At 40.2% G+C, this 144,179-nt stretch overlaps 7 protein-coding genes across 21 annotated transcripts; 2 read left to right on the plus strand and 5 right to left on the minus strand.

Moving 5' to 3' along the window:
* Positions 1-20,419: 20,419 nt before the first annotated feature.
* Positions 20,420-20,821, minus strand: LOC129645551 (histone H4). The gene has a single exon (XM_055570848.1). It carries the CDS (start codon positions 20,779-20,781, stop codon positions 20,470-20,472), a length of 312 nt encoding a protein of 103 aa, XP_055426823.1. The 5' UTR covers positions 20,782-20,821; the 3' UTR covers positions 20,420-20,469.
* A 1,844-nt stretch (positions 20,822-22,665) lies between these two features.
* LOC129641423 (histone H2A.J) lies at positions 22,666-23,364 on the plus strand. Its single transcript, XM_055566150.1, has one exon. It carries the CDS (start codon positions 22,798-22,800, stop codon positions 23,185-23,187), a length of 390 nt encoding a protein of 129 aa, XP_055422125.1. The 5' UTR covers positions 22,666-22,797; the 3' UTR covers positions 23,188-23,364.
* A 16,958-nt stretch (positions 23,365-40,322) lies between these two features.
* Positions 40,323-55,583, minus strand: WBP11 (WW domain binding protein 11). Of its 4 annotated transcripts, none has more exons than XM_055570883.1 (13): positions 55,404-55,583; positions 54,640-54,786; positions 53,348-53,462; positions 52,801-52,832; positions 52,037-52,130; positions 48,679-48,875; positions 47,651-47,784; positions 47,237-47,436; positions 46,446-46,637; positions 44,285-44,389; positions 43,589-43,876; positions 42,483-42,665; positions 40,323-41,341 (listed from the first exon to the last, which is right to left on the minus strand). In XM_055570883.1, the coding sequence occupies exons 3-13, from the start codon at positions 53,409-53,411 to the stop codon at positions 40,908-40,910; spliced, it is 1,923 nt and encodes a 640-aa protein (XP_055426858.1). In that variant the 5' UTR covers positions 53,412-53,462; positions 54,640-54,786; positions 55,404-55,583; the 3' UTR covers positions 40,323-40,907. The 4 variants fall into 4 exon arrangements, with proteins under 4 accessions (XP_055426858.1, XP_055426865.1, XP_055426842.1 ...); XM_055570890.1 differs by having other exon boundaries at positions 55,398-55,583; XM_055570867.1 differs by lacking the exon at positions 54,640-54,786.
* A 41-nt stretch (positions 55,584-55,624) lies between these two features.
* On the plus strand, positions 55,625-73,480 carry C1H12orf60 (chromosome 1 C12orf60 homolog). 11 transcript variants are annotated; one of them, XM_055570923.1, is made up of 4 exons: positions 55,625-56,462; positions 58,291-58,371; positions 58,462-58,606; positions 72,641-73,480. In XM_055570923.1, exon 4 carries the CDS (start codon positions 72,665-72,667, stop codon positions 73,379-73,381), a length of 717 nt encoding a protein of 238 aa, XP_055426898.1. In that variant the 5' UTR covers positions 55,625-56,462; positions 58,291-58,371; positions 58,462-58,606; positions 72,641-72,664; the 3' UTR covers positions 73,382-73,480. The 11 variants fall into 11 exon arrangements, with proteins under 11 accessions (XP_055426898.1, XP_055426917.1, XP_055426892.1 ...); XM_055570942.1 differs by having other exon boundaries at positions 55,625-56,066; XM_055570959.1 differs by lacking the exon at positions 58,291-58,371 and having other exon boundaries at positions 55,885-55,902; positions 56,340-56,462.
* SMCO3 (single-pass membrane protein with coiled-coil domains 3) lies at positions 57,834-67,983 on the minus strand. Its single transcript, XM_055570998.1, has 2 exons — positions 67,918-67,983; positions 57,834-59,070 (listed from the first exon to the last, which is right to left on the minus strand). Exon 2 carries the CDS (start codon positions 59,053-59,055, stop codon positions 58,378-58,380), a length of 678 nt encoding a protein of 225 aa, XP_055426973.1. The 5' UTR covers positions 59,056-59,070; positions 67,918-67,983; the 3' UTR covers positions 57,834-58,377.
* Positions 73,481-77,388: 3,908 nt separating the features above from the next.
* On the minus strand, positions 77,389-92,005 carry ART4 (ADP-ribosyltransferase 4 (inactive) (Dombrock blood group)). 2 transcript variants are annotated; one of them, XM_055570902.1, is made up of 3 exons: positions 91,237-92,005; positions 86,597-87,305; positions 77,389-77,968 (listed from the first exon to the last, which is right to left on the minus strand). In XM_055570902.1, exons 1-3 carry the CDS (start codon positions 91,405-91,407, stop codon positions 77,877-77,879), a joined length of 972 nt encoding a protein of 323 aa, XP_055426877.1. In that variant the 5' UTR covers positions 91,408-92,005; the 3' UTR covers positions 77,389-77,876. The 2 variants fall into 2 exon arrangements, with proteins under 2 accessions (XP_055426877.1, XP_055426885.1); XM_055570910.1 differs by lacking the exon at positions 77,389-77,968 and adding an exon at positions 79,665-80,085.
* A 39,598-nt stretch (positions 92,006-131,603) lies between these two features.
* MGP (matrix Gla protein) lies at positions 131,604-135,170 on the minus strand. Its single transcript, XM_055571008.1, has 4 exons — positions 135,020-135,170; positions 133,509-133,541; positions 132,575-132,650; positions 131,604-131,978 (listed from the first exon to the last, which is right to left on the minus strand). Exons 1-4 carry the CDS (start codon positions 135,078-135,080, stop codon positions 131,837-131,839), a joined length of 312 nt encoding a protein of 103 aa, XP_055426983.1. The 5' UTR covers positions 135,081-135,170; the 3' UTR covers positions 131,604-131,836.
* Between the last annotated feature and the right edge of the window lie 9,009 nt (positions 135,171-144,179).

Raw genomic sequence — 144,179 nt, forward strand, 5'->3', positions numbered from 1 at the left:
GAAGAAAGGAAGGTAGATTTCAAGCTTGAAGCCTGGGGAAAGGAGACCTCAAACACAATAAGTTAAAAAAAATTTTTTTTAAGGCAGAGAAATACTGTACAAATGAAAGAACAAACTAGAAACAAAGAAGTCAAAATAAACGAACAGGAAATACTCAAACTACATGAAAAAAATTTCAGAATAATGATAGTAAAGATTAAAAATATTGAAAACAAAATGGAAAAAAATGCAAGAATAAATTAAAGACTGAGAAGAATTAAAGAATAAACATAAAAACAACACAGTTACTGAAATTAAAAATACTCTAGAAGGAATCAATAGCAGAATATCTGAAACAGAGGAACGAATCGGTGAGCTGGAAGATACAATGGTGGAAATAACTTCTGAAGAGCAGAAAAAAGTTAAAAGAATGAAAAGAACTGAGGATAGTCTCAGAGACCTCTGGGACAATATCAAATGCACCAACATTCGAATTATAGGGATCCCAGAAGAGGAATAGGAAAAGAAAGGGTATGAGAAAATTTTTGAAGAGCTTATAGCTGAAAATTTCCCCAACATGGAAAAGGAAATAGTCAATCAAGTCCAAGAGGTGCAAAGAGTCCCATACAGGATAAACCCAAGGAGAAACACGCCAAGAAACATAATATTCAAACTAAAAAAGACTAAACATAAAGAGAGAATATTAAAAGCAGCAAGAGAAAAGCAACAAGTAACATACAAGTGAAACCCCATATGCTTAACAGCTGATCTTTCAGCAGAAACTCTGCAGGCCAGAGGGGAATGGAAGGATATATTTAAAGTACTGAAAGGGAAAAATCTATAACCAAGATCACTGTACCTGGTAAGGATCTCATTCAAAATTGATGGAGAAATAAAAAGCATTTCAGACAAGCAAAAGTTAAGAGAATTCAATACCACCAAACCAGCTTTATAATAAATGGTAAAGGGACTTATATAGTCAAGAAATACAAGAGAAGAAAAAAGATCTACAAAATCAACCCCAAACAATTAAGAAAATGGCAATAAGAACATGTGTATCAATAATTACTTTAAATGTACATGGATTAAATGTTCCACCCAAAAGACACAGACTGACTGAATGGATAAAAAAACAAAAAGTACCATATATATGCTGTCTACAAGAAATCCACTTCAGACCTAAAGACACATATGGACTGAAAGTGAGAGGATGGAAAAGTATATTCTATGCAAATGAGAAGCAAAAGAAAGCTGGAGTAGCAATCCTCATATCAGACAAAACAGACCTTAAAATAAAGAATATTACAAGAGATAAGGAAGGACACTACATAATGATCAAGGTATCAGTCCAAGAGGAAGACATAACAATTGTAAATATCTATGCACCCAACACAGGAACACTTCAGTTCATAAGACAAATGCTAACAGACATAAAAGGAGAAATTGACAGTAACACAATAATAGTAGGGGACTTTAACAACCCACTCACACCAATGGAAAGATCATCAAAACAGAAAATTAATAAGGAAACACAAGTCTAAATTATACACCAGATGAGACAGATCTCATTGATATCTTCAGGACATTCCATCCAAATGCAGAAGAATATACCTTCTTCTCAAGTGCACATGGAACATTCTCCAGGATAGACCACATCTTGGGTCACAAATCAAACCTCAGTAAATTTAACAAAATTGAAATCGTATCAAGCATCTTCTCTGACCACAATGCTATAAGACTAGATATCTATTACAAGAAAAAAACTGCAAAAAACACAAACACATGGAGATTAAACAATACATTTCTAAATAACCAACAGGTTATTGAAAAAATCAAAAGGGAAAAAAAAATTTCTAGAAACAAATGGCAATGAAAACATGACAACTCAAAACCTATGCAATGCAGCAAAAGCAGTTTTAAGAGGTAAGTTTATAGCAATACAATCCTGCCTCAAGAAACAAGAAAAGCATTGAATAGGCAACCTAACTTTACACCTGAAACAGCTGGAAAAAGAGAACAAAAAAAACCCCAAAATTAGTAGAAGGAAAGAAATCATAAAGATCACAGCAGAGATAAGTGAAAAAGAAATGAAAGAAATAATAGTAAAGATTAATAAAACTAAAAGCTGGTTCTTTGAGAATATAAACAAAATCAACAAGCCTTTAGCCAGACTCACCAAGGAAAATAAGAGAAAAGAATCAAATCAACAAAATTAGAAATGAAAAAGAAGAGGTTACAACAGACAATGCAGAAATACAAAGGATTATAAGATACTATTATGAACAACTATATGGCAATAAAATAGATTACCTGGAAGAAATGAACAGATTCTTAGAAAAGTTCAATCTTTCAAGACTGAATCAGGAAAAAATAGAAATTATGAACAACCCCATTACAAGCGCTGAAATTGAAGCTGCAATCAAAAAATTCCCAAAAAACAAAAGCCCAGGACCAGATGGCTTCACAGGAGAATTCTATCAAACATTTAGAGAGGAGCTAATGTCTATCCTTCAGCAAAATGTGAACTGTGAAATTCCAGATGTTCTAGCTGGTTTTAGAAAAGTCAGAGGAACCAGAGAACAAATTGCCAGCATCTGCTGGATCATCGAAAAAGCAAGAGAATTCCAGAAAAACATCTATTTCTGCCTTACTGACTATGCCAAAGCCTTTGACTGTGTGGATCACAATAAACTGTGGAAAATTCTGAAAGAGAAGGGAATACCAGACCACTGGACCTGCCTCTTGAGAAATCTGTATGAAGTCAGGAAGCAACAGTTAGAACTGGACATGGAACAACAGACTTGTTCCAAATTGGGAAAGGAGTTCGTCAAGGCTGTATATTGTCACTCTGCTTAGTTAACTTATATGGAGAGTACATCATGAGAAACGCTGGGCTGCATGAAGCACAAGCTGGAATCAAGATTACTGGGAGAACTAACAATAACTTCAGACATGCAGACGACACCACCCTTATGGCAGAAAGTGAAGAAGAACTAAAGAGCCTCTTGATGCAAGTGAAAGAGGAGATGAGAAAGTTGGCTTAAAGCTCAACATTCAGAAAACTAAGATCATGGCATCCGCTCCCATCACTTCAAGGCAAATAGATGGGGAAACAGTGGCAGACTTTATTTTTTTGGGCTCCAAAATCACTGCAGATGGTGACTGCAGCCATGAAATTAAAAGATGCTTACTCCTTGGAAAGAAAGTTATGACCAACCTAGATAGCATATTCAAAAGCAGAGACATTCTTTTGCCAACAAAGGTCCGTCTAGTCAAGGCTATAGTTTTTCCAGTAGTCGTGTATGGATGTGAGAGTTGGACTACAAAGAAACCTGAGCACTGAAGACTTGATGCTTTTGAACTGTGGTGTTGGAGAAGACTTTTGAGAGTCCCTTGGACTGCAAGGAGATCCAACCAGTCTATCCTAAAGGAGATCACTTCTGAGTGTTCATTGGAATGACTGATGTTGAAGCTGAAACTCCAATACTTTGGCCACCTGATGCAAAGAGCTGACTCATTTGAAAAGACCCTGATGCTGGGAAAGATTGAAGGCAGGAGGAGAAGGGGACAACAGAGGATGAGATGGCTGGATGGCATCACTGAGTCAATGGACATGAGTTTGGATAAACTCTGGGAGCTGGCGATGGACAGGGAGGCCTGGCATGCTGCAATCCATGGGGTTGCAAAGAGTCGGACACGACTGAGAGACTGAACTGAACTGGATATCTATCCTTCTAAAACTCTTTCAAAAAACTGCCCAGGAAGGAACACTTCCAAACTGATTCCATGAGGCCACCATCACCCAGATACCAAAACCAGACAAAGAAAACACAAAAAAAAGAAAACTACACGACAATATCACTGATGAATATAGATGCAAGACTCCTCAACATTCTTCGGCATTGCCCTTCTTTGGGAATGGAATGAAAACTGACCTTTTCCAGTCTTGGGGCCACTGCTGAATTTTCCAAATTTGCTGACATATTGAGTGCAGCACTTTCACAGCATCATCTTTTAGGATTTGAAAAAGTTCAGCTGGAACTCCATCACCTCCACTAGCTTTGTAGTGATGCTTCCTAAGGCCCACTTGACTTCACACTCCAAAATTTCTAGCTTTAGGTGAGTGACCAAGCACATCATCATGGTTTTCTGGGTCATTAAGACCTTTTTTTGTATAGCTCTTCTTTGTTTTCTTGCCACCTCTTTCTTAATCTCTTCTGCTTCTGTTATACACACTTAGTCGCTCAGTCATGTCTGACTCTTTGCAACCTCATGGACTGTAGCCTGCCACGCTCTTCTATCCATGGAATATTCCAGGCAAAAATATTGGAGTGGGTAGCCATTCCCTTTTCCAGGTGATCTTAGCGACCCAGCGATCAAACCAACGTCTCCTGCATTGCAGGCAGATTCTTTACCATCTGGAGCTTCCCTTGTGGCTCAGCTGGTAAGGAATCTGCCTGCATTGAGGTTGACTTAGGTTCAATCCCTGGGTTGGGAAGATCCCCTGGAGAAGGGAAAGGCTACCCACTCCAGTATTCTGGCCTGGAGAATTCCATGGACTGTATAGTCCAGGGGGTTGCAAAGAGTTGGACACGACTGAGTGACTTTCAGTTTTCCACTTTCTTTACCATCTGAGCCACAGGGGATGCCCCTGCTTCTGTTAGGTCCTTACCATTTTTGTCCTTTATCATGTCCATCTTTGCATGAAATGTTCCCTTAGTATCTCCAATTTTCTTGAAGACATCTGTGGTCTTTCCCATTCCTCTATTCTTTGCATTGTTCAAGTAAGAAGGCTTTCTTATCTCTCCTTGCTATTCTCTGGAACTTTGCATTTAGTCAGGTATATTTTTCCCTTTCTCCCTAACCTTTTGCTTCTCTTTTCTCATCTATTTGTAAAGGCAAATATCCTGTTTTCTTCTGAAAATAGTGTATTTTTCTTCGGAAAATAGTATTCTTCTGAGAATAATGTAACTCTGCTGACCCTTTAAAGTGTCTTGAGGACCTTCACCCAAGGAGTCCACAGACCATGCTTTGAGAACTACTACTTTACATGGTACTTATCACGTTGTAGGTCTCCTCACCTATCCTTCTCTGCCTTGCTAAACTGCACTCACTTAAGGACGTTTGCATCAACTGCTCCCACGGCTGGGAACGCTCTGCCACTGGTATCTTTATTGTTATCAGATTTCAACTCAGTGGCACCTCCTAGAGACACCAGTTGTGCTTAACCAGTTTAAAGAACACCCCTCTCCCCTAGTCACTCTCTATTATGTTACTTCACATTACTTTATGAAAGTTATCATTATATGATACTATCTCATTTGTTAATTAATATGCCTCCCTTATTAGAATTTAAGTGTAGTAATTCAAGGAATTGAGTTGTCTTACTTATTTCTGTACCTCCAGCTCCTAGAAGACTGCAGTCAAAATTCAATAAATATTTTAAAAGACCTTGAGGAATTAAAATAAAAAGTAGATACTGCAGCAATTTGAAAAGCACAAAGCCTTATAAGGCAGTTTATTACAGTTTTCAGTATTAATCTTCCAAGGACTACTATCTCATGACATTTTTTCATTGTTTATAATCAACTTTAATATTCTCTCCACACCAGTATAGAACTTGCATTTTTCTATTTTCCATTTCCCATTATTACACTTGGAAGGAATGTAAAATACTTTAGGGCATAGACAAAGAAGCTAGAAAGGCACGTAAAATATCCTTCTACTTAAAAAAAAAGTAATTTTTTTCCATAGTATTTTTAGAGTATAGTGTATGTAAAGGTTAACATTTATGAGCATGATCAATCTGGGATATTTGACATCTTTAGTATTTTGAGTTTTCTTATTCAGGAACATGGTCTGTCCCTTTACTCACGTCTTTATTGATGCATCTAAATGAAGTTTTACTATTTTCTATATAAGTATACCGTATATTACTTATTAGAATTACTCATAACTACTATGTATTATATACTTTTGTTGTTCTTGTAAGTCAATTTTTGTAAGTTGTATTTTAAAAATCTTACTGTTTATGTATAGAAATTTAAAACTTTTTGTATTGATCTTGTATCTGGCAAACTTGCTTTTATTGCACACTAATAATTTGTAAATGAAAGTTTTTTTTGTATATAAAAGCACATCATTTACTAAGTGATTTTTTTTTCTCTTTTTATTATATTGCTCCAAATAGAAATCAGGAGACTATGCATCTTAATTTGCCTAGGTGGGTTGGTAAGATTGTTTTTATATCCTTATTTTCCCTCTTTTCTAACGTACTGCTTTCACCTAACAATATATATCTTGCTGTATTTCCTATTTTAAAGATAATGATATCTAACATTTCACCACGAAATTCACTGTAGGAATTCAGTTTCTATTTTTTCAGATTATTTTACCATGTTAATGACATTTCCTTCAATTTGTAGGTTCCAAGTTTCTAAACATAAACAATGGTTTAGTTATACTGTTTTCTCTACCTATTGATATGATCAAATGTTTTTTCTACTTTTATTTTTTCATGAGGAAATGATATCAGTATATTTATCATACTGAACTATTGCTGGAATAGTTGCATCCTGAAATAAACTCCACTTAGTAATGATATATACTTATTTTCTCATTTATACATTGCTAGATTTGGTTTGCTATTATTTTATTTGGACTTTTACATCTATGTCTTGAGTGATATTTATCCATAATGTACATTTATAACATGAGAAAGTACTGCCTATGTCAGGTTTCGGGGTCAAGGTTGTGCCAGTCTCATAATATATGTTGGGGAGCATTGTTTCTTTTTTTTATCCTTTGGAAGAGTCTGTATAAGATTAGAATAATCTGCTGAATATTCAGGGAGGGTGAGATGTTTTAGGACAACAAGAAAAAGTGAAAATCACACAGGAAAAGCTAGGTTTTCTCCTACATTAGAATTATGAACTTCTATTCATCAATGCACTATAAAGAGTGAAAATACAACGAAGAGAAAATTGTAGTATGAACAACACCAAAGGGTTAATATGCACATATTACCGTAAGACATCTACAAGTCAGTAAGAAACAATCAAATGTAAAAATGATGTACGTAATTTCATTCTAATCACTGTCCCCTGTATCCTGTTCTACCAACCTTACGTAGGTAACAGTTTTTATTAATTTCACTTGAAATCATTTCAGCTTTTTAAAAGCATAGAGGAATATATATTCTTTAACCTTCTTTCTTGCCTACTGACATCTTTAAAGGCAAAACTCCCTAGAACTATGCTCACATCTGTACAGAGATTTTCATTCTTACTTTTCAAATAACTGCACAATATTTCATCATGCAGCTGTTTTTTATTGTTTATTTAGGCAGTCTTATTTTATTGAACATGAATTTTCCCCAATCCTTGGGTACAAATATTGCTCCAATGGGTAATCTGTGAATGATTTATACTTGGGATTTAATGTGGCATGATTTTGAAATTAACCTCCAACTAGAACCATAGCTCTCCATTGGTTTTTCCTGGCAACAATCTCTTTGGTTGGTGACTACAACAAATTTTACTGAAAATCCCAAACCCACCATACACCAGGAATTAGTGTGGGTCTGAATATATATGGCTTAACCAGAGACAAGGGCTTTTTGAAAAGACATAAAGAGACTGAAGTTTCTGTACTGGGTTGCGTCTCTCCCACTCAAGATAATAAGTGAAAGTTGCTCAGTTGTGTCCAACTCTTTGTGATTCCACGGAGTACACAGTCCATGGAATTCTCCAGGCCAGAATACTGGAGTGGATAGCTGCTCCCTTCTCCAAGGGATCTTTCCAACCCAGGGATTGAACCCAGGTCTCCCATATTGCAGGCGAATTCTTTACTAGCTGGGCCACAAGGATACTGAAATATTAATATGCCCTGGTAGACATAATTAAATGACCAAGAAGAAATTACAATTCCTTGTAAACAGTTTACAGACAACAATAAAAGGGAGATGTTAATGCTTCAGGCTAATTACAATATTAATCTCACTCAAATTATAAATTGCTGTTTCTCAAAATGGATCTTAAAAAAAAGTTAAAAAAGTAATATAAGTGAATGATATCAAATCAAATAGAAAAAAATCTTATGATGTCCCTACAGATATGTCAGCCCCACTTCACATAGGAAATTTTAAGTCTGACTCCTGGTTTTTTAAGTTTGAATATTATTGCTTCTATCATTGCCTCTATGGCTCCTGCATATCTTTCACTCCAACAGTGTAAAAGTTTTATTGCCAGATTGCTAACATTTACTTTCTACTCTGCAAAGATAAAGCAAAAATAGCCTGCCTTGTTACTGGCATAAGAATCTAGGTTTTCTCATTTCTCATGAAATCATCTACCTTATGAATATAATTTTAATTAGCTACATTCTTATAAAGGCTTTCCTGGTGACTCAGAGGTAAAGAATCTGCTGGATCCTCTGAGTCAGAAAGATCCCTTGGAGAAGGAATGGCAACCCAGTCCAGTATTCTCACCTGGGAAATCCCATGGACAGTGGAGCCTAGCAAGGCTACAGTCCATGAGGTCCCAAAAGAGCTGGACACAACATAGCGACTATACAACACCACCACATTCCTATCAGACTGGACACTGTTACAGAGTCCAAGATACATGAAAAGGTAAATTCTATGGTTGATAAAACTAAATGGGGTTGTCAATATCTAGCTTACACCTACAGCTGTTATTACATATTTATTTCATAATTCCAGAAAAAGATAAATTATTTAATAGCAGGGTATCAACTGCATGATGATTTTGACTGAATTGATTATTTAAATCAAATTACCAGTACATTTTTTTAAATGCCCATGCTAATTTGACTGTTTCACTGCAAAGAGTAGGTTCCATTTTAGCAAATTAAGACCAACTTGATAAATATATTAAATGTTCATCTGAGAATAACAGAAGTATTTCTATATGTCTCAGTTCAGTTCAGTCACTCAGTTGTATCTGACTCTTTGTGACCCCATGGACTGCAGCACACCAGGCCTCCGTGTCCATTACCAACTCCCAGAGTTTACTCAAAACTCATGTCCATCTACATGTCTAGATGATACAAATATCAAGAAACTGTCTACAGTTAATTATACAACTAAAAGTGGAGATAGGAATGATCACACTGGGGCATAAAGAAATATAAAAGCTTAATGAGTTATTTAGCCGTTGTTTTTGAAGCTAAAAGTTTCAGTCCTCACCTGGTATTTGTCTTGCCACCCCGAGCAGGTAAGTACCCAGTCAGAACCACAGCTCCATCTATCTGTGCATGACAACAGTCTTCTTGGTTGGTTGTAACATAACAAAATCCACAGTCCATGGGTAACCCAGATCCATGATTCACAAGGGGTCATTACCTTTGTGGGGTTGAATACAAAAGTCTTTATCAAAGCCCTTCACTAAAGATCCACTGGTACCTCAGTAAGGACATATCAGAAGATCATGGATATTGGATCATGTGGATTTTTTCTCCTGTACAGTACCTGACTTGAAACACCAAGTTAAACGATAGTCAAAGTGAGCTAGGCAAAAGCAAAGTGCAGAATGGGAAGCTGATTTTTGTATGGGCAGTAGTAGAGAAAGTTTTCTCATTTCTTGAAGCATTTATATATAAACTACATCTCACATCTACTGGTCTAGCTAAAATGTACCATTTTACTATTAAGAATTCAAACCACCAATTGTCTGCTGATTCTCTACAAATTGCTTCATGCAAAAGAGTCAATCTGTAATGATTCACATTTATGTTCCAAGTTTTAAATTAATTCTGTTGTCAGGATATAGCCTGGAATAAATGACAATTTTAATGGTTATTCTCACTGCTTCTGACTCTGTCCTATTTATAGCTATAGCATAAGCAAAGGAGAAAAAGATGATATTTTGTGTAATCTTTATTTTTGTCATCTTCCTCATATATATTTTTCTGATCATTACCACAAAATCAAAGATTATTTAAATTTAGTGAAAGGAACAAAATTATTATGTTAAAAAGGAAGTTACTTCACTGAGTATTTTTTTTTAATCCTAAAACAATTTTGGACCTCTAGGAATAAGAAATGGAAGTGACAAAAAAAGTCAATTACCAGATGAGAGGTTTGGATCTTGCTAGGAAAAGAAGTGAGACCTTTCATGCAAGTAAGACAAAAATGAGTTAATTAATTTTTAAAACTTTCCATAATTTTAAATTAAAATTATTATATAAACACAGCATTTATGGATTAAAAAGTAAAAGTGACTTTTGTGAATGTTTTACTCCTTTCCTAATAACACTGCTCTCCCAAAATAATGACTGGCAGTTTAATTCTTTCAGACATTTTCATATTTATATGTATTTTCCTATTGTCCTTATTTCTCTTTTCTACCTTTAATTTCTTTTCATCTAATTATGCCAAGAAACTTCTCTTCCCAGAAGGAACAATATCATATCTAAAGCCCTGATAGCATATTTACATGGCAAGCAGATGTATTAGATGGATGCTACCTTTGCATAAAACAAAAAATATTCAAGTTACCTAGCCATAGTAGTGTCATATATACATAACTGACATATATATATATAGGTTTCTCTGGGGGCTCAGATGGTAAAAAATCTGCCTGCAATGCAGGAGACATGGGTTCTATCCCTGGATCAGGAAGATTCCCTGGAGAAGGGAATGGAAACCTACTCCAGTATTCTTGTCTGGAAAATTCCATGGACGGAGGAACCTGGTGGACTGTAGTTCATGGGGTCACAAAGAGTCAGACATGACTGAGCGACTAATATATAAGCACAATAAACGAAGAAGGTATTTTAGATCATTTTGAAGTGTACTAGTAAATTAACTGGCTTGCCAAAATAATGAATCTGTTAAAAACAAGTTCATAATTAAAAAAAGGAAGATAACAATGATAATGACTCAAAAAAATGTTTCAAGGAAAGCCAAATAGTTAACAATAAGCAAAATATACTTTTGCTTTTTAAGACATAGTTTAAGCAAAACATCATTATCAATTATATTAGATTTTATAATAACATACTGATTTATAGTTTTCTGGTAAGTAATTTATAAAGTCTGCTTTCACAGTATCTTTAATATGAACTGTAAGCATAAAGAGTAAGCATCTGCTGTACTTTGACATTTAAGTAACATAAAAATCAAAATGTCTTAAACTAATACAAGAAGTCTGTAGGACAGTTTTCCCTTCATTCAAATTTGAGAAAGGGCTTCCTCAGTGGTTCACTGGTAAAGAACCTGCCTGCAATGCAGGAGACGATCCCTGGGTGGGGAAGATTCCCCTGGTGGAGAACACCGTAGCCCACTCCAGTATTTTTGCCTGGAGAATCCCGTGGACAGAGGATCCTGGTGGGCTACAGTTCATGGGGTTGCAAAGAGTCGGGCATGACTGAGCAACTAACACATAGAACAGGCTGGTATAGTTTTTAACAAAAATAAAGAGACGAGTGGATGATCAGAAACAAGAAGAAAAGCTTGAATGAAGAATGAAGATCAAGGAATATCTCAAGTCAACAACCTAACTTTAAAGCTCAAGAACCTAGAAAAAGGAACTAGATCGCTGGTGTATTAAGAATTGCAGGTGACAAAACAGCACATCAGATGAGGCAAAATAATAATAAATAAATGGAATTCAAGTTCATTGATACCCAAAGGCCAAAAAAATAAAATTAAACCAAGAGTTACTCAGAGGGATAAAAGGTAACAACCTATAAAGAAGGTATGGCAGTCATGAAGTTTAAATACCAAATCAAAAAAAAGAATTCTGTAAAATAAATACTATTCAAAATATGAGGATAAATTGACAGAAACAGAAACATAGGTGACAACAAGATACTATCAGGAGCAATATGTACTGAGTAGATAAAAACAGCCATAGAGTCTATTTTGAAAATACAATAATTAGCAATATTGAATAAATAGATATAAACTGAGTTGTCATATTTTAAAACACATGTTATGCCTCCTTGTCCAAGATCCAGAAGACATTTTCAAAACTGGTCATATATGAAATTTCAATAATTTCCAAAAAGAAGAAATTACAGAGCTCACAAATTTCTAGCCCAAATTAATAACTAGAAATTAATACTGATAACTAAAACAAGAAAACATTACAACTGTGGGTAAAATTTTAACCTCTTTAATAATTAGGTTAGGATGAGATGATATAAAAGTAAAACTTTATTATTATGACAAATAATAAAATATACTATAACATTTCAAAAGTTTGCTATTCGTCCAAAGCTGTAACAGAAATAAATCCAAAGTCATAACTTACACCTTTATTTTAAAAATTAAAAATCTAAAATGTACTGGGAATAACAGGTTTTGGAGAAGTGGTAAAAAATGATATTAAGGAAATTACAAAACATAATATAAGTAAAAGTTGTTTAAAGTTTTTAAAAAGATAAATTATTTTTGAAGAAGATAACAATAAACAGATTTCTGAAAAATATCAGAAAAAAGATAACACAAAGTCAATGTGTTGACTTTAACATGAATGTGTTGACTTTAAAATGAAGCGGTCTCCCTGTTTATTACTCCATCATCTTGGGAAGACGTGAACGTGAAGTCGCTCAGTCGTGTCCGACTCTTTGCGACCCCATGGACTGTAGCCTACCAGGCTCCTCTGTCCATGGGATTTTCCAGGCAATAGTACTGGAGTGGGTTGCCATTTCCTTCTCCAAGGGATCTTCCCAACCTAGGGATCGAACCCGGGTCTCCCGCATCGTAGACAGATGCTTTACCATCTGAGCCACGGAAGACACATGTACCTTAATGTCCATTTCAGAGCTATTTACAATAGCTAGGACATGGAAGAAACCTAGATGGCCATTGGCAGATGAATGGATAAGGAAGTTGTGGTACATATACACAGTGGAATATTCAGTTCAGTTCAGTTGCTCAGTCGTGTCTGACTCTTTGCAACCCCATGAATTGCAGCACGCCAAGCCTCCCTGTCCATCACCAACTCCCGGAGTTCACTCAAACTCAAGTCCATCGAGTCGGTGATGCCATCCAGCCATCTCATCCTCTGTCATCCCCTTCTCCTCCTGTCTCCAATCTCTCCCAGCATCAGAGTCTTTTCAAATGAGTCAACTCTTTGCATGAGGTGGCCAAAATACTGGAGTTTCAGCTTCAGCATCATTCCTTCCAAAGAACACCCAGGACTGATCTCCTTTAGAATGGACCGCTCCTTGCAGTCCAAAGGACTCCCAAGAGTCTTCTCCAACACCACAGTTCAAAAGCATCAATTCTTCGGCACTCAGCTTTCTTCACAGTCCAACTCTCACATCCATACATGACCACAGGAAAAACCATAGCCTTGACTAGACGGACCTTTGTTGGCAAAGTAATGTCTCTGCTTTTGCATATGCTATCTAGGTTGGTCATAACTTTCCTTCCAAGGAGTAAGTGTCTTTTAATTTCATGGCTGCAGTCACCATCTGCAGTGATTTTGGAGCCCAAAAAAATAAAGTCTGACACTGTTTCCCCATCTATTTCCCATGAAGTGATGGGACCGGATGCCATGATCTTCGTTTTCTGAATGTTGAGCTTTAAGCCAACTTTTTCACTCTCCACTTTCACTTTCATCAAGAGGCTTTTTAGTTCCTCTTCACTTTCTGCCTTAAGGGTGGTGTCATCTGTATATCTGAGGTTATTGATATTTCTCCCAGCAATCTTGATTCCAACGTGTGCTTCTTCCAGCCCAGCATTTCTCATGATGTACTCTGCATATAAGTTAACTAAGCAGGGTGACAATATACAGCCTTGACGAACTCCTTTTCCTATTTGGAACCAGTCTGTTGTTCCATGTCCAGTTCTAACTGTTGCTTTCTGACCTGCATATAGGTTTCTCAAGAGGCAGGTCAGGTGGTCTGGTATTCCCATCTCTTTCAGAATTTTCCACAGCTTATTGTGATGCACACAGTCAAAGGCTTTGGCATAGTCAATAAAGCAGAAATAGATGTTTTTCTGGAACTCTCTTGCTTTTTCGATGATCCAGAGGATGTTGGCAATTTGATCTCTGGTTCCTCTGCCTTTTCTAAAACCGGCTTGAACATCTGGAAGTTCACGTTTCACGTATTGTTGAAGCCTGATGCTAAGTCGCTTCAGTCATGTCTGACTCTGTGCGATCCCATAGACGGCAGCCCACCAGGCTCCGCCGTCCCTGGGATTCTCCAGGCAAGAACACTGGAGTGGGTTGCCATTTCCTTCTCCAATGCATGAAAGTGAAAAGTGAAAGTGAAGTCGCTCAGTCGTGTCTGACTCTGTGTGACCCCATGGACTGCAGCCTACCAGGCTCCTCCATTCATGGGATTTTCCAGGCAAGAGTACTGGAGTGGGGTGCCATTGCCTTCTCCGTTGTTGAAGCCTACTCAGCTACAAAAACGAACACAGTTGAGTCAGTTCTAATGAGGTGGATGGTCCTAAAGTTTATTATACAGAGTGAAGTAAGTCAGAAAGAGAAAGACAAATATCATATATTAATGCATATATATGGAATCTATAAAGATGGTACTGACAACCTTACGTACAGGGCAGCAAAGGAGACATAGACGTAAAGAATAGACTTTTGGTCTCAGTGGGAGGAAAGTATTCTTACCTTGAGAACCTCATGAACAGTATGAAAAGGCAAAAAGGTATGACACTGAAAGATGAACTCCCCAGGTTGGTACATGCCCAATATGTTACTGGAGAAGAGTGGAGAAATAACTCCAGAAAGACTGAAGAGATGGAGCCAAAGCAAAAACAACGCCCAGTTGTAGATGTGACGGGTGATGGAAGTAGTCTGATGCTGTAAAGAGCAATATTGCATAGGAACCTGGAATGTTAGGTCCACAAATCAAGGCAAATTGGGAGGTCAAATGGGAAATGGCAAGAGTGAACGTGGACATTTTAGGAATCGGCGAACTAAAATGGACTGGAATGGGTGAATTTAACTCAGATGACCATTATATCTACTACTGTGGGCAGGAATCCCTTAGAAGAAGTGAAGTAGCCATCATAGTCAATAAAGAGTCTGAAATGCAGTACTTGAATGCAATCTCAAAAACGACAGAATGATCTCTGTTCATTTCCAAGGCAAACCATTCGATATCACAGTAATCCAGGTCTATGCCATGACCAGTAATGCTGAAGAAGCTAAAATTGAACACCTCTATGAAGACCTACAAGACCTTCTAGAACTAACACCAAAAAAGATGTCCTCTTCATTGCAGGAGACTGGAATCCAAAAGTAGGAAGTCAAGAAACACCTGGAGTAACAGGCAAATTTGGCCTTGGAGTACAAAACGAAGATCAAAGACTAATAGAGTTTTGCTAAGAGAATGCATTGGTCATAGCAAACACCCTCTTCCAACAACACAAGAGGAGACTCTACACATGGACATCACCAGATGGCCAACACCAAAATCAGATTGATTGTATTCTTTGCAGACAAAGATGGAGAAGCTGTATACTGTCAGCAAAAACAAGACCAGGAGCTGACTGTGGCTTGGATCACGAGCTCCTTATTGCCAAATTCAGACTTAAATTGATGAAAGTAGGGAAAACCACTAGATCATTCAAGTATGACCTAAATCAAATACCTTACAATTATACAGTGGAAGTGACAAATAGATTCAAGGGATTAGATCTGATAAAGTGCCTGAAGAACTATGGATGGAGGTTCATGACATTGTATAGGAGGCAGTGATCAAGACCATCCCTAAGGAAAACAAATGGAAAAAGGGAAAATGGTTACCTGCGGAGGCCTTACAAATAGCTGAGAAAAGAAGAGAAGCTAAAGGCAAAGGAGAAAAGGAAAGATATACCCATTTGAATGCACAGTTCCAGAGAATAGCAAGGATCGATAAGAAAGCCCTCCTCAGTGATCAGTGCAAAGAAATAGAGGAAAATAATAGACTGGGAAAGACTAGAGATCTCAAGAAAATTGACATACCAAGGGAACATTTCATGCAAAGATGGGCATAATTAAGGACAGAAAGGTATGGACCTAAAAGCAGCAGAAGATGTTAAGAATAGGTGGCAAGAATACACAAAAGAACTATACAGAAAAGATCTTCCCGACTCAGATAATCATGATGGTATGATCACTCACCTAGAGCCAGACATCCTGGAATGTGAAGTCAAGTGGGCCTTACAAAGCATCACTATGAACAAAGCTAGTGGAGGTGATAGAATTCCAGTTGAGCTATTCCAAATCCTGAAAGATGATGCTGTGAAAGTGCTGCACTCAATATGCCAGCAAATTTGGAAAACTCAGCAGTGACCACGGGACCGGAAAAGGTCAGTTTTCATTCCAATCCCAAAAAAAGGCAATGCCAAAGAATGCTCAAACTACCACACAATCGCACTCATCTCACACGCTAGCAAAGTAACGCTCAAAATTCTCCAAGCCAGGCTTCAGCAATACTGAACCGTGAACTTCCAGATGTTCATGCCGGTTTTAGAAAAGGCAGAGGAACCAGAGATCAAATTGCCAACATCTGCTGGATCATGGAAAAAGCAAAAGAGTTCCAGAAAAACATCTATTTCTGCTTTATTGACTATGCCAAAGCCTTTGACTGTGTGGATCACAACAAACTGTGGAAAATTCTGAAAGAGATGGGAATACCAGACCACCTGACACGCCTCATGAGAAATCTGTATGCACGTCAGGAAGCAACAGTTGGAACTGGACATGAAACAACAGACTGGTTCCAAATAGAGAAAGGAGTACGTCAAGGCTGTATATTGTCACCCTGTTTAACTTATATGAAGAGTATATCCTGGGAAATGCTGGGCTGGAGGAAGCACAAGCTGGAATCAAGATTGCCGGGAGAAATATCAATAACCTCAGATATGCAGATGACACCATCCTTATGGCAGGAAGTGAAGAACTAAAGAGCCTCTTGATGAAAGTGAAAGAGGAGAGTGAAAAAGTTGGCTTGAAGCTCAACATTCAAAAAACTAAGATCATGGTATCCAGTCCCATCACTTCATGGCAAATAGATGGAGAAACAGTGGAAACAGTGGCAGACTTCATTTTTCTGGGCTCCAAAATCACTGCAGATGGTGACTGCAGCCATGAAATTAAAAGATGCTTACTCCTTGAAGGAAAGTTATGACCAACCTAGATAGCATATTAAAAAGCAGAGACATTACTTTGCCAACAAAGGTCTGTCTAGTCAAAGCTAAGGTTTTTCCAGCAGTCATGTATGGATGTGAGTTGGACTATAAAGAAAGCTGAGCACCGAAGAATTGATGCTTTTGAACTGTGGTGTTGGAGAAGACTCTTGAGAGTCCCTTGGACTGCAAGGAGATCCAACCAGTCCATCCTAAAGGAAATCAGTCCTGAATATTCATTGGAAGGACTGATGTTGAAACTGAAACTCCAATACTTGGGCCACCTGATGCAAAGAACTGACTCATTTGAAAAGACCTTGATGCTGGGAAAGACTGAAGGCGGGAGAAGAAGGGGACAACAGAGGATGAGATGGTTGGATGGCATCACCGCCTGACATGAATTTCAGTAAGTTCCGGGAGTTGGTGATGGACAGGGAGGCCTGGCATGCTGCAATCCATGGGGTTGCAAAGAGTCAGACACAACTGAGCAACTGAACTCAACTGATGGCTTATTTATCTCTGAATCTTCAAAAGTTAACAGTTTTTGGGATAAAAGAGGCATTAAATGTTCAAACTAGAAGAGATCTAGTTTGCTACAGGATCTAATTTCAACAGGACTTCATTCCATATTGCAAGAAAAGCATTTTGGAAGCGCTTTAAATTCTTTATTTAACAAACATGTGTAGTAATGCATTCTACATTTTCTGAAGTTAACTCCCAAAAATCTCAGTTCTAATTTCAGGTAACTTGTGTTCTCAAATTATGTGACCCCCTTTTGGTTTGGAAAATCATTTCTTCAGGACTGGATACTACCATGGGACTCAAACAGAAACAAAGACTTCTCATGTTCAAATAATTTGGTATTATTTTATAAAATACATAAAACATGAACAACAATATGCTGTGCTTACAAGGGAAAATTTAGTTCTACTCAGTTCAGTCACTCAGTCTTGTCCGACTCTTTGCCACCCCATGAATCGCAGCATGCCAGGCCTCCCTGTCCATCACCAACTCCCAGAGTTCACTCAGACTCACGTCCATCGAGCCGGTGATGCCATCCAGCCATCTCATCCTCTGTCATCCCCCTCTCCTCCTGGCCCCAATCCCTCCCAGCATCAGGGTCTTTTCCAATGAGTCAACTCTTCGCATCAGGTGGCCAAAGTACTGGAGTTTCAGCTTCAGCATCATTCCTTCCAAAGAACACCCAGGACTGATCTCCTTTAGAATGGACTGGCTGGATCTCTTTGCAGTCCAAAGGACTCTCAAGAGTCTTCTCCAACACCACAGTTCAAAAGTTCTACTAGATAGGTTCAAAAAATATTGAGGCTACCATCAAAAATATAAACAAAAAATAATCCCAAGTAACTTAAATACTTTAAGGAATAGATATTTTAAATTACCATATGAATACTTATTTTCATGCTCCACTGCAGTCCCACCTTCATTCTCAATAATCTGATTCACACTAAATTGGGGGTTTAATAGGTACATTAACTATCTACTCAAATTCACTCATTCACTCCCTCAACAAATATAAACATACTCAAGTGTGCCATACCCTGATGCTTCTTTTTAGGTAACTTAGGGGTTTTCTTCACTTGAACTAAAGAAAGTTGAGCTTCTGGAACTGTCTCACTGCCTAGAAATTTAATACATAACCAGCACCACAGATACGTTTGAGTATGGAGAAGAAAGTACCAAGAAGTGAAATGTCAGCAAATTGGGGATGGGGGCTCCCTGGAAGCGGCAGTGGCACATAAGGGTTAAGAACAGTGCTGGGTTCAAATCCTGATTCCAGTACTTTCCCCCTGTATCCGTTACCTCGTCTATAAAATGGTAATTAATAATAAATAATTCATAGATTTGCTGGAGAATCGAATGCAAAAATGTAATACAATGTGTTCCAAAGTGGCTGATATTCATTAAACGGTATGATGCCAGCCTCTGCTGCGGGAACAAGGGAAATGTTTTCCTGGCTAGAGTTCATCTCGGATATATACGGCTTAAAATGAAATGTACATACATCACTGTCGAGGCTGGGAAACTACCCCACAGCCAATCCAGACAACCGGTCCATGAAGCTAAGTGATTTCACGATGTCCAGACAAGCCAGAGCTAGGAGAGATTAGTCAAGGTGCATGGGATCACACAGCATTTTGGTGTTCTAAGCCCCTTCCCAATTTCCATCACACAGACAAGCTGGCGAGGAAGGACACAGCCAGAAGTCGAGCACGGCCCTTAAAGGACTTCGGTCCCAGCCTCGCCCTTGCCGGCAGCACGCAGGTGGAGCCCCCTGTCTTCAGTCCCGCCTTTGACACCAGGAAGCGCCCGCAAACCGGCCCTCCTTACTCGGTCTCCCGGGCAGGACAAATGGGTAGGACTTCACGACTATACAGCTCTCTCGCTACATCATTTTCACCGAACTCTGTAGACTACAACCCGCCGCCCCACTCCTTCCCGCAGCCCCGGGCCGGGCGGTTCTGAACAGGACCGTCACTTAGAAAGCCAGGGTTTACCTCCTAGGGGCGACCGGGTCACAAGACCCTCTCTCTCCCGGGCAACAGTACTGCCTGCGCCCCGGCAGCGCTGCCGGTTAACTCCTGGATTCCCACGCCCCGGGGCTTGAGCACGGCCGCTGGGCAGTCGGGGGTTGGGATGCTCACCTGCTCGGCGCGACCACCTTTGTGCAGCCGACCCACGAGTAGCGCAGGTGCCGACGGTTTAGGCCTGGCCTTGCACTTCGCCCACACGCGGCCGCCCTACATTCCGCGTCGGAGTTGGATTAATTCTCAGTCAAACATTCCGTCAATATATAAAATATTAACGCTTGGCAAGACCCCTGCGCGCAACTCTAGGCCTGCACCTCGCGCTTTCCTATTGGACACTACAATAGGTCTCAGAGGTGGGGCCAGCCCCATCGGCGAGAACCACTCCCTCTGATACCTCCCGTCCAATCGGAGGCAGAGAGCCGCACTTGCCTTATTTGCATACAAGTTACTCTACAGAAGCTCAGATCCCGAGGCATTCGCTCCCAAAACACCTATTTCTAAGTTGACGATACCTGTTTCCCAAACGGAGTCAAACTCAGCACTTCAGCATCTGAAACAAAGGGGAAGATCACTTACTGCCCTGCGATGCATTTCCCAAGCTACGTCCCTAGCGCGGGCCCCGGGGTCCCCACTTCGAGCTTTGCTGCTCACACCTCCCCCAGCCTCAAGCCTAACCCCGAATCATCCGTCCAAACTGCAATCGTAAAGCCTCCTCTGAAGCACCTATTAGCACATTCACCATGGAACTTAAGCGTGATCAACCCTTTTTTTGACGTTTTGGTGGCCCTAAAAAGGGCCTTTTGGAATCTGATGATAAGCCGCAGCCAGAGCTCAGCCACCGAAGCCGTAGAGGGTGCGGCCCTGGCGTTTCAGAGCATACACCACATCCATGGCCGTGACCGTCTTGCGCTTGGCGTGCTCCGTGTACGTCACTGCATCGCGGATCACGTTTTCCAAGAACACTTTGAGCACTCCACGGGTCTCCTCGTAGATGAGCCCTGAGATGCGCTTGACACCACCACGGCGGGCAAGACGGCGAATTGCGGGCTTCGTAATGCCCTGGATGTTGTCCCGTAAGACCTTCCGGTGACGCTTGGCACCTCCCTTACCTAGCCCTTTCCCTCCTTTGCCCCTGCCAGACATTTTCAACAAGAAAGAAATGACAAGCGCATTAAACAAGCTCGTAACAATTCGGGAAGCTAAGAACCTGAGCTAATATAGCCTTATAGCGGACCTGGTTGAAAACCTCAAGATAGTGGGCGGAGCTAAGTCCCCAAGAGGTTTTTTTGTTGTTGTTGTTGTTTTAATCCCCTCTCTACAAAAATTTTCGGTTGCTTATTTGGGAAAACTTCTTGTTATTTTTGCCATGAAATTGAGGAAAGACTAGATAGAAATTATATTGCCGTTTCTCCATACTTAAAAAACGGTAGGCCAGATCCAGTGAGCGCTGAGTTTCCCTAGTCTCTTTCCTCCACCTTGTCCGCCCCCGCCTCTCTCTAGCGCGCGGGAATTCTAATTTTATAGTTTTCCAACGAAATGCACACTTTTATAATACTATTCTTAGACTAATTTGAAACTCAGTAGGAAGTGGGAATGCTTTACTACTTTTTAAATTTCAAAGCAGTTGCTTTACACCTGTGGGTCTGTTTAAGTCACCAGTTGGGGTAGAGGAAATCTTTCAATCGTTCTTTTTCTCTTTTGTGGCCCCTCGAAGAAAAAATTAAAATCTTTTCAAAAAGAGTCTAACCTTACTCCTTCCTCCCCGCCCCCAGCCCCGACTTTTCTCTTGCAGCTTCTTCTGCACAATTTGCAGATTTTACTGCTTCCTCCGTCCCCCACCCCCAGCCCAAGCACGGGGTTTTGCTTCTCAGTCAAATGACAATTTCTGTGATTCGTTAAAATAATGTAACATTCTTATTTCATTAAAACTCTAAGTTCTTGTGAAATTCCAGTATTCTTGCCTAGAGAATCCCGGGGATGGGGGAGCCTGGTGGGCTGTCGTCTATGGGGTCGCACAAGGTCGGATATGACTGAAGCGACTTAGCAGCAGCAGCATGATCATGGCTTTAAATCAGAAGGTTCTCATTTAAGAAATCCCTTGAGAAAAACGGAACTTTGAGTAGTGTCACCACTCTAGGAGACAGGACTGTTTCCCCAAAAGGTTCATACTACGAAAAAAGGCAGCAGTAACACCACGAGGAATGAATATTTTGGTAAACTGTGCTTCCTGTACCTAGTCCTGACGAATAAGCCTTTCCAGTAAGAAAGCTTTATGGCAAATATTTGCTTATTATGTATCTATCCTCATCCATCTCTATAGCACAAAAAAGATACTGATATTTTTGTTGTTAAATCAGAATTAAAAGAACCCTCAGAACACTGGATGGCTGAAGGGGGGTGGGGAGTGCTAAGTAGTCACATTGTACCGCATGATTTTAATGCTTGATTCGAAAGAAACTTTGGAAGAATCAGGATTCTTGTAATGGCAAAATAGGTGTGTGTGTGTGTGTGTGTTTTGTTTGTTTGTTTTTTAGTATTTACTAAAAAATCAAGGTTAGAATATTTTCAAGTTAGACATCTCTTTTGCTTACAAGGATTTTTTTTTTAGTGTCAATAATAAAAGTAATGTGTCAAATATTTCAACCAGAACTGCTAGAGGCATTTCTTGCTTGAGTGCTTAGTATTTGTTGACTAAGTTAACTAAGGAGTAGGAGTAACTCTCTTTCCTGATTTTTCTGTTTCTTACCTCGGTTCCTTAATTCTTAAGACATTCTTTTCCTGAGAGCGACAGAGGACGTTGAAATCTCAGAATCTGCTAAATTCAACCGAACTCAATAAATTCAACAGAACCCCAACCGCGGAGCAAGCGCACCTAGATATTCATATGAGCGGTTATGTAAATGAGGACTTAGCAGTTTGCTCTTTTGATTGGAGAGAGTTGGAGAAGGCCGTCCTTCTGCCAGAGTGCTAATTGGGAGCAGAGCCTGCCTGTCATTGGTCACCGGAGCCAAGGATGTTGCGGAGCCCAATGGGAAGGCGCTGCCTAGTGTCAGCAAAGTGTTGGTAGAGGCAGTTCCGGTGTGGTACGTTGCATTCTTGTACTAGGAACCGGATCGCTGGGTTTTTCCCTCTCGCTGGAGTTTTAAGCGAGAGACAAACATGTCTGGTCGCGGAAAGCAGGGCGGCAAAGTGCGGGCAAAGGCCAAGTCCAGGTCCTCCCGCGCGGGCCTGCAGTTCCCAGTGGGCCGAGTGCACAGACTGCTGCGCAAGGGTAACTACGCGGAGCGAGTGGGCGCCGGGGCGCCGGTGTACCTGGCGGCGGTGTTGGAATACCTGACGGCGGAGATCCTGGAGTTGGCTGGCAACGCCGCGCGGGACAACAAGAAGACCAGGATAATCCCTCGCCACCTGCAGCTCGCCATCCGCAACGACGAAGAACTAAACAAGCTTCTGGGGAAAGTGACCATCGCTCAGGGCGGCGTCCTGCCCAACATCCAGGCCGTGCTGCTGCCCAAGAAGACGGAGAGTCAGAAGACGAAGAGCAAATGACCCTGATGCTGCCACAGGGGATCCGGCTTCCCCAGCAAGGGCTCTCTCCAGAGCCGCCCCGCCCTCAGTGTGTTTGAATATGCTTGATGTTATGGAGGGCCGGAGCCATCTAGTGGGGAGGTGGGCGGCGAGGAGACCAACTGGGTCGCGGGCCCAATAAAGTCGGTGAAAATCGTCTGGTCGAGAGAGCTGTGTAGTCGCGGGGCCCTGCCGGGAGACCCAGGGGCGACCGGGAGACCTTTGGAAGAGGTACTGGTGGGTCGGCTTGAGCCACTTTCTGGGCAGCTTTGTTCCGCAATCACCCTCGAGGCGCTACGGGCGGATAAAGGGAGACCAGAAGGGACCCACTGGCGTGGAGGTGGGCAGAGTCGGGGGCTCTCCCTGCTCGCCCGGAGGCAGAGGCGACGCAGAGTAGGTGCGGATGAGGCTGGGCGAGTTGTTTTTACATCCGCCTTCTAGGGCCTGTGCTCCCCTGCCCTGTTAGGGCAGTTCCGGAACCAGTTCTAGGAAAGAGATTAGTGATGACGATGTGGTCTTGGGCAGGAGGTTGTCTGTCCGGCCACACTTTTCAGAAGGGAGAATAACTTTACATCTTGGAAGAGTAGCTTTGACGACACAGTGTCAATTTAACAGATTTTTCTTGGCCTGACAGCTGTTGTGTTTTCTTGTTTGGGGTGTCAGATATTTTTGTGTGCACGCTTATGTTCACATTTCTTTAAAATGAAGGAACCATCCAGTAATATGTGTAGTACAGAAGCCTGAGTCATGAAGTTGGAAATTTGGTGCGCTGACACTCATGTTGTGTAATAGTGCAGCGCCTTTAGTCATGAGTTACCTATACCTGAGGAGCTTTTAAAATGCCTTTCTCAAGTTTCTAGCTTCATAGTGGTCTTATCGCCACAATATCATAGCCCTTAGGAAAGGTAATTGATTTGATTTTGCTTTATAACAACAAATCTCCCTCTTAAGGTCCCTTATGTTCTACCACTGGGCCTGAGGTAATGACTGCATTCCAACAACACCTATTGTGTTTGTGTTGCTTAATGGCACAGTAAGGCTTTCATAAATATGTGAGATGTGAGAAAAGGCAAGGACAGATGGTATGGAGAGAAACAGTTCTGCTCAGGAGTTTACATTTAAAAGTTACACAGTAACAACCCTGGTCTGTCCTAGACTGACCCTTCCATTTCCCCCTTTTCTACAAGCTTCCTCCTGTCCTACAAAAGAGATCCTCGTTTATTTAGATTTCACATATTTGCATTCACCTTTTCCTTAAGTCAGAGTTGATGTCATTCTGGGGAAAAGAAAAGGATATGCCTTCCACCATCAATGGCAGTAGTTGGCCTGTTTTCTCGGCATGGTCTTTTATTTTTTCCCCAGTATTTACTGAGAACCTCTGTATGCTATGCACAGTACTGCGTAATGGGCTGCTGTGGCCAGCCCAGCAAGTAGGGATCGAAAGTGGTCAACAGCACAATTTGGGAAAAAGAAACTAGAGACAGAATTAAAGTTTTAAAGATGGGACTCGGGGACTCAAGACCTCTTGGGTCAACAGCCCTGTTCCTCAGAGCCACATCACATTTATTTAGTGTCTTGGCAAGCAGAAAGTATCTGTTGTGCTACGATGAAGTCAGCCTCCTGTGTCCCCAGTCACGTCTCCCATTTTATTGATTACTTTAAACTATCTTTGTTATTTTCATGTACAAAGGCTGTCACCTAGCTGGAAGTCATAGACCAGCATATGCTTTGGGAAAACATCTTAGTGTGTGCACAAGCAGCGTTCTGAACTTGCCCTGGCCCAGTGGTCCAAGGTCCACACTATGTTTTTCCTTAGCTTAGCAGGGCATGACAACCCCAACTGATCAACCCAATGTACTTTTATTTAGGTTATGCTGCATTGCTATATTTTGCTTTTATTCTTTTCCCATGGTGATTTTCTCATTGCTTAGCCAGAGCAATAGGTGGCTATTAACCCCTGCAGCAGGTGATGAGGATACCCTGGTCTATGAGACCAACTAGATTTCCACTCCTGAAGCTCACTTTTTTTCCCTGGGTAACTGAAGACCGGAAAATAAACAAATAAGTGACCATCAAAGAAAGGATTCCCTTTCAGCTTCTGCTACTACTTGTGTCTCTCTATTGCTTGTGGAATGGATGTTGGGATTACTTCTCCCATGTGATCAAGTTTGAAGTATATACAAAAGTCAGGCCTCAAGTACCCCTTTTAGGAGGCAGATTATTGCCCTCTATGTCCTAAAGAGAATACACCCCAAGGGTACGTACCTTGGGCAGTTTCCAAGACGTCCGACTGTTAATTCCACTTCCCGCCTATTCAGAAGACTTCCTTGTGTAAGATAGTCACAATAGCTATTTTGAGGACCGAGATTGTTCCTTTATTCCATGCCAGCTATTGTTCAGTCACTCAGTTGTGTCTGACTCTTTGTGACCCCCATGAACCGCAGCATGCCAGGCCTCCCTGTCCATTGCCCACTCCCGGAGTCTACCCAAACCCATGTCCATTGAGTCGGTGATGCTATCCAACCATCTCATCCTCTGTCATCCCCTTCTCCTCCTGCCCTTAATATTTCCCAGCATCAGGGTCTTTTCCAATGAATCAGCTCTTCGCATCAGGTGGCCAAAGTATTGGAGTTTCAGCTCCAACATCAGTCCGTCCAATGAACACCCAGGACTGATCTCCTTCAGAATGCACTGGTTGGATCTCCTTGCAGTCCAAGGGACTCTCAAGAGTCTTCTCCAACACCAGAGTTCAAAAGCATCAATTCTACGCTCAGCTTTCTTTATAATCCAACTCTCACATCCATACACGACCACTGGAAAAACCATAGCCTTGACTAGACGGACCTTTGTTGGCAAAGTAATGTCTCTGCTTTTTAATATGCTGTCTAGGTTGGTCATAAGTTTCCTTCCAAGAAGTAAGCGTCTTTTAATTTCATGGCTGCAATCACCATCTGCAGTGATTTTGGAGCCCAGAAGAATAAAGTCAGCCACTGTTTCCACGATTTCTATTTTCCATGAAGTGATGGGACCAGATGCCATGATGTTAGTTTCCTGAATGTTGAGCTTTAAGCCAACGTTTTCCGCTCTCCTCTTTCACTTCCATCAACAGGCTCTTTAGTTCTTCACTTTCTGCCATAAGGGTGGTATCATCTGCATATCTGAGGTTATTGATATTTCTCCCTGAATTCTGGCAATCTTGATTCCAGCTTGTGCTTCCTCCAGCCCAGCGTTTCTCATGATGTACTCTGCATAGAAGTTAAATAAGCAGGGTGACAGTATACAGCCTTGACGTACTCCTTTTCCTATCTGGAACCAGTCTGTTGTTCAATGTCCAGTTCTAACTGTTGCTTCCTGACCTGTATACAAGTTTTTCAAGAGGCAGGTCAAGTGGTCTGGTATTCCCATCTTTTTCAGAATTTTCCACAGTTTATTGTGACCCACACAGTCAAAGGCTTCGGAATAGTCAATAAAACAGAAATAGATGTTTTTCTGGAACTCTCTTGCTTTTTCGATGCCAGCTATTGTATGCTCAGTAAATAGAATTACCAGTTTCTACGGGGATATGGGCTTACCTTTATAGGTTAAAGTAGAGGTAACTAATGAATATTTTGTTGTTTTTAATGCCCAGTTGTTAGGAATAGTTCTCGTTATTACTGCCTTGTGGCATGGTGAGCAGTGGAGAAGAAGAAAGTGTATCAGTTGCTGGTTTTGACATTTATGTCTTAATTTCCTAAAAAATTTGAGGCATCTCAAAGATTAAACCCAAATGATAAGGAAATAAGGGTATGACATTTATAAAAAAAACAAAAACTTTTCTCTGTAAAGTTTCACAGGAGTCTAACCCTGTTACCTGAAGATAAAAACAGGCAAGATTCACAGATGTTAGTACACTGACGACCCCAATCTCACCCTATCTCAACCACCACTGTCCCAGAGATTCATAGGCTCCCCTCAAATACTTCCCCTGCTGCAAGATTCAGTCAGTCCATTTTAACCTCACCATTTCTGTTTTTGAGAGCTTTTAAAACCTGAATACTTTATTAGCAGTTAAAAATGCATTTGTTGTTTTTGTTCAGGTGCCCAGTCATGTCTGGCTCTTTAGGACCCATGGACTGAAGTATGCCAGGCCTCCCTGTCGCTCACCATCTCCTGGAGCTTGCCCAGGTTCATGTCCATTTCATTAGTGATGCCATCCAGCCATCTCATACTTTGAGGCGGATACCCCTTGCCAAATCAATTCAGCTTGTGAATCTTCTATGCACAAACAGTTCTTGCCAATATATGATTATTAACTTAAAAGGCCCATGTTTTTTTCAAGCATGAGACCCAGTGGAAAAAGATTCAGGATAGAAACTGGTGAGACCTGAATTCTGGTCTTTAGTAGATTTCTAATCCATAGCCGTGTGTGTAGACACATGTGCTTTCCCATGGAGATAAGCCATTCAGTGTGGCATGTTGTGACTTGGCCAGGATTTGTTCCTTCTTTGCTTTTCCTGCAGGGCCAGTCTTGTCTTTGTGTCTCTGAGAACTGGTCTGCTTAGTTTTATCTGCCTGAAATCAAAAGGTTTAGTCTGGTCCCATAATTGGTGATGACTATATGCAAACTCTTCACAAATTTCTTTCCAATGGTTGAAAGGTCATATACCACAACATTTAAGAACTTACTCTCTTGGAATGAGACTTGGGTTCAAATCCACTCATCTCAGTAGCTGAGTGATTTTGGAAATGCTATTCAATTTCTTTAAATGTCAGTTCCATCTATTAACTGGGCATAATAGTAGAGTTACATCAGTGAGTTTGGAGGAAGATTAGAGATAATGTGAACAAAGGCACTGAGTTTCCCATATAGAAATGCACTCAACCAATAGTAACTAACAGTATGTGAAACTGGATTTAGAGCAAGTTGCAGTCGTGATGGGACCTACTGAAGTTAGTAAACATCTGGCATTCTAGTAATTCTGTGATTTTTCAGATACCTCACCATAAAAACTAGCTTAGTTCAGTTCAATCACTCAGTCATGTCCAACTCTTTGCAACCCCATGAATTGCAGCACGCCAGGCCTCCCTGTCCATCACCAACTCCCGGAGTTCACCCAAACTCAGGTCCATCGAGTCGGTGATACCATCCAGCCATCTCATCCTCTGTCGTCCACTTCTCCTCCTGCCCCCAATCCCTCCCAGCATCAGAGTTTTTTCCAATGAGTCAGCTCTTCGCATCAGGTGGCCCAAGTATTGGAGTTTCAGCTTTAGCATCAGTCTTTCCAAAGAACACCCAAGGCTGATCTCCTTTAGAATGGATGGTTGGATCTCCTTGCAGTCCAAGGGACTCTCAAGAGTCTTCTCCAACACCACAGTTCAAAAGCATCAGTTCTTCGGCGCTCAGCTTTCTTCACAGTCCAACTTTCACATCCATACATAACCACTGGAAAAACCATAGCCTTGACTAGACGGACCTTTGTTGGCAAAGTAATGTCTCTATTTTTGAATATGCTATCTAGGTTGGTCATAACTTTCCTTCCAAGGAGTAAGCGTTTTAATTTCATGGCTGCAATCACCATCTGCAGTGATTCTGGAGCCCAAAAAAATAAAGTCTGACACTGTTTCCATTGTTTCCCCATCTATTTCCCATGAAGTGATGGGACCAGATGCCATGATCTTAGTTTTCTGAATGTTGAGCTTTAAGCCAACTTTTTCAACTAGCTTAGTGGCTGTTTACTTATTATAGAACATTTACAACTCAGTCTAGAACAGAGAAGAGTCATAAATAGAAAAATTAACTTTGTGAACCTGAATTTGTATCTCCCGCTCCAAAGACAACCTAGTTTGGAATTAATAGGTTAAGTCTACCCACTCAGATTAAAAATGGAACCCATTTGTTCAACAATTTATTGAGTGTATATTACATGTTATACCCATGATTGATAATCCACTGTCAAGAAAAATGATGACAGTGTAATCAGAAAGATGATCTAGTAGACCACATGTTAAGAAAAGGAGATGCTCAGGGCATTACAGGTACAGGGAAGAGGCACCTGTGTCCCTCGGCCTGGTAGGGAGGGTGGCGCCTGAGATGGGTCCAGTGCAAAAGTGTGTCTGATGTGACAGAGTGTGCTAGGAAGACAGCATGCACAAAAGTACCGGAGTCAACAGACAGTACCTGTGGCCAGATGTAAGCAAACCAGAGGAAAAGGTCTGGCTTGGAGATAAGAACTTGGGAATCATGATTAACAATGGTCTGCGTGGGTAAAATCATCCAGAGGGAATATAGATCTAGAGAGTATATGTAGCGAGATGTATCAGTGAATCTCTAGGAAACAGCAGACAGGGCAAGTGGGGATGGGTGAGGTCTAATCCACTGTCAAGGAAGAGGAGCCATTCAGAGATGAGAGGACGTGGCCTGGAGAAAGCATTAAGGGATAGAGATTTTTCACAATTTGGATCTATCACTGTGCTCCCTGACTCGACCTAAGTTGCCTTTACTTTTACATATAACTGGGATATGTTCTATAAAAGTTATTACATTTTCCTACCCAGGAGCTTCCCTGGTGACTCAGCAATAAAGAATTCACCTGCCAATGCAAGAGATGTGGGTTTGATTCCTGGGTCAGGGAGATCCCCTGGAGGAGGAAATGGCAACCTGCTCCCCTATTCTTGTCTGGGAAATTCCATGGACAGAGGAGCCTTGGCCAAGAGCTACAGTCCATGAGGTTACAAAAGAGTCGGACATGACTTAGAGACTAAACAAGAATTACCCAGTGAATGCTGGCCAGTTGGCTCACTTTAACAGTGGCCCTGGAATGGCAATGTACTTTTCCCCTTTGCATTTTCACACTGCACATACAGAAATTAAAGGTATATATCTGTGGTGACAAAAAACCATTTTTTTTAAAAAAAGCCCAGAAGAATATTGGCAAAGAACCATTACAAAATACATCTTTTGTTATCATCCCATTTATTTAAATAGCTTTTTACATATTTTAACTTTAATCAGTGTTTTAATTGTTTTAATCTTAAAGAAGTTATAGTAACAGTGGCAACTTATTTTTTTATTGATGTAGTTGATTTACAGTATTATGTTAGAGCAACTTATTAATTCATAAAGCCAGTGTAAGTATTTTAGAATGATTAAAGCATGAGAAATTTGACCCTGACAAACTTAATTCATTGATGTTTAAATGTTTAGTTTGCCATGAGAGGGAAATGGAGAGTAAGAGAAAAAAAACAAAACTTAAAAAAGGAAACCAGCTGGCTTCAGGAAGATATGAAATTATCACTGTAAGGCTTTATTTTGCTTTCTCTACAAGGAGAGAAAAAAGAGAGTTTATAGGTGTTGAAAAACATATTTTAATATATGTGTGCATGTTGGTCGCTCAGTAGTGTCCAATTCTTTGCAACCCCATGGACTGTAGCCTGCCAGTCTCCTCTGTCCATGGAGATTCTCCAGCAAGAATGCTGGAGTAGGTTAGGAAGTTAGGGGATCTTCGTAACCCAGGGATCAAATCCTGGTCTCCTGCATTGCAGGCAGATTCTTTACCATCTGAACCACCAGGGAAGCCCCATTTTAACATATGTGTGTGTATATATATATATGTGTGTATATACATGTATATATATTTTATGTGTATATATATTATATATATATATAAATATATATATATAAAGGGAAAATTCTTAAAGAGATGGGGATACCAGACCACCTTACCTATCTTCTGAAAAATCTGTATGCAGGATAAGAAGCAATAGTAGTAACTGGGGTCTTTGATAATTTTATCAAGCCATGCAATTAAAAAGTCACCACTACTTAGCTCCAAATTATAGAAACAAAGGAGGGATAAGCCCTACATTAAACAAAATTATCTTTCTTTTAGGCAAACCAGACAAGCAATCTGCTTATGAAGGTTTATTTGCTTTCTGTCTTTAAGTATTAATGCATCTTAAATGAGCTATCTTCATGTCAAAAGTCCAAGTGGTCACTGCTGCTCTAAAATATTCCTGATGAAATTGAGTCTATGAGAGAGGTCAGTGTACAAATTATTCTTACTAATGAGAAGACACAAAAGAAGCAGGTGTATGGCCTGGAGGAGGTGCGGTTTTGGATTGTGACAATGGACAAGGAGGAATATAATGGTTTGTAAATATGTGTAACTTCTGATCCCCAGAACCTGACCAATGGCCAGTCATTACCAGTTGTGGGTCCAGGCAGACAAAACTAAATGGAGCAGTTCTCAAACACACAAAGACAAGAATGAAGAAGTCTTCATCCGATTTAGAAACGCTGACCCGAAGCAAAATTGGTCCGAAGGTCATGATCTGAGGAGAACTTTTGAACTCAGCCAGCCCTCAGAGGTTCAGCTCCAAAACAGACTTATTAAGCCTCTAACCCTATGGACTGTGCCTCTTACACACAACACTGATTATTAAGCAAGCTAACAATAATGAAAGGAAATAGAAGACTAAAAACAATTTTACTAAAGAACACTAATCAGTCAAATTCTAAGAGATCTTATTCCCAGGTAAGTAAAACAGACTCAACACTGCAGTGTTTCAGCAAACTATAGGAACTCACTTGCACATGAACTTATCAGCCCTGGCATCTCCTACACAGGGAATCACAAGGGGTCCCAGATGTTCACAATATTGCTGAATTGAGAGTCCTGGTCCAAGTATGAGCCCTTTAGCTAAGTCTGTATTTTTGTCTTTACCCTCCAGCCAAAGCCCACCAAGAACAAACCTGTATTTTAACAAGTTGGGTTTATTGCTCTTTGTAGCAGGGAGCACACATACTGGGAAGGCGTGAGTTGTTTCGTTAAAATATTGGAAAGAGTTATAGGGCTGGAGTTTGTGTATAGGTTATAGGGCTGGGACTTTGCCCAGGATTCCATACTGTCGGGAACAGAGGAGATAAGTCTTAGATTTGGTGTCTTAAAACAGCTAATCAGGTACAAGGAAGGAAATGAGGCTAAAGGTGTAATAGGTGAAGATGCTAATGCATATGGGCCTGCCAGGAGTCTCTGGTCATTTTGGGGGTTTGGACAATGCTCATGTTTTTGTGATTTGGACAATGCTTATGTTTTTTTTGTGTGTGTGTGTATGTATTCACCTATGATACAGAGGGACTTCCCTGATGGCTCAGATGGTAAAGAATCCACCTGCAATGCAAGTGACCTGGGTTTGATCCCTGGGTTGGAAATATCCCCTGGAGAAGGGAATGGCAATCCACTCCAGTAGTCTTGCCTGGAGAATCCCATGAACACAGGAGCCTGGAGGGCTACAGTTTGTGGGGTCGCAGAGTCAGACACGACTGAATACCTAACACAAACATGATACAGAGAGAGGGCTTCCCTGATGGGCTTAGCAGTGAAGAGTCTGCCTGCAGGAGACGTAGGAAACTTGGGTTCTATCCCTGAGTCAGGAGGATCCCCTGGAGGAGAAGCTGGCAGCCCACTCCAGTATTCTTGCCTGGAGAATCTCATGGACAGAGGAGCCTGGCGGGTCACAGTCCATGGAGTCGCAGAGTCAGACACAACTGAGCAACAAAGCAACAGTGTGATACAGAGAACTCTTGTTGTCATTTCGGTTTTTCATGGCAGAATGGCCATGTGTGGTGTGAAATGGTTCTGTTCCACAGAATACCATGGCGCAGCTATGTCAGGCCAACTCCTAGCAACACCAAGATCTAGCCGATGGTCCAGGCCAGTTTCGAGCTGTCATGGGCTGCTTGCCCCTCTCTCAAAGCTGAAGAGGGGAAAAAAAAATGTGACCCAGAGAAGAGGGCTTGCTGACCAGCAGAAGTAGACAGAGATATCCAGGGTAGATGTTGGCAGTGTCCAAGCACCACTCGAAAGAGGGAACTACTGACTTTGTGTGTTTCAGTCCCATGTTTAAGTACTTTAAACTTTAAAAGTCCCGCTTTATGTACTTCAGATCCTCTGACACCATCCCCCTGTTTGTCAAGGAAATTTTTTCTTGAATTTATCTTTTTGTGTGTTCATATAGGGGACACAAGGTCCTGCTGTTTTTCACATGGTGATCCATGTACTTCTAACAATAAATTGTTTTCAATTTAAATTACATTTATATATACTTTATATACATAAAATTGTGCATAATTTTTCTGTATTGGGTTGGCCAAAAAATTCGTTCGGATTTTTCCATCAGATGGTACGAAGAACCTGAACAAACTTTCTTTGGCCAACCCAACGTTTAAATAAACATATAAAGTAAATACCATAACCGCTCACTTTTCTCCCCTCTTCCAATATCCTTCCCATTTTCCAGCCCAAATAGAAACCAGTAAGTTATTTTCATTTGAACTCATGCCAGCAAAAAAAAAAAAAGCATTCACACCAGTAGAAATATAGGCATTTATTTATAAGCTTGCTAAGTCTTGGTTTTCTCATGTATAAAAGTGGAGTAAAACTATCTCTTCCTTATCATAAGGCTTTTAGTGTCTAGTATGGTAAGAGCTCGATAAGTTATTGCTATTGCTGTGAGTATTAGCTTAGATTTTTCTCCTTCAATTTTTCCCTTCCCTTTTGTATTTATGATGTGTAACCCCCTCCTGCCTCCTGAGCATCGTACTTCACCTGCCTACTTAAGATCACCTCAGGTTATCTCCCTGGGGTTTCGTCCCCAGCTCTTCCACCCTAGACCAGTTCCCTTCATTCCACACCGCCCTCCCCAGCCCACTGCTGAGCTTTGAGTTTCTGCTCCCTTAGTTGTGTAACCCCGAACAAGTTATCAAATCATTCTTTACCTCAGTGGGCACATCTGTAAAATGACAGTAGCTGCCTCATGGGGCTGTTGTAAGGATTAAATAAATGAATACATGTAAAGCAGTTCCGAGTTTCCCAGGTGGCACTAGTGGTAAAGAACCCACCTGCCAACGCAGGAGACAAGAGAGCCAGGTTTGATTTCTGGGCCAGGAAAATGCCCTGGAGGAAGGCATGCAACTCACTCCAGTATTCTTGCCTGGAGAATCTCATGGACAGAGGAGTCCGGCAGGCTACAGCCCATGGGGTCACAACGCATTGGATACGATTGAGCAACTAAGCACAGCAAACACTATTCTGAGAGTTTTATAACATTAGCACATTTGTTATCTGTATTCAATGACTTCTCTCTCTGGTATATTATTTATTCAATACATCCTATATTTATTCAGATGCTAAGTCAGCCAGGATCCTGCCAGGAAACAGATGGCATGCCCAAATGTGGTGATTTGAGGACAATTTAATAAAAGGACTGCTTACAGTGATGTAAGCAACATGCAAGGAAAGCACGTGGAAGGAATGTGACAGCTGGGCTCTGCTCCCACCCCGCGGCTGATGGAGTGAAGGGAATGGCCAACAGACCTGGCAGGAGTAGGTAGTGTGAGGGGCCCGAGTGACAGGGAGAGTCAGGAAAAGTTAACCCATGGCAGCCATGCGGGGAGGGGCCAGGGGATTATCAATTCCATGACCTCATATTCCTCCCTCCCTCCCATACCCTGTTTATCACCCAGCCTAAAAGGAGGCCAAAAGCTAAGAAAACCCATTGAGGCAGTCTCTACAGTTCAGCCTCCTGGGGACACGGAACATGGTGGAATCATGTAAACGGGGAATCTGCAGCAGCAGACCCTTAGTTGTTCAAATATAACATGAGCCGGCACCCTCTGCCATGGGCAATGTCACCCGAGCTTAACAGGAGACAAAGGTTACCCGAAAGTTTACACAAAACCCTGATACACAGTGTTCTAGTAAGAGCAAACAGGATAGATTGAATTCCCGTGTTCCTGAAGTTTCCCGCATAAGTAGCCCTTAAATGAAGTCGATAATATTTATAGATGGCAGCCTGTTCTTCTGTTTTCATAGATATGCCAGTTGCCAGCCCTGCAGCAGTCCTTTCTGTCTCTTCCACCAGCACCTGGTTGGAGTACAGGGAACTCACACCCACCCTACTTTGCTTCAGCAAAGAACTAGTTCATGCTTAATCTCACCGCAAAGAAACCTGGAAAATGCAGAAGAGCACAGGAATTTTTTTAGTGCGTACCACTGTCTCTGTCAGAGTTTCTGAGTATTTATATTTTTTGCTCATTTCTCAGTTTTTAGCTTTGTTCTGTTTAACAACCCCTAACAGAGTTGGCCAGTCAACTGCAGTTCTCTTGAGATTTTTTGAGAACAAAAATGACACACACACACACACAGATTCTATCACCAGCTAATACCTGTAAGCTAATATGATTGCCAGGGGGTAAAGAGGGGGAGGGATAAATTTGGAGACTGGAATTGATGTATACACACTACTATATACATATAACAGATAAGTAATAAGGACCTGCTGTATAGCACAGGGAAATCTACTCAATACTCTAATGCCCTATATGGGAAAAGAATCTAAAAAAGAGTGGATATATGTATATCTATAACTGAAGCACTTTGCTGTACACCTGAAACCAACACAACATTGTAAATCAACTATACTCCAATAAACTTCTTTTAGAAAAGAACAAAAGTGACACACATAAATCTTATCGTCAGCTAATACACCTACACTAGTGGCTAACTACCTGAGAGAAAGAGCTTGAGCAATATTATATATATTTTCACCAGAGGAGGTTTGTGCTGACAATCGTATAACTAGGTTGTGATAGTGGAAGTAAAAAGATTGAGTTTTCTTTATGCTCTCCGTGCCAGTTTTAAATGTATTGCCTCTGAGCCCCAAATTCCAGTGTCAGTGTGGGCTCAGTGATAATAGTTGGCGTTCTTCTGGGCCAGTCTTCCTAACAGAAGTGCGATGCTAGGCTCTGTTGAAAGAGGGCACCGAGGGCCTTTGCAGGCGGGAAGGGTGACTCTCACTGGCTCAGGCTGCTGTGTGGTGCTGGTGGGTAAGCACTGAGGGGGAGAGGATATCCAATAGCCTCTGCTCCAGCCATGCGCCCAGAATGCACACTGTCTCCACAACCTGCAGCCCTGACTCGCCCTGGGGACCACCTTTCAAGACCCTGCCAACAGGAAAACTGAGCATGCTTGGCCTCCAGCCATCAGAGGTCCCCTGACTCCCTCGCAAGTCAACTTGCTCACGTTTCTCTCCTGGGTCCCTTTGTACGTGGCCGTGGAGTACAACTGGTCACCTGCCTGTGCTACAGGTTTCACACTGCAAAGGCAGGTTCGTGGCAGCAACTCTGTAGCTCCCGGAGCCCCAGATATCTATGGAAATTTTGCTGATCCCTGTTCTGCTTTATTGGTGGAAACAAAAATAAGAAGTAATAAACATAAAGCATCTTTGTAAACAACTCCTGTTGCTCTATTTGGTTTTTCTCTCCATAAAAGTGGTATTTTCATGTCATACTTTACTTTCATGTTACCCCTCAAGTTTTTTAAATGAACATGTATTTTATGGGTAAACTCAGTACAAATAAGGATTTAAAAGGACCTCCTTCTGTGATCTGGGTTACTCTGCAAGAAAATGTTGGATTTGTTCTCTATACCTGTATTTTAATTCCCTCCTCACATAAGGAAGTCAATAGATATTATTTGAAGGTATGGGTTTGCTTTATAGTAAGTTCTTAAATATGGCAACCATTATCAACTCACTGTAAAAAGCCAGGCCTTTGTGAAAATAATAAGCCCTTTTCATTTGTCGGTGGTATATTTCATGAAACCAGGCAAGATTTCAGAGATAAACTAAAATTCTTTTTTTCCCCTCAACCTGCTGTAACTTTGGCTGTCACCTTCCTTGTTCCTTTACCTCACTCCCCAGTTTATTGGGGCAAGGTTGCCGGGTGCAGTGATAATGAATAATGTAGTTAACTCTTCTTTTTTGGACTGTAATTTTTCCTGAGATTCAATGAATATAAACACTATACCATTCTACTTTTCCTTGCAAAATATTGTTACAAAAGATCCTTAAATCATTTTTTGCATCTCACAGAATTTTTTTTTTTAATTAAAAACATTTTTTTTTTTGTCTGTTGAGATCTTAGGTTCCCCAACCAGGGATCAAACCAGCATCCTCAGCAGTGAACGTTTGGAGTCCTAACTATTGGAACTCCACGGAATTCTTTTTATAGTGCTAAATCTCCTACATATCAGTTACTTATCTCCTGCACATGTGGTATGAGTCTGTAGATTCATTATGGTAACAATAGAAAACATCTTATTTTTAGGCTTCAGATGGTTAACAAGGGAAAATACTCTGTATAAGATAACAGGTCAAAGAAAAACATATATTTGGGGATCCATGGTTTTTTCTTTGAAAACTTTTAAGAAAAATGTTTTCTCTATTTGGTTGTAGCACCATGAAGGTAATCAGTTGATATTTAGTATTTTTAAACATTCAGAGAAACATTTTCATTTTTAATAGCTTCTCTATAAAAAGGTAACAAAAATCTTAAGTTCTGATGAATGTCTTTACCAGCACACAGCACATAGCCCTCAGATTATTTTTTTTCCTAATTGTTTATTAATGCAGGTTAAAAAAATAATTTTTTTTTTTAAATTGGCACTGGTAAATACCATATGGTATTTACTGTTTCATACTGTAGGCATGACTCAGAAGCAGTATAGACATTTATGTTTATCTCCTGAAATTTCTTGAAGGCCCATGATAGTAGAGACATTATCTGATTTTCTTACTACTTCTTTCCCAGCAAGTGCCTAGCTCCCAGCAGGTTCTCAGTAACAATATGGAACAAACAGTTTGTACTCCTACGTGCCTCCCCAGACTCTTAGGTACCTCAAACCATCAATTACCCTCTCATTCGCCAACCTCTCTCTCTACTGGTTATTCATCCTTAGTAAAATGAACAGGTTGATTAAGGAAAACCCCTCTGCTCACCCAGGCCTGGCCACTTGTCCTGTCCTCTTGACTTTTCCTTCACAGCCAAGTATAAGCCTGTGCATGTGTGTATTTTGTTAAGTCACTTGTCATGTCCAACTCTTTGTGACTCTATGGACTGAAGCCCGCCAGGCTCCTCTGTCCATGGAATTCTCCAGGCAAGAATACTGGATCAAACCTGTGTCTCCTGCAGCTCCTGAACTGCAGGCAGATTATTTATCGCTGAGCCACCCGGGAAGCCAACTACAGGCCTTCTTAGAGATAAAAGACCTGGAGCAGGTAGTTACTTTGGTTTCACCCAAGTCCCAGTTCCCACCTTCGTCTAAAGTCCTTATTATCCACGAACGTAAAGCTTTCCCACTGCACCCAGGACCTGGGAGTGAAGTTATCCATAGCTCTGCTCAGGAACAGCTTTGAGCTCCACAAGTCCTGCCATCAGGTCTCTCCTCCAAACTGGTTCTGGCTGAGGAATATTGCCAGGTGATAGACCTGCTCATTTTGAGTTCAGGACAAAACAGAAATGTGCAGTTATCCATGGGGTGGTGACTGGGTATCTTCTATGTCTGAAGAATTGCTTGAATGCAGCAAGAAATAGTTTAATGAAAGTCTCCCTGCTAAATAGGGAGATATTTTAATAAAGAGCACAAACTAGAATATACAAAATGAGAATTCAAAGAGAAACTTAGATGTCAACTCAGGCTTTATGCTGACTGCATGCCATGTGGTGATCCTTAATTCACACCTTACAGTACCTTAAAGGAACTTCAAAATGGTGTTAAGGAGCAATTAATGTGTAATAAAGTGACACTTTATGATAAAGAATCAATATTTATCCATATACCTGACTGAAAACTTGTATCAGACTTATGTTTCATAGCAGTGATTTAACTAGAGCAAACATTTTTAAAAAACCAGCAAAGTGAGTCTTGCTCAGTTGTGTCTGAGTGACCCCATGGACTGTAGCCCACCAGGCTCCTCTGTCCATGGCATTCTCCAGGCAAGAATACTGGAATGGATAGCCATTCCCTTCTCCAGGGGATCTTCGTGACCCAGGGATCAAACCTGGGTCTCCATGATGTCAGTGACAAACACCTACCCAGAATCGACTGATTTCTCCTTTCCTGCAGATGCAGCTAACATATGAAATGTGCCAGATTTTACCAACTGAAAGAATTTTCAGAAGGTAAAACTAGCAATATTAGAAAATGACTTTTAAGATAAACCATATAGCTTCCTTAATGTGAAACAGAAATCTCACCCAGAAAAAATAGGAATTTCAAGCCAGGACAATAAAAATGTTGCAAACCAAATACCATTATTTACACTTAAAATATTGATCTGAGGATGTAACTGTGTTCTACCTTTGCACCTATACAAAGATTCAATTCACCTGTGGACCCACAATGATTATACTAAAAAATAATAATCCCAAAGTGGTCTGTAGACTGCTCTGGCAGGATCTGCTTTAATGTGAAATAACAACTTCTCAGTCACATACAGAAAAGATCTCAAGACAAATATTTTAAATCTATCAAAGAACTCAGTTGTAAAAAGTCTTATTATTGTACTACCTTTTTTAGGATACCACCAATTTTTGATGAGATACACATGAAAGACATTTACGATACTATGCAAAGAATCAGGTATGCCTAGCCTAAACACAATGCATACATTGTCTCACTATGTGTATATATATGGTGCGTGTCTCCTTGTGTATAAGACACACTTCGGGTCTCTGGACATGAGCCCTTTAACACCAATACCTTCACCCGTAAAATGGGGAAAATATCCGTGGAAGTCATTCCCCAGTATTACTGGATAGATATCAGCACTTTGTAAAGAAAATACCAATGCAAATTAAAAGCATTAAGCATTCTTATTTTCTGTGCTTTTAATAACAAAAGCTCACAGAAGTGACAAATTCAAAAACAGCAATAGCAGCAGCCTTTTCTAGCTATCTAACAGCTTAGAAATGATTTAAGAGAACTTTTCGCTATTCAACAGATATCCATCCATTCACAGAACTCTGGAAAAGTAAGTAATCTTTGAGAATAAGACTCCTCTTCTTAGCAATAAAACCTCTCAACTTCCTAAGCCAATATATAATAATCGTAAAGGAAAATAATTCTCTCTTCTTTATCCTTTAAAGTTAAAGCTTAGTTCTAACCATTGTCAATAAAATTCTCTTTCCATATTCCATACCAGAAATGGCAGTTCCTTAAAACCCAAGTTTTAAACACTTGCTTTTCTGCCCATAAAACAGTTATTATGTTTATACATTGTCAGTAAGACAGAAGATATCCTGGTGTAGAACATTTATTTATTTATTTCATGGAACACTCAAAGTTTAGATCAGTGGGAATTTTAATCAAAGAATTGTACATTTTCTTCCCACATATATCGCTTTGTATTAGGAAATGACATTGTGATCCATTTCACTACAATATTACAAAATATTTACAAGAAAATATTAAAAATAACTCAAACATGAAAGGCAAGATGGGGGTGAAATAAACTGGTTTTTCCAGAAATCTCTACTCCAGTGCCCACAGCACACAATAAGAGAGCCAAAACAAACAACAAGGTTCCCCTTGATCACAAGTTTCAAGGAATTGGAGTAGGGGAAGAAATCTGATGAAAATGATGGTATGAAAGGGGATGGGTGTTATTAGCAGCACTGATTCAATAACCAATTTATTTTGCAAGAAATACCCTCTCTTTTATATGCAGTAAATTCTGAACAACGCTAAACTTTAAGATATTCCTTGAAAGGAAATTAAAAATACCCTGACAGTGAAAGCAACTCTTCCACCTAAGCTGAGTAAGAGCCTCTTCCTCCATGAGCCACTGATGTGAACAGAAGCCCGATCTAGCACCCGAAGCTGTCACAGCAGCCCTTCCATCTCTTTCATGAACGCCTCATAGACATCGTCCTTAGTCTGCACTGACACGGGGACAGATGGGCCAGATTTGGGTGCTGCTTTGGCAAGAGGCACAGCAGAATCATCCTCCGACTTCCTCTGCGGAGCAGCAGCAGCCCCTTTATTCTCCCGACGCACCCGCAGTGCAGTCGGCACAAATCGCGTGATCTCCGCCTTGGGGTTAGTGATCTGCGGCTTGGCACTGATGGTTGCCGTGGCTTTCTTCTCGATGGTGGCTGCGCTTGTGTCATCCGCCTTGGGTCTCTGGATCAAGTTGGGGGGAGCACTTAGAACCCCAGGGTTGGGTAAGGGAGCTGGTGGGAAGAGCCCTGGTGGGGCAGGTCCAAGAGGAGGCACCAGAGGTGGGCGCATCATGCCAGGACGGGGTGGAGGGATACCTAGACAAAGGAGGACACAATAATAAAATTTAACTACTATTAAGGACTTTGGCTGACAATTTCTTGAAATGGACAATTTGTAGAAAATAAATCATACTGCCTGCTATCTGAAACTCAGGAATATATTTTGATAGTAAAGACTACTTTTTTGTAAAATAGTATTCACCTTCCATCTGTATCCCAATTCTTTTGTTCTCCTCCTCTCTTAATAATGTACTACTTTAAACTATAAAGTAAAAGTAACAAAACCAACTGTTTTCAAATATGATCTTAAGATGGCTGAATCTGTAATCTGACAACCTAAGATTCTATTCCATCTGTACAGTGCAGATGCTATCAAACCAAGGTTGGGATTTGATTCCCATGCGTTATTTACTGATTTTCACAATACTCCTCCTCTTTAAAATGTAGCCGAATGGGCAGGAAATACAATTTTAATGCTGGAATGAGAAAATTTGATTAATCATAAAATGTCACCATTACTGGAAAAGAATTCATGTCTTACTAATGGTTTGGACATACCATTATCATTCACCAGGAAGTGCAGATTAATTTTCTCCAAGTACCCCCTTTCAGACTGCAAATAAACTACCAAATTTCCTCAACCTAGGACACTATTGCTTATACACACTTGTAATTATTCCATATACCACTGAGAGAGAAAAAAATGTCCAAGAACAAGCTGAGGAGCTTAAAAAGGAGACCTTTACATTAAATTAAGACAATCAATGTAGTAAACCAGAAATATACCTGCCACATATAAGATCAAAGGAAATTTTTCTAACTTTGACACTGGGTAGAGAGAATGGAAGAAAAAAAACTTCCCCTTATGACTGTAAACTTAAAGTTGATACCCATGCAGATGTATAGAATGACTTCACAACTCTAAGTGTAGTCCTAAAAAAAAAATCTGAAATGAACAATTTAATCCAAAGTGTTCTATGGCAAGGAAAAGTCCCCTCTGTGACAGCATCCAATTCAAATACCACTGGGGAGAATTCAACTTCTACCTAGGCCAAAAGCAGTTTAAAAATACCATTTTAAGATACCGCTTGATTTTAGGATACTGAAATGTGAAAATGTCTTAGGACAAATGAAATATATAGTAGACAGATTTTTGTCACAGAAAGCAAAGCTTCACCTGGAGGTGCCGGGGGAGGTAGCCGTGGTGGGGGTCCCCGAGGAGGAGGGCCAGGAGGCAGACCTGGGGGTGGGCCAGGAGGAGGGCCAGGGGGTCGACCGGGTGGTGGGCCTGGAGGTAAAAGGCGGGGCAGAGGTCCTCGGAGTCCTGGCATTCCAGGCGGTCTCAGGAACGGAGGAGCTCCTGAAACAAGAAAAGTGCATAGTTAACGTCAAACAAATATATCTGAAGTAGTAATTGTGGCGTAAGATAACTGAGATGTGATTCCACTTTAACTTAACATCAGATAACTTCAAAATTTATTATGGTCCATTTCTCTTTATTTCCCAGTCCTAACACAAAACATTTTAAACCACAGCTCTGCTGGGCTAGAGATACACAAAGATGACATGTCTTAAATGGCTCCAACATAAGCTGAAAATGCAGTATGAAAAGCATGGTGCTTTAAGGATCCTCTGAAACTCATTAAGATATACAAAGACCACTGAGAATGTCATAGGATAAGTAATTTTGCTTTGCACTAGTCAGAGAATGAACTCAACTGAAGACGTAACTGGCAGATTATCGGACTAAAAATCATAATTGGCCAGTAAGTTTTTTGTATGTTGTTTCAAACTGTAAATTAACTTATTATACTTTTAAGCTGAAGACCTGATTAATACTGATGACTTCAGTCTCTAACTATACAGATTACACTAACATCCAATAACTCCCAACCAAAGAAGGATATGCAGTAGCATCTACTGTGCCCTAGTCATGTTCACAACCAACTAAGAACTGGGTCAACTCAGCATACTAAAGAGTAATTCTAAACAAACCCTCAGCTACATATTCCAGTTTCTGCTCACTAAACTGCTAATATCAGAACTGATAAACTCTGAAAAAGAAGAGCTCTGAAGAAAGAGACAGCTGTCACAAGTTCTATGACTTACAAACAGTGTTGTTATGAATGAGCAAGTTGTGCGTATCCTTGGAGAATCTTGATTTCTTAGAAAATTACACTAGCAGGAAACCAGAAATCATTACTACTAATGATGTCTACTTTCTGGAATAACTTCACTGTAACCACATTTAGGCTTATTTATTTATAGGATGTAAGTACTTACCTGGAGGTGGTCCAGGAGGAAGGCCTGTAGGTGGTCCAGGTGGCCGTAAAGGTGGAGCAGGTGGCGGTCCAAGCGGAGGTGGTCCTGGCATGGGGGGTGCTTGTATCTGAGATGGAGGAACAGACTGTGGAGGGGCTTGCTGCTGGGAAGCTGCAGACGTGCCATCAGAGAGAGATTCCTCCTTATGCTGTTTCTGTGATTGCTTTTCTGCTTCAGAATCATCCGAATCTTCATCATCTTCCTCTGAAAATTCCTCGACTTCTCGTCCCTCCTCAGGGATTTCCTGACCTGAAAGAAATTTGAAACCAGACAAATGGAGCAGATTCATATTTTACAGCCTGTGAAATAGCGATGCCTACAACACATGCTCAATAAATGCTTTCTTAAAACTAACAACCAGTCTCCTTCAACAGAATACTCAGATATGCCAAGAATATAGTAGCATTCTTCTCATTCATATTAAGGCAACAGAGTGCAAAGAGTCCAAGTTTTAGAACAAGACAGACCTGGACTTAAATGCCAGTCCAACTACTTACTGGCTGGCTAACTTTAGGCAGCTTACCTCAGTGTCGCCAAACCTTGACTTTTGAAAAACAAGAATTTATTATTACTTGATTGCTGAGATACTGAATAGAAAAATGTATGTAAAGCAACTGGCAGGAGGAAATACCAATCACTGTTCTTTCCATGACTCACCTGCCATTCGAAGCATCATGGCTTGGAGAGGAGTCAGCTCCTTCATGTTCTTCTTCTTCTTCTTCCTAGATTTTCCAGGCATATCTGCAAACCGTACACTCAGACCTAAAGGATCAGAGAAGGTAAAGGATCAACAAAATTCAGTATATATTTACTATAAACAAATACACTAAACACTAGCTATAACTGCTTCCCACTACTTGGCAAAAAGACAGAGCTATATTAAAGATAGTAAATCAAATGCCCACTGGTGGTAAATACATGCTACAGTGATTTTAAAGTTGAAAGTGAAAGTGTTAAGTCACTCAGTCGTGTCCAACTCTTTGAGACCCCATGGACTGGAGCCCACCAGGCTCCTCTGTCCATGGAATTCTCCAGACAAGAATACTGGAGTGGGTTGCCATTTCCTTCTCCAGGGGATCCTCCCAACCCTGGGACTGAACCCAGGTCTCCTGCATTGCAGGATTCTTTACCGACTGAGCCACTACTACTAAAAACTTTATGCCAATAAAACTGAACATGCAGATTAAAGTAATGGATAATTTTCTAGAAAAATGTTACTTACAACTGGCCAAAGGGGTGACAAGATCAGAACATAGAAATTAAAATGGTAGTCAAAGATCAAGTTCCTCAAAGGCACCTGGCCCAATAACTTTACAAGGAAATTCAGCCAAATGTTAAGTTACAGCAATTTCCTATAAAAGGGCACAGGAAAAGATGGACTGCTATCCAGAACTTGAAGCTAGCATAACCCACATACCAAAACAAACCTGCTGGCCAACATAAAACATAAGCAAATTGAATTCGACAGTGTTTTAAAAGAAAATAACTTCATTAACATGTAGGGTTGGTCCCAGAAATGCAAAAATGATTTAACATTAGAAAAGCCATGAATGTAATTCATTACAATAAACAGCTTAAAGAAAGAAAAATCATTAACAATATCCCAAGAGATGATTAAAAAGTATTTATAATAAAACCTCTTAGCAAACTTAGACTAGAAGGGAACTCCTTAACCTAACAAAGGCTCTCTACCAGACACCTAAAGATGCTAAATGGTGTAGTATTAGGAACGTTCTTATTCTTAGATGGTAAACATTTACAGCAGGATAGAAGTTCTATGTAGGCAGGCTTTAGTTTTGTTTACTCTGCATCCTTAGTGTCTAGAAACATGCTCTGTACATAGTAAAAACTCAATTATTAGCTGAATGTCAAGTCATAGTTAGGATAACCATTTCCAACACATGTGCATCAGTGAATATATTAATATTCGTATTCATCATCATTCAATATATAAAGAAACCAGTTGGTCCAAAAAAAGGAAAATGAGGCAAATGACCACAGTCTAGAGAAAAAGGGAACTGGTGTGGCTCTAGCGACTTTTTGCTTTTCAGTACCAGTTCTTACCTAAGTGTCTACCATTTTTCACTACCAGTTCTATCTACCTCTTTAAACTAGCTTTCTGGTTTGCAACCATGATTTAAGGAAAATCTGGAGAAAATTTTATCATTATCAATATTGTAATATCAGTAATATATATAAATACTGTTTTGAAGACTGCAAATCAATTACAAAAGAAGCTCCAAGGCTACTGGAATATGACAGATGGTCCATTTTATAAAATTTCCTTAATGAATGTCATAGCAAAGTACATGTAGCTCAGTCTGAATTTATAATAAAGAGATAACATACATTATAAGTATGACGTTTCCATTAAATCATGACTCCACTCACAGGTGTATCTTTATTTTAACTATGGTTCTTGTTCACTTAAGATTGCATGAACATAGAATAATATAAAGGACTTCAAACATAGATATGTAAACAGACTCATTAAAAAACAATCAGGTGAATATGGTTTTCTTCCTACACATAATCACGTTAGGACATCTTTATGCTTTTTCCCGAAAAGTGGACTTTACTATGTAGACTTTTTTTTAAATCACATACACAGCTCAGCTTTTTTTTCCTCTCACAAATATCCACCAGGTACTTACTCTGTGTCAACAACGTTGAGACTTTGGAGCTACAAAGATGAATAGAGCACTGATCCTCCTTTCAAGGCACTCACAATTACTTTCATGGATCCATTAACAAATCAAGACCTTTAGCTTGTGTGCTTTTTATTGCTTAATCCCATGAAACTTTCATCTTCACATACCTGACTTTTTTTCTTCATTGTTTTCTCTCTCAGTGTCATCACGGTGCACAAATTCATCCCCTTCACTTTCTCCCTCTGATCTGTCACTGTCGCTGTCATCAGTACTGTCGTCATGCTTATCCTGGTCCATGTCTTCAGGATAGCCATCATCTTCACTGGTGCTAGAAACGTCATCGTCATGACCCCGCTGAGCTGGAAAGGGAGGAGGGAGCCAGGATCAAGTTACATAGCTGGATCCTATACGGTACCCCCAAATACAGAAAGCCAGGCTATTTGACTCAGAATAACTTGATTAAATTTTTTTCTGTATGAACTTAGCTATTCATATAGTCTAACAATATTTCCACTTGACAATAGTTTTAAATTTTCCTTTTTTATAATGTAAGACTTTTTTAAAGCTTCAAAATTGAAAACAAATTCCACTCAGAAAGCTATATAAAGACATGCACATACACAATCATTTTAACTGTACACAACGATGTTCTAGTCGAATGAAAATAAAGCTAAATGGGAAACAAGTATACAAGTTACCCAATTTTTAAGGTACTGATGGTAAGAGTGGTATCTTCAAGGAAAGTCTAATTTAAAATACAACAGACATTTCTGTATTTCCTTATGCATGCTGTTTTCCTGAGTAGATCTATGATTTATTTATCCATCTGTTGGTATGTACAGGGTAGCCTCATTTATTTCCCAAGTTCTGAGGGTGGTGAACAAGATGCTATACAGCTAAATTAAAAGTGACAGTGGAAAGGTTCTAAGAGCAAAAGGAATAGTCAGTCACTCCTTACCAAGTTCAGGACTATATAACATGTCTTCATCTCGCCTACGAGTCGGAAGATCTAGGGCAAAGCCCACTTTGCGGCCATACATTTGTAAGACTTGAGGAGGAGGTGGGCCCGGGGGAGGACCTGGAGGTTTCCTGCCAGGGGGCAAACGTGGAACACCATGTCCAAGAAGAGGAAGTATAGAAACTGCCCGAGTTGGAGGTCTGTAAAGAAAATTTACAGCGATCACATTACCAGTAATGAGATATACACTTACTCTTCTAAACAGTTTTTAAAGGAGCTCTCAGGTCCTATCTAACCAAAGGAGAACTGCTTACATCCCCACTGTCCTTTACTTTCCACTGCAATAATTTTGACACAGGACAGTCAAAAGGTGCTTTTACTATAAACTATTTGGTTCTGTTACCACTTCCTTACCCATAGGCTGAGGTCTTCTTAAGGATGGAGGGTGGCTGGGCCCCAGGAAGTGGAATGTCCTGGATCAAGATGTTGGAAGGAGCATGCGGCATATCTGGCAGAGGAATACTCTCCACTTCCACATGCTGGGCATTCTGAAAGAGAGAATCTTCCAGTCGGTAAGAGTAATCCCCCAACTCAACACCACAAACTCTACATCAGCTGTTTCATTACCTGGATTTGCTTTCCACCTAACATTAAGTATCATAAGAAACAAAGATAGAAAGCCAAGTCAACATTTTTAAGATTGTCAGTAAGTTGAAACTTCAGGATAGTATGTATTCAGTGGTAGTACAGGGACTCTAAAATTAGCCTGCTACTACTGAATTTCTGTCACAAACAAGCTGTATGACAAAATAAGTAACCTTAACTTCCTTATCTGTAAAATGGGACCCATGCTACCTACTTTACCAAATTAAATCATTTTTTAAAAACATTTTTATCTTGAGGCAAAATTTACAATGAAATGTATAAATTCAGTGAATTTTGACAAATGCATATAATCTCATACTCCCTTCCCAATCAATCCTTAACACTATCCCAAGGCTGCTGCTGATACAAATTTTTCCTCCATAAATTAGCTTTGCCTGGTCTAGAATTTCAAATAAATGGAATCACAACCATGAAGAAAGGATAGTATGTTTTTGAGATTTAGCCATTAAAATTTTTAACCTCATGTTTTTTGGATTATTAGCTGATCATTCCTTTTTATTACTGAGTAGCATTTAATTTTATGAAAATGTAACAGTTTATCTGTTATCTTATTAATGGGTAGCTGGGCTGTTTCCACTCCAGCTACTGCTGTAGTGGCAGGTAGATGAAGTTCTCTTGTATAAACACATAGGTTTACATGTGCTGGCCAATGGGGTAGATATATGCTTAGTCTGACAAGAGAAGGAGGTTCAACATCATCAAGTCTTCCATTATCAACTTTAAGAGTAAGTCTAACTATAAAATTTTAGTTTAGCTCTCAAAAGAAACGTGATTACCTTGACAGCATCAAAATACTGGCTAAGTTGAGCCCTCTTCTGTTCATATTCTACCTCTAACTTTCTCAATTCTTTGTAAATATCTGGATTCTCTTTCTCATAGAGTCGTAGAATACGTTCAAATGTTTCACGTAGCTTTTTACGCTTGTCTTTCAGCACTTTCTCATTTAACTGTGGCTGCTGCACTGGGTTAAACTCTGAGAGGAAAAAAAGCAGATTATGGCATTAAACACAAAAAAGTAACTCCAACAGATGACATCATTTATTAAAAATACACTTATATGTTAAAATTTTTCAAAAAGAGATTTAGATGCCAGATATATTGTCAAAAAAGAACTGCACAGTTTATTGAAATTTCATCCCTTTAAAATGGCTATTAATTTTACTTCCTTTCCTAAGAAGCATCACCTAATTGACTTTATTATCATTGTAATAAAAATCAATTTTCATTCCTTTATGCTAACAACCTGATACAGCTGTTAGTATCAACAACTATAGGCCTGGGCTTACACACCACACTGGATCTATCATTTAATTCTGAGATCCTGCGCACTTAAACTCTCTGATCTTCTGCTTCTTCATCTGGAAAATGGGGACATCAACTACTTCACAATCAAGCAAACATAAACTGGTATCTGCCTCACCATTCAACTATTATATGAGTTAGTGTTCCTTGTTGAGCTACTTAAACCTTTCTCTTCTGGTGTGTTCAACATGGAGCTTACTTTCACGTCTCCAAGAGGGACCAAAAGGGACTGGATTAGCACAGGACTCCCAGGCCTGCCTGGTCAACCATACCTGCCTCCCTCCATTTCCCTTGCCAGTGACTGACTCAGAGATCAACTGGCACATAAGCCATATTGGGACCAGATCCTTTTCTGAGACTTTAAATACGGGAGAGAAGCTCTCACAAGTAGAAATGAAATAAACCTACAGCTGTTTATGGCTTCATCTCTCAACCATCACTAATTCCACCACATATTCCACCTTCTACCAAGAAATTCACTGATTGGATAGAATTTCTTCTAAGAAATTCACTAGGTCAGACAGATGGACAGTCTTGCTCAAAATATTTGGGTTTTTGAGGCCCACTTCCCTCCAGGATTTCCCAATTATAGGAGTCAAGGAACACTTTTTTCTGTTTAAATTAGTTTATATTGAATTTTATAAATTATAATAGAGCTCTGATGACTAGTGTTCCTTCCTCCTTTTTCTTAAAGATTCACAAGCTTACTTATTGTCTTTCTTAAATCTTATTAACACTTTGCTGATATATTCAAAATCAGAAATGTGGTCTCAAACCACACTATTCCTAGTGTGATTCATGAAAGTGCTAAGTGTTTAACTTTAAATCCCAGCTGTGCCCCTTCCGAACAGTGTAACCTTGAGAAAGGTAATGTCTCTGTGCCTAAGCTTCCTCAACTGTAAAGGAGGGACAATACACCCACCCAAAAGAGCTGTCGGGAAAGTGAAGATTAAATGAAAATGTGGAAAAAAAAAAAAAGAACCAACCCTGGCATGTAACAAGATAAGAGCTAAATAAACCTAAGTTATTAATACACAATTTGGGGTCATTTAATAGGTAAATATCCTGACATGCCAGGGAAAGCAATTGTCCCTACCAGTGTTTAATTTAGAGGCAACAAGTGGAATCAGTTATAACTGAACTGGGAGAGATGTGAGATGATGCAGTCTGACCCAGAACTCTTGCCCAGGCTGGCTTCAGTATCTGCCACATTATTTGAGAAAGCTTTTAATACCACAACCCCACATAACTGGATTTTTTTGGAACCCCAGTTAATCCATCACTCAGAACTTTCACTGCAGCTCTTTCACTCACTATCTGTTTTTTGGGGCAAAGCACGAAACCTGTATGGAAACCTTTGTAAACAAAACTTGTAAAGATTCTTTCAACATGCAATTAAAAAAAAAAATGCAGGGACAGAAGGCAGAATTGGCAAAAGCTTGACAGCTGAAAAATATGGAGTTAATTAGACTATTTTTGGATGTTTGAAAACTATTAAAAAAAAGGAAAATTAAAAACCCCATGTTCTCAAGTTAACAGAATGGGTTGAATATGGAATCCATTTTGTGACTCGTCCTCTGTATTATTTATAACTACCTAATCACTTTCCTGCATTGGAGAAGGAAATGGCAATCCACTCCAGTGTTCTTGCCTGGAGAATCCCAGGGACGGGAGAGCCTGATGGGCTGCCGTCTATGGGGTCACACCGAGTCGGACATGACTGAAACGACTTAGCAGGAGCAGCAAAGTCACTCTACGCCATTCTGGACTCCTACTTTTAACTAATTGTAATCTGTTAAAAATACTTCCGAAAACTTTTTTCCTTTCATACCTGTAGGTATAAAGTATATAAATAAGGAAATAAGGGTTAAATACATATGTTATACAATCTTTGGGACTTGGTAAAACTGCATTCTATTTTGGAGAGGCTTTTTAAACTAAAGGAACTTCTCTGTGAGTTAGAATAGAACTTGCAGTGGCAGCATCACAGATGATTCTCAAGCAACTCAGATACAAGAAAAGACAACATGCAGCTATTTCATATGGATTCCACTAATGACAAAGCAGTGATACTGCAGATGCACGTGATGAGACCTAGATAAAATTATCCTATATAAGGAATGATGCTAAAGCTGAAACGGACTAGGGGCAGGAGGAAAAGGGGACGACAGAGGATGAGATGGCTGGATGGCATCATCAACTCGATGGACCCGAGTTTGAGTGAACTCCGGGAGATGGTTCACTCAGGGAGGCCTGGCGTGCTGCGATTCATGGGGTCGCAGAGTCGGACACGACTGAGCGACTGAACTGAACTAAATGCAAAAAAGGAAGAAATTCTAATAGGATATTTTTTTAAATGTGATTTTAAGTATTTTATTTCTTCTATATCCTTACTAAGTAGTCATTTATCTTTGGATCATCTATTGGAAAAGAGGGGCAACAGACACATTCATGGTGGCCCAATATTGAGATTTACATGGTAGCTGCCAACATTGAAACCCAAAACAAAAAAAGCCCAAGGTGATTTCAAAAAGCAGACTTAGTCTTCTCTTAAATAAATGAACGGGCCAAACTGGGCTTTTGTTATCTTATAAAGAACAATTAGCTAAAGCTAAATAATGGCTTCCCTCTTATTCTAGATGAGATTTCACGTTGGTAACAGCCCTTCACTCCATTTTGTTTTTCTAACACTAAAACTAAATCCAAGCATCATGTGCTGTCATGCTTTTTTCTGTAATTCTTGTATCTGTTCTGCTTCACTCATTAACTGCCTATCTCTGTGTATCAGACTATTATCTCTGCCATAAAATCCACCCCTTTACAAAATCTTACCCATTTCATCCAATTTTTCCATGTCCCGGATAATTTGTTTGGGATCCTTCATCTTTAAAACTGCAGCTCGTACCATCATGCGCTGTTTTTTGTTCTTAAAAAAAAAAAAAAAAGAAAAAAGAGCACAATTTGCAGAAGCTGAATACCCCTGAGTTTTCATGTCAATGTGTCTCAAAAATCCATTTAAACTGAAGTTGAACTTCTTGGTTTCTGATCACTTGTTTCAACCACCAGAAACAGGAATAATATCATTTTTTTATTCCCCCAGATGTTTCCAATTTAGACAAAAAGATATGTTTTGCAAAATTTAATGCTAGCAATAGAAACAAGAATGAACAGTTGAAAACTACTGAAAAGCTAGGTTCTCTCAGTGTGTTAAGGCATGATACTAAAATGTAAATCCTTTTTTATTCTGGGGACACTTTTCCACAAATTTAACAAATCATCATCAGGAAAATTTAGTGTCACATTTACTTCCATTCACTAATTTAGTAGCTTCCAACAAAGCAGTTAAATGGCAAGAGAAGCATTTTTTAAAAGTATTTAAGTCACTGGGAATGGTAATCAAATAAAAAATGTTATAATAACTCATCATGAGCTTATCTACAAACTTAGTTCAGTCTCCCAGTACTGTGGCTTAGTAAATCTTATGAAAAGCATAAATCTTTTCTGGCAAATAATTGGAAATGTTTCTAAATCCACTCATCTCAAATAAGAGGTGTCAAATTACACTTATGTCTAACAGGATGCTTCTGAAATCATACCTTCTTTAATTCTCTTTTCCGAGCTTCTTTTCCTTAAGAGAGGGAGAGAATATAAAACTTAAAGCCTTGAACATTAGCATTTTCTCCAATTTAATACACGTAATTTTTTACTGTCAGAGATGGCTCTGTGTGCTGTAGGATATTTAACACTATTCCTTGCCTCCACTAGATACCAATAGCAACCTTCTAATTATGGCAACCAAAACTGCCTCAAAACATTTTTAAGTTCCTTAAAAAAATAGCTATGAATCTGAAAAAATGCCATTAAGTACTAAAAAAGCACATACAAAGCAATTTGTTAAAAATGTCACATACAAAAAAGAAGGCTTTAAGCTAATTCTATTTTGCAAGTCAATCAAATTAGAAATATGGGTACTATCTTTTGTTACATGTTTAAAGTTTTAATCATGTGCCCACTAGAACACTAGATAGATAACTTTAATTACAAATACTACAGATCTTGCAATTAAGAAAATAATAAAATAGACTCCCTGAAGCAATTTTTACCACCCCTCTTCTTCATCATTCCACATTAATGGACACTTACTGGCTTGGTCTGTAGGGTTCATAAATTTTCCACTTTTGGTGGATGATGTGGATCTCCGCCCCATGTTGACAAGTTGTTTGATTTACTTGCTTCTTTAAAAAATAAAACCTAAAACCTGCAAAGACAAAAAGGCTTATTTTTCCTTAATTTACAAAACTTCTTCCTTTTTATATTTATAAAATTTTCTTCCTGACCATCTCTGAAAAGAAACTTCTATTATTAAGGCCTTGTTCTTTCCTAGTTTTAACTTAATGCCCAGGAAAAACTTCTCCAACTGCAAAAAATTAGATTCCTATTATTAATAAAGGTAATGAGTATGAAGATTACTACAAGATTACTACTATCATTAACTCATCAATTAACTTTCTTTTATGGATCACAGCACTGACCCATCAATTGGAAAAAATAATTGGAAAAAATCAATCATCAAAGAATGTTTCAGCAATAGGACACACACTATGTACATGAGAGGGTCATTTGTTCTTTTCTTATATTCTCCCTTTATTTATATGCAGGGTGAAAAAGGAGTAAAAGGGAAATGGGGGTAATGATCTGGGCTCAAGGACAAATAGCTCACCCTTGTCTTTCTCCATGGTTTCTTGGCATGTATTCTCATCACCTCTAAGACAGTAAAAACTCCAATTTAAGCCTATTTATTAATTTAGATTTTGTTCCAATTCAGATATAATTCTTGACTCTTAAGCAGAAACTTAAAAACATAAAACCACAAATAGTCAAAATATTATATGAGCTTGTATAAACATCAAGATACAAATTTTTCTTACTAATGTCTACTTGACTCCCGACTCGTATTTTTTAAGGTAACTGAAATGGGTAATTGTATATGAGGGAAAATATTTTGTAAGTCAAAACTTTAATTGACCTAAGAAACTATTATGGGTTCCCCAGGAGGCGCAGTGGTAAAGAAAGAGCCTACCAGTGCAGGAGATGCAAGAGACTTGGGTTCGATCCCTGGGTAAGGCAGATCCCCAGAGGAGGAAATGGCAACCCATTCCAGTACTATTGCCTGAAAAATCACCAGGACAGAGGAGCCTGGTGGGCTACAGTCCATGGGGTCGCAAAGAGTTGGACAAGACTGAGCACACATGCTGGAAGACACTATCATAATCACCTCTTCCAATTACTCTCAATGGATGACAACTTTCTGATACTTTGCTCTTTCCAATAAGAAAGAGTAATACATACCCTTCCCTTTGAAAGCAGACACTTTTAAAGGGAGGGAAAGGGAAGATCATGAGGTAGATTTTTTTAAGCAGACTATAGAATTATACCTTCCCTTCACGAAGGTTTTGTCAGGCAAGTTTATTAGTTAATGCGTCTTCCAGAAAGTGTCCAATTGCCTTGATTTCTGCTAAACGCTTCAAAGCTGTTCCAGTCGCAACTAATTTACCCTGTCAAGGGTTTGCTTCTCAGAAAAACTGGAATTGGGGAAGAAAGGAAGCGGAAACAAGCAAAATTAGCACAAATACAAGCACTCACATCTTTGATGGCCTGTATCTTTTTTGCTTCCCTGTCTCAATTACCCTCAGGCTCATTTTTTTTTTTTTTTTAACTCTCTTCTCCCACAAATGAAACCTAGGATAGTTACAGAGGACACTGGAGCCTTAGTCTGCACTACTTGTCTTGTCTAAAACCTGAGAAGATGGGTAAATCGGGTCACGAATCGCTTAGGGTAACTCTCAACAGTCAAAGAGGCTCCCAAGGGACGGAGCCCATGTCCAGCAAAGAAGCCAGCAGCATTTGCAACTGCCGAAACCATAGCGACGGTTGACCCCCGACTCGAGGTAGCAGCAAGCCTAAGGCAATCAACCGGTCAGCGTCAGGAGGCGGCGCTGACCGACCCAGGCGAAGACAGCCGCTTAACCGCTGGACGCAGCGCCGCCCCGAGAGACCCCCTAGTCCGCGATCGGGGAGACCCCAACGGCGGAGAAGAAGAGCGGGACTGAGGGGCCTGGCGTTCCTGAGGCAACCGCGCGGGCCCCAGGAAGGGACGGGAAAGGTGAAGTAACGGAGTGGAACGATCCCGCACACTCACGCTTCTGCTGGGCTCCTGGGGCTGTGAGAAGCGGGGAGGGGACGATTCTCGGCCCGTTTGACTTCGTAAGGGCCTTCACCTCGGCCTTTCGGTCAACCACCCAACCACCGCCATCTTGAAACCTCGCGCCCCTCCGCCATCCCTACGTCACTTCCGGGCCGAAGATCTCCGCGTTTCTTCGCCCTGGAACCATAGAGAGTAACAGAGAGCTGCAGGACCAGAGTCTCTTCCGCCCAATACAGTACCGAATTGGTTGGTTATCGGCTAAGAGCCCGCCTCCACCACTCAGAACAACGGCTTCATGTTGATTGACACTTGTCTAGCCCAATAAGAGTGTGAAAATGAAGCGGGTGGGCTATATGTTTGGCTGAGGAGCCTTCTGTTCTATCCCTCGGGCCACAGGCATTCTGACTTAACATCGGAGAGTGGCTTTTATTACAGGCCGATTCAAGATAGGGGACTATTTAGCGCTATTTGTGTCACCTGGAATTGTGTTTCTGTAGGTTTTTTCCTCGTTTATGACGTAAGCGCATGAGATCTTTCGGGAGTTTCTGTTTGAAAAGGAATCCCGGAATAAGGCTTGCTGCCGTGCGTCATCGGAGAAGGCAATGGCACCCGACTCCAGTACTCTTGCCTGGAAAATCCCATGGGCGGAGGAGCCTGGTAGGCTGCAGTCCATGGGGTCGCTAAGAGTCGGACACGACTGAACGACTTCTCTTTCACTTTTCACTTTCATGCATTGGAGAAGGAAATGGCAACCCACTCCAGCGTTCTTGCCTGGAGAATTCCAGGGACGAGGGAGCCTAGTGGGCTGCCGTTTATGGGGTCGCACAGAGTCGGACACGACTGAAGTGACTTAGCAGCAGCAGCAGCCGTGCTTCATGCATTTAGCTAGCTTGGTTTGCTCCTGGAAGTTAAGTTGATATTTTCCCACAGAACATTTGTAGACCTGAGGAAATCAGTGTAAATGTTAGAGTCCCAGATTGCTAATCTATAGGATTCATTTTTTGAAGAGAAAATGTGAGGACACACGTATAGTCAATTTTAAATTTACGAGAGGTGAGGTTGGTTTATATTGTATCTTTTACCTACCAGTCTTTTCACTCACAAAATATCCTTTATGACGTCACCGTACAAAGGGGTTTGTTCCCTTAGGTCTAATCTTCGTCCTTTCCTACTCTTTTGCTCTTTATCTAAGACTCCTCCCATATCTTTTCCCCTTAAAGGTGAGTTTAAACTTTCACAAATAGTATCTCTTTCAGGAAAGTATGTTAGATACGGGCTTCCCTCATAGCTCAGTTGGTAAAGAATCTGCCTGCAATGCAGGAGACCCCAGTTGGATTCCTGGGTGGGGAAGATCCTCTGGAGAAGGAAATGCAACCCACTCCAGTATTCTTGGCTGGAGAATCCCATGGACAGAGGAGTAGCTTGGCAGGCTACAGTCCATGGAGTCGCAAGAGTCGGACACAAATTAGCAACTAAAGAGAGATGTTAGATATAGGTCAGTTCTTACTATTAGTTATAAATATTCCAAGATCTTGACGGAGATACATACTAATTTTTTAGAGAATATTTAAATGTGCGCTTAACCTGTAAGATTGGTCCCTTACCTAAAGCTTTGTTTTACAAGATTATTGATTTGGTTTTTGGCTGAATTCTGAGTCTCACAAGAGCAGTACGTTTTTAAGTTTTGGAATCATAATGCAGAATAAAAATTTTGAAGGTGAACTAAATTGTGATGTTTTGCAACTAATTTATAGAAGCAGTGTCAGAAGGGAAAGAAAAGACTAATTTTGAAAAGCTATAGTGTTTCCTCTAAATTTTTGAGATACGTTGTGCTTTTAAAATGTCAAGACGTTTCTTTTAATTGGATGCAAGAATCAGCTGTTACAAACATTCTTGCAGGAATTACTTTTAAAATAATTTTGTAAGAACCCACAAGTCTCAATGGGGAGTTACTGGTCGTTGAAGGATTTAGAAATAAACACTTGCTTCAGAAATTCAGCTGAACCGCTAGGCCTCTATAGCCTTGGGATTTTTCTGAAATTAGATAATTAATGTAATGGATCACCTGAGGTTTTTGTATAGCAGGGAAAGCTTCCTCCTTTTTGCTAGTATTGAAAATGGAATTTAGTTTTTCTTAAAACTCATAAAGTAATAAATTACAACTTTTCTTTAAACAACAAATTCTTAAAAGAGTAGTGTCTCTCCTACATTTAAATGCATTATATATATATGTGTGTGTGAGATTTGCTTATTTTAAAAATGTTTCAAAGTGTTTAGACATTCACTTGAGGCAAATTTAATCATCACACCACAGTTGGTCAGGATTGATTGCAATTACAGCAACAATTTTTATTTTTTATATTTTAACTTTTATCTCTTAACAGTCAATCTGAATTACAGAGTAGTAATTAGTAGAAGTTTCCAGAACAGTTGCCTCCTTTGAAGTAAACTGTTAAAAACCAGATTTCTGTCTCTTCCAGTTTAGGGCACATTGCATTTAAACTGATGGTCACAATTACCATAGTTTTTCTGTTCCATTCGAAGGCTCAGCTTTTATGTGGGTGCAGAAGCTACTATGTCCCTTAGAACTAAATGATGTCTGAAGCTAGTGATAGTCTCTTCATTCAATGCAAATTTTGAAGATTTTGATTGGGAATTAGAAAAGGAAAAGGTCACCCCTACACGCTGCTCTGCAATAGCATTCACCCTAGTGTTGATCTGTAGAGCACAGTGAGAGGACATCCCTGGATGCAGTCTTTCACTCACAGGTCTAGCACCAACTGATCCAGACATTCATTGTTGATAGAAAACTCTAGAGTCACCTAGTTGTAGCATTTCTGAATCCTTGGAGTTGTTTACTGTATTTATATCTTGTTGGAAGCTTATGGAAAATGAACCTAATCAGAGAAGCAAAACACCATTATGGAGAGAGAAGCAGAAAAATATTCCGGTGGCAAATAAAGTAATTTTATTTCATTTGATGTTTCACTGTGTTGGTGACCTCAGTAATGGCATGATGATATTTTTCTGAAGCTGACTTGAATTCCACCAGGTGCTTCTCGTAACTTTTGATGGCTGCTTGAAGCTGTGTTTTCTCCACTGCTCCCAGGATGGCACGGATGATCATATCTATCCCAAGGCCAAGAACAGCAATTCCTATGCTACCGAGGAGAGACGCACCAATCTGAGCTAGCACGGTGACCAACTTGTTAATTATGCCAGTCGTGACATTTGAGCCCACAAGTTTAACAGCCACTGCACTGGCGGCAGAAGTGGCTTCTCCCAGGATGACTGAAATAACCTTCTGTACTATCGCAATTTTCTCGGTTTCTCTTTCCTTAATATCCTGAAGTTTTCTATAAAGAGTTGGCTCTAGTTTATCTTTTAGTGCTTCATCCACCTTTTGCAATTCTTTTTGGATGTTCATCATGGCTTGGATGATGATATCACAGTTTTCTTTGATGGTCCCGTCTCTTTTCATTTCAATGGAAGGTAACATACACCCTAAGTGCGTGTTTAAAACCCCAATCAGCTTATTGGTGGCATGGAAGCTGTCAGATAAGCAGTCAAGGAGCTCCTGGTGAAGACGGTTTACTTCTTGTCGCCTTTTTGGGTTCTCTGGATAGAGGAAGTCACTTTGAGCCATATTTCAATATGGTCTCTGAAAAATACAATAAGAAATCTTTGCTAAAAATCTTGAAAAATATCTGCTGGTTGCATAGATTTGACCAGGAACTCTTACTATGTGGATTAAAAAGTAGTATGCTACCTAAGGAATTTCTCAGAAAACTCAAGATGTTCTTCAAAACCGTTTTTTGAAATGTGAAGTCACTGTATGAAAATACGGGTAACATAGTACAACCCATGGATGCATTAATTATGGCATTAGATCTTGTGATGGGGAGAATCCTAGATAGTACAGATTTGTATTGGTCTAACATCTGTTTACGGAGAAGGCAATGGCACCCCACTCCAGTGTTCTTGCCTGGAGAATCCCAGGGACGGGGGAGCCTGGTGGGCTGCCATCTATGGGGGTCACACAGAGTCGGACACAACTGAAGCGACTTAGCAGCAGCAGCAGCAACATCTGATTATTAATAGATGTGATTATTTCCAAGTAATGTTTAATAATGTATTTGAAATAGTTAGCTCTTGATTACCAGTGCTCCTTAATTTCTTCAACCTATAGTCACCACTTTGAATAGACCTACCAAATTGATTTTCTAATATTTGAAATTAGTAGGGTTAGAAGAATATTAAGATTTGAGTTTACAGGGCAATAGCTAATTTTATTTATGCACTCATCTTATTATTTGGTTATTCTATTCACATGGTTTAAAAAGTATATAGCGTATATAGTATATGTAGTTTATAACATATGCTCTGTTATTTTAAAATATTAAAAAAGAAATCAAAACACTTTATATCTTTACAGACAAATATTTGCACTCCAAAACCTAAGCATCCAGAGGCAACACATATAACAATAGAATATTTACAAAAAGATCCTCATGATAAAAGTATATTTGCAAGATTGCTTAAAGTCTCAACTTGCAGAGGCAGTCATGCTGGTGGAAGGGACAGGGCAGTTATAAATATCTCTCTGGTTCTCTATTTGCAAAGCTTTTAAGTTAAATTCTTTAGAATTGTCTTTACTGCACTTGGCCATTATTCAGATAAGCTAGAGTTGGCCTCAGAAAGAAGATAATACCATTCCAGGAAGGTATTAAGGAATAAGTAGCAAGAATCCACCATAGAGGGGAAAAAAAGAGTACACCATAGAATGAATAAGCCTGATGTTTATGTCCTGCTTGTGTTTGTACTTTTGGCTCAGAGAAAGGAGGAACAAGTGACACTCTTCTGAGTGAACGAGGGTGAAAGTTTGGACCCAGTGAGAACAATGTTCCTAGGTATGCGCACTTAGAGTAGTCTTTCTCCGTACCTGACATTGATTTTTTTGTTTGAACTCGGGAGAGAAGAATAAGAAAATGGAGTCCTTTTTACCTGTGTAGGATCTGGCATATTCTCATTGAGAAAACAACATCCTGATTAATTGGGGCCCTATCTTTCTATGACCATGGTTTTGGATATTTATAGTGTATTTATAGTATATTTATGGTATTTCTAAGCCTAGATATTGGGAACCTTGGAAGCATGGGATGAAGGAATGAAGATATTTTCTCTCAGTAAAGTAAATATGAATATAACCTATCCTCCATGTTAGAAAGATACAATATGGAAATGGAAATGGGAAATTTTTGAAAAACAGATTAGGAACATCATTATTTTTGCTCTTAGTTTTAGAAAAATGCACTAGTACCCCAGATGGTGGAGAAAGAAATGGCAACCCACTCCAGTATGCTTGCCTGGAGAATCCCATGGACGGAGGAGCCTGGTAGGCTATAGTCCACAGGGTTGCAAAGAGTTGGACACAACTGAGCAACTTTTTACTTTTACTTTACTTTACCCCAGATGGAGTAAATTGTATCATGATCAGATACTCATTTTTATCTTTCATTTAGATATAGTACACACACACATAAACACACACCAGAGTAAATTGTATCATGGTCAGAAATTAATTTTTATCTTTGATTTAGATATAGTACACACACACACACACACACACCAGACACAAATATCCACAAATCAGTAAATAGAAAACATCTCAATTCTGTTTAAATAAATTGTTTGTTGAGTGAGTGAAGTGAGTAAAAGTCATTCAGTCGTGTCCGACTCTTTGCAACCCCATGGACTAGACAGTCCATGAAGTTCTCCAAGCCAGAATACTGGAGTGGGTAGCCATTCCTTCTCCAGGGGATCGTCCCAACCCAGGGATTGAACCCAAGTCTCCCACTTTGCAGGCGGATTCTTTACCAGCTGAACCACAAGAGCTATTAAATATTCCTAACCACAAACTATTACTTTGATTTTGCTTTTTTTCTCCTAGAAATTTTACATTAAACCTTTTTGTTGTTGTTCCTAGTATTCAGATCTTATCATGAAGTGAAAACTCTAGTTTCTGGCTTTGAACTCTGAAGATCACAGACTATATCCCCATTCAGAAATTTAGGTGAGAAGAGACTTTCATACCCTGAACAAGTGAAAAATTTCTCTAAAAACTATCATATGCCAGTATTTGAAGGCATAACTTTTAGAAAAGGTGTGTGTTTCTATTTACCTGAAGATAAATACTTGGAGAGATAACTTTCCCCCTTGATAAGAGGTTAAATGCTTCCAAGTAGTTGCTTTTCAATTAATTCATTGTTTTAACACAGCTTAACAAATTAATCATAAAGTACATTTGAAAGACTAGACTTTTCCTTTCCTAGACATTGAAGCACCTTAAAAACACAGTATGAACCAGTGTTGTACCAGGTGCAAGAGTAGATGGAATTATGAAGCAAAATAGTCCCCAAAGGAGACCCTGATATATGTTTGATTTAATATATAATATATGTAGACACTCAAATCAGTATTAATTGAAATTAGTATTCCATAAATGATTCTGGAGTATTAAAATTTTTTAATGTTATATCAGTGTAAAATTTTAAATGTTATCAGTATAGTATATGTAAAAAAAAAAACAAGTGATACAATAGCTAGAAGAAAATAGATAATTTTTAAATGTCTGTATGGAGGGCTTCATAGGCTTAAAACCAGTGGGAATAAGTCACATAAACTTTAACAATGATTACCATGTAAAAAGAACTAAAAACAAACTGGTTAAAATGAAGGAAAAATGAAAAAATATTGATTTCTAAAGTTTAGTTGTTAATAAGGGAAGCAGTAATAATCTCATAGCTAAACACACTTTGAACAGTCAGTAAAAGAAGTAATAGTAATAACTAATTGCTGAAAGGTTCAGTCTTACCATAAATCAGACACAGTGTTTTTTCATCTACAAAAGTAATCTCTTTCCTTTACATACTAAAAACCCTTGGGCATTCACTTTTATACTCTTTTTCCTGGGTTCCAGATATCCATAATTTTGTGCCAATAACAAGTCTGAGTGAGAAGCATCATGATGTGCTCAGAATTATTTTTTACATCTAATGAAGACAGACTTTTATTGTCTTGAGTCAGGCTTACCTTCCTTTTTTTCACTTGGGGAAGGAGACTTGACAGTTTCTTTTTGCAGAGAGATCTTCAGCAGGCATGCCACTATACTTGCCCCAGTACTGAATACAGTTTAAAATTGTTTCTATCCCAACAGTGAGATAAACACTAGAGAACTAGGTGGAGAAGAGGTGGTGTTTGAAGGTGAAACCAAGGATTATGTTTTGGACAGGTGAAACTTGAAGAGCCCAATGAAGGAAGTAATTTAATAATGCAGTAGCAATTTATCTAATGGATAGTAGTACTTTACTATTATAAGGTAGTATGCTAGGCTCTGTAGAGCCTACAGAAATGAAGTAGATATGGTCCCTGCTTTTATAGAATCCTAATGTAGGTAGGAAGTTAAAGACATTTAAGACTGCAGTGTCAAGTTGAAGGCAGTATGTCGTACCAAATTATAGATAGAGGTGGTGCATGCCTTCCCCAAACTCATTTAAAAGAACTCACACTTTGAAGTAAGATACATCATATGGTGTCACTTATAAATGGGAATCTAACAAAATGGTTTATGTGAACTTATTTACAAAACAGAAACAGAGTCACAGATGCAGAAGATAATCTTATAGTTACCTGGGGTACAGGGAGGGGAGGGATAAACTGGGAGATTGGGATTGACATATATATACTACTATATATAAAATAGATAAGTAATAAGCATATGCTGTATCTCACAGGGAACTCTACCCCATATTATGTAATGACCTATGTGGGAAAAGAATCTAAAAAAGAGTGGAGGTACTTATATAACTAATTCACTTTTCTGTATAGCAGAAACTAACACAACATTGTAAAGAAAGAAAAGAAGAAAGTGAAGTCACTTAGTCGTGTCTGACTCTGTGGCCCCATGGATTGTAGCCTACCAGGCTCCTCAGTCCATGGAATTTTCCAGGCAAGAGTACTAAAGTGGGTTGCCATTTCCTTTTCCAACGTTGTAGATCAGCTTTATTCCAATAAAAATTGAAAAAACAAAACAAAAAAAACCTCATGCTTTAATAATATTGACCCTGGGGCCATGTGGAGACATCCAATTATCTAGGGAAATGATTTGTACCCTTTCAAACTGATGCTTTTAGATACGTGCTTGATATTTAAAGGACAGGTTATACACCATTTGGAGAAGGAAATGGCAACCCACTCCAGTACTCTTGCCTGGAAAATCCCATGGACAGAGAAGCCTGGTAGACTACAGTCCATGGAATCGCAAAGAGTCGGACGCAACTGAGTGACTTCACTTTTTATACACCATTTGAAAAATCTTAGTTGGCAATGGGAAGCATTTGCACTACTGCCCATGACAATTTAGCTCTGACACTTGAATTGCTCCCTTCCCTCAGCAAAACGAAAAAGATCTGCCATCAGATGGAGTCACCTTTCTTAAAGATGTTACTCAGTCATGCCTCAAGTGATATCTTACCAACAATATGTAGTACTGTACCCAAGAGGAATTCTGGGCCGTATACTTTATCTTATTGCATTTCAGGTTTGACCTTTTAAATACTGACTTTAAAATTCAATCTTTTAAAATAATTTTAGAGTCATTTAAAAAATGATTTTTAAAGTTCAGCATCAGTAGACAACTAAGTGGTGTATTTAATCCAGCTCTGATCAGTGGCATCTTTTGTATGGCAGATGTCAACTTTACACTATTTTTTATCACATGATAGTGCTCCTTATTAGCAATGGGCAGTTACCATTCACTTCTGTACAGCCTACTTTGAGCTGCTATTTGAGCATTTTATTGTAGTGGTTCATGAAATAGAAAGAGCCCTGCACAGCCTGATGGGGAATTGCTAACCAGTAGGTGGAGCGCTTGGCTTCTGGCACGTTAATTTCACCCCTGCCTTTACTAAAGCAGCTGTGCATTCTCTGCTGCTGTATTTGGGCTGTGGGTTGGTAAAATTTTGTGTGATAAGAGAGTTCTGTTGCTAAAACAATTTGGAAATCACATGTGTTTTGGCTTATTTTATTTAAAAAAAGGAAGTAGACAAATCTTGAAGCTACAGCTTGTATTAGGGACTTGGAATGAAAACAAAGACTAGCTTCAGATGGATTCTTACTGAACCTAACTCATCAATTTTGTTGAAAAGACAAGTAAACATTCATAATTAAAGAACATGTAAGAAATGGTAGAAATATACTGATGATTTTATCTAAAAGTTAATTTTGTGATACTGGGCTTCCCTGGTGGCTCAGATGGTAAAGAATCTGTCTGCAATGCAGGAGACCGGGGTTCGATCCCTGGATCAGGAAGAGCACATGGAGAAGGGAATGGCTACTGATGATTATATCTAAAAGTTAATTTAGTGATGTGACAGTTGTTTTAGTTTTTCAGGAAAGGAACCACCTTAAAAATAAAAGTGTATTGATTATCAAATATGTAGATAAATAATTCTCAGGATACTTTTGTGAATTACGTAGTGCATTGACTGTCCAGTGCTATAGGAATTTAAACAGAAATTTTAGGACCGAGATTATTAGAGGAAGATTCATGGAGAAAGTGACAGGTGATTGTGCTTTGATAGGTGGTAAAATTATAACACGAAGAAATTAAAAGATTTGATAAAACTATTTTAAAAAGTTTATAGCAATAATATATAAACACTTTAATATCCATAAGGAAAAATATCTATAAACCTACCATCTTGTTTTTTTGAATTATTCCTTTCCAAAGTTTATTTAAAGGCATAAGTGCTTTTACAAAGTTGTGATAATAGTATAAATAAAATTTCATCTTATATTAATTTAAATACTTCCCCTTATTTCTAGTTTTATAATTATTTTATTGGTTATATAAAATATACATATTTATATTTTATAAAATATTTCATATATATTTACCATAATTTACTAAATCCTTAATTGTTTCAGTATCTTAATAGAAGTATTTTAGTACACATGATCCTTTTTCTCTGAATTATCTGGATTATTTCTTCAGGGTAAATTTCCAGAGGAAGTTCGAATCATATAAACATATAATTTATATAATCAATAGGAATAAAAATTTATATTACTTTTGATATGTACTGCAAGTGCATTGCAAAAACTTTTCCACCTACATCAAAAGTTAATTTTTACAGCAGGACACTGGGTGTGTTTCAGTCAAAGACAGTTCTGTTAAATATTACTGGTTTGAGAAGCATAAGGTCAAATTTCAGAGAGTTCTTGCTTTTGTGGAAATGTATCCTGAAAAAGTTAGTGATGAAATGACACTGAAATTTGCTTACAAATGATCTAGAAGGGAGATTGGAGTAGGTTCATAGAGGTAATAAGATCAACCTTATACTGATAATTTTTTTTTTTTTTTTTGCATTCCAATAAAACTTTATTTACCAAAACAAGATGTGTGCCTGAGACATAGATTGACCTCTGTGTAAAGGGAGAGCATCTTTTTCCAGTTCATGCAAAAGTACTCTATAGAATAATGGTGCAGTTTTCAAAGGGCTTGCGTTCTATTTCCCTCACATAATCGGTTATTATTTTATAACCCAGTGATCATATACGGAGAAGGGAATGGCAACCCACTCCAGTATTCTTGCCTAGAAAATCCTGTGGACAGAGGAGCCCTGTGGGCTGTTGTCCACAGAGTCGGACAAGACTGAAGCGACTTAGCAGCAGCAGCAGCAGTGATCATATATGTGTTGTGTAAACCTCTTTATAAACCTTTTTGCAGTAAAGTAGATACAAATATTTAAAAACAGATTCTCTTGTGTGATTATCCCAGGATACTGGCCTATGGGACTTGGGACAGGGAGACCAGGAGACCAGGGAGGGACAGTGTCCAGCAGGTGACACAGTGAGGATGAGTGTCCTGCCGTGCAGGACACACCCAGATGGTCACACAGATGTCCTCCTGGAGGCACCGGCCACTCCTCCACCCTTGGAAAAAGGCCAGGATGTGGGCTGCACTCAAGTTGACCCTACTCATCCCTGAAGGCAGGCAAATAATAAAGATAAAGCAGGTGGTCCAGAATGAGAGCACAACAAAATTAGCCAGTAGTCAACCCACCCCGTGACAGACAGATGGGTACCAACAGCTAGAAGGGCTTACACGTGAGAAAAAAAAACAAAGGATTGGGGATCAGGATACCCAGCAGGAGAGCAGAAGATGTATTAACAGAAGCAGAGGATGCCACAGCCCTGGGCTCCCCTGGTTCCTGCTACCTCTGTCCAACCAGGTTACTCACGGACTTGGTTAGTTTACTGAAAACAACCGCGATGGCATCCATTCTTTCTGCCAGAGCCTTGAAGCCTCCATCATGCCAGGAGTCATGGTATCCAGCACCCCTTAGCTTTCGTTCAACATTCTAGACATTGTCATTACTATTCTGTATTGGCACCCTGCCAGGACAATTGTCATTAATTCAATGTTTCATCCTATATATACTGATAATTTTTGAAGCTGGATTATGGGTATATAGGAGTTTATTATTGTCTTCACTTTTGTGTATGTTTGGACTTTTCTCATAATAACAATTAAAAATAGGAAGAAAGAAAGAAAGCAAAGACCCTTTCTTAGCTTCTGATGTCTGGTCATTAGTGCTCTCTAAGCTTCTGCCTTTCTCCATGCTGTCTCTGTTCCTCACTATCCATATTGGGTCTAGCTGTACTGCAAGGTTCACTTATCTGGGAGTGTGGGTTTAGGGTATGGGTGAAATCAGAAGCTTTTCAGGAGAAAATAACAGCTACTAACTAGTTCTGAGCCTCCTTTAAATCAAAACCATGGCCTTTAATTAAAAAAAAAGTTGATAATGTTGTGATGATACTCTGATATAAAAATTATTTAAAATAATATTTCTGGCCAGAAAGCAGAATATTGAGGTCGTTCACCAGCATTTTTCAGATGCTCACTTGGGAAGCTCTTCCATTTGCCTTGAGTAAACAAAGTTCCTTGCCCTCAAGAAGATATCTTGTCTATTTGGAGTCTATTTGGAGACACATAGCAAATGCCCAGTGGTATTTAAATGTAATAGAACTTATGAAAGAACATAAGCACTAGACATTAACTAGAATTAGATCACACATTCATTCTTCTAAAGGTACTGAATCATAAATGAATGTTAAAGACATAAAAGATGTTACAACCCATATAAACAGCACACTTTCACACACAGGTGTCCTTTCATCCTTATTCTTTTCTAAAATTGATGACTTTACCTTTTTTATCTTCCCTGCTGACTTAATTATATAAGCTGTTAATTTTCTTCTTTCTTGGTATTTTCAGAGACATAAATGATCACCAGGAACATGTCATGGGATCCACTTAAAGTTGTTTTGTTGCTTTATTATATTTATAGCTAGGATTCAAGTCTAGCATATTACTGTAGATACCTTTTAATGTGGAGAAGCAGAGTATTATATCAATACTAACAGAAATACCCATATTGCTTACCTTGCTGTGTTTCTGAGTCCAGTGGTCCCAGCAGTTGTTTAGGAGTAGTTGTTGTGCTTTTTCATCTGGTTTCATCTGGATGTTTCTAATGGAATGTGATGACTTACAGGCTTTGTTAGTCTCTGCTGGGTCCCTCTGCCTGTCTGGTTTATTGACTGTTTCTACATGGTTTAGTTCTCAGAATTCTTTTATCTTCTTTATTAGTATAAAATCGGTATGTATTAAGTAATATTGGACTGCAAGGAGATCCAACCAGTCCATCCTAAAGGAAATCAGTCCTGAATATTCACTGGAAAGACTGATGCTGAAGCTGAAACTCCAGTGCTTTGGCCACCTGATACAAAGAACTGACTCATTGTAAAAGACCCTGATGCTGGGAAAGATTGAAGGCAGGAGGAGAAGGGGATGACAGAGGGTGAGATGGTTGGATGGCATCACCGACTCAATGGACATGGGTTTGGATGGACTCTGGGAGTTGGTAATGGACAGGGAGACCAGGTGTGCTGCAGTCCATGGGGTCACAAAGAGTCGGACATGACTGAACGACTGAACTGAACTGAATATAATTTGAAAGACTAATACAAAGATAAAACATTAATTTTTTTATTCTTTAATGGACTTTTAATTTGAAAAATGCTGTCCAACTGAGCTAATTCAATTCAGTAGAGAAGATGCCTCTTTGACTGAAACTCTTAGAATTTTGAGGTCCCGTCATGTCAGCTATTCCAGATATTAAATTTACTTTAGCTTCTGTTGCCTTTTGTACCTCCTGTTGCTGATTGCTCTAAGTTCTCAAGACATATGGATAGAGATATTTTCAGCCAAATCTGTTTTATGTGTGTGTGTGTGTGTGTGTGTGTGTGCTCTTCTTTCCTGGCTGGAAGTTCTACTCTTTGTTACTGTCTTCTGTGTTATCTCAGTTAATCATCTTGACTCCTTTCCCTTAAAGCTTAGATCAGAGTCTCCCACGCTTCTTCCTCTAGATTCTGTCCTAATCTCTATTGATTCCTCTACAGTAGAGATACATCAGAAACAGGAAAATCACTCAACCTCAATAATTTAGTGGGAACACCATGGGCTTTAGAGTTGGACTGTCCCTATTTTGTGTATAGGGGCTTCCCTGGTGGCTCAGATGGTAAAGAATCTGCAGTGCGGGAGACCTGGGTTCAGTTCCTGGGTTGGGAAGATCCCCTGGAGAAGGGAATGACAACCCACTTTACTATTCTTGCCTGGAGAATCCCATGGACAGAGAAATCTGGCAGGTTATAGTCCATGGGTTGCCAGAGTCTGACATGACTTAGCCACTAAATCACCAAGACAATAGGGTATAGAGGTTGAATGTCTAGTCTGAAGGGGACAACCTCAGTTCTAAGAAATTTGTCCACCCAGAAAAAGGACTTACTACTACCAGTTCATTTCATTTTTTCAATAATCAATAGAAATCTAGATTTCTATGTTTCAATTTAAAATTTGCAACTGATAACGAATTGTGGTAGGTCAAACAAAGCATATCTGGTTAGATTTTTCCTGTGAATTGTCAGTTTGTGACTTTTGACAAAAATATTGAGATCAAATATGAAACCATTAAAATGGTCTAGATGACAGTTCATGGGAATAGTAGTTACGAGAATGGAAGGGAGGGGGTGGATTGAAATAAGTTCAAAGAGAGTTAACAAGTTTTAGGGACTGATTCAGTATGGTGAAGAGAAAAGGAAAATAGATTTTGAGCCTCAACAATGAGGCAAGGATTAAGAGGAGAATGTTTTTGGAGGAGATGAGTGCAGTTTGGGATACTTGTGTGACATATACTGGTATAGTTACTATATGATGACCAGTAGGTAATTGGAAATGTAGATCTGGAGATCAGGAGAATGTCCAAGGCTACACTGGGAGATTAAGGAGTCATCTGCACATAGATGACATTTATAATTAATGGGGACAGGTGAGATCTTTTTTAAAGAAATAATTTAGCCTTTATTTATTAATATTTAGGCTTCACTGGGTCTTTGTTGCTGTGCACAGGCTTTCTCTAGATGCAGCGAGTAGGGGCTACTCTCTAGTTGCTGTACACAGACTTCTCACTGCAGTGGTTTCTCTTGTTGTGGCTCCCGGGCTCGAGAGCACAGGCTCAGTAGTTTTGGCACTTGGACTTAGCTGCTCCATGGCATGCTCCATGGCATCCCCAGATCAGGGATTGAACTTGTGTCCCCTACACTGGCAGGCAGATTCTTTACCACTGGACCATGAGGGACATCCCTGGGTGAGGTCTTGAAGGGAAAAAGTAGAGAATATGAGGGAGGCCAAAGACACAGCATTGCTGAGCTTAGCAGACTGGAAAGAACTTGCTGGTATAAGGAAGAAAAGCCTATAAAACGAGCAAATTCTTGGAGAGGATGTAGAAGGACCAGGTTTGTACAGCATTGTGGAGGCCTCTGGAGGAGAAAAACTTGAAGTAGAAAGAGGTATTCAGCAATTTTAAATAAGGCAGAGAATTCAAGATGTTTGTGTGTGTTAGTCACGTCAACTCTTTGCGACCCCGTGGGCTATAGCCTGCCAGGCTCCTCTGGCCATGGAATTTCCCAGGCAAGAATACTGGAGTGGGTTGCCAGTTCCTTCTCCAGGGTATCTTCCTGACCCAGGGATTGAACCCAGGTCTCTTGCAGGCAGATTCTTTACCATCTGAGCTGTAAATAGGCCAAGAAATTTTATGGTTAGAAGTTATTGGTGCCCTGTAAGAAAATAATGAGGGATATAAATAAATTATTGTTGTTTTTCAGTCACTAAGTCATGTCTGACTCTTTGTGACCCCAGGGAGTGTAGCCTGCCAGGTAACTCTGTCCATGGAATTCCCCGGCAAGAGTATTGGGAAATGCTGGAGTGTGTTGCTTTTTCCTCCAACAGAGAATCTTCCCAGACCAGGGATGGAACCCACATCTCCTATATTGGCAGGTGGATTTTTTTTTTAACCACTGAGCCACCAGGGAAGGCTAGAAATAAATGACAATAATGTGGAGAATTTCTCTCTTGGGAAATTTGAGAATTAAAGGAAGGAATGAGATGGGATCATTACTTAAAGGGAAATTCAGTTCAGTTCAGTTCAGTTGCTCAGTCGTGTCCAACTCTTTGTGACCCCATGATTTTGGGGTCAAACATTTTTCTTTTTTAAACTGAGTAGGGGGAATTCCCTGGTTGTCCAGTGATCAGGTCTCCATGATTCCACTGCAGGGGGTACAGGTTTGATCCCTGCTGCTGCTGCTAAGTCGCTTCAGTTGTGTCTGACTCTGTGCGACCCCTGGTTGGGAACTAAGATCCTGCATGCCATGCAGCATGATCAAAATAGAAAATAAAATATAAACTGAGTAGGGCAGTTTTTGGCTGCACTGTGTTGCTTGTGGGATCTCAGTTCTGTGACCAGGGATTGAACCCAGGCCACAGTGGTAATGAAAGCCCAGAATCTTAACCAACTGAATAGGAAAATGAGTATATTCATAGTCAAAGGAGAAGGACAAATGAAGAGGGAGAGATGGAGGATACAAGATGTATTAGTCAACTTGGGCTGCCATAACAAAATACCATAGCCTTGCAGCTTAATCAACAGGAATTATTTTCTCATAGCTCTGGAGGCTGAGAAATCTCAAATCAAAGTATGGGCCCATTCAGTTTTTGGTGAGGGCTCTCTTCCTGATTTGCAGTCAGTCACATTCTTGCTGCAGTCTCACAAGGTGGAAAGAGTGAGGGAGGGTGCTCTCTGGTGTCTCTCTTACAAGGATACTAATCCTGTTATATCAGGGCCTTATGACTTCATTTAACCTTAATTACCTCCTAATAGGCCCTGTTTCCAAATACAATCATACTGGAAATTAGAGTGTCAACCTACTGGATTTCAGAAGGACATATTCTTAGCATAGTTCAGTTCATAGCACAAAAGGAAGATGGGGTGGTCGATAGAGCATAATTCTAGAGAAAATATCAAAAGAGGACTGTGAACATTGGTTATAGATATTAATATTCCTCTCTATTGCAGAAGAGGACAATTTGTGATGAAAGGACATTTTTAGACAAGATAGACATTTTGGGAATTTGGATTAGATAGCCTTGATCCTCTTTGTAATACTGCCCTCTCTACCTCCTCTGTCTGCTGCTGTCTACCTTTCAGAGTTGTTTAAGAGTTACTTGAGATATTCTGTTCAGGATTTTTAGCTGTAATTAGTAGGAAAGACTGGATGGAGTGTGAGTGAGTATTAATTGTTCAGTCGTATCTGACTCTTTGCGACCCCATGGACTGTAGCCCACCAGGCTCCTCTGTCCATGGGATTCTCCAGGCAAGAATATTAGAGTGGGTTGCCATGCCCTTCTCCAGTGGATGGAGAGTACTTGCTCTGTTTTAACTGGAACTAGAGTCCCTCTATGTAATCTTTAATGCTTTATCCAATCTTTTCCACTAGACTGGATGGTTACTGAGGGTAATGCCTGAGTATCCATAGGTCAGCATATCCAATACAGGATCTAGCATGCAATATTTAATATGTGATTTAAAGTTTATGAAAATCCCTATTCTACTCTGCTTTAATTATTTTTGTTGCTATTTTTATTAAAGTACAAGATCATTTATGCTTGTATAGCCTTCCAACCTTTGACAGGAGTTATCCTCATGTTTAGATTATACTTTCAGTCTCTTTAGGGTTGACACATGCATTTATTTGGATTCCTCCTTGTTTTACAGTGCTGAAACTTTTCTGCTGGAGAAATGTCTACAGAATCAGAAAATGATAAAGAGAGGCTCATTCAAGCTGCCAAAACATTCTTCTTTCACATGCAAGATCTTGCTTCCTTCACAAATGCACTCACCAAATTGTTCAACAGCAGTATGAGCACTCAGATCCTCTTGATGACTGTGAAAGAAGATGGTAACGTGAAGGCTGTCTTTGAACAAATGCTCAAAATTTTTAAGGAGATGCAGTCTGTGGTGGCGGCCAAGCAGGACCCAATGCAAAGTGAACCTTTAAGTTCCAAGATTGCAACAGCTATGTTCTCTATGGTTGAGAAGAGTAACAATATAAGGGAGTTGCAACAGTCAACTAAAGAAATGTTCAAAAATGTCCAGTCACCTATCATTGCCTCTGTGCTGAATAGTGGTAACATTCTTGAGAGTTTGGAATCTTCTCTTTTACTCTTGATGAAATATCCCATCATGAATCTCCAATTAAGTGACTTCTACAGGAAAGAACAATCAGATGCCAACACATCTGAGAAAAGTCCAGGTCCATCCAAAGCCACTACAATAGATGCCTTGAAAAAGTTGCAGGATGCACTCAACATTGAGAATGCTAAGTATACCATTAAGTCAGCTGCAGATCAAATGGAACAAATTGTCAAAACTATGGGACCAATCTTAGAGGTCCTCCAAAAAGCCATGAAAACTATGGAAACCAAGTTTTCTGTGTTTAAGAAACCCAGGAACTAGTAGGAGTGCAACAGAATGTTCATGCTGGTCAGAAAACCAATTCAAACCATGCAAGTTTTCATAGTACTCCCTAAGACCCTCAGTGCCCAACATGTGGTCTATTGGGACACAAATTCAAAGAGTAGTCACCTGGCAAACCATGTACCTCAAGTTTTGCTTTATTCAAATAAAAATAAATAACCAAAGAAATCCTGCTTAAAATGGTGGTTCCAGAAAAGAATATATTGTTCAAAAAAATCAAGTATGATATTATATTTGAGGATATTTCTAAACATTGTATTTCATCTTAAAGCATAATTGAAATAACCTTCAATTAATTTCTACTCAGTAATTCTATCTCTGGTTTCTACAGTGCAAAGTCTAGGTAAATATATATGTTATAACTAAATAATATTGTTCAGACCCTAGGAAACAACTTCTCTATTTTTGTCACCCATATACCAATTTCTGTACACTTCAGTGGCTTGTCTATCATTGTGAAAGTGAAAGTGAAGTCGCTCAGTCGTGTCCAACTCTGCGACCTCATGGAGGAGCCTACCATGCTCCTCCATCCATGGGATTTTCCAGGCAAGAGTATTGGAGTGGGTTGCTGTTTCCTTCTCCAGAGCATCTTCCCAACCCAGGGATTGAACCTGCGTGTCCCGCATTGTAGGCAGATGCTATGCCATCTGAGCCACCCGGGAAATCCCCTATCATAAGCCATCACTAAATACCTTTGATATGATTTATCCAGAAGTAAAAAAGCATAATGAATGAGGAGTAATAGAATTTTCTTGCCTATGTGAATAAGACCAAAGCAGATGAGTCAGTCTTTGTTTCCTACTAAGGTCTTATGATGAGGCGATATTAGAGGTTGAAAAATGAAAGTAACATTTTACACGGACATACAGACACACACAGACACACAGACTATCACACACACACAAAGACCTACAACTTGTTACTTGACCAAAACAGAAATAAGGTTTCTGAGATGTGCTTGATTGAATTGGGGGAAAAAAGACAGATCCATTTGCCTGCCATAAAGTCTTGGGTTCTCATCAACTACAAATGAGTGTATGCTCTCAAGATTGCCATATTTCCCTTTATATCTAATAGGAACTTTGTGAAGCACAAGAAAGGCAATTAAGGGCGCTAATATTTTTTTTTTCTTTTCAAGAAGTATGGAATTAGCTATTGATTTTAAAAGGAATTAACTCTAGTTCTCTTTTGGAATTTTACTTTCTGAGAATACCAGATCTTTCCTCATTTAAATATTTTCTTGTTTAAAAATCTTAAATCCCATTTTCTCTTTCAAAAAAATAAATGCTTGCTTTTCATCTATATCTCAGAGGAACTAAGCAGCCTGGACTTTCAGAATTCATGAGTATGGAGCTAGCTTTCATCTTCACCCCATTTAGCTCAATTAGTAGGGTCTTTAGAGACCTAGAGATTCCCCATCAACCCACTTATCTTGTCTACTCCCCAAAAGAAGAGTTGGAGAACATTCTTAGCTGGGAAGTTTGATTTGCACTTTTTAAAAACCTAATTGTTTGCACATAATGGGGATTCAATATATCTTTGATATTTGCTGAGTAATTAGATGTTTTACTTTATCTTCACACACATATGCTTGCATTCTTAGCAAATGTGCTTAAATTTGCAATGAAGGCTTAACATCCAATTTGTCACAAAGTCCTCTGTAAATTAACATATGAGTTTAAATTCTAACTTTTGCAATAGTTTAGAAGAAATGTGTGTGCAACACCCCATTGCAGGCAGTGAGTAAGATTCCACTGACATCTTTCATTAACTTTCCCTTTTATTTCTCCGGTTTCTGTGTTTTCTCCCATCTGAGACTGAGACAGGCTGGGACCTGGGATCCTTTGCTACAGTCCTGCAGTACTTGGACCTGGACACACCTCTCTTCGAGCAACAAAATGCAAAGAAACTGTATGGGACTACAAATAACTGTGTGCATGCGTAGGTGGTATAAATTCTGGACCCAAAAGATACAGAGAGACCAAAAACCCAACTGTCACATCTGAAGAGCCCTGAGCAAAAACAGGGTACTGCACAAGCCCCCTGCACACACCACCACCTACAGAGTGGACAAAACACCTAAGCCACCCCTCTGGCCTGACCGGTGGACACACCCCTACCCTCACTCCGCACAAGAAACAGGCTTGCCCTCCCCTCCCTCAGGGAGAAAGCAAGCAAGGGAGCCTGTTGTTCGCTCCTGCTGCTTCCCTGGTGGTTCAGAGGTTAAAGCATCTGCCTGAAATGCGGGAGACCTAGGCCCAGGTTCCATCTCTCGATGGGGAAGAGCCCCAGGAGAAGGAAATGGCAACCCACTCCAGTATTCTTGCCTGGAGAATCCCATGGACTGAGGAGCCTGGTGGGCTATAGTCCACGGGGTCGCAAACAGTCGGACACAACTGAGCAACTTCACTTTCTTTCACTTTCCTCCTGCTGCAGCCGGTGTCCCAATAAAGTGAAAGTGAAGTTGCTCAGTCATGTCCGACTCTTTGCGACCCCATGGACTATAGCCCACCAGGGTCCTCCATCCTTGGAATTTTCTAGGTACTCGAGTGGATTGCCATTTCCTTCTTCAAGGGATCTTCGTGACCCAGGGATCAAACCCGGGTCTCCTGCATTGCAGGCAGACGCTTTACCGTCTGAGCCACCAGGGAAGCACAATAAAGCCTTGCCTGAATTTCTTCTCTGGTCTCTAGATAATTTCTGTTGATTGGGGACGGCCAAGAACCCTGGTTGATAACAAGACTACACTAACTTGGTCTTGAATGCTGATAAAATTCTCTAAAAAATAATAAAATTGCTTGAGAGCAGGGGGAAAAATCTTTAAAGAAAATTCACACATTTAGTATGTCCTTTTATCAATAACCTCAGACATGCAGATGACACCACCCTTATGGCAGAAAGTGAAGAACTAAAAAGTCTCTTGATGAAAGTGAAAGAGGAGAGTGAAAAAGTTGGCTTAAAGCTCAACATTCAGAAAACTAAGATCATGGCATCTGGTCCCATCACTTCATGGCAAATAGATGGGTAAACAGTGGAAACAGTGTCAAATTTTTTTTTCGGTGGGGGGGCTCCAAAATCACTACAGATGGTGACTGCAGCCATGAAATTAAAAGATGCTTACTCCTTAGAAGGAAAGTTATGACCAACTTAGATAGCATATTGAAAAGCAGAGACATTATTTTGCCAACAAAGGTCTGTCTAGTCAAGGCTATGGTTTTTCCAGTCGTCATGTATGGATGTGAGAATTGGACTGTGAAGAAAGCAGAGCGGGAAGAATTGATGCTTTTGAACTGTGGGGTTGGAGAAGACTCTTGAGAGTCCTCTGGACTGCAAGGAGATCCAACCAGTCCATTCTAATGGAGATCAGCCCTGGGATTTCTTTGGAAGGAATGACGCTGAAGCTGAAACTCCAGTACTTTGGCCACCTCATGCGAAGAGTTGACTCATTGGAAAAGACTCTGATGCTGGGAGGGATTGGGGGCAGGAGGAGAAGGGGACAACAGAGGATGGCATCACTGACTCGATGGACGTGAGTTTGAGTGAACTCCGGGAGTTGGTGATGGATAGGGAGGCCTGGCGTGCTGCAATTCATGGGGTTGCAAAGAGTCGGATACGACTGAGCAATTGAACTGAACTGAACTGGGGTTCATCAAATTCTTTGATGAAGAATTTGTCCTTTGCTAACTCAGATATCTCTAATGTGTTCCTAATATTTGGGCTTTCCTGGTGGGTCAAACAGTAAAGAATATGCCTGCAATGCAGGAGACCGGGGTTCAATCCCTGGGTTGGCAAGTTCCCTTGGAGAAGAGAACAGCAACCCATTCTAGTATTCTTACCTGGAGAATTCTGTGGACAGAGGAGCTCAAGTATTTCTGATGTGTTCCTAATATTTAGGATTGCTAAATAAAAAATAAGCAAAAGTCTTTGTATTCATCATAAAATTCCTTCAACTGAGATAGAAAATTTAACTCAAATTATTAAGGCAGAAATATAATTTATTGATTTATGTGATGAAAAACTCAGGGTATCCAGTTTCAGGCAGTTGGATCTAGGTACACATGGACTGTCATCAGGATTCACTTTCTTTTCATTCCGCCGCTCCTCTTTCATTGTGTTAGCTAGGGAGGTAGACTGACTCTTTTCGGTTGCAAGAGAGCTGCTAGGGGCTCTAGGTTCATATTCTGCTTTCACTAATCTCCGCTGAAATAAAAAAGGCCACTACCCCATTCCCAGCCCTAATTCCAATAAAGTACACTAATTGTATCTCACAGGCTCTAAATGAGTCATCTTCTATCCAACATGGCTCCTTGTATCCATGGAGAAGAAATATACTTACAGGCCTACTCATAGGCAGTGGACTGAGCCAGTTCTATATCAGTTGATAGCTTGGCAGATTGATTCTCTATGGGTATTCAGGGTGCTTTGATGGGAATAAAGCAAAAGAGTACAAGAGAGGCAAAACCACAAGCTTCCTTTATGCTCCACTTTTGGAAAAGATGATGACACTGGTCAAAAAGGAGAGAGAAGCAACAACTAGAGGAGTAGGGATGCACTTTCTGCTGGAAGCTGTGAAAACAAACAGAAAAAGAATTAGCGATGTTTTAGGTAACAGAGTTTTTGTTTTGTTTTCCTAAAAAATCTACTTCATTTCTCCTTTGGTTCACATCTTAAACAGAAAATTTGTAACAAAAAAATTTGAAACTACTGTTTTCTTAAAGGTGTGTAGTCTTTTTTTAATAAGATGACTTTTATTTTTTTTTCTGGCCACATCATGTGGCATGTAGGATCTTAGCTCCCCGACGAAGGATCAAACTTGCACCCCCTGCACTGGAAGAGCAGTGTTGTAACCACTGGGCCACCAGGGAAGGACTGAAGTTGGCTACTTTTAAAAAATGTATTCTCTCTTAGATTTTTTAAATGACAACACAAGTCACTTATTTTGTATACCATAAATTAGGTCCCAAGAGGATAAAAGGTGTACCTCAGGATTGATGATAAAAATTGATGGTAGAGATCTCCCAATTTTACATCTTTATCATCATCGTCAACAGAATTATTACCATTACCATCGTCCTCATCTTCATCACCATTATGAAAGCTAACATTGTTTAAAGACTTATTCTGTTCTTGAATATTTTTAAGCACTTGCTGTAAATTAACTCATTTAATCCACACAACAAAACTATGAGGTATTTATCCTCATTATCTTCATTTTTTTATTTGATAAAGCTGGGACCGAGATGTGAAGAAACTTGTCAAATGGCATGCATCTAGTATGCCGTGGAGGCAGCCATCAAATTTAGGCAGTCAGGTTTGAGCTATATATATTTAAAAACTTTTATTTATGTAGTTATTTATGGCTGTGCTGGGTCTTCGTTGCCGCATGCGGGCTTTCTCTGATTGCAGCAAGCAGGAGCTACCCCTCATTGTGGTGGGCAAACTTCTCATTGCAGGGTCTTCTCTTGTGGAGCACTGGCTCTAGAGCACGGGTGCTGCAGTACTTGTACACGGGCTTAGTTGCTCGGCTGCCTGTGGGGTCTTCCCGGACCAGGGGTCAAGCTGGTATCCTTTGCACCACAAGGCAGACTCTCAACTCTGTATTTTTAACCACTGTATGGTCTCTACATATATTGTATGTCCGGTCATTTTTTTTTTTTTAATTACAAGGTGAGCAAAAAGTATTCGTACAATCCTGCTTGAGGTGTGTGTGTGTGTGTGTGTGTGTACTGCCTACATGGACACACACTTCACGGGAAAGGTTAGCAGACAGTAAGGTGTGGCTGATGAAAGTGATATTTATTATACTAATTGGGAATACAATGGGATGAAAATATTGGATGAGATGGAGGATGGAAACCTTTAAAATATACTCTAAAGAAAGAATGGACTCTCCTGTTCAACCAGTCTTTACTGATTATTAGTGTAGAAAAGATATTGAGATCGAAAGCCATTCAACTCAGTGATTGCCTCAGTATTTGACCATATTGTTTGATAGGATGACCAGACAATGGAGAAATATTTTTCCACCACTTTCATGTAACATATAAGATCCCTAGAGTTTCTAGGCATTTCTCTTTGGAATTCTACATATACTTACAGTAAATTTCAAAACCCTAACTTTCTTAGATAAACAAATTAAGAATGAAAGCATATTTCTAAGCTTTTGTCAAAGTTTATGTTAAAATTGTACTCTCTGAATTCTCAAAGGGACTAGGGGCCATTAATATCACTTTAGCAGGTCATTAGAATGATTCTTACGTGTTTTCCATTTTGTTTTCTCTTCACTGAGACTAGAGATCACAGGGACCTCTAACCCCACCCTTTCTCACCTTTCTCATTTTTTCATGGACTAAGATTCTACTGAAGAGTTTTCAGAAAATATTGATCCACAAGAAAACAATATAACAGTGAAAGATCATGATTTGGTGCTGATTAGCTTTGGTAATCAAAGAGCCTCTTGATGAGGGTGAAGGGGGAGAGTGAAAGAGCTGGCTTAAGACTAAATATTAAAAAAAAAACCTAAGATCATGGCATCTGGTCCCATTAATGTATGGCAAATAGAAGAGGAAAAAGTGGAAGTAGTGACAGATTTCTTCTTCTTGAGCTCCAAAATCACTGTGGATGGTGACTGCAGCCATGAAATCAGGAGATGGTTGCTTCTTGGCAGGAAAGCGATGAAAAACCTAGACAGTGTGTTGAAAAGTAGAGACATTACTCTGCTGACAAAGGTCTGTATAGTCCTATGGTCTTCCCAGTGGTCATGTACTGTTGTGAGAGCTGGACCATAAAGAAGGCAGAATGCCAAAGAATTTATGCTTTTGAACTGTGGTGCTGGAGAAGACTACTGAAAGTCCCTTGGACAGCAAGGAGATCAAACCAGTTAATCTTCAGGGAGATGAACCCTGAATATTCACTGGAAGGACTAATGCTGAAGCTGAAGCTCCAGTATCTTGGTCATCTGATGAGAGCAGATGACTGACGACTCATTGGAAAAGTCCCTGATGCTGGAAAAGATCAAGGGCAGAAGGAGAAGAGGGCGTCAGAGGATGAGATGGCTGGATGGCATCATCAATGCAATGAACATGAACTTGGGCAAACTCTGGTAGATGGTGAGGGACAGGGAGGCCTGGCATGTTGCTGTCCATGGGGTTGCAGAGTCAGACATGACTGGGCGACTGAAAAACAACAACAAAGCTTTGGTATTGAAGCTTTACCCTTAGATGCTTGACTTTGATCATTTTGTTACTTTCATTGGGACTCAGTTTTCTCATCTGTAAAATGAGTTTTTTACATCCCTAGGTCAGGAAGATCCCCTGGAGGAAGGCATGGCAACTCTCTCCAGTATTCTTGCCTGGAAAATTCCAAGGACAGAGGAGCCTGGTGGGCTGCAGTCTATAGGGTTGCAAAGAGTCACACACAACTGAGGAGACGTAGCACCCAGGCATAGAGCCATTAACAAATGCCCAGCTCTCACTGGCTCCATCATCTGTTCTTCCCATCATGCTTTGTGGTCTATCTCCCAGATTCATTCCATTACTTATTCTTCCATCCATTCATTTCAGATGGACACTGTACTTCAAAAAAAGCACAATGTCACAAATTGGGAAAACTACTTTGGGATAATTGAAGCCCAGAGTAAAAGAAAATAGGAAGCAGTAAGTTGATAAAATAAAGATGAAAGTCACTTAGTTGTATGACTCCGGGACAGAATACTGGAGTGGGTAGCCTTTTCCTTCTCCAGGGGATCTCCCCAACCCAGGGATCAAACTCAGGTCTGCCACATTGCAGCGGATTCTTTACCTGCTGAGCCACAAGGGAAGCCCAAGAATACTGGAGTGGGTAGCTTATCCCTCTCCAGCAGATCTTCCTGACCCAGGAATCGAATTGGGGTCTCCTGCATTGCAGGCAAATTTTTTACCAACTGAGCTAACAGGAAAGCCATGGTAATGGTAATAGTAACTTATGGTTCTAAGAGCTTTTGCATGCACTCATTCATTTTCTCTTCACCAGAATCTTATAAGGTAGGTTTTATTTTTTTTAATTATTCCTATCTTACATATGAAGGAAATGAGGCACAGAGAGAGTAAGCCATTTGCCTGTATTCTCACTGCTAGTAACTGGCAAGATTAACATGTAAACCCACGCTGACTGCAAACAATTGACTATATTTTTTCTAGAAGCATACTTAAGAATTTTAATTATGTGAAAGATTTTAACAAACCACACTTCTTTGTGAATCCAATAATACAGAACAGAGCATGTATTTGTGTGTCTACAGATTTTTGGCACCAATTATTTTGCTGAAAGAAGCAACATTTAAGGACAAATACCTAACATAATGTATTTTGAGTCTTCCAATGTGCATGAAAACATCTGTTTCTATGGTAACAAGTATAGGTCACATGAGGGGTGGGAGAAGAATTAGAAGGAAAAGCTGTTCATTTATACTGTCTTTTAACAATTTTTCTTTTGCAAATTTACTTCCTTCAGTGTAGTATGCTACGAATTTGACCTCATGACTCTCTGAAGGCGACAGATTCTTGGGAACTCTTTGAACCTGAGAACTTCACTTACAAGTTAATGGAAGCAATTTTGAAATACCTTGAAGGACTGAGGAAGCTCTACTCTTTAGTCTACTGTCTCATTGTTGGGAGAAACTCAGTGTCCCAGGCTGACCCATTTTAAAAGCCTTCATGTTGTCTTTTGCATATTGCATCTGGCAGATTAACAGGGAACTGGGAAAGAAACGTAAGTCACTGGCTCAAATGGGACTTTTTAGGATATAAAATAATGGGACTTCTCTGGTGGTCCAGTGGTTAAGACTCTGAGCTTCCAGTGCAGGGGATCTGGGTTTGATCCCTCGGTAGGGAACTAGGATCCCACATGCCGCAGGGCACAGCCAAAAGAATAAATAAATACAAATAATATATAGACTAGTTTATGGCTTCTGCTGGTGAAAAAATGGAAAGAATAGAAAACAATCTCCTGCAAGGATTCCAGTTTCATGAGGAATTAGATATTGTGAATTCCCCAGGCTGAGGTTAGTGATTATCCAGGTGATTGGCCAGTAGTGATGTGGACAACAGCCATCTAGAAAAACAGGGCTTGAGAGTCCACTGACCTTCCTCCCTCTTCCCAGTGAAGGACTCCCAGATAAGAAACACACGCCATCTCCCTCCTCCCACTGTTCATGTTTGCATCAATCTAATACTGCTCCAGGATGTTGGGATAAGCAGAGTGTCACTTATCAGCTAATAGAAATGACTTCAGAAATTTGAGTACTTCCCTAGTGGCTCAGATGGTAAAGAATCTGCCTGCAATGCAGAAGATCTGGGTTTGATCACCGAGTTGGGAAGATCCCTTGGAAAAGGGAATGGCTAGGCTGAACACCCAAGAATTGATGCTTTCACGTTGTGGTGCTGGAGAAGACTGTTTAGAGTCCCTTGGGCAGCAAAGAGATCAAACCAGTCAATCCTAAAGGAAATCAACCCTGAATATTTACTGAAGTTCCAATACTTTGGCCACCTGATTTAAAAGGCCAACTCATTGGAAAGATATAAGGCAGGAGGAGAAGGGGGTGACAGAGGATGAGATGGTTGGATGACATCACCAACTCAATGGACATGAGTTTGAGCAAACTCCTGGAGATAGTGAAGGACAGGGAAGCCTGGCATGCTGCAGTTCTTAGGGTTTCAAAGAGTCATACACTGCTTAGGGACTGAACAAAGAACAACAAGAAATTTTGGGCTTCCCAGGTGGTGCTAGCAGTAAAGAAGCCACCTGCCAAGCCACCTGCCAAGGGACATGGGTTTGATCCCTAAGTTGAGAAGGTCCCCTGGAGAAGGAAAGGCAACTCACTCCAGTATTCTTGCCTGAAGAATTTCATGGACGGAGAAGCCTGGCAGGCTATAGTCCATGGGACCATGAAGAGTCGGACATGATTGTGTGACTGAGCACACAGCACAGGAAAGATTTCAGAAAGAGCTTTTCCACTAAGGAATAAAAACCTCAAGAAACAAGAACAAAATCAAAAACACTGCAGTGAATAGCTGAAAATATTCTGGAGTCTTTCAAAAAAAAATTTTTTTTAATGTATAACTGAGAGAGATAGGTGAATAGTAGCAAAACTGGGCTTAGTCCCTCAGTCGTGTTCGACTCTTTGTGACCCCATGGACTGTAGCCCACCAGGTTCCTCTCTCCTGGGATTCTTCAGGCAAAAATACTGGAATGAGTTGCCATGCCCTCCTCCAGGGGTTCTCCCCAACCCAGGGATTGAACGCAGGTCTCCTGCATTGCAGGCTGATTGTTTACCAGTGGAGCTACGAGGGAAGCCCAGTAGCAAAGCTACCTATCTCAAATGATGAGAACGAAGTCACAGTATTCCAGGCAGATGCAATTCCGGAGAATCCTGGAACCTGGCTATGGATATTCTAATGTATTATCAAAAGCTCACTATTTTATTCACATTCTACCCTAGTTTTTCATTCTTCTCTATAAACATTAATCTCTTGGGTCTGTGGAGCAGAAACACATGCCATTCATTTTTGCTATCTTCCCTGCTGGCAAGGAGAGAAGGGTGTGGATGAAAGTCCTGGTAGAGCACCTCTCCCTTGGTCTGTGTTTACAAAGAGGCCAGAGTGAGCAGGATCTTAACCTCGGCGGGGATGCCAGTTTGAAGACCGGTGCAATGCTGCAGCCTTAACATGTTGAGAAATGCTGATGGGATGAATTATTCACAGTAGCCATGATGATGGCATAGAGGAAGAGTGGGGGATATTTCAAAGGTAGACACTGTAGCTGAGTTACAGTTGACTTTGTAAACAAACACACATGTGGATCAGGATGGTCTTCCTCTTTCTGAATCAAACAGGGCACAGCCTTTGCCATAGAATTTTCACTGCATTTGCTCCATCAAATGACTCTGGCTGGCAACATGCTGCTGCTGCTGCTGCTAAGTCACTTCAGTTGTGTCCAACTCTGTGCGACCCTATAGACGGCAGCCCACCAGGCTCCTCCGTCCCTGGGGTTCTCCAGGCAAGAACACTGGAGTGGGTTGCCATTTCCTTCTCCAATGCATGAAAGTGAAAAGTGAAAGGAAAGTCACTCAGTTGTGTCCAACTCTTAGTGACCCCATGGACTGCAGCCTACTAGGCTCCTCCATCCATGGGATTTTCCAGGCAAGAGTACTGGAGTGGGTTGCCATTAAAATGGAATCAGTCACATGTGTTTCTATAAAAGAGCTTAACACATGTTTATATTGTGATAACTAATTTCTCTTACTTCAGTTCATTTTTCACAGTATCATCAGTTGTTCTGTTATTTAGTTGCCAAGTTGTGTCTGACTCCTTGTGATCCCATGAACTGCAGCACACCAGGCATCCCTGTCCCTCCCCATCTCCCGGAGTTTGCCCAAGTTCATGTCCATTGAGTCGGTGATGCCATCCAACCATCTCATCCTCTGTCTCCCTCTTCTCCTTCTGCCTTCAATCTTTCCCAGCATCAGGGCTCTTGCTAAAATACTGATCTGACTGATACTCCACTTCTTACAGACTCTAATGATTTCTCACTGCTTATGGCATGAAGTTTGAAAATCCTTGGCGTGAAATACAAGAGTTTTTACAAACTGGCCCTGTCAGATCTCTCCAGCCCAAATCCATTTCCTACTCCCTTTCTACTTCTCTTCTTCCTACATCTTACACTCTGGTTGTCCAAAATCTTGAAATTTACCTGAAGATACCAGATTGTTTGAAATCTCTGAAATTCAGTATATGTTTTTTCTGCTTGAAATGACTTTTTGTCTCATCCTTACTAAAAGCCAATATACACATTTTTGGCCTTTCCCCCACAAGCCCACTTGAAAAACAAATTTTATAAAAGAATAGTGATGCAGAAAACAAATTTATGGTTACCAGGGGGGAAATGGGGGGAGAGATAAATTGGAAGATTTGGATTGACTAGCATATTCAAAAGCAGAGACATTACTTTGCCAACAAAGGTTCGTCTAGTCAAGGCTATGGTTTTTCCTGTGGTCATGTATGGATGTGAGAGTTGGACTGTGAAGAAGGCTGAGCACCGAAGAATTGATGCTTTTGAACTGTGGTGTTGGAGAAGACTCTTGAGAGTCCCTTGGACTGCAAGGAGATCCAACCAGTCCATTCTGAAGGAAATCAGCCCTGGGATTTCTTTGGAAGGAATGATGCTAAAGCTGAAACTCCAGTACTTTGGCCACCTCATGCGAAGAGTTGACTCATTGGAAAAGACTGATGCTGGGAGGGATTGGGGGCAGGAGGAGAAGGGGATGACAGAGGATGAGATGGCTGGATGGCATCACTGACTTGATGGACTTGAGTCTCAGTGAACTGCGGGAGTTGGTGATGGACAAGAAGGCCTGGTGTGCTTCGATTCATGGGGTCGCAAAGAGTCGGACATGACTGAGCGACTGATCTGATTTGATATACAGTGTGTATGTGAGTCGAATCAGGCATGTCTAACTTTTTTCGACCCTACAGACTGTAGCCCGCCAGGCTCTTCTGTCCACAGGGATTCTCCAGGCAAGAATACTGGAGTGGGTTGCCGTGCCCTCCTCCAGGGGATCTTTCCAATCCAGGGGTCGAACCCAGGTCTCTAATATTGCAGGTGGATTCTTTACCAACTGAGCTACTAGGGAAGCCCCCACATACACATTACTATATATAAAATGGTAACTAATAAGGACCTATTTTTCAGCACAGGGAACTACTTAGTACTCTGTAATAACCTTTATGGGAAAAGAATCTGAAAAAGAGTAGATATATGTGTATGTATAACCGATTCACTTTACTGTACACCTGAAACTAACACAACATAATAAATCAACTAGACTCCAATAAAACTTTTTTAAAAAAGAAAAAAAATTAAAATTACTTTTTTGACAAGATTAAAAAAAAAAATAGTGGCCTGTGATCCTAGTAATGTATGTGGTTTAGTTGCTCAGTCATGTTCAACTCTTTGTAAGCCAATGGATTGTAGCCCGCCAGGCTCCTCTGTCCATGGGGATTTTCAAGGCAAGAATACTGGAGTGGGTTGCCATGACCCTCTCCAGGGGATCTTCCCAATCTGGGTCTCCTGCATTGCAGGTGTTCTCCTTACCAACTGAGCCACTAGGGAAATCCCGATCCTGGTTACAGTGAATTGAATTTGGATCAATAACAATACCTTTTAGCAGCTGACAGTTGTATGTGCTTTGGGTTCCATTTGACAGCAATTGCAACCAATTTCCTCTTGGATGGTAGCTCGCATTGACAACTTTAAACAGCTCATAGGGAGGGATCAAGACCTCCTTCTTGAGAGAGAAGTCTTGTACTGGTGCCCCCAGGCAGGTCAACATGGTAAATAGAGTTTGGTTCCCAAACGTCTGTGCCTGTTCTCTTGCTGGGGAGGTGGAGAGGAATTGGCCAAAGCGAACAATCGCACCCACGGGGGCTCGCAAGTAAACGCCCTTCAACTCATGCTGCACCTCGTAACACAGAGAGTCTTTCCTCGAGACAATCTCTTTCCTCAGCAGCTGGATTGCTGAGGTCAGGAAGTAGTGTAGATATTTGAAATGGAATGAATGTTTATACTGCTGCGGAGACCCAGCAGCACTGGCCATGGCTCTGGAGAAGTCTAAGTGAACTCTGTCGTCCGATAAATAAACTGAGACAGCCAGAGCATGTGTAATAGTCATGTTCCCAGGGAGAGGTTTTTCTTGGTTCAACCAGTTTAAGTGTGTTTGGTGCCAGGCCTTGCGGTAATGCTTACTGGATTCTAGTTCTTCCATGAAATAATCCCCTTGAAGCAGCATCTCCATGACTTGTTGGCTGCAGCCTCGGTACTGATCATCAAAGGAATTTGGTGTCAAGTCAAAGTCGATTTCAACTGCAATCTATAAGGAAAAAATTTCACATGCTAGCAAGGTAATTCTCAAAGTCTTTCAGGCTAGGTTTCAACAATACATGAACCAAGAACTTCCAGATGTACAAACTGAATTTGGCAAAGGCAGAGGAATCAGAGATCAAATTGCCAACATCTGCTGGATCATAGAATAGCAAGAGAATTCCAGAAAAACATCTGCTTCACTGACTATGCTAAAGCCTTTGTCTGTGTGGATCACAACAAACTGGAAAATTCTTAAAGAGATGGGAAAACCAGACCACCTTACCTGCCTCCTGAGAAACCTGTATGCAGGTTAAGAAGCAACAGTTAAAACTGGACAAGATTGAGTGACTGAACAACAATAAAGAAAGAAGAATCTTGATTATAATTTTTCAAATCAGATGGTGAGTGTTGTTGACCTGAAATAAATAGACTGCCAGGTATTTTGCCAGCAAAGATAGGTTTATTCAGGGTCAGCAAAGAGCTGCAATTCAGGGTTTGTAACCATGGTGCAACATGTACAGGTCCTCACAGGGCAAGGGAAGTAAAACACTTTCCTAGAGAAGAAACGGAAGATGGGAGGATATTGTAAACAGAGTTCATGGCTTTTCATTGGCCCAGTCCTTATCAGGAAAGGGGCTTCCCTGATGCTCAGTTGCTAAAGAATCTGCCTGCAATGCAGGAGACCCTGGTTTGATTCCTGGGTTGAGAAGATCCCCTAGAGAAAGGATAGGCTACCCACTCCAGTATTCTTGGGCTTCCCTTGTGGCTCAGTTGGTAAAGAATCTGCCTGCAATGTGGAGACCTGGGTTCGATCCCTGGGTTGGGAAGATCCCCTGAAGAAGGGAAAGTCTACCTACTCCAGTATTTTGGCCTGGAGAATTCCATGGAGAAGTCCATGGGATCACAAAGAGTCTGACACGAATGAATGACTTTCACACTCACTTTGCCAGGAAAGAAGAGGTGCTTCTCTTCTTCCTGTTGGGCTCTACTATCCCAGGAGCAGGGCTTCCCCAAAAGAATCCATCTGCAATGCAGGAGACAATGGAGATCCTGCTTTGATCCTGGGGAAGATACCCTGGAAAAGGAAATGGCAACCCACTCCAGTATTCTTGCCTGGGAAATCCCATAGATAGAGGTGCCTGGTGGGCTACAGTCCAAAGGGTCGCAAAGAATTGGACAGGACTAAGTGACTAAGTGCATAAACACACCCACAAACACACACACACATCCTGGGAGTAAGAGCTCCCCCTTCTGGTCTTCTGACTCTATTTAATTGATGTTTCTGTTTTGTTTTTGTTTTTGTTTTAATTTTGCAGTGTGGTAGCTGATTTGCTTTATTTGCTATACTCTTTAAGACCAAGTCGTCTCCTCAAAATCAGTATCTGCTGAAATAAGTTTCACTCATAGTCATTACACTGCTCCAGCCCTTCCTGTGTCTGTGACCCATGTTAGATATTGAATTTAGTTTGACAAATATTACTAAAACACCAACATCCTCATCCCCCACAGAGAAAGTGACTCTTCTGTATCACTGCAAAGTCTTTTTGCACAGTGAGTATTTTGAAGAAAAAAATAATAATCTTAAAGTTTAATTATACTTTCTGTTTCTTCTCCTACCCCTTCACATTCTCACACTGATGTTATAGGGAATATTTCTTTACACTTAAAGAACACTTAAAGACTGTATTAGAAGTCTTTGGGACTTCCCTGGTGGTCCAGTGGTTAAGACTCTGCATCTTCACTGCAGGAAGCACAGTTTGGATCCCTGGTCATGGAACAAAGATCCCTCATGCCATTCACTGCAGCCAAAACAAAAGCAAAACCAAACCAAACTAAAGCGACAGAAAATGACTTCAGTGATGAGTGATGTTGAGTTCTGTACGGGAGCTATGACAACCCTCTCCTCTGCCCAGGACTTTAAATATGAAGGCTAACATACAATTTTTGCTATTGAATGAGAACCTGTTGGAACACCCATCTTTAGGTCTGATGGCTGGTGGGCTTGCTAAGGGTAAACCCCAGAATGAGTTGACTTGCCCCCTTAGGTGCAGGCAGTATTGGACTGCAGCCTGTCCAGGTGGGATTCTTGTCATGGAGGAACACATAACTCATGCCTTTTGCCATGGGGCTACCTCTCAGGAGGAAGAGGAGCAGAGTCAAATGCAGTATACACAGTTATTCTTCCTGACACTACCAGTCAAGTAAATCTGCCCACTTCCAGGGGAGCAGAGTGAGGAAAGAGCAGGACAGAGGTCAGTAAGGTTCCTTGGAAAGTCCCTCCTCTTATTAATAGAAACCAGGAGTGGAAAAAAGGCATTCTCTTACAGGGAGCCAAAGGAATATTACTTATTGATATCTAGTGCATATTAAGTTTGCCACAATAAAGTTAGTGACTTCAAAATACCTGGGCTTCCCTGATGGCTCAGATAGTGAAGAGTCTGCCTGCAATTCGGGAGACCCAGGTTCAATCCCTGGATCAGGAAGATCCTGTGGAAAAGGAAACAGCCGCCCACTCCAGTATTCTTGCCTGGAAATTTTCATGGGCAAAGGAGGCTGGTGGGCTATAGTCCCTGAGGTCACAGAGACTCAGACATGACTGAGCGACTACTAACACTTTTTCACGTTCAAAATAAATGAATAAATAAATAGAAGTTAGAGATTTGAAGACAAGTCATTAAGTATCATCCACCCATAACTGAAAGCCATATTTTTCAGTTATCTGAATTCCAAAATGTTTCCTTCTTGGCAAAGAAATGATATTTTCTTAATAAACAGTACTTATTAAGAAACATATTAAGAGAGAAAATTCCATCCAGTGAGTGTCAACAGTGCAGCAGCTGCAACTAAAAAACATACCATTGGGTATTTTTGCTATATTATTTATGGCAAGAAGTCAACTAGTTTGTGTAAACTGAAACAAAATTTTAAGACTGCTTAAATGATTTTAACCAATGACTCTTCACAGCAGGTTTACAAATAGTTCTACAGAATATATCTAAGCCAAAAACAAAAGAAAAATACCTCTGTCAAACCTCATACACTCCAAAGCTTTAATCTATTACTAGGTATCAAATGGGTATTCTGTTTTCTCTTAACATGAGGTCATATAGAACTTTATAATGCTTCTTTTGAGTTGATCTATGAGATGGCTAGTGTCAGATAGTGAAAGCAAAAGTATTAGTCGTTCAGTTGTGTCTGACGCTTTGCGACCCCATGGACTGTAGCTCACCAGGCTCCTCTGTCCATGGCATTCTCCAAGCAAGAATATTGGAGTATGTAGCCATTCCCTTCTCCAGGGGGTCTTCCCAACCTAGGGATCAAACCCAGGTCTCTGGCATTGCTGGAGGGATTCTTTACTGTCTGAGCCACCAGGGAAGCCAAAGCCAGTAAGACTTAGTTTATTTTGCATTATTTGTCCTATAGATGCAGTCTTTTATGCAAATTTTATGGACAGTAAAAATTAATGCTGAGACTTCCCTGGTGGTTCAGTGCTTAAGACTCCACATTTTCACTGCAGGGGGCACAGGTTCAAACCCTGGTCAAGGAACTAAGATCTTGCATGCCACCTGGCACAGCCAAAAAAAAAAAAACCACCAAAAAATCCAAAACAAAAAATAATGCTACATCTCTAGCTTGCATGTCTGTATGCTAAGTTGCTTTACATGTCCAACTTTTTGTGAACCTATGGACTGTAGCCCACCAGGCTCCTCTGTCCATGGGATTTTCCAGCAAGAATACTGGAGTGGGTTGCCATTCCCTTCTCCAGGGGATCTTCCCGACCCAGGGATCGAACCTGGGTCTCCTGCATTGCAGGCAGATTCTTTACGGTCTGAGAGACTAGGAAGCCCCTATCCCAAAGGAATTAAAGTCATTTAAAGGCTATCACCAGGAGGATGCTCCAACAGAGCCCTGATCATAAAGAGATCACCATAACTCACCGTGGGTCTCTGCAGACCAGAACACAGCAGCAGGAGAAGAAGCTGCCCCCTCAGGAGCCAGATTCTCACCGCAGAGGCTGCAGTATTTTCCAGAAGAATCCTTCTGCAATGATTGGTCAAGGGACAGCATTTGTTTGTGTGCAGAGCGTTTCTTTGCCCTCGCAGCTCCATCCTGAAATCAGCTTTCAGGATGCCCCTTTGAGGTTTTTCTCCTGGAGTAAGTCTTAACAAGAACTCTCCTCTCCCACGTGTATCTCGAGACTTCTGTTGACCACCAACAACTAGCAGTTTTTCCGAGGGAAGAATTCAACTCACTCGTAAAGCTGGAACCACTGCTGAACAGCCAGACTTGCGCACCAAATAAGGGATTCTAAAGTGAACTCAGTTAGTTCCCAATTTAAAAAAAAGATCCTGGTCTTGTTTGTATGTGGGGAAATTCCAAAGGCTTATTAAGGGTCAGGCTCACCCACTCAACCTTTAACTTCCTTAGCAAAGCAGGACAAGGCATGCCCTGTATGATGTTTGGGGTCAAACAGTATTATCTTGAGCTGCAGCCTCCCACTGTGAGTGATATGATTGGCCGGTGCAGGTCCCTGGAAAAAGGACCCCACAAGGTGGACCTGTGTGGGATTCATCTGGCACTGCTGATAGACCCCACCCAGAAGGGGCTGCCACAAAGCAGAACAGTAGGGATACTGTCAAAACAAAGCCTCTCTTTGACTCACAAACTTAAGAGAACAAACTTAACAGTTGCTAGGAGTGGGGGATGTAAGGGAAGTTAGGGGGTTTGGGATAGACATGTCCACACAGCTACATTTAAAATGGATAACCAACAAGAGCCTACTGTATAGCATAGGGAACTCTGCTTAATGTTAATGGCAGCCTGGATGGGAGGGGAATTTGGGGGAGAATGGATACACGTATGTGTATGATTGAGTCCCTTTGCTGTTCACCTGAAACTGTCACAATATTGTTAAGTGGCTATACTCCAATACAAAATAAAAAGTTTAAAAAAACACAGTATCTTCAAAGTGCAAAAAAAAAGAAAAAAAGAGGCTTCTCTTTGCTGCTTTTCCACTGCGCACTTGAAATTGGCCACTCTAGAAATTATACCTGTTGGGGTCATAGATCGTCCATGTTTTTCTCTTCTAAAGGCGTCAGATCCTCAATCCACGCTATTTCAGTCTGCAGTGAAGCCAAATGACTACTCTTAGAAAAGCAGCTGACAGTATTCAATGACATGATCAAGAAGAGGTTGCAGGGTGCTAAGTTCATTCAGCACAAGTGTCCTATGAAACTCTCTTTTAGTCACTTCCTTTTCTAGTCTGAACACCCTTCCTCTGTTCTCAGTCCTTGGGGTAATTGTTTTTCTTGTGAATCTTTCCCAAACATATACTTTCTGATTCATATTTAACTGTGAAGGGAAATGAAATCTTGTTCTTGGAAATTCTGATTTTTTTCAAAAACTTAAAAATATTTTTAAGTTGAAACTTCTGATAATATCACAGCAGTTATGCCTCATCACCAAAGTTCGGAGTATCTAGAAAAGTATGTCAGGTTGGTTTATTTCTCTCTCAGTTCTTGTCTCAACACATCAAAAGTTTGGAACAACAAACTAAACAGTTTAAAACAACAGACAAGTTATAGCTCAGTTACAGCCCAAGCAGACAAATCTTTTATTAAACAGACATTCCCAAGACGTAGGAAAAGGTTAACCCCAAAGGCGCCATGGTAATAATCCCTCTTGGCTTCCCCCTTTTTATACTTTTTGTCTTCTCCCTTTGGTTGTGACCTGTGCAAAATATGGCTTGTACCCACCACCAATCAAGAAAGGGGATGCAAATGGGCATATGCTCAAGGCTGACTGACAACTTCAAGTTCTATAATAACAGGCTCCTATATGTTTTCCCATAGTTCAGTCTGTTATAATCAGATGTACTTATATGTAGAATATTTATGAACCCTTAATGGGCTCCTAGCTCCACTTTTCACTTTCATGCATTGGAGAAGGAAATGGCAACCCACTCCAGTATTCTTGCCTGGAGAATCCCAGGGACGGGGGAGCCTGGTGGGCTGCCCTCTATGGGGTCGCACAGAGTCGGACACGACTGAAGTGACTTAGCAGCAGCAGCAGCAGCAGCTCCCTAAGGTTACTTGAGGAAACAGCTGAACAGCAAGGGCACGTGTGCCAGAGCTGGAGAAGTCCGTGCAGTTAGTCTGTATGTGTGCCTAGGGAGCATATGCAGAAACTGGAAAACTCTCTGTGGTTATTTTTGTAGCATATCTGTGAGCTCTCCTGGCTGTGTCTGGGATGGCATTTAGAGATCCGCTTGCATCCTTTTCGTTGGACATGACTGAGCAACTTCACTTTCACTTTTCACTTTTCACTTTCATGCATTGGAGAAGGAAATGGCAACCCACTCCAGTGTTCTTGCCTGGAGAATCCCAGGGACGGGGGAGCCTGGTGGGCTGCCATCTATGGGATCACACAGAGTTGGACACAACCGAAGCAACTTAGCACAGCATAGCATAGCACTGCATCCTTTTCAGCTAGGCCACCCCTTGTTGCTCATGCCTAATTTCCTACCCAACAAGTATAAAGGAGGAAACAAAATTACCCATAAGCCATCATCTGAAAAAAGGTATTATTTTGATTTAGATTTTAGTTTTACACACACACGCATTCTAGGACTGAAATAATGTGTGCAATTTTGCATGCTGATTTTTTCCCTTAATTTTTTTCTTCTACATCTTAGGTTATTTTTTTAAATTGAAGTATAATTGATTTACCTTAATGTTGTAATCTCAGCATGCCCTCATATAACTTAATACCTATTGAAAGCATGATTTTTTTCACAGCTATATAATATTCTACTATCTGTGCTACCATGCAATGAAATATGGGGTGGATCCATGGACCATACTGTCACAAAAGCAGATTGGTGAATAAGACATTGACTCTTGAGAAAGACATGTCAGTTCAATTCCTGGCTCTCCTATTCAACCTTTGACATTGTGCAATGTACGTAACTTCTTTGTTCCTCAGTTTCCTCAGTTGTTAAGTGGAGAAAGGGATAGTACTTATAGGGACTTCGCTGGGTGTCCGGTAGTTCTGACTCTCGCTTCCCCTGTAGGAGGTGCAGGTTTGATCCCTGGCCAGGGAAGTAAAATCCCTCATGTCATGAAGTGCAGCCAAAAAACAAACAAAAACAAGTAATAATAGTACTTACCTCTCTGAATGCTTTGATACATTCGTAACCCTTTAACAGCAGTTGACACTGAGAAATTGTTTAATAACATTATCATTTGTACCCAACACATCTTTATTTGTACCAAAATTTGTTGGATAAATGTATTAAACTTAGCCCGTTTTCAACTTTGAATTATTATAAACAATGACTTGTGAAAATGTTTTGGACACAAATCTTTGTGAGCTTTTTGTCTTGCAATTTTTGAGACACAATTTAGAGATGTGCATAGTTTTGGACTTCATTGGAAACATGAGTAGTGCATGAAAATATCCCTTTAAGATTTTAATTTTAATTCTTAAGGTTCTTATTATAAACTGTTAACTTGAGATACTGAAGTTTCATGAAGAGAACTAAAATTAGAGTCTTAAAACGTGGGTTATGGGTCTGGTTCTATAGCTTGGTAGCTGAGTTAACTTAAAAAAACCCCGTAAACTGTGCTGAGCTTCAATTTCCTTAACCTTACAGTTGTTCAGTCGCTAAGTCATGTCTGACTCTTCGAGACCCCGTGGACTGCTGTACGCCAGCCTTCCCTGTCCATCACCAATTCCCAGAGTTTGCTCAAACTCATGTCCATTGAGTCGATGATGCCATCCAACCATCTCATCCTCTATCTCCCCCTTCTTCTCCTGTCTTCAATCTTGCCCAGCATCAGGGTCTTTTCCAATGAGTCAGCTCTTCTCTTCAGGTGGCCAAAGTATTGGAACTTCAGCATCAGTCCTTCCAATGAATATTCAAGGTTAATTCCCTTTAGGATTGACTGGTTTGATCTCTTTGCTGTCTAAGCGACTCTCAAGAGTCTTCTCCAGCACCACAGTTCGAAAGCATCAGTTATCTGGTATTCAGCCTTCTTTATGGTCCAACTCTCACATCCGTACATGACTACTAAAAACCCATAACTTTGACTAGGTGGAAATTTGTCAGTAAAGTGATGTGTTTGCTTTTTAACATGTTGTCTAGGTTTGTCATACCTTTTCTTCTAAGGAGAAAGTGTGTTTTAATTTCAAGCTGCAGTCACCAAGCTTGGTGATTACCAAGTGGACGAAGACGAATAATATGATAATAATTACCATTCTGGAGAGTGTACCCTGCTTCAGTAACTTTTAGTTTGTTATCTCAACCCACAGTAAGACTATTAGGGAGAGAGATTTTAGCCTCCACTTTCTCGGTGCATTTGATGAAACTCTGAGGGTAAATAACTTGTCAGTGATCCCATGGCCCACTGCCTCCAAGAATTCTAACAGACTGTGTCATTTTTTTGGTGATGCCGTGCAGCTTGTGGGATTTTAGTTCCCTGACCAGGGATTGAACCCAGACCACGACAGTGAAAGCGCAGCGTTCTAACCACAGAACGGCCTGGGAGTTCCGCTGTGTCATTTTATTATTATTGCCTATAAAGGTCTTGCCGATTTTCCTAATGGGACTGTCACTTCCCAGATAAGACCACTAGGCGGCAGCAGAAACCTTTGTAACCTATTCAGTTTAGTCGTTCAGTCATGTCTGACTGCAACCCCATGGACTACAGCACGCCAGGCGTCCCTGTCCGTCACCAATTCCCGGAGTTTGCTCAAACTTAATGTCCATCGAGTTGGTGGTGCCATCCCACCAACTCATCCTCTATTGTCCCCTTCTCTTCCAGTCTTCAATCTTTCCCAGCATCAGGGTCTTTTCCAGTGAGTCAGTTCTTCACATCAGGTGGCCAAAGTATTGGAGCTTCAGCATCAGTCCTTCCAACAAATATTCAGGACTGATTTCCTTTAGGATTGACTAGTTTGATCTCTTTGCAGTCCAAGGATTAAAGTGTAACCTTTTAATACAACTGAAATTTAAAGGTGAGGGAGAGGAAGAAGGGGGCGGGGGAGGAAGGAGAAACAGGAGACAGAAACAGAAAGAGACTGAGACAGGTGAAAGGAAAGAGAGAAGGAAGCAAGAGAACATCAACAATCATATCTGGGGTAAGACCACAGATCTGGAGTGTGTGTGTGTGTGTGTGTGTGTGTGTGTGTGCGCGTTAAAAGAAATTATTTGTTTGCCTGCACAGAGTCATAGTTGTGGCCTACAGGATCTAGTTCCTTGACCAGGATTGAACCCTGGCCCCCCTGCATTGGGAGTTTGGAGTCTTAACTACTAAACTGTAAGGGATGGATGTTCCGAGTGTGTGTACATTTTATTAAAACAAAAAGTTTTCTGATGCTATTTAGAATCATTGAAAAAAATAATCTTTTGCTCGAGAGTTACTTTATTAAATTTCCCATGAGATAATTTAATTTGAGTTAATTAGAGCTTGAGCTTCACTAGTTACCTTTCTTTCTTTTTTTAATAACACTCAATTCTTCAAAATACAGTCTGCTGTCTTGATGGCTAAAGGGATATGGGTTTTGAAGTTGCACAGAACTATGTTGCTGTTGTGTCTTCATGATTTCTTAGCTTTTGTGAATTGAGATAACTAATGTTAGCTCTCCATTTCAGTTTCTATATATACCAAAGCAGAGATGACAACTCCATTCCTGCAGGGTCGTGTTGGCAATGAAACTGATACACTCTTGTGAAATATCATGACACGAATCCATGAACTACACGGGCTCTGGAGCAGATTGAGAAGTAAAACACGGGCTCTGGAGAAAGACAGTGTTTGTGCTTACTTGCTAAGTTGTAGTTCGCGTCTGACTCTTTTGAGACCCCGTGGACTGTATCCCTCCAGGCTCCTCTGTCCATGGGATTTTCCAGCAAGAATACTGGAGTGGGTTACCATTTCCTACTCCAGGGGATCTTCCCGACCCATGGATTGAACCCATGTCTCTTGAGTCTCCTGAACTGGTAGATGGATTCTTTACCACTGAGCCACCAGGGAAACCTCTTGAGAAATACACCTTAGCTCAATTCTGTGTTCTATCACTTCCTTAACCTTTGACCTGGACAAGTATTTTATGTCTGTGCTGTGCAGTTTCTTTATTTTTCTGATGCCCCTGACACTCAGCAGGTGCTCAGAGCATGTTGCCTACTCAGATATTTGAAGACCAGCAACTCACAGGGGGTTTAACACAGTGAAAGTTAATTTCTATTAAATATTTAATAAACAGCAGCATAAGAAAATATTTTGCTAATTTTCTAGAACATTTAGACTAGTTTTCTAAAACTACTTTCAAAGCATGGGTTAAAGTCGTCCCTAGAGGGACTTTGAAAGGTGAAGGAGGGAGTGTATCTTTTGCCACTGGCCCCAAAGGTTGGAAAATGGCTCTTGGCATTTCCTGTTTGAGTCTTGCTAAACTCCTTTGGACCTGTGTTAATTTCATGCAGGTTCTACCAGAAATCCTTAAGATCCAAAGGAAAGTGGTTTGTCAGCTATCCCCAAAGTAGATAGTCAGGATGGCTTTAACATTTTAACTTGCCTGTTCTCTTTTACCATCAAATCCTTATAAAAGTGAACAAAACTCCTTCAATTATTTCATATTTTTTAATAACTTTTATCCAGATAAAATTTTTTACTTTTATTTATTTATTTTTTATATCTTATAGATATGTAAGAGGTTGTGAGCATGCCTGCATGCTCAGTTGCTTCAGTCATGTCTGACTCTTTGTAACCCTATGGACTGTAGCCCTCCAGGCTTCTCTGTCTATCAGATTTTTCAGGCAAAAATACTGGAGTGGGTTGCCATGCTCTCCTCCAGGGAATCATCCCGACCCAAGGATTGAACCCACATCTCCACATTGCAGGCAGATTCTTTACCACTGAGACACTGGGGGAAGTCCTCCAAATTTTTTATTTTTTAATTAATTAATTATTTTTGGCTGCACTGGATCGTTGATGCTTACCTCGGGCTTTGTCTAGTTGCAGCAAGCGGGGGCTCCTCTTTGATGAGGTGTGAGGGCTTTCCTGCGGTCATGTATGGATGTGAGAGTTGGACTGTGAAGAAGGCTGAGCGCCGAAGAATTGACGCTTTTGAACTGTGGTGTTGGAGAAGACTCTTGAGAGTCCCTTGGACTGCAAGGAGATCCAACCAGTCCATTCTGAAGGAGATCAGCCCTGGGATTTCTTTGGAGGGAATGATGCTAAAGCTGAAACTCCAGTACTTTGGCCACCTCATGCGAAGAGTTGACTCATTGGAAAAGACTCTGATGCTGGGAGGGATTGGGGGCAGGAGGAGAAGGGGACGACAGAGGATGAGATGGCTGGATGGCATCACTGACTCGATGGATGTGAGTCTGGGTGAACTCTGGGAGTTGGTGATGGACAGGGAGGCCTGGCGTGTTTCGATTCATGGGGTTGCAAAGAGTCGGACACGACTGAGTGACTGAACTGAACTGAACTGAGGGCTTCTCATTGTGGTGGCTTCTCTTGCTGTGGCTCCCATGCCCTAGAGTGAAGTCTTCAGTAGTTGTGACGCACGGGCTTAGTTGCTCCTCCGCATGTGGAATCTTCCCAGACCAGGGATTAAACCCGTGTTCCCTGCATTGGCAGATGGATTCTTATCCACTGCACCACCAGGGAAGTCCTAGATAAAATTTTAAACATACAGAAACATTATAAGTTTCTGCTGTTGTTTAGTTGCTAAGTCATGTCCAATTCTTTTGAGACCCCATGGACCATGGCCCACCAGGCTCCTCTGTCCATGGGTTTTCCCAGGCAAGAATACTGAACTGGGTTGCCATGCTTACCTCCAGGGGATCTTCCCAACCCAGGGATCAAACCCTCGTCTTCTGCATTGGCAGGAGGATTCTTTACCACTAAGCCACCAGAGAAGCCCTAAGTTTATGTATAAGGAACATATGCATGTTCAAGGAACTCCCAGGCCCTATTATATCTGAGCAGGACACTATGGGGGAGAGGGGGAACTTCCTGGGACAGACCCCTCCCCGGAATTTTCTGCTATAGCTCCTCTCTGAAGTACCCAGGTAACAGTAACTCATGCATGCTTCTGCTAAGTCGCTTCAGTCGTGTCTGACTCTGTGTGACCCCATAGATGGCAGCCCACCAAGCTCCCCTGTCCTTGGGATTCTCCAGGCAAGAACACTGGAGTGGGTTGCCATTTCCTTCTCCAATGCATGAAATTGAAAGTGAAAGGGAAGTCACTCAGTCATGTCCGACTCTTAGCGACCCCATGGACTGCAGCCTACCAGGCTCCTCCGTCCATGGGATTTTCCAGGCAAGAGTACTGGAGTGCCATTGCCATTGCCTTGCCATTGCCAGCTCATGCATATTTTCTGAGTTTTTTTCAGATGCTAAAGTGAAGTGAAAGTCACTTTATAGTATTCATGGGAGCCCATGGGCTATACATTTGTGATTCCATGGACTATACAGCCTGTGGAATTCCCCAAGCCAGAATACTGGAGTTGGTGGACTTTCCCTTCTCCAGGAAATCTTCCCAACCCAGGGATCAAACCCAGGTCTCCCACATTGCAGGCAGATTATTTACCAGCTGAGACACAAGAGAAGCCCAAGAATACTGAAGGGGGTAGCCTATCCCTTCTCCAGTGGATCTCCCTGACCTAGGAATCGAACTGGGGTCTCCAGCATTGCAGGCGGATTCTTTACCAACTGAGCTATCAATGAAGCCCTCAGATGCTAAAAACCACCATCACATGGAAGAAATTAAGAACATGACCCCAAACCTACAGGCACCTAAGGATTGATAATGTTAACTGCCCTGTTACCTCACCATCAACCAATCAGAAAACTGTACATGGGCCCGTCACATACCCCAGGTTGCCTTCCTTATCTGGGCTTCAAAAAGGCTTTGCTGGAGCCCTTTAGGGAGTTCGGAGTTTGTGGGGCATAAACCATTTTTTCTCCTCTCATGGCCCACAATAACCCTCTCTCTGCTCCAAACTCCAGCATTTTGGTTTGTCTGGTCTCACTGTGCGTCTGTCACTTCAGCTGTGTTCACATGATCCACATCCATCCATTGCTTATATTTTGCCCCACGTGCTCTCTCTCTCTTTTTCCTAAACCATTTGAGAGTAAATTGCAAACATTATGCCCTTTGAGGCATATTAAAATTTTTTAAGGGTTTGAGCAAAAATCAGTTCATATTGAGCAGTTGCCAAACTGAAATGGTTAGGAATGCTCTACTGATAAGAGATGGGGAGAGACTTAACACAGAGAAAAGGAGGAAGAAAAGCAAGGAAATCGATTGGCTGTAGTTTAAGCATTTGTCTTATTTGGAAAAGCTTCATTGGCTGTTTGTGATGGCTGTCCTTGGATTTCAAAGTCTCCACCCTGAGGCCAGTGCACACTTAGGTTTTGGTTTGCTTGTGTAGGCTATGAAAGTATTACCATCACCTTTGTCTCATGGCTTCCTTGTTTAGTTAATTTAACACCTGTAGGGACAGAAATATTCTCCCTTCTGCCCTTCTAGGGTCTTTGGCTGGTGTGAAAATTAGATTGATGTAAGAAAAAGTAACAGGAGAAAAACAAATTTTGTATGTATGGGATTACCATAAAAAATATGAACACTCCCTTCTACCCCAATGTGAAACCCAAAGGCAGTCAGGTAATTGAGACTTGTATGGCATTCTGATAAAGGAATGTATGGTCCTGAGGCTTCAAAGGGGAGGAGGGCAGATCACAGGAAGATGAGAAGAGCAGCTATGTGCCCTGCCATGTAGGTGAGTCTTTCAGCTAAAAAGTTATCTCTGCTGATAGCTCTCTTTCTAGTAGCCCCCGATTTAAATTCTTTCAGGCAGTGAAGAGAGGTAAAAAGTTTCCTTGAGTCTGTTGGGTCTTGATTGCCTTCAGTTCAAAATAATCCACATGGGACTTCCCTGGTGAAACTGTGGATAAGAATTTGCCTGCCCCTGCAGGGCACAGGGGTTTGATCCCTGGTCCAGGAAGATTCCACATGCCACGGAACAACTAAGCCCAGGAGCGGCAACTACTGAGCCCACGTGCTTCAGCTACTGAAGCCCTCAAGCCTAGAGCCTGTGCTCTGCAACAAGAGAAGCCACCGCAATGAAAAGCCTGCATATTGCAACAAAAAGTGGCTCCTGCTTACTACAACTAGAGAAAACCCATGCAAAGCAATAAAGACCCATTGCAGCCAAAAATAAATAAATAAATAAATTTATGAGAAAAAAAATCCCACATGACAGAGTGGGAGAACTATTTTGCTCCCCTTCACACCCTTTACCCTTAAATACCTCTCAATGTATTTCCTAAAGATAAGGACAGTCTCATACACAACCATAGTATAATTACCAATATCAAGAAATTTAACATTTGTAGAAGACTATTGTGTAATCCATACTCCATATGCAAGTTTCATCAACTGTTCCTGTAATGTTCTTTGTAGGTATTTTCCAGGATCACAATGTGCATTGACTTGTCAAGTCTTTTTGGTTTCTATAAAACTGGAATGCTTCCTCAGTATTTATTTTGCTTTTTGATGTTGACTTTTTTGAAATGGTCAGTTGTTTTGTAGAATGTCTCCGTCAATTGAAGCTTGTCTGTTATTTCCTGATGATTAGATTCAGGTTCTGTGGTTTTGGCAGGGAAATCACAGAAGTGATGTACTGTTCTCAGGAGGCACTAGCATCCATTGTTTCAATACATTTTATTATAACAATTGTTGTTAGATCCACTGCTTCATTATGAAGGAAGTTATCTAACCTTTCTCATTTCCACTGCTCCTTTTTCATAGTGAAACCATTTAGGTGTCATTTCTGGGACTCTGAAGAGCTCCAGTACCACAGTCCTTTATATTTCAGTGCAGAAAGGAGTTCAGTGAGATGCCAAGTGATAGATAGGAAGTGATTTATTAGAATAGGATGCTTGTAAGGTTCACACATGGGCAAGCAGGCAAGCATCATGTTGCCCTGAATACTCAAGGGCTCACAGTTTTATAATCAAAGGAAGAGAGGCGAGGGGGAGAAGATCCTCTTTGTCTTTCTTTTCTTTGTCTTTCTTGAGTAGACATCATACTTTCATACCAGCTCCTCCCCCAGGTAGGGCAGGGAAATTTTCTTGTCCCTATATAGTCAGGCCAGGACTGCCATAGCACTTTGGAAAAATTATTCCAGGTCTCAGTACAATGAAGACCTTTTATTTTGAGAAGTCACCTTTCCCTAAATGATTGTGTGTGTGTGTGTGTGTGTGTGTGCACAGAGCATACCCTGGGAGTCATAAACTTGATGACATTGCTGGGCAGATTTTAGGCCTTATTTGCTATGATCATTTTATTGTTTGGGGGGCATTGTGCAAAGAACATGTCTTAAAGGCCAAAGAGCATGCTTTGGGGGTCATTAACTCACTGAGCTCATTGGGCAGAATATAGTTCTCAATCACCATTGTTTTATTGTTTGTGGGCAAGTCTTGCTTCTGTTGCATAGTTTTGTTGTGGAGCAAGTTAGCTTGATCGTATTGTTAAACAAGCCAATCTAGCTTTGATGCTAAGGGACTTGCTCTGCTTTATGAGTCAAGCAAGCTCACACTGTTTCAGAATTTTCCCATTACTTTCTTGGGTGATCATTAACCTTACTGTGGTCTTCTGAAGCCCCCTAAAGTTCCTTCTCTATCTATAATTTCCTAATCAGGTTTCTAAGCTATTTGATTATTCTGCTGCTGCTGCTAAGTCACTTCAGTCGTGTCCAACTCTGTGTGACCCCATAGACAGCAGCCCACCAGGCTCCCCCATCCCTCGGATTCTCCAGGCAAGAACACTGGAGTGGGTTGCCATTTCCTTCTCCAATGTATGAAAGTGAAAAGTGAAAGGAAAGTCACTCAGTTGTGTCCAACTCTTCATGACCCCATGGACTGCAGCCTACCAGGCTCCTCCATTCATGGGATTTTCCAGGTGAGAGTACTGGAGTGGGGTGCCATTGCCTTCTCCGATTTGCTTATCCTACTTTGTCCCTATTAATAGGATCTTAGTGTTGGGAAAGAACCTTGTAATCCTCTTCCATCCAGTGTGAATCTCCTTCTCAACATTTTGACAGAGGAACTTCTGCCATGTGTGTTACTGTGATGTTGTGGTTTTCAGTATATATTCAGTCTTTTCCATGGTTCCTCGCACACTGCTCCTAAAACCTTTGTAATTTCCTAAGTGATAAGAGCTATGGAGCATCTTTTGCTTCAGGTTCTTGAAATAGCTCCAGAGGCATAAAAGTGAAATGGATATCTGTTTTTTTTCTAATTGAGGTATAGTTGATGTACAATATTATATACATTTCAGGTGTACAACATAGTGATTCATAATTTTAAAGGTTATATTCCATTTATATTATAAAATATTGGCTATATTCCCCATGTTTTACAATAGTCAATATATACTTGTAGTGTATTCATTTTACACAAAGCAGTTTGTATCTCTTAATCCCTTACCTCTATCTTGCCCGTTTCCTCTCCCCACTGGTAATCACTAGTTTGCTCTCTTAATTTGTGAGTCTGTTTCTTTTTTGCTATATTCACTAGTTTTTTTAAAAAGTGATTAATTAATAATTAAACGTAAAGCAGGAGGAGAAGGCACAGGGACCTGGGACTGGACAGTTAGAACAGGATTCCCTGTGGCCCAGAAGAGGGTCTGAGGCAAGGCTTACAGGCAAGGCAGAGGTCCAAGGACTATAGCTGGGTCTGTCCACAACTCTGGGCACACAACGGGCAGCAGAAGATCCAGCATAACTCTGGGAGCATCTCAACACTTGGGTGGAACAGAGTCATTGAAAACACCAGGAAGGGGGTAACCATCCAGACAGGTACTTGTTTATGGCACATTTAACTGAGCTTTCTGTGCGGTTCTGGGGACTCAGTAGTGACCAACCAGATATGGTCCTGGCTCCCAAGGAACCTAGATTTATGCAGTTTTGAAGGTCGGCTCATAGGTAACAGGGGTTTAGCAGTTAATGGGGGACCCATGAGGTTGCAAAGAATCAGACTAACTGAATCATAATCATAATTAATTTTTCTATAAAATTCCTATCTTTGTCCTTCAGCTAACAGAACTTTTGCATTCCCTCAGCTCTAGGACATATTACAAACCTTACATTAACTAACAATGAAAGGCACAAACATGCATCACATTTATTTAATTATTAGTTTTTTGTTTGATCAGAGGGGAAATGTTTGTCTACATTACCCCAAGCATAATAACATATCAAATAATGCATAAAAAGTTTCTACTCCCAATTTACTACTCCTAATATTGTTTTAAATAATTTCTGATCTCTGGGGCCTAATCCTGCCACCGCCCCCTCAACTCTGCCTCTTTTCTTTTCTAGTATTTGAAGATGATGTTTTGTTCTTCCAGGTTTCCCTTTGCAGACTAAATATTCTGACTCAACTCTTCCTCAGACTATCATCCTGGCCATCTTCCTCTTTTTAAATTCCAGTAAGTCAGTGACTTTTGTGAAATATCGCAACAGGACACCACACATGTATCTCATCAATGGGACTAAAGGCTTTTTTTGTTCTGAATGCTTTCTTTCACTGATGTAACCTAAGGTGAAGCAGGTTTTCTGGGTATCTATGTCATTCTTTTGACTTGCTGAATTTTCATCTATTAAAAGTCAAGAAGTCATTTGGACATAAACTTCTATTATTAAGTCAGATATCACCAATCCTAAGCACCTATAAATTTTTTTAAAAGATTTTTTTGATGTAGATCACTTTTTAAAGTCTTTATTAAATCTGTTACAATATTGCTTCTGTTTTATGTTTGAGTTTTTTGATCCTGAGGCATGTGGGATCTTGGCTCCCCCACTAGGGATTGAACCACACCCCCTGCATTGGTAGGCAAGGTCTTCACCATTGGACCATCAGGGAAATCCTAGTGAAGTGATTGAAAGTCGTTCAGCTGTGTCCGACTCTTTGTGACCCCATGGACTATACAGTCCATGGAATTCTCCAGGCCAGAAAAATGAAGTGGGTAAGCCTTTCCCTTCTCCAGGGGATCTTCCCAACCCAGGGATTGAATCCAGGTCTCCCTCACTGCAGGTAGATTCTTTACCAGCTGAGCCACAAGGGAAGCCCAGGGAAGTCCTAATGGACCTGTAAATTTGAAGTAGATTTAGCAGGTTCACTTTTAGGATCTTACATGTATACATCCTTTATTTCTTTATTTTAACCTTAGCTCTTTTATTTTAACCTGACTTCACAAATCCTGATTCTGATACAAAGTGTTATAGCAATAACTCCTGGTTAGTTTTATACAAAAATTAGAATACCATTCTTCTTATAACTTCACCAAAACAGTAATTAAACTATGAAAAATAGCACAGAGTTAAGTAGACATTCCTGGGCATGACAATAGGAATTTCCCTTTAGGTTGAAAATGATACATGCTGACGTTCTCTTTAATGATACATCAACTAGTTTCTCAACCATACATGAACGCACCTAATTCTGCCCATGTCTTAACCAGGGATTGCAACTTGTCAGTTGAATTAAAAAGATATATTTCATTTAAATAATTTAAAAATATTTAAATACTCTTAGGTGGGTCATACATTCTTCATTTAGCCATAATTCATACCTGTCACTCTTAGACTAGTTTAATCATAGATGTTATCTATCTACCTAGATCTTCAGACATTTGCAGTCATATCTGAATTATTCCACTTGCGGTAAAGAAACCTTAGGCTTCCCAACTGGTGCTAGTGGTAAAGAACCCATCTGCCAATGCAGGAGACATAAGAGATATGGGTTTGATCCCTGGGTTGGGAAGATCCCCTGGAGAAGGGGATGGCTATCCACCCCGGTATTCTTGCCTGGAAAATCCCATGGACAGAGAAACCTGGCAGGCTACATTTCATAGGGTTGCAAAGAGCTGGACACCACTGAGTGACTGAGCATGCTCTCAAAGAAACCTTAAGAGATGTCACCACATGCTAAACATGAGTAAAACCCAAGAAATCTTCAAAATCCTAAATTTTCTGGAATCCATGAAATACCCAAGGTCACAAGACAGCCAGGTCAACTGAATTTCAAACTGTGAAAGCTCCTCTGAGGAGACAGGGGGGCCCACAAGTTGCTTCATCTTTGTTAGAGTAGAGCAGAAAGAGGCAGCTGCCATGAAAGTGTGTAAAAAATAAACAGCCAACATTTAAACAAATCTTTAAAGGTTAAGAGTGGGCTGGCAAGACAGTTGAAGAATTTTCTGGGGCTCCAGACTCAAGGGGAAGAGGCACTGACTCAAGCTCTTTTCTAAGCCTCTACTGGGTGTTCATGAAAAAGACTGGGGACGGGACAAGAAAAATTTCCCCCCTTGGCAATGAAAACAGGTACAAAGTTTCTCTCTCTTTTTAAAAATTTTGCCTTGTTTTTAATTGGAGGATAATTACTTTACAATATTGTGTTGATTTCTGCCATCCATCAACATGAATCAGCCATAGGTATGCATATGTCCCCTCCCTCTTGAACCTCTTTCCCACCTCCTTCCCCATCCCCCTCCTCTAGGTTGTCACAAGGCACCAGGTTCGGGTTCCATGTGTCATAGAGCTAATTCCTACTGGCTATGTATTTTACATATGATAATACATATGTTTCAGGCTTCCCTGGTGATGGCTAGTGGTCAAGAATCCACCTGCAGTGCAGAGCCACAGGAGATGCAGTTTCCATCCCTGGGTCGGGACGAGCCCCTGAAGAAAGGCATAGCAACCCACTCCAGTATTCTTGCCTGGAGAATCCCGTGGACAGAGGAGCCTGGTGGGCTACCGTCCATAGGGCTGCAGAAACGACTTAGTACATACACATCAGATCAGATCAGATCAGATCAGTCGCTCAGTTGTGTCCGACTCTTTGCGACCCCATGAATCGCAGCACGCCAGGCCTCCCTGTCCATCACCAACTCCTGGAGTTCACTCAGACTCACATCCATCGAGTCAGTGATGCCATCCAGCCATCTCATCCTCTGTCGTCCCCTTCTCCTCTTGCCCCCAATCCCTCCCAGCATCAGAGTCTTTTCCAATGAGTCAACTCTTCACATGAGGTGGCCAAAGTACTGGAGTTTCAGCTTTAGCGTTATTCCTTCCAAAGAAATCCCAGGACTGATCTCCTTCAGAATGGACTGATTGGATCTCCTTGCAGTCCAAGGGACTCTCAAGAGTCTTCTCCAACACCACAGTTCAAAAGCATCAATTCTTCAGCGCTCAGCCTTGTTCACAGTCCAACTCTCACATCCATACATGACCACAGGAAAAACCATAGACTTGACTAGACAAACCTTTGTTGGCAAAGTAATGTCTCTGCTTTTGAATATGCTATCTAGGTTGGTCATAACTTTTCTTCCAAGGAGTAAGCGTCTTTTAATTTCATGGCTGCAGTCACCATCTGCAGTGATTTTGGAGCCCAGAAAAATAAAGTCTGACACTGTTTCCACTGTTTCCCCATCTATTTCCCATGAAGTGGTGGGACCGGATGCCATGATCGTTTTCTGAATGTTGAGCTTTAAGCCAACTTTTTCACTCTCCTCTTTCACTTTCATCAAGAGGCTTTTGAGTTCCTCTTCACTTTCTGCCATAAGTCATCTTGGTGTCATCTGCATATCTGAGGTTATTGATATTTCTCCCGGAAATCTTGATTCCAGCTTGTGTTTCTTCCAGCCCAGCGTTTCTCATGATGTATTCTGCATATAAGTTAAATAAACAGGGTGACAATATACAGCCTTGACGAACTCCTTTTCCTATTTGGAACCAGTCTGTTGTTCCATGTCCAGTTCTAACTGTTGCTTCCTGACCTGGATACAAATTTCTCAAGAGGCAGGTCAGGTGGTCTGGTATTCCCATCTCTTTCAGAATTTTCCACAGTTTATTGTGATCCACACAGTCAAAGGCTTTGGCATAGTCAATAAAGCAGAAATAGATGTTTTTCTGGAACTCTCTTGCTTTTTCCATGATCCAGCAGATGTTGGCAATTTGATCTCTGGTTCCTCTGCCTTTTCTAAAACCAGCTTGAACATCAGGAAGTTCATGGTTCACATATGCTGGAGCCTGGCTTGGAGAATTTTGAGCATTACTTTACTAGCATGTGAGATGAGTGCAATTGTGTGGTAGTTTGAGCATTCTTTGGCATTGCCTTTCTTTGGGATTGGAATGAAAACTGACCTTTTCCAGTCCTGTGGCCACTGCTGAGTTTTCCAAATTTGCTGGCATATTAAGTTTATTTAAATGTATATGCTTTGGAGGAAAAGGACAGTGTTTTAAGAGTTTACTGTCTTTGTCTTCTTTTCTCAATAATTGACTTTTATGCAGTATGTTGTTATTATTGCTCTTAAAGGCTTTTTTTTTTTCCTACTTGGAAATGTGATTCTGCTGATTTGCCACCTACTGATAAGTTGTGTGCTTTGTGTTTTTAATACTTAGATGACTCTGTGCTGATTCTTCTTTGTTCTGAACAATTTTGTTTTGTCCTCTTTAAGTGCTATTTTTAGTTTGGTCCACCCACTAGTTTTTATTAATACTAATAAGTCATCTGTAGGTCTATCATTCTTAGAAAATCATATTATCACCCTGATTTAATATGAAGTTCAGATCAAACAAATACTTCAGAAGCATTTTCAGAGTGTAAGCTTCATGAAGGCAGAAATCATATCTTTTTTTCACTGCTCTATCATTTATGCTTGTGATAGTGCCTGTCACTGGATAGGCCCTCAATGAATTACATTTTTTTAAATTTTTAGCATATTTTTAATTCTGAAAATGAATTTTTCACAGTAGTGCAATTAGTTCCCCGAAATAAACTCATTTATCTGGCTTTTCTACAAAGGACAATTAAAACATTTAAGGCAAGATTCACTTATTCATCTCCATTTTAAGATGAAAAGAAAATAGCAGACCTCAGATACTGATTAAAGTTAACAAAATATGGGAAAGCTCCTTTTTCTTATTTCTTTTTTGGTGGTTTCCTGTATAAGAGCTTTGCATTACTATGGATATTTTATAGTAAGACACTTTTTTGTTTCTAACTTTATATATTGAATGCAACTTTTTGTATGTGTAAATGAATCAATTTATGCTTGCCAAATAGGCTAAGCATTTTCTAATATATTCTCACTTAATACTCCTGATGATTTGGTGAATAGTACTATAGTCCCTTTGCTTTTTTACAGTTGAATACATGGAGACTCAGATAGGTAGTATAACTTGCCCAGCATAACTTAGCTAGAGCAAAGCAAACAAGATTCAAACCAGGTCTTCTGACTCTCAGCCAACGAGTGCACTAAACTGCACTATATAAGAAAGCTGAAGGTGGCTTTTTAAAATGATAAAACATCACCAATGATTACTGAATACTTTCTATAAGCCAAATATTATGCCAAGTACTCTATATGCTTAATCTCATTCCCCCAGTTGCCCTTTTTGGTAATAACATCATTAGTCCAAGTTTACTGAGGATCTGAGGTTTGAAGTAACTAAAGGAACTTTCAGCCTTCTTCCTAATTTCTGTTATATCTTGTTCTCCAGATCCTTTGTTGGGGTGAGGGCAGTGGAGAGACGTTTTGTTCTCACTCCCCTGACTTGAATTTATGACCTCTTGCACTCTAAATCTTGTTTTCCTAAAGTGGTGATACAAGCCTGTTTTTTCCCTAACTAGCAGATTTTTCTGTTTGATTCGTGTCCATATGAAAAATGGTGCGTGGTGGCACTTCTCTGAACTTCATAGGGTTTGTCAAGTTCCCAAACCCTGTTGGGCAGAATTTGGAATTCTCTGACCTAGTCTTGATGAATTCTGGACATGGTTTTAACACCTCTTGGCCAGCCCTGTAATTTTGATGTTTAAGTTCATTTTCTCCTTCAAGTCCTGCATGATCAAAGGACACAATATTTAAGAGACAGGCAGATGTGGGCTTCAACCCTGATTCTGCTTTTATTTTTATGTGGGCAATTTTTTAAAGTATTTATTGAATTTGTTACAATACTGCTGCTGTTTTGGGTTTTTAGCCACAAAGCATATGTTATATTAGCTCCCTGACCAGGGATCGAATCAGCACCCTTTGCATTGGAAGGCTCAGTCTTAACTACTGGACCACCAGAGAAGTCCCCCTGATTCTACTTTTTCTGATCTGATGACACCGAGCAAATTACTTTCCCTCTCTGAGTCTTAGCGTACACTTTTGTAAAATTAAGTTAATACTATCTACCTGAATGGTCACTCTTAGGATTGAATGAGCAAAGTTTGTAAAGTGTTTTAGGACAATGTCTATTATATAGGGAGTGCACAGTGAATGGCAATTATTATTCTAGCTTATATTATTATGATAACTATTGTTTACAGGGAGACTGTCTAAACCCAAATTGATATCTGTGTTGTTCTTAGCACTACAGGTTAATTGTCAGATCAAACCAGTCAAAATCGTCTATCTACACAGTAGTTTTCTGAAGAATGGACCTTGCTTTTCATATACCCATGTTTCCAGTTGTATTTAATCAACTGACTGCTTAGCAAAGACCTTGGGGAGATAGCCTTTGGGTTCTTTTAAATTAAAAAAAATTATTTATTTGACTGCTCTAGGTCTTAGTTGTGGCATGTGGGATCTTTGATCTTTCTTGTGGCATATGGAATTGAACCCAGGCCCCCTGCACTGGGAGTGTGGAATCTTAGCCCCTGGACCACCAGGGAAGCCCCATAAATTTTAAATTACATAATTTCTTTAAATTGCAACTGTTCATTTTATTATTGTTCACTTTTCCTTTTTTTTTTTAGCAGCCATGAATGTTTTCAGTATTATTATTATTTTCTTACAGGGAAAAGTATATGTGCAATTTGCAAATAGATGCTTCATCATTTCAATAAATATTTACTATATTTAATTGTAAAACTGCCAATTGATAGACATCATATCATTGTTCCCACATAGGGAATACTAAGAACATTTTAACTGAGATATAACATAGGTTTTCTGTACCTGGTGTACAGATTCATTTTTTTTATTAATTAATAAATAGTTAATAGTTTTTTTAAAACTAATTAATAGTTTTTTAAAACTAATTAATAGTTTTTTTCTTTCCCTTAATTTTAAAAATATGCTTTTAGATGTTGTTTCAGGAGGGAAGATCTTTGGGTAAAACCTTAATTGCTGTCAAGGAAAACATAATTTTCCGGCCAACTTAATATAACCACACAGTTCAACAGTCATGTAAGGTGTATACAAAAGCAGAATTGTACTGTAATGTTGAGAAGGAGTGTTTTGGTTAAGCTGGTGCCTCTGGATTTTGACTGTAGTTACGTAAACATTGACATTTTGTGACTAATGGCTGGAAAACAGCTACTCACACCAAAAGTTCAGGGTTGGAGTATTCACTCACTGGCCTAGCAGGACAGCTGACTCTAATTCTCTCAGTGATTTGAATTGTGGGGCAGAGGATTTTGGCAACTAAGTACATGATCTTCTCCACCAGCTCACTTCTACCTGATCTTCCCTAAAGTAGAGCCAGGATTTCAGACTATAACTAGGGATACATCTCAGAAGACAACTGTGGATGGAAAAAATGATACATGGACTTTCATGTGTCAAGGTACACAAGACCGCAGATTATTTCCCAAAGGGAGATTTTTGACTAGGGTGTGGTTAAAGGGGTTGACATAGGGTCACACTTTACCAAGATGTAAAGGGTGGGGGAGTAAGGAAGTGCAAACAAAAGGGAAATGAGAGGCACTAAAGAAAGCACCCCACTCCAGTACTCTTGCCTGGAAAATCCCATGGATGGCAGAGCCTGGTAGGCTGCAGCCCATGGGGTCGCTAAGAGTTGGACATGACTGAGCGACTTCCCTTTCACTTTTCACTTTCATTTATTGGAGAAGGAAATAGCAACCCACTCCAGTACTCTTGCCTGGAGAATCCCAGGGTCGGGGGAGCCTGGTGGGCTTCCATATATGGGGTCGCATAGAGTCGGACCTGACTGAAACGACTTAGCAAAGAAAGCAAAACTATTTTAGGATTTTACTTCTCTCGTTTTAAAAAAAAAATTTCTTGGTCGTGCAACATGTGGGATCTTAGTTCCCTGACCAGGGATCAAACCCATGCCCTTTGCTTTGGAAGTGCAGAGTCTTAACCACTGGACCACCAGGTAAGTCCCTGGGAGTTTACCTTGAGTGGCCCTTTGTGTGCTGAAGAGTCTTTTGTTCCCAGATTTAGAAGTATGGAAATGATTAGAATCAGTATATTTTCATAATTTTGTGTATGGTGTAAAGAAAACTCCCATTTTAAAGAGTGGAGCTAGAAATTTTTTTAAAAAGGAAGTAATTTAAATCTCCTAAAAAGTAGCTGACTATATTTTTACAAGTTCTATATAGAGAAGTATGCAACAGTGTACATAAAAATATTTAACCTGGGTCAAGAATTCTTTTTATGCATGCTTTCCCACTCATATACTAAATTCTCAGTCAGAGGTTTAAAATTTTCATTATCCAATGTGATCCTAATAATAGGACATAAAGTAGGTAGAATAGACATTGGTTTTTCTGGGTGTGAGTCAAACAGGCTAAGCTACCTAGTTAAGTTACACATGACTAGTATAGGTGAGGACTAGGCATAAGAACCACATCTACTATGTATAAGCCCAGATTCATTTCTACTAAATGGCATGAACCATAGCAAAATAAAATGTGCAATACATACTTTTATTAGTTTAATTACCTTTAAGATTATGAGACATGAGATGCTTAGAGAATAATAGAAATTCTTTCCTTCCTTGTCAAACTCTGTCAAACTGTCACCTGCGTTTGATCACATTTAATTCACAGCCCAGGGTAAGGTTATAATGAGACCTAAAGAATTAAATCAGTCATCTGAAAAATAAAATGCAAGCTCCTCACAGTTATGTTTATCTGTGCATATTAATAAAGTCAAGAGGTCAATGCCAAATTAAGATACAGTGTCAGTTACTTAATTTTATTTCTCTGATTATTTACCAATCTAACAGCTCAATTATAATCATTTTATCTGCCTAACTTCACCTGCTCATTCTGTCTGTCCTGGAGTTTCTTACTTAAAAATCATGAAATATTAAGGTTTGAAACTTCCTCTGGCCTAGGTAACAATCCACCCCCCAAATCTCCTTTTGTTTGTCCCTGTCAAGCACTGTTAATGAGGAATGAAGAGTCTATGTGCTCAGTTATGTCCAACTCTTTCCTGTCCATGAGATTTCTCAGGCAAGAATACTGGAGTGGGTTTCCACTTCCTCCTCCAGGGGATCTTCCCAGCCCAGGAATCGAACCTGTGTCTCTTGTATCTCCTGCACTGACAGGTGGATTCTTTACCACTGAGTCACTTGGGAAGCCCCACATTTAAATATCTCCCATGATGAGAAGCTCACACTTATAGCCCTTTCCAAATTTGAACTTGCTCCTTAGATTCGCATTTTTTGAAAAAAATTTTTCTAAAAACACTGGTCATATAACTTAAAGTTTCTTTTTCTTCATGTTTATTCTCCTCTAGACACAGTGTTCCTAATTTCCAGAGCTCATCTCTGGGCTGTAAAATAGAACCATATAAAAGCCAGGATAAAGACAATCATTGGGAATGGTTTTTTTTCTTTCTTTTTTTTTTTTTTTGATAGCTCAACTTGGTCTCAGTTTTGAGACTATTTTTTTTTTTTTAATTTTTACTGGAGTATAGTTGCCTTACAATGTTGTATTAGGGTCTCCTGCACAGCAAAATGAATCAGCTATATGTATATGCATATCCCCTCATTTTTTTATTTCCTTCCTATTTAGGTCGCTACAGAGCCTTGAGTAGAGTTCCCTGTGCTTTACAGTAAGTTCTTATTAGTTATCTATTTTATACCAGTATCAATAGTGTATATATGTCAATCCCAAGTTCCTAATTCATCCCACCCACCCCTCTCTCCTCTTAGTATTTATACTTTTATTCTCTCTGTGTCTCTATTTCTGCTTTGTAAATAAGATCATAAGATTGTCCATACCAATTTAAGGGGAATATGTATCTGAGTTTTCTAAACGGGTGTGATGGGCTATTTGAGATTATGATGTGAGGAGAGGTCAAACAAAGGAGGGGATCTTCTAATTTAGGCAGTCTTTGGTTCTAGTGACTAGGATAGAAGAAGGCACGAAGAGGGATACTGAAAATAAATCCCAGCTAAGCTTAAAGAGGTACAGAGAGGTACAAAATTTCCTGGAAACCTAGAGGCTTATAAATATGGACACTGGAAAAACTGTACTGTATGTATGTAAGGGCTAATCCTAGAGCTTGAGTATTTAAATACCTAGTTATCCATTAAGATCTTATTTAGCCTCTGCAAGTAATACCTGCTTGTCTTTAATATGAAAGTGATAAATCATGTGATTGTTTAAAATTCTAAGGTATGTGTACACCATTTGGGCACAAACCTGAATGGTGACTTTGAAGGTTTCTAATGGCAGCATTTAGAACCCCAGTTCAGCTTGTGGAAAACCGTGGATATATTTTGGTTTGGCTCCAAGCCTTCTTTTCATCCTCTAGGTTACTGAGTGCAAAGGAAAAAAAAAAAATGAACACTGTATATATTTTTGAGGCACAGGTTTATTTTCCCCTCTTGCAAAACTGACATTGAATTATTTGATTTTTGTCCAAGGGATTTAGCTTGTTCTATGACAGGAGACTGATTATCCTGAAAAATGCCTTTTACACTGACTTTAAACATGTGACTCTGTGATTCTCAAGGAAGTCTTATCAGAAACCGAGAGATGACTTCAAAGGAGATTTTCCTTCTCGACACTTTTTCTAATGTTAGGGCTGGGCCTTCTCTCTCTTTTTAAAATTATGTTAATTTATTTATTAGGCTGTGCTGGGTCTTAGTTGAGGCGTATAGGATCTAGTTCCTAGATCTTAGACCAGGGATTGAACCTGGGCTTTGTACATTGAGAGCTTGGAGTCTTAGCCATTGGACCACCAGGGAAGTCCCTGGGCCTTCTCTTCTCTATGCTGTTGCAAGTTTGGTCAGTTTACACATATTACCTAACCCTAGTTTTGCTTTTGCAAAGACCCCCAAAGCTTCTTACCAGTAGTAGATAAGGGGATATCTAGATATTGAAAACTGAAGTTCAGTGCTGGTTTTGCTTTATGCTACAGGTGACTTTGTAAGTAAGTGTGTGTTAGTTGCTCAGTCACGTCTGACTCTTTGCAACCCGATGGACTGTAGCCCGCCAGGCTCCTTTGTCCGTGGAATTCTCCAGGCAAGAATACTGGAGTGGGTAGCCATTCCCTTCTCCAACAGATCTTCCCAACTCGAGGATTGAACCCGGGTCTCCTGCACTGCAGGCAGACTCTTTACTGTCTGAGCCATCAACTTTAACCTACCAGATTTTTAGTTTTCATACCTCTTGATTATGAATTATAATTCCTGCTTTGCCTGCAACTCATAGACACTGTTAGTAGCAGTGGAAATAATGTATGTATGTGAAAGCATTTAAAATAAATGCATTTATAAAAATGGAAAATTAGTATCATACAACCAGGACTCCTAGGGCAGAAGTAAGGGCAGAGCTTGTATGGAGAAGATCTTGAATTGGGCTTGCACTGAGATTGCTTCTCCTTTTTCTTTCATTACATGTGTACTCACACTCACACACAGATGTGCATGTGTGCAAATACAATCTTGATTCTAGGTCTGCATTCATAGCTGACATTCTAGATGTGAGCCCTAGTATACTTCTCCTTCAAATCAATCCTGACTTTTTTATAGATACTGGGGAAATGCAGGGGATCCAGAAACTAGTAGTTCCCAGGAGTCCAAAAAATTTTCAGCTTCCCCTTTATCTAGAGAATCCCTCAGAGACCCAGTTGGGCTGGGCCTTGTTTTCCTTTACTCTTAGTTTACAGCGTGAGAAATTGCCTTGCTGTTCAGCTGGCAAAGCAGAGCTTTTACTTGTCAATACACTAGGTTGTTACTCAATCATATGATTTAAGAGGTGCTCTGGGAGTCATACCCCAAAGCACCTTGTTCAGGAGCTTGTGTTTCTGCCTTTAAGAACACTGTTTGGGACTAATTTTTGTCTCTGTGTCAACATAGTCCTCTCCAAATCCTATTTTTAAAATGCAGACATCTCTTTGGAGGGACAAAGGTTAACTTGTTCTGGCCAGTAGTGGGAGAGAGTAGATAGAAAAAGAAAAGCTGGAAAGGAAAAGTGTGGATGCATGAGACAATATTTTCCTTCTTTGTCACAATTCTGTCTCAGGTGACCTGATCTCAGGTCATCCTATGCAAAACACATGTTAGTAAACACTAAACACGGACTTAAAGCTCTGGGGTGGAGGAGTGAGGAAGGCCTGGCTTGGAAAATCTTCTAAATTACCCTTCATTCAGAAGACTTCATTTGACTCATTGTAAACTGTTAACAGACTTTGTTTTCTGTTCTCTTGGCCCAGGTAACTGTGTTTACACTGGATTGTATATCAGCTAATTATGTAGCACCTGGTGACTCAGTTAGGCATTTTGAATGACAAGAGAACAAAACAGACAGGGTCAAATGACCGAACACAGAGAGCCTGTGTAATGAGCTTATTGGCTCCCTAAATCTTCGTTGGGATCTCTAAAATCACAAGCTAGCCTAATGCGAATACATATGCTACAATGAGGGCTTCCCAGATAGCACAGTTGTAAGGAATCTGCCTGCCAATGCAGGAGACACGAGTTTGATCCCTGGGTCAGGAAGATCCCTTGGTGGAGGAAATGTCAACCCACTCCAGTATTCTTGCCTGGGAAATCCCATGGACAGAGGAACTTGGTGGGCTACAAGTCCATGGGGGTCACAGAGTCATACACGACTGAGTGACTGAGCACACACCCACACACATGCCACAATGAGGGATACAATTAACTTTGAAGTGAATTTTAATGCCCAGCACTGTTTTCTCATGTTACCTTCCCAGACCTTTCCTCACCCTACCTCCTTTGGTTCTTTCCTCCTAATGAATCTGTTGCTAATCCCCATTGATCAACACATTTTATTCAAAAGCCTGGAGGAAGACATACTCATCAAATGTTCAGATGTGTCAAATCTCCAAGAAAGAGCTAACAAAATAAATAACAAAAGTATCTCCATTATTGAATGAACAAGATGACATTTTATTTTTATTTTTTAAAATATTATTTCTATGTTTATTTGGCTGTGCTGGGTCTTAGTTGTAGCACTCAGGATCTTCTTTGAGATATGCAGGATCTTTAGTTGCAGTGTGTGGGGTCTAGTTCCCTAACCAAGCTTTGAACCCAGGCCTCCTGCAATGAGAGCATGGAGTTTTAGCCACTGGACCACCAGGGAAGTTCCAAGATGACATTTTAAAAGGGATAAAATATACTTTGCATGTAGATTATAAAATGTGCTGGGAGAGACAGGATGAGGAAAGGTGTGACTTGCTAGGAATTTATGTTAAAAAAAAACAAACCTGAAGGGTTTCACTAGTGACTCAGTGGTAAAGAATACACCTGCCAATGCAGGAGACACAGGTTTGATCCCTGATCCAGGAAGATCCCACATACTTTGGAGCAACTAAGCCTGTGTGCCACAACTATTGAACCTGCGCTCTAGAGCCCATGTGCCACAACACGAGAAGCCACCGCAATGAGAAGGCTGCGCACCACAACTAGAGAGTTGCCCCTGCTCACAGCAACTAGAGAAAAGCCCAAGCAGCAGTGAAAACCCAGCACAGCCAAAAATAAAGGTTAAAAATAATACCTGAAGGTTTTAACAGGCCATGAGAAGCAGCCTTGAGAGAAGCAATGGCAGGCTTAGACACTCCAGAGATGAACAAGGTCTGGGTTATGAGCAGCCACAGTTAGTTGCACCCTGAGACCATCAGACAACTTGTTGTGCTTCACATTGGGTCTTATAGAACTGATACCCATAAACTAGAATCTATTCAGGAAAAGAGGCACTGATGGAGGAGGCGGTGACATAAGCAAGATGGTGAAGAAGAAGGTCCTGGACCCTACTTCTTCCTACAAAAACACCAATTCAGCAACAATTCAGAGAGAAATTATCTTTGTGAGAAACCCAGAATTTCTGAATTTTTCTACTCAGAAGGCTCTTATACCCTGAGCAAGCACAAAACCAGGCTCACTGAAATTTATATGAAGGCTTGGGACACTCTCATACCAGGGTCCCTGCCCCTAGCCCAGCCATAAAATTTAGACGAAACCTTTGAGCTCCCAGCTCCTTCCAGGAGAGGGAAGTCATTGTCCTGTACATTCAGCATCCCAGCTTTTCTAAAGAGCAGTTACCCAGAAGACTGGCTTCTTCTGCCTGGTTAGACTTGGAACTCTGACAGGTCTCTCACGGTCTAGCCACATAAGGGAGATAAAAATGACAGCCTGAGCTGGTAGAGATGAAGAAGCTGGTAGAGATGGTGGAGCACTAGAACCTCCTCTCTGCTCAACATGGAGTGAATAGGATGAAAAAAATCTGGGCTCTCAGCTATACCCTGAGGAGGGAAAAAGTTGATCCGTGTGTCCAGTATTCCAACTTTTCTAGTGCTTCCCAAGGACTAGCTTGTATCAGTCTTGTCAGTCTTGGAGGACTGATGGGTTTGGCACAATCTAGTTGTCTGGGGGAGAATGGAGATGGTAGTTTGGGCACATAGCTGCCATAGATCCTCTCCCTGGCTTAGTACAGAATAAACAGATGAAAAATTTCTCAACTCTCAGCTTCCCCTAGGGGAGGACAAGAATGGATACTTGCACCCAGAAGCCCAACTTCTCTGGGACTACCCAGGGACTGGCATGTATCAGCTCTCCCACCCAAGGCACATGCTGTCTGTATAGGGACACTTCCACATAAGAAGCCCCCTTCAAGATCTCAATAGGTAACTGTTTCACCTAAATTCATAGAAGCAGAGAAAGTTAAGAACAATGGAAAGGTAGAAGAATTTCTCTCAATTGAAAGTGCAAGAGAAAACACTTGAAATGGAAATAAACGGTTTACCAGATAAAGCATTTAAAGCATTGGTAATAGGAATGTTAATTAACTTAAAAAAGAATCGATGAAAACAGTGGACATCTTAACAAGGAACTAGAAAATATAAAAAAGATCCAATCAGAAACAAAGAGTTCAATAAGGGAAATAAAAAAACACTAGGAAAAAAATGAATAGCAGTGATACAGAAGAATGCGTAGTGATCTGGAAGATAGAATAATAGAAATCACCCCATCAAAACAGCAAAGAGAAAAATCAGTTTAAAAAGTGGAAACATTTTAAGAAGTCTCTGAGATAACATTAAACATTCCAACATTCACAATATAGGGACACCAGAAGGAAGAGAGAGAGAGATAGAGGATCAAAAATCTATTTGAGGGTGTTGAGGCTGAAAACTTTCCAAACCTGAGAAAAGAAACAGAAATTCAAATATAGGAAGCACAAAGGGGCCCAAACATGATGAACCCAAACAGATCCACACTAACACATATCATAATTAAAATGTCAAAACTTAAATATAAAGAGAGAATTATAAAGGCAAACAGAGGAAAAGAAAGAGTCATATAAGAGAATCCTCATAAGGCTATCAGCTGATTTTTCTGCAGAAACTTTGAGAACAATAAAGAGCGGCATGATATATTCAAAATGCTGATCGGAAAAAACAACACCTAGGATAATCTCGGAGAAGGCAATGGCATCCCACTCCAGTACTCTTGCCTGGAAAATCCCATGGATGGAGGAGCCTGGTAGGCTGCAGTCCATGGGGTCAATAAGAGTCGGACACGACTGAGCGACTTCACTTTCACTTTTCACTTTCATGCATTGGAGAAGGAAATGGCAACCCACTCCAGTGTTCTTGCCTGGAGAATCCCAGGGATGGGGGAGCCTGGTGGGCTGCTGTCTATGGGGTCGCACAGACACAGACATGACTGACGCGACTTAGCAGCAGCAGCAGGATAATCTATGCAGCAAGGGAATGCTTATACTCTGTTGCATGTGTGCAGTCACTTCAGTTGTGTCTGAATCTTTAGTAGCCCACCAGCAGGCTCCTCTGTCCTTGGGATTCTCCAGGCAAGAATATTGGAGTGGGTTACCATTTCCTACTCCAGGGGATTCTTCCCAGCCCAGGGATCAAACCCCAGTCTCTTACATCTCTTGTATTGACAGGCAGGTTCCTTACCACTAGCGCCACCTTGATGGAAATGTAAATTGGTGGAGCCACTATGGAAAATAGTAAGGAGATTCCTTAAAAAACTAAAAAGAGAAATACCATATGATCCAACAGTTACACTCCTGGGTATATACCCAAAGAAAGCAAAAATATTAACTGAAAAAGGTACATGCTCATAGCAACATTATTTACAATAGCCAAGACACTGAAGCAAGTGTCCATCAACAGATGAATGGAAAGAAGATACACACACACACACACACACATGCTGAAAACCATAAAAAGAATGAAATTCTGCCATTTGCAAAAACATGGATGGATGTAGAGAAAATTATGGTTAGTGAAATAAGTCAGACAGAGAATGACAGTGTATGATGTCACTTATATGTGGAGTCTAAAACAAATGTATATAGCCAAACAGAAACAGACTCGCAGGCATAGAAAACAAGATGGTAGTTACCAGTGGAAGAAGGAAGAGGGGACAGGACAGGGATATGGGATTAAGAGATTTGAACTACTATGCATAAAATAGGTAGGCAACAAAGATATACTGTATAACAGTTGGAAATATAGCCATTATTTTGTAATCATTTTAATAGAGTACAATTTGCAAAAACATTGAATCACTATGTTGTATACCTGGGTGAGTGAGCACTTAGTCACTCTGTTGTGTCTGACTCTTTGCAACCTCTGCTGTAGCACATAAGGCTCCTCTGTCCTTGAGATTTCCTGGCAAGAATACTGTAAGTGGGTTGCCATTTCCTCCTCCAGGGGAACTTCCTGACCCAGGGATCGATCCCACATCTTCAGTGTCTATTGCATTGCAGGAGATGTTTTACTGCTGAGCCATGAGGGAAGCCCTTTTATACCTGAAACTAATATAATATTGTAAATCAACTATGCTTCAAAAATCACATAGTCATCTCAATAGATGTAGAAGAGTATTTTGCAAAATCCAACACCTTTCCATGATAAAAACTTTGAACAAATAAGGAATAGAAAGAATATACCTCAACATAAGAAAGGCCATATATGACAATCCCAAAACTAATTTTAAGTTCAATGGTGAAAAGCTGAAATCTTTTCCTCTAACATCAGGAACAAGACAAGAATGCCCACTCCCACCACTTCTATTCAATATATTACTGGACATCCTAAGCACAGCAATTAGGTTGAACAAAGAAATAAAAGGAAGGTAATTCCATCTACAATAGCACTATAAAGAATGAAATATTTAGAATAAACTTAAAGTAAAAGACTTGTACACTGAAAACTACAAAACATTGATGAAAGAAACTAAGAAGACACAAATAGAAAGTCATCCTATCTATGTTCATGGTGAAAAATTAGTATTATTCAAAAGTCCATAGTAGTCAAAGCAATCTATAGGTTCAAAGCAATCCTTATCAAATTATAAGTGGCATTTTGTACAGAAACAGAAAAAACTACTCTAAAATTCATGAGGAACCACAAATGACCATGAATAGCTAAATTAACCCCATGAAGAAGAACAAAATTGGAATCATCACATGTCTTGATTTCAAAATACTGCATAGTTACAGAAAACAAAATAGTATGGTAATGGTAAAAAGACGGATATGTAGATCAGTGGAACAGACTAGAGAGCCCAGAAATAAATCTGTAAATATGTGGTCAAGCAATATTTAATAAGGGTGCCAAAGATGCACAATGGAAAAAAGAATTGTCTCTGCAACAAATGGTGTTTGGGGGACTACATATCCATATAGAGAAGAATTAAATTGGACCCATATGTTATACTATACACAAAAATCAATTCAAAATGGGTTAAAGACTTAAACTTAAAAGACTTAAAGTCATAAAACTCTCAAGAGAAAACTCTTTATGATATTGGTCTTGGCAATGATTACATGGATAAGACATTGAAACATAGGTATGTGAAACAAAAATAGACAATTATGACCACACCAAGCTAAAAAGTTTCTGTACAATAAAAGAAAAATCAACACAGTGAAAGGTTACCTAGTGAATGGGAGAAAATATTCATAAATCATGTGTCTGATGAGAGGTCAGTTTTCACAATATATAAGGAATACATAGAACTCAGTAGCAAATAAATAAATAACCTGATATTTTTTAAAAAAATGGGCAAAGGTCTTAAATAGATATTTCTCCAAAGAAGACATACATATGACCAACAGATAAATGAAAAGATACTGACACTAATCATCCAGGAAATGCAAATTAAAAGCACACAGAGCTATCACCTCACATCTGCTAGGATGGTAATGATCAGAAAGATAAGAGATAAGTGTTGGTGAGGTTGAGGAGAAACTGAAATTCTACTGCTGGTAGAATGCAAAATAGTGCAGCCATTATAAAAAACAGCATGCCAGATCCTTAAAAAATTAAGTATAGAACTATCATATGATCTAGCAATCCCACCTCTAGATCCAAAAGAATGAAATCAGAATATTGAAGAGATAACTGTATTCCCATGTTCATTGAGGTGCTATTCACTATAGCCAGGATGAAGAAATAAGCAAGATATCCACTGACAGGCGAATGGATAAAGAAAATGTGCACAATGGAATATTATTTAACCTTAAAAAAGAAGTAAATTCTACAGTGCTCAGCAACAAGGATGAATCTTTCAACATTATGCTTAGTGAAATAAGCCAGTCCCAGAAAGAAAAATACTGCATTATTCCACTTATATGTGGTATCTGACATAATCAAATTTGTAGAGTTGAAGAGTTGTTGGTGATTGTCAGAGGTCTGGTGGTGAGATGAAGAGTTACAATCAAGCGGCATAAAGTTGCAGTTACACAAGATAAATCAGCTCTAGAGATCTGCTGTACAACACTGTACATATAGTCAACAATGCTATTGTATTGAACACTTAAACAGTTAAGATGGTACATACAGTATTTAATTGCTTACCATGATAAAATAACATAATATGGAAGAAATTATATAGCTTTGCTGTCTTAGAATCATGGCAAATGGAACATGTAACATTGGATCATTTTTTGCATTGACGTGAAAAGAAAACTTTGCTTGGTAAATGAAATAGACCCTTATTCCTAAGCTCCTGGTTGTGATGCCCTTCTCAGGCCATAGCTGACATACAAGGTTAGCATGCTTATGAAAAAAATGCATTTGTTTTACCTATAAGTGAGGCATTGTTTCTGTTTGCTAAAAAGTTTTCAAAAAGAAGAAAGGAAAAAAAAAAAGATTCAGGAAAGTGTGAAGGTGTCTGAGCAAGGTATCAAATGTAGAAGTTTCAAAAAAGGAGAGAAATGAAGCAGTGGCCTATATTCCTTCTGTTTTATTTTAGAGAGTAGCATTAATGCCAAAATGTTTAAAGTGATTCAGAAAAATTTCTGTCCTAACATTTAGTTATCCAAAAGTGAGCTAATGCATCACATGACCTAGAGAATTTCATAACACTGGAGTTTTAAGTGCAAACTGTACTTACTGTTACTGTATGGCATATTGAATGGCATAGAGCAGGTACATGGTAACTATTTAAATGTTAAATTCATACTAGCCATTGAGGGAAAGAGTGAGAGGTTGGGCCTAACTAATTCTAAAATTAGTTGTGCAGGATGTTGATCAATGCCCTTTGAAAAGAATGGTCTATTGTCAAATTATCTGTGAACCCCTGTGTTAAACGGACTCAGGTTCCTTTATTGATGGACCACAGAGAAGGCTTCATACATTAAATGCTCTCTCTCTCCATGTATGTACACATATGTTTCAGAAATGGGATATATAAAAACAGTAGAACATATTTGAACATAAAACAACTTTTGGCAGGATTTTGATGGCAACATTGTTCCTTAGAACAGATGCTTGGGAAACTGGTCTAAATTTGCTCTATTTTTTAATTTGAATTCCCAATTCCACTTTTTTTTTCAAAGAGATGGGTGCTGTTTGTTAATATGTTTCAACTAAACTTCTAGTTTTAGCCACTTTTTCCTGTGGCTATAAAATACTGTGGCTATTTTATAGAATTGTGCTTGTCAGTTTAGTGAAAAATTTATCTCCCCTTTCTCAGTTCTAAATATCTTCTTTGGTGTAGTCTCAAGTTTGAGGACTAACTCACTGCTATGATTGAGCACTTTTGATTTTCTTTGAGTACTTTTATAATACAGAATTATTATCCTTTAGAAACATTTCCAAGACTCTTTGTAAGAAGGAAAGTTCTCTCAGGATGTCTAAACACATGCATCCAAATGTATGCAGTTAATTTTCCTACTTTATTACAGGTTTGTTGTCAAAAGGAGTGGTCATTATCCTTAGACCAAATGGGTAGGGACAAATTTTGTATATTGCTTTATCCAAAGGAAAGGAATCAGAGTGTTTCTAGGCAAACACCATAAAATCTGTATTAAACAGAGAAAAGGGCGCATTTCTTGAACAGTATTTTCAAAGCTTAACCTCATGTTTTAACAACCCCAGATGACTTATGTTTCTGGCTTTCATGTTTGTTGGTTAGCTTTCAATGCCTGAATTCACAGAAATGAGAGATGGAAAAAACCCCCAACAGGTCACCCAGTTTATTTCTCTAAAGAAATTAACAGATGAATCTCAATGTAGTCTCACAATGTGATGGGTGGTGGGGAGCTACATTTTAAATTCAGAAAAATTGGGGTCAATTTCAATCCTAGGATGAATTTAGATCCCACCAAAAGCTTTCCATATCCTATCTCTGCTTTATATATATATATGTGTGTGTGTACATATATTCATAAAGTGACCAACTGAGCCATGACACATTCTGACTCTTTAACACTGAAGCAGCAGCAGAAGGGAAGATAAGAAAGTGAGACTATCTTGGTGGTGCAATGGATAAGAATCCACCTGCCAATGCAGGACACACAGGTTCTTTTTTCTTTTTAACGGTGATGGTTATTTAGTTGCTAAGTCATGTCTGACTCTTTGCGACCCCCTGGACTGTAGCCCGCCAGGATCCTCTGTCCATGGGATTTCCCAGGCAAGAATGCTGAAGTGGGTTGCCATTTCCATCTCCAGGGGATTTTCCTGACTTCATGTATTTTTTGTTTTTGGCTGTGCTGGGTCTTCGTTGCTGCACAGGCTTTTCTCTAGTTGCAGAGAGGGGGCTGCTATCAGGCTGTGACGCTCAGGCTTTTCATCGCGGCGGCTGCTCTTGTTGTCGAGCGGGGGCTCTCGTGGTTGTGGGTCCGGGGCTGTAGAGCGCAGGCTCAATGGTTGTGGTGCAGGTGCTTAATTGCTCCATGGCCTGTGGGATCTTCCTGAATCAGGGATGGAACCCATGTCTCCTGAGTTGGCAGGTGGATTCTTTGCCACTGAGCCACCAGGGAAGCCCCAGGGACACAAGTTTGATCCCTGGTCTGGGAAGAGTCCACATGCCACAACTACTGAACCCACAGGCTGCAGCTACCGAAGCTCGCCCACTCCTAGGCCTGCTCTAGGAGTAGCTGGAGCTTAAGTAGGACTCTTCCAACATCCACGGTGAAATTCTTCTCTCCATATGAACCAGGATCTCCAGGCTCACAGATATTAGAATTTTAAGGATAGAAAGCAAATTCCTCATGTGGGTTAAAAAATATAATAGAGCCACTTTTGCTTTTATACCTCAGTTCTCAGATCCATGTATTCTTCCTGTTGGAGACCCACCAGTATAACATGCTTGTTGGTTCATGGTGTTTAACACTTTCCCAATACAGGTTTCCCATTCTTTTAGAAAAAGCAGAGTAGATTAATATATTCATTCTGAATTAATTTCAGTTGTCAGGGATTTTTACTGGGGGAGGGGGCATGGAAGATGGTGATAGTCAGAGAGATAACAATGTCTGGGTTTCAGAGAAGGGCCATCTGGGATGAAATTGGACCCTACTTCACAAATGAAAACTCAGAGGCAATCTAGGCAATGTTTCAGAATTTCAAATCAAAATGAACTTGAGGTAAAATTTACTCTCATTTGAACTTCCTTGGCATCCCCAGTGATAAAGAATCCACCTGCCAATGCAGGGGACATGGTTTGACCCCTGGTCTAGGGAGATCCCACGTGCTACAGAGTAAGTAAGCCTGTGGGCCACAACTACTGAGCCTGAGCAAGACTGTGAACCACAGCAAAGAGTAGCCCCCGTGCTCCACAAGTAGAGAAAGACCATGTGCTACATCCAATGACAACCCAGCACTGCCAAAAATAAGTAATAAATAAATTAACAACAACAACAACAAAGAATTTATTCTCATTAGAGTTCTGTAAGGGCTTCCCTGGTGGCTCAGACAGTAAAGAATCTGTAATATTGTTGCCAAAATCACAAGCCTGTGTGTTCAAAGGCACAGTGAGGCCCATCAATACTAAACATTAGTTTGGAACAGAGAGGTTTATTTTAGATTCATACAAGGAGACGGGTGGCTCATGCCCTAAGAACCCCAAAGTTACTGAAAGCTTTCAGCAAGTCCCTTTAAAAGCAAAGGTGAGGGATGGGCATGGTTAGTTGTTGCAGACTTCTCGGTGTCAGGTCCTTTTTTCTTGAGGTCTGGTCATGGTCAAGTGACGATGTTCCTGTAAATCTCTACCAGATGAATGTTATTCTCTGTCCTGACCAGAAAGTGCAAAGCCCCACGGCACAACTCTCACACTCCAAGGTCCCAGTCCTGGTTAAGAGGAGGCAGATCTTAGTTGGCAGCTCCTTCAGGGCCAGGTTCCCACATCCTGCCCAGCTGTCATCTTTGAGGGAGCCAGGCAGCCAACCCAACTGCCCCTCAGTCTCCTCAAGCTGCCCAAATGGGGAGACCAGATCTCAAAAACTGCAACCCAGACAGACAGCCACTGCTAGAAGGTCACAGAGACAGGGATGGGGGAGAGGTTCACCACTCCTCAAGGCTAGTGGAGGGCCTTAGTCAGGGCTCTGGAGCCCCCAGGATGTAGTCCCCAGTCTGTTCCCTGGGCCCCCCAGCTCACCCACTGGCCCAAGGCTGGATGAGCTGCAGGGCCTCCAGGAGAAGGCCTGAATTTGCCTCTTAACTTACTTTCCACCTGATGACCACCACACCACTGACCCTTGACTGGGTCATTTCCCCAGTTGTTCCTCATTGACCGTTACCAGTGGGCAGGCCCCACTGCAATACTGACCAAAACCTGAGCAGGACAGCTAATGGCCACTCATTGAGTGTTGGTTGCTTGTGGGAGGGTCCCACTGAGGCACCTGAAGAAAGGCTGAGCAAGACCTGTTGCCTAGTGACAGGGAGCAGAGTAATGAGACACAGCAATGGCTGCCTCCTAAGGGCTGAGCTCATCCTGATCTGTTACAATGTGACAAAGAACTAAGCCAGAAGTAGTAAGATGGAGAAGTTGAAGGAAAGTCTACTAATGATGGATAATCATGGTGCTCAAAAATTCAGAGTGGAACAACAATATTACTTGCAGATTTCTATTATCGTAAAGGTAGATGTATGAATGAAAATTGAAAGATGCTTACTCCTTGGAAGAAAAGTTATGACCAACCTAGACAGCATATTAAAAAGCAGAGACATTACTTTGCCAACAAAGGTCTGTCTAGTCAAGGCTATGGTTTTTCTAGTAGTCATGTATGGATGTGAAAGTTGGACTATAAAGAAAGCTGAGCGCTGAAGAATTGAAGCTTTTGAATTGTGGTGTTGGATAAGACTCTTGAGAGTCCCTTGGACTGCAAAGAGATCCAACCAGTCCATCCTAAAGGAAATCAGTCCTGAATATTCACTGGAAGGACTGATGTTGAAACTAAAGCTCCAATACTTTGGCCACCTCATGTGAAGAGCTGACTCATTTGAAAAGACCCTGATGCTGGGAAAGATTGAAGGCAGGAGGAGAAGGGGACAACAGAAGATGAGATGGTTGGATGGCATCACCGACTCAATGGACATGAGTTTGAGTAAACTCTGGGAGTTGGTGATGGACAGGGAGGCCTGGTGTGCTGCAGTCTGTGGGGTCACAGAGTTGGACACAACTGAGCAACTGAACTGAACTGAACTGATGAATGAAAATAGTGTTGAACATACTGCTACTATGTAAGTATTTATGTTTAACTCCATTCTATTGTGGATATTTTATTATGATACAAAAGTGTGGCATAAGAATCCCAAGCCTAGTTGAGCATGAAAGCTAAGATCATACGTTTTCCTTAAATCCTGTCTTGATCTTCTGAAACTGCATGTTTTGACAGCATAGGTAGAAGGGAAGAAGAATGGTGTGGGTACAAGCTGGCCAGTGCTACCAATAGTCTTTTGTTATAAGACTGCCTTCAAGATATAAATGAGACCCTCCAAAGAGGAATTGTCTTGTCATTTCTTAAGATCCAGAGTATGGTGCTTTATAGTAATAGTAATAGTACAATAAAAAAAATAACAGAATAAATACTTACCACTTATTAGCACTTACTCTATGCTAGTTATTTCAGGCATTTTACATATATTCATTTATTTAATATTTACAACTCTAAGGTGGGAACTAGAATCATCTTATTTGACATAAGGAAACTGAGGTACAGCAAGATGAATTAAAGGGGAATTTCACACTTCCAAGTGGTGGAACTGGGAGACCCAGTTCTGTAGTTTTTATAATTCTCAAATGCTATGCTAAAATGCTAAATTGCTTTTATGGGATGGGAACAGAATATCTTGTCTGTGTTTAAACACTCTTTGGTTCCCAGGATTTACTACTCCCATGAAAGGACTTACCAAGATCATGAAAGGGAAATAGTAAGACCTGTGAGCTATCATTTTATCTGTCTTAGCTCTGGAAAAACCAGAATATACCAAAAAAGAAATGGAACTAAGAACATAGATAGATAGAATTCTGACTGAGGTGGAAATTACATTAAAAATAGCTTTATCAGATGGGGAAGTGTGACTATACCCAATTGGAGATTGATACAAATATATGGACCATTTGTTTATAACCCTTTAAAAATTGACTTAAGGGCTTAGATTTTTATGAGGTCAATACAAGTGAATTTCTTAAGAGGATAGAATTACCTATCCTTGGAATAGTCATTTGGTCTCTTAGCTCTCAAATTAGTCAGTTAAAAGGAAGGAGTTGAATTAGGTTATTGCTGAGCTCCTTGCCAGCTCAAAAACTATTAATTTAGTGTTGTATAATATATAAGAAGTCTGGCACTTAAGGACCTTGGGCCCCCACTTTATTATCTAAATGATGGTCATAGATCTGGTTCCTGGAACTTTAAGACTTGGAAGTTAGTGTGTGCATGCTAAGTCACTTCAGTCGTGTCTGACTCTTTGTGACCCAATGGACTGTAGCCCACCAGGCTCCTCTATCCACAGGATTCTCCAGGCAAGAACACTGGAGTGGGCTGCCATTTCCTTCTCCAGGAGATCTTCCCAACCCAGGGATTGAACCCTTGTCTCTTGCATTGGCTGGTGGATTCTTTACCACTGAGCTATCAGGGAAGCAAATAGTCACCATAACTGTATCCAATATGTGAAAAACAGTTGAGACATGGAGACTATTAAAACATCTATACCAAACTTCTAGAGATGAAAGCTATAATGACTGAGATGAAAAATACATTCAATTGGATTAACAGTAAATTGTACATTGCTGAAGATAAAGTTGGTAAGCTTATAGATACATTAAAAGAAACCATAAAAATGAAACAGTAAAGAAAAAACAACTTATAAAAATGAAAATAATTTGTTGGCACTATGGAAAAACTGCCAGGGATTAATGTGCATGTCACTGCAATCTCCAAAGGAGGAGTAAAGGAGTGAAAATATTTGAAGAAATAATGACTGAAGATTTTCTAAATCCAATGCATTTCAAGAATTCAATAAACCCCAGAACAAGAAAAACAGACCAGACCACACCAACATGCATTTACTACAGTATCTTCAGAAAGTTACCCCTTTGAGTTTCAATTTGACCATCTAATATTACTTATTTTCTGTTTTGTTCTAAGATCTAATGAATTAGAGCTTGCAAAAAAGGTTAGAAAATTGTAAAACACCCATCACTATATTAATATGATGATAGTTGAAATTATACAACACATTATTGTGATGAATCAGTTTCAGAATTGGCTGATCACTCCCCATGACTGTCAGTCTGTTTTTTCTGCTTTCATTGAATTACCCTTTACAGCCAGAACATAGCAACAAGGTTACAGAGAGAAAAGAAATTGCAGTTACAGTGCCTACCCTCCAAGAATTTACTATAATGTTAGACAGATATACATAAAAAGAAATTTAATCAAAACATGAATTGAACAATATCATTGTACTTGAATCTTTATATACATGCATCCTCAACATGGAATATAGTTGATTTACAATGTTGTGCCAATCACTGCTCTACAGCAGAGTGACTTTACATGAATCTTGAGGGGCTGGATGCTGGCTTGAGTGGCGTGATGGGAACTGGGTGGATTTAACCATTATAGATTTCATAAAGTGCTTGAATTTAAGCTGGGTTTTGAAGGCTTAGAAAGATACTGCATTAAAGCTATGAAGGCAGTGGGCCTATCGGAAGGAATGGATGTAGAGATGGATATGAACTAGTTCTCAGGGCAGAGAAGAACAAGGTCTGAATGGGGATTGAGAAATCCTGGATTTTGTCCCTAATTACCAAGCAGGAGACTCTGCAGCCTCCTCATTGGCAAATCAGACTGAAGGGAGCTCTCGTATTTTGTATGGCTCCAAAATCCGGGTTCAAATCCTCTAAAAATGTTGAGTTGTTTTGGAAGCACACATATTTTTTTGGTTCCAGTAAGAGTCAAAACCATAGCCTCTTAGGATATGATAATATTCATATAAGGGTGATGAGCCAGGGTACAGAATCTAGAATCCACACAGAAGGAATTTAGGAGCCATTTAAATTTTGGGAGCAGGAAAATCATATGGTCGATCATCTATGATATTTGAAAATCCTGGAAAACATGTAATAAGAAGCAGCCATTCATTGATCCCGAGGTAGAGTCTAGACAAACTACAGCTGGGCAAGTGTCTTCTAAGGTTAGTTTTTCCTGTGCACTGAATCGGCATTATAACACAATTAACAGAATCTCCTGTTCTGGGCTAGGTGGGCCTTGATTGAAATATCTCAGTATTTTCCCAGAAGAAATCAGACTCAAAATGTAAGTATCCAACCAGAAGTTTATTATGGAAGAATCACACATCTTAACTTCCCCTTGACCTTCACTTCGCTTCATTTTCATTACTTTTCAACCTGTGGGCAGGAAAGAGGGATGCAGCCAGACAAGAACGTTTAAGGAACAATTAAGCGATTCGTATGTTTCTATATAGTTCAGTAATGCTACTGCAAGGGAAAACAAAACCAGGCACCAGGCTCTGGAAAGAGACTTTTGTCCAGTCTCATTTGGCCCCTCGGCGCTGCCGGAAATAACGGTCATAGGCAGCATTGTATCCATACACCATGGCATAGCGTTCGCAAAGTTTGAAGTCATCACAAGCTTCCCGGTTGAGCTCGTATTGAGGCTTGTTGAGTTCTCGGATTCTAGAAAGTGAGGAAAAAAAAAAAAAAGCCAAAATTGAGAGGCATAATAAGAAGTAAGAAAAAAAGAATGTGAAAATATCGTAGAGAGATCCCATAGTGTTGGTGTTAGTGGCTCAGGTGTGTCTCTTTGTGACCCCAGGCACTGTAGCCAGACAGGTTCCTCTGTCCATGGAATTTTCCAGGCAAAAATACTGGAGTGGGTAGCCATTCCCTTCTCCAGGGGATCTTCCTGACTCAGGAATCGAACCCAGGTCTCCTTCACTGCAGGTGGATTCTTTACAGTCTGAGCCACCAGGGATTCCCCCAAGATGAAGAGATATTTACAGAACAAGGAGGAAAGGTGAAAGAGGGGGAATTTTCTTTTTCAATAAAAATAGAAATTTTCTGTCTTTCCTCCTTTACCTCCTCCCTCCCTCTCTTTTCTGGGCCTTTCACAAAATAGTCTTCTAGAAATTCAGTTGTTTTTGTATATTGTTTTTAAATTCTTTGATTTTGGAATATGCTTAGAAATAATATATATGATCGAAAAAAAATCCATTTCTCCCTCCATTCAGATCTGGGAATAATGATCTGCCCCATCACGTGTCATCACCTACCTCTCTTGGGCTTTCGCTCTCCATCTCTGTTGTGGTGATATAAAGGCGTTAGCGTTTCTCCTGTTAATGAAGGGATCTTGAAACAGAAAATAGGTGGAGTTTTAGGCAATCAGTCATTGATAATATTTCCGTGAGTATTCTCTGACACAAATATATTTGAAAGCTCACCCATTCATTTATGCATTTCATGTAACTATGAAAATTAGTTTCATAGTTTCATAACTATGAAGAGTAAAGGGGGAGATAAAGCAAATTTCATAAACTGCCTGATCCAAAGAAATTAATAACCTACATGTGGGTTACTAGAGACTTGGCACAAAGGCTACTATAGACCTTGCTTGTTTATTTTGCTTTGGGTCATCATTTTGCCTTTCTCAATTTTGGTATTTCTACTCGAGTGTATTTTTCATTCCTGTGAGGAGAATCCTCTTTGTCCTGAGGTCTTAAAACATAATTTTAGATTTTCAGTAAATGAACAGTTTAAACATCATAAAACCATAAACAAATTAAAGATAAGCATGGTATTTATTTCTCTACTCAGTCTTTTTAAGTATTTATATTTATATTCAATAGTGTCCAACAGAATGCTGATTTCTGTGGTCTCCCAGCTGACTTGGCCGCCAAGCCTGTACTTTGTCATTTGTCACTACTCCTCATTTTCCATCTGTGTGGTTGTTGTGGTACCAACTTAAACTTTCCAAATGAGATTTTATGATTCGTAAGTATGTCGAAAGCATACTTGCCATCTGACAAATTTAAAAATTACTCATCTGGTGATTTTTTTTATAGTCATTGACTTTTAAAATTTACTTTACTTTTCCAAAAGATACCCTCTTTTTCCTCTCTGTTATGGGTATTATCATTTTGTCTTTTTAAGAATTAGGAGATTATTCAATACCTGAGATTCCAAAAAGGAATTCAAATATTTACTTACTGATTTCATAGGATTCCAGGCTTTCATGAGATTCTGGAATAAAAAAAAAAAAGATTCATTTTATTGTTACTTTTTACAGACCACAGAAGTTTAAATATAGGGAAGGAAGGGAAGGGAAGAGTCAAAAAGGTGGGAGGAGTATATTTGGCAGTGTGGTTATTACAAATTTCAGGCATTTAGGATTTATGAGCTGTTTCTCTAGCTCTGTTCTTGCTGGGATATGTCTACTCTTTAGTTTTTCTGGTGTTAAAGGAGCCAGCGGCCCTGGTTTAAGCTAAAATTTTCTAAGAGCTATGAAGTCTTTAGGCTGGTAAAATAAGACAATTTAAGTGCTGCATGAAAGTCTCCAGGGAGCCTTCCTTGATTTAATTTGGGACCTGAAATCAAGGAAGGGACATAACATTGAGGAGACAGGCAAGACTCTCCAGGCAGGCTGGACAGATGGCTTGGCTGGGCTTCTCCACGACAGGTTCCTAAGAGGTTCTGAAAGCCTCTTAAGAACCTGTGTTAAACTGACAGCCACAGAAACCACTGGCTTCAGCTGACATCTCACATTGGGCATGATGCCAGGTCAGAGAAAGAACTGAGACGATGCCGAAGGAAAAGATTTCTTCTTTCTCCCATTCTCCTAGGCAAAGCAGGTAAATTTGGCAATAAGAAACTCATAGTTATAAGCATATGAGTGTGCTTGAAAAGTTAAAAAGAAGGTGAAAAACCAAATACTCTGATACAGAAAACTGGCGAATAATTTCAAGACTAAGGAGTAAACTACAGATAGCTGTTAATATAGTTGAGGCTCAAGGAAACCTAGAATATCCACATAATTGAACCATAAGACTGAATGACCTAAATCATGTTGCCTGAGACTTCTTTTCATTAGCTTTGAACAGACACACATACATTTAACAACACAGAGAAGCAGGCAAAATTGGTCTTTTAACAACAGAAACTAAGAAAGTGATTTTTCTCTGAGATTCTTTAAATGTAAAACTTTTTTTTAAAATTCATTCACTAAAAAAAATGTTAACTTCATGAGATTGTCCTTTTCCTAGAGAAGGCCATACATATCACTTCGAGTGAAAACTGGTTTTCTTAAAGGTAAGTAGTTCAACCAATACCCTTAACCAACTGTAACCAAAGTCAAAATAAACATCCTTATTTGTTTAAATGAGAGCTTAGGGGCTGGAGAATTGATATCTTTTTTTTTCCCCCCTGAAATAGCAAAGTTTCCAGGTATAGAGCAACTTACCATAGAAAGAACTTGTCTGTTAAGTTACATACAAGAGTCTGGATATTGAAGAGGTAAAAAATATGATAAAAAAAAAAAAAAGACTTGATGAAGCAGATCAGTGCTCAAAGGACTTGAGAAATGTCAAATTCATGGTCCTCTAAGATTATAAAAGCAAAAGGGAAAGAAGAGAAGGAGGGAGAGGAAAAAATCCATGAAAACTGAAGTCAGAGGCAGAAAAGAAAAAAACAAAAACAGAGAGAGAGCAAGAGAAAGTTCTCACCATAACACAGAGCTGCCACGGCCAAGGCAGCCAGGATGGAGAGAAGGAGCAGGCTCTTCATGGTGTCTCCGGGTCACTCGCACCGTCTCCTGGAGCAGCAGTGGGGAGAGACAACTACAGGCTGTTGGTGAAAGGCTGTGGGGTTTTTATAAGAATCAGAGCAGCTGAAAGGGGTGGAACCAGTGGGAGGGGGCCGGAGAAGGTGGAGACTGGTTGGCATTCAATGAGCACTGGGACTTTTCCCAAATACTCATTCCTTCCAGATATTATCTACTCCGGGTGGGCAGTTTTCCCTCACTCCTGGACCTGACTTGTATGGCAGGAGACTGCCCTGGTACACAAGTTGTGGCTGTCCTATGTTTGGGTCAGACCTGGGCACAGGTCCACAGAGAAGGGAGTTGCCACAAACACGTGTTTGCCTTTCTAATTCCTTCTCTGGTCTGCCCTCCCTGGCCTTGACTTTGGGTCTTTCAGGTTTGGTCCATACACAAAGCCATAGTGTTTTCTTCACTCCCCTGATGGATGGATGAGAGGTTCTGGGGGAGAAAGGACTTCACTTTCTGTGCTGGTTCTAATTTAGAATTATTTTCCTAGTAGGGCTGAACTGTTAACCCTAACCACTTGGGTGTTCGCCTGGTGATATACCCCTTTTGCAGTTTTTCCAAGTGCTCAGCAGGACGGGGATGGCCAAAGACCCCCTGGCTTCTGTTTCCTCCATTGGCTCAGCAGCAACTTGCCCATCCAGTTTTGTGACTTGAGTGCAGACCTGCACACTGATGCCCTCTTAGGCTGGCTATCACTCATCTAAAGTGCAGCAAGGATACCCACCTCGCATTGTCTGAAGGCATTGTCTTGATAATGAAATAATTCAATAAGCTTTTAGTGAGTGGCAGATGAGATGCAAGGTACCTGCTAGGTGATGTGGGGACCTAGAGACAAACAAGACAGTCCCTAAAGAGGTAAGAACCTCCTTATTATTCACTTTGCTCTTGAGCCATCCTGTATCCTCCAAGACAGATTTTCACAAACACATACCTTCACAAACACACACCTCCATCAGAATCAGAAGCTCTATTTCTCTATTTCTTATTGCAATCCTTCAATTGCAATTTGGTGTCTCTGGTTGTCTTGTAGACAAAGATCTTTTATTTTTTTATCCTCTTGGACAATCAGAAAACCTTTTCTATCAGATGTGTCCCTGTTACCTGGGTACCCAAGAGTCTTCTCAACAGAAAAATAGACTTGCGTCACAGAACAGCAGATCGTGGAAGAGCTTAAGTTGCAGAACCTCTAACTTGGGCTGGAAGAGCAAAAGGGGCTGCAATGGGGTGAGTGGGTATACTTTGCAATGAAGATTAATTTCTAGGAGCAATGATGAACAGCTAGACAGAGCCTTTTGCCTCACTGTTTTTGCCGTATTGGGGTGGACTTCCCTGGTAGCTCAGACGGTAAAGAATCTGCCTACAATGCAGGAATCCTGGGTTTGATCCCTGGGTCAGGAAGACCCCCTGGAGAAGGGAATGGCTACCTACTCCAGGGCCTGGAGAATCCCAAGGACAGAGGAGCCTGGTGGGCTACTGTCCATGGGGTCGCAAAAAGTCAGACATGACTGAGGGACTAACACTTTCACTTTTACAGATTCTCTCTTCTCCAGCTACAAACACGTGCTTTATGATGTACACTAGCTCCATCTTTTTCCAGTTGATTCTAACAATCCCCTCTACTCCCAAATGCAGAGAGCAGTCATGCTCTGTCAGCTTTCTGATCTCATAATTATTTATCTTTCCATTCTCTAAATCCAAACTTGAAAATCTTATATTTCTCTTTCCAATTTAAAGTGAAGTGAAGTTGCTCAGTCATGTCTGACTCTTTGCAACCCTGTGGACTGTAGCCCACCAGGCTCCTCCGTCCATGGGATTCTCCAGGCAAGAATACTAGAGTGGGTTGTCATTTCCTTCACCAGGGGATCTTCCTGACCCAGGGATCGAACCCAGATCTCCCGCATTGCAGGCAGACACTTTAACCTCTGAGCCACCAGGGAAGCCCAATTTAAGCTTCACCTTTTTTTCACAAGTCATTTTAAACAGAGCCTCCACTTTGTTTCCTAAACGTTTACGCATCTCTTTTTATTGTCCTTTTTTTTTTTTTTTAAATAAAGGATTTATTATTTTCTTCTCAGGAAAAACAGGAAGTTAGGGGAAAACATTACATTTTACGGCCCATATTAGTTTGCAGTTGATCCTAACTCTTCCTGACACAACTGTCAATAGCCTTAGCTGTTTTAACCAGAACCAAGGTGCTCATTCTCAATAGAACGTACACAGATGACGCTGAAAGACTGCAGGTTTTCCTCTGAGAGTAGCATCAGACTTGTTTTGGGTTTTGTAAGGCTAGCCCTTCTTTTTGGAAACTGTCCCTCATAAGTCTCTCATCTTTCCTCTCACTGTTTCCATCTATGCCTGAGTTCTCCTATGCTCAATTCCATTTATGTAGGATTCATAAATGATTAGCATTCATGCATGTGTGAGAATTCGGAGCCCTTCTATTTCTTTCCTCCCGTATCACTTGGTCTTTTCTAGTGCCAACTGGCTATCTAAATTGTCTCAAAGACAATTCTGTATGTGTCAACTCCAGTCATGTATCCTTATAAAGAGGATTTGGACTAACTCGATGGAGCTTTTGTATGGGAAAAGGCCAAGATTGACTTATGAGAGAGAGAAAAAAATAGAGGTAGAAAAAAGTGGAGGGGGAGAAATGAGGAAGGACTTTGTAGGCTTGGTTTGCTGGATGGGGGAGTTTAAGGAAGAGACTGAATTATAGAGAGAAAAGCTTTGAGACAGCTGTAGGATGTGAGACATGTTGAAAATAAGACATGAAAACAGACAAATCAGAATGGCTTTGGTTATGAATAGTATTGTTTAAGATTGTAAAGGATTGAGAACTGGCAAAAAATATTAAAATTGTTTTTAATTAATGTTGGCTGCTAGTTTGCATTTTTAAAATTTGGATGTCTTGTAAAGACCAGACCACATGAAGTTTTAACTTACATTTGGATTTTTGAAATCCAAACGAAAAACATTTATATAGTTATTTCCCCCTAACTACTCAAGAGAAATATTTTTCAGTGAAGAGAATATTTGAGGACACTCCCAGAAGTGAAAACCAAGCTCTGAGAAAGGCAGTGATAGGATTACCAGTTTTTATTTAGATTGTATGGGAATTTTCTCATGTCAGATTGGCAGTGTGGTATAACCCAGGCAACAGAAATACAAGATCTCCTACTCTATCTGTCTCAGGAGGAGAAGACAAGGATGGCCACACCTTTCAGAACCAGAAGTAGCCTCAAGGTTTTAGTCATCCATCCATCAATCCATCTCACAAATTTATTGAGCATTTATTTCGGAGAAGGCAATGGCACCCCACTCCAGTACTCTTGCCTGGAAAATCCCATAGACAGAGGAGCCTGGTAGGCTGCAGTCCATGGGGTTGCTAAGAGTCGGACACGACTGAGCGACTTCCCTTTCACTTTTCACTTTCATGCATTGGAGAAGGAAATGGCAACCCACTCCAGTATTCTTGCCTGGAGAATCCCAGGGACAGAGGAGCCTAGTGGGCTGCCGTCTATGGGGTCGCACAGAGTCGGACACGACTGAAGCGACTTAGCAGCAGCAGCAGCAGCAACTCTAAGCTGGAAATACGGGGACAAAGAATGCAGATATGATCTCTGCTGTCATGAATAAAGTGTGTTTTTAGATCACAAACTTAATCAGTGGCTCTTCTTATATGGACATTTGTTTAGATAGCCGATTGGCACTAGAGAAGACCAAGTGATATGCTTTCTCATTGGACTGACTTTTTAATGGACACTCAGGAGTGCCTTTGTTTGCAGAGCCTCGTGAAAAACACAGAGGACAAGCTCAAAATTCAAGGAGAGAATTCGACTCTGGGGAAGGTTGGCAGAGCTGCCAGGAATTACTAGGGGAGAAGTTTCTCAGAAAAATTTGTGCTGGGACATATGCCAAAAGAGTTATTGCTTTTCTGTAGTATTTCTGTGACTAAAATAATGGTACAGTATTAAGGACTGATGCTAAAGCTTCAATACTTTGGTCACCTAATGCAAAGAGCTGACTCATTGGAAAAGACCCTGATGTTGGGGAAGATTGAAGGCAAAAGGAGAAGGGCATGGCAGAGAATGAGTTGGTTAGACAGCATCACATACACAATGGACATGAATTTGAGCAAACTCTGGGAGGTAGTGAAGGACAGGGAACAATCCACAGGGTCACAGAGAGTCCAACACGACTTAGCAACTGAACAACAACAAATAAAGTGAATGTGTTTCTCCACCAATTCTACATCTTCCTCTTTCTCTTCTTTCTTACCCTTTCTCTAGGGTAGAGACTGCTACCTTTATTTCAGACTGCTAGGCATTTTGTCTTTTTTAGGAATTTTCCTGGCTCCCATCAAGTTTTTTTTTTTTTTTTTCTGTCCCATGAAATTCAGCTTTATTTACACAATGTTGGTTTTATGAGTTCATATTATTATTTTACTGGCAGCACTAAAACCTCACTCTTGCCAGTAAAGGGGAAAAGGCAAAGAAGAGAAGAGGAGGAAGCAACAGCCTTGAAAATAAAAACAGGAATCACTTTCTAGGATGCCAAAAGGCAATGAATTGAAAAACATCTAACCAATTTTATGAGACAATGCCGACCTTTTTGTTCTATTCCTTTAAGGGAAGCTCCTTGAATGGATTCTTCATCTCGTATTTATGAATCCACATAGCTTTCTGTGAATCAAATTCCTCAGTCTTTTTCTTAATTTGTCTTGTAGCTGAACTAAGTGAAAATCAATCTTTGTCAAACTCAAGTATGGGAGGAGCATCTTGGAAACTTGGGCACAAAATTCTAGGGAAAGGTAAAGAAAGCTGGATAAACTGAACTCCTGGCTAGGAAAGGCTGTAGTTTTTCTCTTCTTACTATATAGATGATTTCCTATACCCTTTTATTTTCCATTAAAAGCTTCATTTTAAAAAATGTAATAGCAGATATAAAAAATACAACTATCAAAGTAATATATCATACATCAAGTCTGCGCTATATACTAAGCACTGTGATAATCACTTTTTAGTCATTGTGTTTTTTACTTCTCATAATAATCCTACATACCAAACATAATTATTCACATATTGTATATGAGAAAATTAAGCTCAAAGAAGTTGCATATTTAAACCAAGGCCAAATAGCAATTAAGTGGCAAAGACGAGATTCAAACACAGGGTTGTTTGACTTAAAAGAATATGATTTTAACCACTGATACAATCACACATTATTCCCTAATGCTCTGATTCCTACTTAAATAATTCTGTGATTGTGTCTGCAGGGAACATTGAATTCCCAGCTTCAGAGCTAAAGATATAATTAAACAAAGATATACATATTTAATATAATAATTTATTCAATGTCCTCTAAATTTTGACAATAGAAATCACGATTTTCATAATGTCATTTCATCTTAGATAGTTTAATGACATAAAATCAGAGAAAAGGGATGCATTTGGTATTGGAACCCAAGTCCCTCATTTCTCTATCCAGCACTCTGCATGCTAAATTGCCTGTCCAAACAAGCTCCAACTCAAAAAGTTGCTTCCCCAAACCTTTCAGCTTGCTTCAGGAATCACCAAGCCATCTGGTTTGGTATAAGAATATAGGCTCCACGGTGTCTACAAAGCCAATTTCTACAGTTACTTAGACCAAACCAGATGACAGCAAACGTGAGTGTTCATAGTCTGGGATGAGACTTGGTGATTCCTGAAGCAAGCTGAAAGGTTTGGGGAAGCAACCTATTTGGTATAAGAGTACAGGCTCCATGGTGTCTACAAAGCCAATTTCTACAGTTACTTAGACCCCAAGCAAAGCTGGACATCTAGACTCAATTTACAAGATGCTCCTTCAACTCAAAGCAAAACAGAGAACAGGTTCTGTGTCTCGAATCTTGGCTAGAGATGAAGTTGGGGAAGGCTGGCTGCTTACTCATCAGACTCTGGCTGCTTCCTGTGGGAAAGGTGTGAAGTTGAAGTCTGGGGAACTTTTCTCATGGCACCACAACCTTAGCTGGAAGGGAAGGGCCCCATTAGATCTATTCTCCTCCCATCTCAACCTTTGCCACATCCTGTGTTCTCCTTTCATTATTCCAACTCACCAACATAAAAATAGTTCTTCCTATATTCAAGAAATTTACAATGGCAAGAAATAGAGCCAAGTAACTTGCAGGAACTGAAGACGATATTGGTGACTGGCAGAAACAGGAGGTTTGGAGATGGGGCTGGTAAAACGTGATGTGAGAAGGGTGAAATGGTGTCTCTATGGGTAAGACGAAAGCAGTGCTCAGTTGTGTTCAACTCTTGGAGACACCATGGACTGCCGCCCACAAAGCTCCTCCGCCCATGGAGTTTTCCAGGCAAGAATACTGGAGTGGGTTGCCATTTTCTTCTTCCAGGGAATCTTCCAGAACTAGGGATTGAACCTGCATCTCTGAGGTTGGCAGGTGGATTTCTTTATCACTGCGCCACCTGGGAAGCCCAAGGCGAAAGCAGAGCAGGACTGTTTTAAACATCTGTAAAAATGTGAAGGGAAGGAAAGGATGATACCTTCGCTCACCAAATCACAACACACAAGAACTTGAGAGTACAGTTTTAAATTACAAAAAGAAGTTTCAGGGAAGATAAAACAATAGCTTTAAACAATAGTGAATTATTCAAGAGAAATTTAAGTAAGCATAATAATGGTATCATTATTAATAAGAGGTTAAAAATAGTTAACCACTTTTAAAGTTGACCTGAAGAAATGATAATATGTTCTTTGAACTCCCTCCATCAGAGGTAGATATCTGGATGGACCTTGAGTATAATCCATAGGTACGTCATTTAGGTGGAAATTTAACTAATTCTTAAGGTGATTTTAGCTTTAGGTAGTAAATCGAGTGGGCTTCCCTGGTGGATCAGTAGTAGAGAATCCATCTGCCAATGCAGGAGATCGCAAATTCAATCCCTGGAAGGAGTGACGATCCCTTGGCTTTACTCCACCTTGGTATTCCTTCTGTATCTTTGCTACTTCCTCAGAGAAACAATCTTCATATAAGCTAGACTGGGTTCTGAAGAAAGGTCCTGTAATAGGTAAATAATCCTACTGGTTGAAGGATGTTATTTTTGGAAATGACCTAAGTGTCCACCAACAGATGACTGGATAAAGAGAAAGTGGTACCTAGACAATGGAAAGTTATTGTGTGACATTTGACAAGTCATTTAAGTTCCTGAGCCTCATATTTCTCAGTGACACAGTTAGGGGATATAAAACTTGACTGATGGGACTGTTGATTGGATTAAATAAGACAACACATGTAGAGTTTTCTCCACTAATAATTGGATGTAATGCCATCGAGTACACACACACACACACACAATGTTATTTCAAAAAAGATTGACTTAACTCCGTTGGTTTAGTGTTAAACCATATTTTTGGTTTGGTTTGGACATATATTTTGGTTTTCCCCCAATAGTCAAGGAATAGATCAAAACAGAGGAGAGAAGGCGAAAAGTGGGAGCAATTGAATCAGCAAGGTTTCATCCAGTGGGAACCAAATTGGAAGCTGGAAGGGCTCAGTTTAGTTCCAACACTGCTGCAAAATGCCTGTGTGACTTTTGAACAAAACATTTAATTCTCTTTCTAAACATGAGTTGGAATAGACTGCTATAATTGTGTGCTTCTAAATTATTTAATCCTTGGAATAGGTAAACAAGATAGAGAAATAATCTTATAATCCAGGGTTTGAAGGAACACTGTGTTCTTGGTGCTGTTTTGCAAGTGTTTCTTCCAGGGCTGATGGGTATTTGGGTGTCCACTCTGGGCTTGAAAACCACTAGCAAGATGCTTTGCAAAAACTTCATCCAAATCACTGCTTCTCAGTCAGCCCTCTCATTTCCCAGTGTTGTCAGATAATTTCATTCATTCAAGCTGGACTTTGTTGTGCTTTGAAATCCTTGGGACAAAAAAAAAAAAAAAAAAAAAAAAAAAAGGCAATCTTTTCAGCCAGGGTTTGGTAACTAGAAAAAAATCTCATGGCAGAGATCTAAAACTCTGCAATTCCTCTCCTTTGTCTCATCATCTAGTCACTGCAAACCCTGGAAATAGGATGAGATTCAGAAAAAGTTGAAAGAGGACAGGAAGGAAAAATCTCCAGGTTAACAGTAGAGAGAGCGTAATGCAGAGCATGTATTTGCTAATCAAGCTAAAAAGTGAACAGGCTGTGAAAAAGAGATTGTTTTCACATCTGACTGCTCCCTGAGAGAACTATGATGGAAAATACTGTTGTGAAGTGTGGGTTGGTATGACCTGTGGAAATTTAATTTGGCCTGCTTGTTGCTGTTCTCTTAAACAGCCTATAGCCAGTGTTTGTCTGAATCTTGGAGTCATCATCCTCGATTGTGATTATTCCAATTTATCATTCTCCCTGCTTCCTGTCTTTCTTGTAATCCTAGATTATTTCATTTCTTTCCACTCTGAAATTTTAAAATACATTTTTATTCTGTTGAGGAGAATGAAAGGATTTTTTCACTTGAATGCTTTCTTTGGCTTTTGGTAGGAGATAAATGAGTTGGAGTAAGGATGGGATCAAAAGGAAGAGGAGAGAAACTGCAGGGAACAAGATGTAATGTAAATTTTGGCTTTGTTTTGCTTTGAGAGAGCAACAGAAGGGCAGGTGAAATAGATATGGGCTGCGGTGTAGGATGTGTGAGGAGGAGAGTCCAGCGTGAACTCTTGTTTGTCTTGCGCTCCCATCAAACTGTGAGGTTTTTGAGGTTGGCCACTGGAAATATATATATGTGTGTGTGTGTGTGTGTGTATATATATATTTCTTTCTTTCTTTGTTTTTGTTTGTTTGTGCTTTGCAGCATTCAGGATCTTAGTTCCCATACCAGGGTTCGAACCTGTGCCCTCTGCAATGGAAGCGTGCAGTCTTAACCACTGGACCACCCGGGAATTTCCTAGCCAGTTGGATATTATTCATCTTTCAAACCTCCAAAAACTGTCTGGTGTTTGAATTGAGCCAATATCCTTCTTATCTAGGTCTGGTGACCTAGTAGATAGTGGAAAAGAGCATGTGT

This window comes from Bubalus kerabau, chromosome 1, assembly GCF_029407905.1.
Source record: "Bubalus kerabau isolate K-KA32 ecotype Philippines breed swamp buffalo chromosome 1, PCC_UOA_SB_1v2, whole genome shotgun sequence".
Taxonomy (NCBI): Eukaryota; Metazoa; Chordata; class Mammalia; order Artiodactyla; family Bovidae; genus Bubalus; species Bubalus kerabau.

What these genes read in the sequence shown, in the direction of transcription:
- LOC129645551 (XM_055570848.1), bottom strand. Translation starts at nt 20,781, where the DNA reads ATGTCTGGCAGGGGCAAAGGAGGGAAAGGGCTAGGTAAGGGAGGTGCC.
- LOC129641423 (XM_055566150.1), top strand. Translation starts at nt 22,798, where the DNA reads ATGTCTGGTCGCGGAAAGCAGGGCGGCAAAGTGCGGGCAAAGGCCAAG.
- WBP11 (XM_055570867.1), bottom strand. Translation starts at nt 53,411, where the DNA reads ATGGGGCGGAGATCCACATCATCCACCAAAAGTGGAAAATTTATGAAC. An exon ending in GGAAAAATTGGATGAAATGG is followed by an intron (nt 48,876 to 52,036) that starts GTAAGATTTTGT and finishes TTTTCCTCTCAG; the next exon opens with AGTTTAACCCAGTGCAGCAG. An exon ending in CATGATGCTTCGAATGGCAG is followed by an intron (nt 43,877 to 44,284) that starts GTGAGTCATGGA and finishes AATTTCTTTCAG; the next exon opens with GTCAGGAAATCCCTGAGGAG.
- SMCO3 (XM_055570998.1), bottom strand. Translation starts at nt 59,055, where the DNA reads ATGGCTCAAAGTGACTTCCTCTATCCAGAGAACCCAAAAAGGCGACAA.
- C1H12orf60 (XM_055570923.1), top strand. Translation starts at nt 72,665, where the DNA reads ATGTCTACAGAATCAGAAAATGATAAAGAGAGGCTCATTCAAGCTGCC.
- ART4 (XM_055570902.1), bottom strand. Translation starts at nt 91,407, where the DNA reads ATGGAGCTGCGAGGGCAAAGAAACGCTCTGCACACAAACAAATGCTGT. An exon ending in CTGGTCTGCAGAGACCCACG is followed by an intron (nt 87,306 to 91,236) that starts GTGAGTTATGGT and finishes TTTTCCTTATAG; the next exon opens with ATTGCAGTTGAAATCGACTT. An exon ending in CAACTGTCAGCTGCTAAAAG is followed by an intron (nt 77,969 to 86,596) that starts GTATTGTTATTG and finishes TTGTTTTCACAG; the next exon opens with CTTCCAGCAGAAAGTGCATC.
- MGP (XM_055571008.1), bottom strand. Translation starts at nt 135,080, where the DNA reads ATGAAGAGCCTGCTCCTTCTCTCCATCCTGGCTGCCTTGGCCGTGGCA. An exon ending in CGTGGCAGCTCTGTGTTATG is followed by an intron (nt 133,542 to 135,019) that starts GTGAGAACTTTC and finishes TTTTTATTCCAG; the next exon opens with AATCTCATGAAAGCCTGGAA. An exon ending in AGAGCGAAAGCCCAAGAGAG is followed by an intron (nt 131,979 to 132,574) that starts GTAGGTGATGAC and finishes CTCACTTTCTAG; the next exon opens with AATCCGAGAACTCAACAAGC.